This window comes from Streptopelia decaocto (genome assembly GCF_964273445.1).
Source record: "Streptopelia decaocto genome assembly, chromosome: 1".
NCBI lineage: Eukaryota > Metazoa > Chordata > Aves > Columbiformes > Columbidae > Streptopelia > Streptopelia decaocto.
This window is the reverse complement of record NC_138663.1, coordinates 73,125,158-73,269,336: the sequence shown is the minus strand read 5'-3', so window position 1 is coordinate 73,269,336 and position 144,179 is coordinate 73,125,158. Positions and strand designations below refer to the sequence as shown.

Sequence of the window (144,179 nt, the reverse complement as noted above, 5' to 3'; positions counted from 1 at the left end):
TGGCTGGTGAGGGGAAAACCTGCAAAAAGTTCTGAGTGTGGCTGTGTTTGTGTATGATGGACAGGAGGAAAGACAAAAGGCTGAACTACTGAAAGCAAGCAAGCAAGCAAGCAAAAGAATGGGAGGCTAATTTACTAGTGGCAGCACTGGCAAGAAATCTGCGATTGAGAGGTGGAAGTTGAGGCCAAGGCAGAAGACCAGGTTCCAGGGTTGAACCAAAACTATGAAAAAAGAAAGAGAAGTGGGAGGGAATGAGGGAAAAGAATGTTACTACTGTGGGAATTTGGGACATGTGGCAAGAGTGTCCTCTATGTCCATGAGTAATGATTACAGAAGGGAATTACCAATGTTAAGTGCTGTCCTGAACACGAAGACTCTCACAATGACTAAGAGACCCTGAAAATTGTGAAAAGACAGAAGGGTTAGGAATCTTTAACATATGGAGGACTCCTCTAGACCAAAAGAGACACATAATAGGTAAAGTAGAAGGCTATGAAGTTGAATTCCTAGTAGATATGAAAGTTACATTATCCCTTTTAAATTATACTCCGGTGGGGTCCAAAACTAAGGATAAAATTTTGATTCATGGAGTTACTGGCAATGGAGAAAGACATTTAAGTAAACCCCTATTTGTAACAATAGGAAATAAGAATGTAAGGTTTGTATTAACGGAAGACTCCGCAGCATGTTTATTATGGAGAGATCTTTTACAGGCTCTGGATGTTGTAATACGTTTATTGCCTGAGGGGGTGGATCTAATAATCATGGGGATGAGTGTAATTGCTGAGAGCACTAACAAAGAGTCCTACAAAGAGTTCAAAATACCAGAGATATTAAAATCAGTGCCTGCAAAGTTAACGAGTAAAACCAGTACAGATGTAGGGCTATTAGTCTCAGCTCAGCCTGTAATCACAAAAACAAAGGGAAACATAGACTGCCTTAGCTTATTGAATTATTTGGTATGCCGCTTGTTATAGAACTTACAGAGCACCCAGCTCGGAGCACCCAGCTCGAGCTGCTCTATGCCGCCCCTTGAAAATAAACTATTTATTTAAGAAGAATTTCTGGAATCCATGCCTGAGTCTGTGCACTGGGAAACCTAGGGAAAAGAAACGTCCTTACCACTGGTAATACATAACTTCTGCATCAGCAACAAACTTCCTTTATAAAGTCCTGTTTTAACCTCCTTGCCTCCTCAGCTTGAAAGAAGCACAAACAGATAATTATGCTACTTGTTGGGATGACAGAGGAAAGTGCTTTTGCAAACTACGAAATCCCACTATTGAGTCATTAAACGGTTAGCACAAACAAATGCAAAAATTTTTTTTTCTTTGCCATTGATTTAGAAACACCTTGTTAATGTCCCTTTCAGCTTTTCCCCCACCCCATCTCAAACAAACCTCCTTAAAATCTCACCTATCAGCTATATTTGAAGACAATACATAAACACAGACAATCTGAGACCAAATTGAGCTCACAGTGACATCAAGCAGATTTTTTCCACCACCTTTTTATCAGTGACTTCATTTAAAGGAGCAGTGTGTACTACTGGCAAGATCCTCAACTATAAATAAGGAGCATTTAGAACAATGAATACTGGATGGCTGTGGAAACACACTCTCTCTTCAGTTTAAGATAAGATTTACCCCTAAATATGTGTGAAGTTGCTCTTTGTTAAGTGTTATAAAGACAAAATTATTTATGTTATGACTAAAGAGACAGATTTTTCCTTGCTCTATTAGCAAAAAAACCAAGGATTTTTGAAAAAAAAATGGACTTCCAATCCCACAGGTGATAGTTTTTCTATTCTTTAAGATGTAGGTAGACTATTACAGAGATCATATGGGTATCCCAAGCACATATAGAGATTTAAAAAAAACAAACAGCCAGCATGTATCTTCAGTACCATGACAACTGGAGAGTGTTCTAAAAGTTTAATATCTTCCTAAAGTTAAAGTATATTACAATTCCTCTTGCTTTATTAATTTATTTTGTCTGATCTTCTATCTATCCATTGATATCACAGTATATCATCCTACAAAACAGGACTACATCTTGATAATGATGCCTATAGGAGCTGATTTTGCAAGCATGGATAAAAATGTTTCAAAACATCTTCCACACTTTGAAAATTATTAGAAAATATTTCCATTATAAACTTATAAATAAAATTTGTTTGCTTAAAAAAAAAGGACATATCAAGGTCTGATAAAAGAAATTTTATTTCCCCCATTTGGTAACTAAGAGACTTGCTGAAAAAGGACAAAATCAAAGGCATTATCCATTAAAAACAAATTCAGGGAGGTTATATATAGTGCAGCGCATTTACATTTACTGAAATTTCTGCATTTATGCAGGCATATCACAAAACAAGTTAATAGCACAAATGTACATTTTTCAGATGCATGGAGATCTTTGCATTCAGTCAAAATGCACATTAAAAAAAACTATTCTAAAGTGCAAAGCAGTGGCCCAGATCCCTCCCCTTGTGTCTGTGTGAAAACCAGAATTATCTATCACCTCATTTAGAAAAGCCAAGTACTTAAAAGCAAGAAAATGAGTATTTAAAGACCCTATAAATCTTAGGCTGCCTACATCATAGATGCACTATTATTTCTAGGTATAAAGAAATGTCTATTTTATCATAACAAAACAGCCTGAGCTACAGAATTCAGAATAAACATTATTTTCTGTGCAAACATAGCATGAAAAGGGCTGCAAAAACAGAAGCATGAAAGTATACAATAGGAAACACTGTTTGGCCTCAAAAATAGGACGAATGTAAATAATTTTACTATAAAACAGAATCGAAGACTGTTTGTCTTGGATAGCAGGTGCGGTATTATTGTTGAGAAACAGTACATATAAATATTTTATCACATATTTCTTGACAGAGGTGTTTTTATCAGCTGAAAGGACATGTCCATACCAGTCTGCCTACATGGTGTACTGCATATCTATAAAACAGCAGACACTATCCACAAAAGCATATGCCTCCCAGTGTCCTCCATCCCACCTTCAAGTTCACTGTCTCGCAGAAAACAGCTGTCATGCATCATAACACAGTTACCGTGTACTATGACTACCCTACATTTCTGTTAAAAAATAAAAAGTTTTGTAGTTTCCCAGCAATTTTAGATCGATTTCCAACAGGAACCCACTTCATTCAGCACACAGGTAGATGATTGATAGCCGTGTGACACTTTGCTTTTTCCTCATCCAATGAGAGACTTACTGCATGCTATTAAAATCTTGCTCTAAAAATTTAAAATAATTACTTTTCTCCTTGCTTTTTTTTTTTTTTAACCCCTTAAGATGTTTTAGAAAAAGTGTGCCTGGTTGTCTCTTGAGTCATGAGTTTACTGATACAAATACCTAGCAGGTACAAAGAGTGTTGCTGGTGGCAGCTGAAGACCTGAAATCAGACAAATCCACTGATTTTCAATGTTAAGTTGAGGCATGGCTCCCAAAAGAGAAGGCAACACCAGCACAGGGTACTGCTTGTGGAATATATTTCCTAGTGGCTAGTGTTGAGCTGGGCAGTCTGCCTTCTCCATCTTTCTACTAGTTTTCAGTTTTTAGGGACCAATTGCAGTTTCTGTCAATCTGAAGTCTTGCTAAAGCATAGCACTTACCAGAGAATTTTATGTACGAAGAATGCTGTGGCTTTAAATCCATTTGAAAGTTGGAAAATCTTACTCAAAGTACAGATTTTTTACAAGCGATCTATCACTAATAGCCTGTTTGTCATTTTTGCATCTCCAGATCATGGTTTACGATTTGCAGATGTCTCAAGCACTCATGGCTGTAAATTAAATCAACTATTGCTGTGCCTAAATATATGAAGTACTGAATAATACTAACTGCTGTAAAACAAACAAAAAACAACAACAAAAAAAAAAACATGCTAAAGGATGCCTTTCTTAGCAAACCATTTTTCTTCCTCTCCCTTCCAGGTCCATGTTTCTCAAATCATCAGTAAAACAGATTGTTAGACAACATTTAACAGGCTACAGCAAAACACAGATGTCATGACACCGATGTACGTTGGGTGATAGGCCAAGCTGTGCAATGAAAATATGAAAATATATTGCTTCTAAGTGCAATGTGCCTCATAAGCGTGAGTCTTGCATATCTGCAGCACAAACTATTCAGAAACCCAGATATTCCACCCACGGATAAATCAAAAGCAGACTGCATGCTAATGCAAAGACCATTTATGACACCCGTTGTTACTCAGAACCTTCAAGTAGTCCAGAAAAAATGTTATCTTGAGCCTCCTCAAACTTCCAAATCTTTCACTGATTCTTTCAGTGACTTCTCCCCAGCCCCCATTTTTTAATCTATTTTTATTTATTACCTCTGTAATAAGTGAGTCTTAAGAGTAGTTGGTTTGATTCCAGCTCTGGGGGCTGATCCTATTGATAGGTTAAGCAGGTTACTGTGAGGAAAAGATGTTCTTCTTGGACAACAGACAAAATATTGACTATCATGCTGAAATTCAGTTTTAAGGCACAGAGATATCCATAAACACCTTACTAAATACATGTTGTTGCTTCCGCAGGGCAGAGTTAAATGAGGACAAAAATAAACATTCATTTGTAAAAAGCTTGACAGCTCTATTTTTTAAAGCTTATTACATTCTCTTAAACTATTTATTCTTGCTGTCACAGCTTTGGAAGAGGTTTTCCTTAATAGGCACTGAAAATCCCAAATTCATTTCTTAGATACACCTTAAGCTCAGTAATTCACTTTCTCTCTCTATGACTTTGCTCAATAGATTATTATTCTTTAATAATCTATTAAAACTAAAAATACAATTCCTTAGGGAAAATACCATCATGTCTACCTCTTTTTTTTATCTGGGAAACAGAGAGAAACATCAGAAACAATTATTTATATAACTGACTTGGTGTTTTAACTTGTCACTACTCAGTTCCCCTGGACTAAATGGTATTTTGAATTAGTACAATGATAAGATACAATAACTTTTGAGTTTTATTACATTTTGAAAGCTGCATGGGTTTTTGTGATGGTTGTCAATAGCGCACAAACAATCTGGAGTGGAAAGCAGACTGTAACCAGCTTGTTAAAAGTCCCCAGAAATAGGCAATGGGAAAAGACCCCAGAAATAGGTCTTCCCCCTAGAAGGCCCCAAAACTGTAATGACCACAGCAGATGGTAGGCACCACATCCTGGCTTTTATTTCCCCTTACTCTCCCCCTTACCTTGGGAGAGACAGAGATCTGAGTCAAGCAAAAAAAAGCCACAAAATTTGTAGATGCTGAAAGCGTTTACAAGCATATGAGCGCTATAGTGGAACAGAGGGAGAGAGAGCACGTGCCTCCTTTTTAAACAGATCGAGCAAGCCCGTTCTCTCACAGAAGAGAGTCTATAGAAAGCAGCAGAAGGACCATAAAATGCTTTCTGACAACGTTAGGAGAAGAGTTATGGTTTCTATTATGTCAAATTCTAGATACTTATCTTGAAACCTGTTGCGAAAGGCTGTAACAGAGAGACTAGAGTCAGTGTTCAGTTTTGAGATGAGGACACATAAATCTAGGTGTCTACGTGCAGGTGATTACACATGCATTTGTCTATAAGGTTGCATTACAATCAAATGGAGATGCAGTCAATATTACCTAGTGGTATCCAGAAAGCCATTGAGCTGACCAGTCATAAGGCATCCACTTTAGAGTAATCGAAGTCAGTCTCTAAGCAGTACTGACTAAATTACATGGTCAATGAGAACTTATGATTGGCAAGAGCTTATGCACCTAGAGCACTAGGGAAGGCCCAGACCATTAATTATTGAGAGCATTAATCACATTTACAACAATAAAAGAGAAATTCCAACCATGAAGGAAATTATTTCCTCTGGCTCCAGCCACTTCAGCAAGCGGCACCAGTCATTTTCACAGATCTGTTCATCACCACATGAATTAGGTTTATAACCAAGTGGAACATCTATGGCATGGGATGGAGCAAAGTGATCCTCATCTTGCTGAGCAAAGCAGAAGACAAAACAACTTCATACTACCAGAGAGGCCTCCACATTTATCCCATGTGGACTAGATAAGAAGAACAGGGAAATGTAACAGATTATGCTTGGACCTCTCCAACTGATCAATATTCATATGTGCCCCACAGTCTAAAGAGTTTTTGAAGAAGCTTACTGGGGTGAAATATGCTTGTTGGGGAAGTTCGAGATCGTACATCTTCCTCTGACCTTTCATCATGCAGGGAACACAGAAGTAATACAGCTAGCTGGCTGTGAGCCTGGGTTCACCAGGAATCTTGCTAGGGAAAGACAAGTTGGTAGCAAGGAACAATGGTGCAAAAGATGAAAGACTGAAAGAAGAAAAGAGGCTGTCAGACTGTTCGGTGACTATGTTGAATGCTTAGAGTTCTGGAAAACGCAGGACAGGGAAGGTACAAGCCAAATGTGCTTACTAAGGGTGTGAGACTGATAACTGAGTCCCTTCAGGTGCCAAAGTGCTAAAACATCCCTAAGCCTTCTATAGAGGGCTTCAGTGACTTAGAATAGTACCTAAAATACAAATATACAATTTAGCAGTGGTATCATTAAGTGGTTGAAGATCAGGAAGTTTTAGAAAATGTATGGAGTGCTTAGAAAGCTATGCACCAGCAACAGCTTTGGCATAGAGTTTCAGGAGGTCAGCCTTACAGACTGTTGTAGCCCAAGCAAGTTAGGAAAGGAATGGCTAAGGAAAAGCAGGTCTAGGAACAGGACTTAGCCATGTTACATAAAATTAAAAAGTCATCTTGACAGATATTCACAGGGAAATGGACCGACAAAAGGAATCAATGCCATTCCCTCTTCCCAGAGTTTTGTGAGCCTACCCAAATACGCACCCAGCGTCCTGGAAGCAAGGACATATTTAATGAAAACCACCAACAATTCAACAACTTCTACTGAACTAATTGCAAAGTATTTGAGGCTTTTGGAAGTTTGGCCCATGACAGCTAAGATATTTTTATGCATTGAGAAGTCTACTCTTGATTTAGCATGTCTTTACCTAAATAAATATACAAAGTCTGTTTAATGGTGAGCTTGAGGTCACTTTACAAAACCTTTAGAAGTGTTGTGGTTAGGAACTGGGACACAACAAAAGTCATATAAACAGGTGAAGATTAATAATAAAATGTGCATCTGCCTTGCTGTCCACCAGGTAAAATCACCAGCTATCCAGAGTTCTTCATGTCCAGTGGCTTGAGTCTTTTTGGCTCAGAACTGGCAACAAATGCTGCCTAGCAAATGGGGTTTTCTGTTGATTTTCCCCCAGCTTCCATCAGTCAATAGCAGATGGAATTTAATTCTTCTAACAATGACTATAGGCTTAGAATAACAACTCTTACATTTCCAACAGAGATGATGGAAAGAAACAACAACAATAAAAAAATCCCCCCCCAAACATTCTGGCCATCTGGACACTGAAAGGCAGAAATAATGCTTCTCTACAGCTCAGCTCTTGTAACATACCCACAGTCTCACTGTGGGTAGAATTAGGCACTGTATTTCTACAAACTATTGTGTGTAGGTAATAACATAAATTGATATTCATAAAGCAATAGTTTTCTATAAATATAGAAAATGCTAATAAATCTGATGGTTTCCTAAAAGTTTATGGAGATGCAGCCAAAATTATTACATCTGTTTGTAAAATGAGAAAAAAGCTTACATGTGAAAAATAGCTCAAGTAATTAGTATTTTTTAAATTAAGACAGTTACTGCTGCAAAGATCTGCAAACTTGGTACAAACTAATCTTTTGTTTGAAGTCTGGTAGAGCAGTATTTACATTGCAGTCAGAGAAGGAGAAAAATTGACAGTCTTGACCTACTTTGCAGCTGGGACTGAGCAGAAGAGTGCTGTAAGCACTTTCGGATTGCCGAGGTCTGTTACTATGACAAAATATTCCACTCTTTCAGAACATGACTCACCTTAATACTGGTATGTTTGCAGATATTAATTAGGGCTAATGACCCCACTTTGAAGTAAGTAATTATTATTACAATGATGATAAGGTAGATTTCTAATAGCATACAAAAGAATCTTGAAAAAGGCATCAAAGAAATCTCTTTTCACAGACATTTTTCTAACTAAGGTAGCAGAAACCAAACTGAACAGATATACCCCTGATTTCAAATTTTGACCTAGAACTAGTCAACTGTGTCTTCTTTGGACAAATCCATTGTATAGAATTAAGTGATTGTATATTAATTGAGGAATAATTTATTGAAATTTGCCTCCCAACCCCAGCCCCTAGGGAAGAGTGCAGAGAAATTCTTTTTTTTTTTTCCCCTTTTTATTTTCCCAAGTTTTTAGGGTAATTATTAAAACACACCAAAAATATGAATGGAAACATTTAATTTTATTTTGGACAGAGTATGTCAACTGGTTCTCAATTGTTTGCAATTTTTGCCTGTCTTCGCCAAAAAAAACCCAATACAATTGTTTCCAGTTAACATGAAATTTTAATTTTTAGAATATTTTAGGGAAGGAACTATTAATAATTCACATAGCTCCTCTGCTGGACTGACCCCCTTCAAGATGTTGTAGAGCTCTGCCTCCTCGGGGAAATGGGTGTTATGTCTTCCAGAGCTCTTTGATGCACAATGATGAACATGCCTGATGCACCATCCCTTAGAAACACATATAAATGTGCTAACTAGCATAGACAGCTATCTTCAGTATTTGGTAGCACTGGCTGAGCACAACAAATTCAAAATAGTTTATAGCAGGGACAATTCTATTAGGAGACTACAGGAATGACAGCTGCACTCATTCCATCCAAGACTATTGTAAAAATGGTGAGTTCTCATACATTCTCAAGCATCTTCCTACCTGGGGAGAACAGCCCTGTTTAAGACACCTCGATTTTAGCAGAAATGGGGGTGGAGGACAGGGGGGGTGGGGAGGAAGGAAGAAAACAGAGAAAAGAGATTTCAGGCCTAAATTAATAAGCAATCAAGATTAGCAACTGGAGTCAACACAACTTACAGACCACAAGAAGAAATTTTCCTATTTCTTAGCCATATTAATGGAAAAGGTTTGGGTATTCTTGTATAAGTACAGTTTATTTCAAATGTAAACATTCTTTTCTAAGAATTATATTTCATTCTCATTCTTTTCATCAACTTCCAAATTTTTAAGTCAGTCAATATTCTGAAATTGAGCTTTTGTAAAAGATCTCTCACATGACCTCTGAGTTTGCAATTGTGATTTCTGTTATTTAGGAGTAGTATAAACTCCATTTCATTTCCGCTCATATTCTTTCTCACTAAGGAACACGAGACAACATGGTATTCTGAGGGGCTAATTAAGAGATTGGTGGTGACATTTTTAGCAAATCCAATTCCCTGCTGGGAGATATTCCTCTAATTCCTGCTTTCATAATTTTTGGACTAGAAAGAAACAGCCAAGAAAACAAAGCCTTTTTATAAATAGTTATTTTGAGGAACTTGAGGGTTTTAACAGGTGATTGGGTAAACACTGCAAAAGCAAGTCAATGACAAGAAGAAAATCTGTGACAACACTCTAACCCTGCATCAACACTGAGTTTGTTACTTGCCAACAGACATGCAGGTGCTAATGCCTGTATTATCACACAGTGCTGAATATCTTCTAATAATCAAGTCTTTTGCATGGTGCAGATCAGTTCTTACACAACATAACAGGCACATACTTGCTAGGAATTCCTCAGAAACCTTCCAGGCAACAATGTTCAACCATACAAGCATAAAAAAACAGAATGAGGAAATGCCTAAAATCCAGCTAAGTGGCCTCAGAAAACTCCTTATTGAAAGAACATTTTCTAAATGGACCTTTTCTTAAGTGCCATGAGTGTGTTAGTTAAAATGAATAAGAGTTGACAGGTAAAGCAATTTTAAAAGCTACACTTCTGGAATAATCAAATGTGTAAACACTGGGAAAAATGTTTATCCACATTAATAAAAAATAGATTTTTTAAAAAATAAGATATTTTTTCATATCTTATTTATTACATTTCAGTAAGATATCTGTATTCAACTTCTTGGCATTTTTTTTTCAGCAAACTACACCTGAAATGCCTCACCCTTGGTAAAAACAGATGATCTGTCAAAGCCTCATACCTTCAATGGACCTGGCGTGGTGGGTGATGCAATCATGTGGGCAGTGACCTTTTCAATTTAAATCGAATGTGTCTTGCGAGGGCAGCACTGGATTCATCTTTCAGTTCCTCTTTACATGTTCTCTGCCCCCTACTGAGACAAAATTACAATCTTTATTTTCAGCATTCGTGCTGGAGACAGAGTTGGATGCAAACCCGGGTCTCTGGGTGACTTTCTTCTTGTCTCATGCAGTTATTTCTGATGATTATTTTTGCTGCTGGAACAAGACACTTAGCATTTTCTAGAATGGGACTTCATACAGCTTTAGTGCAGTTGCAAACCAGAAGCTTGGTTTAGCCTGGTTGAACAAAGGGCTTAACTGCAAGCTTTGGCGTGAATCCATGTTTCTCTAGTGCACATTTGGAGTCAGTGTTTTAACTGGAGCCAGTCAGAATGTTTCCCAAACAAACTCTCTGGGGAGCTTCTCCTGCATCACTGAGGCTGTATCTGCCTACTCGTGTTTTTTGATTATTAGTTCAAACACTAAGCCAGAATTTCTCCCATGCCAAAACCTGCTAAGGGAGAGTTACCGTTCCCCAAGCCTGTGGTGCACATGTAAGTCACAGGGTTGCTCTGGCTTGTGCCAGCTGGCAGAGGGACCCAGTGGGACAGCTGGCACCCCCCAAACACCCCTTCTGTCTGTGCACCGGGAGACTGGAGCCCGCTCCCACCTGCCAGAGAGCAGTCAGATGAAAACTCTTATCAGCAGTGGCCGTTTGCCCCAGATGGGCTATGCTGGAGGTCGAGTCTGATCTTAAACTTTTGCAGTAATGACGGGGAAGGATTTTGAAGCTGTTCTAAGAGGATATGCTTGATTACAAGAGAACTGCATGGACTTATGTATTACAAACATTGCTGTTGCCTGATGCTAATGTTAAAATTCAGCTCCTTAAGGCAGCAGAAAGTATTTTCATTTACTCTACTTTGGATTCCCGTGCTTGAAAATAATCAGTCATTACAAAAGCACGGGAGTGATCTCTGGCCTACACCCAACCAGGATGATACTGGTATCTTTCACTGTTCTGGGGGGAGTCTTGGGCCGGTTCTACAAACTGATACACAAGTCAGTGTTCCCATGAAAATCAAATGGCTTAATTTGCTACATAAAAGATTGCAAGGTCATTGATACACTTATCTCTTTTCTCAAAAGTGTATTATCTCTCAAATCCAACCTACTTATATTAAGTTTTAACAAGATTATAGTACACAGCTCTAAGACTAAACAAGCTGTGATCAAACCCAGTAAGCTTATTTAGTTTTATTCTTTACTTCCCTGGAAAAGCATATACACGCACGTGGTGCTAGGGCCTAAAAAGCATACTGCCAATACCAGTGGTTTGGTTTGTTGTTGTTGTTGTTGTTTTTTTTAAAAAAAGAGGATTAAGTACTTAGACTTTGTATTTAAAAGCTTAAGTTAACTCTATACACATGTATAGATAGTTTACAGTGAGGTCTGACTATAGTAATGATTTTAGCAACCATTCATCTGGATATGGTAGACTATGTGGACTACAAATACAGAGCTTGCTTCATTTCAGGGTCTCTTAAACTCAGATCTGAGCCTCTTAACACTGCCGCCTCTGAACAGGCCTACTGAGTTTAAGACTGTTCACACATGTTAGCACTGCAGTTCAACACCTAAATGTAGTGCTACTGAATCCAATGAAAGATGCATTACGCATCACATGGTAATATTTCAAGGCACAGTACAAGAAAGCACTCTGGGAAGAACATGGTATATAACTGTCATGAGCTGTGACAACACTGGAGTTACATAAAGCAGAGAAGACTCAATTTACACTAAGAGTCATTTAGAAACAGATAGCTTTGCATTTTATGTAATTGTCTACCATACTGTACTACAAGGTGAGCATATATATCAGGCAAAATGAATTCATAAAAGAATGTTTAAAAGTTGACTCCCATCAAGTGTCTTGTTTTGGGCCAGGCCACTATCTCGGTCAGTTTTTAAATGCTCAAGGTATCAGAAGTTGGGATCCAGCAAGAGATTTGCACAAAACCATTGCTGAAAATTTAGTCAAAATGACTGATTTACAGGAATAGAAACATAGACATTTATACAACTATACCAAAATATGAGATCTTCTTTTTCCAGTTACTTCAGTTCAAATTTCTGCTACAATCTTTAAGACACAGAAGTTTAGTAAAGGATAACTTCAACTTGTAGCATAACTTGTGAGAAAATGGCATCCTATATAGCACCGTATTAACTGCATGGAAAAGCTGCCCTAAAGAGTATGCACAGCAGAGAATATTCCTCTTGTGAATACTCCTACATGTGTTTATTATGCAGACACGAATACTTCTTCTGTTTGGATTCCAGTGTGCTGGATGCTGTACAAAACTAAGAAAAAACATTGTCTATCCTAAAACTTTATAAATGGATAATGCATATATCTATTTGAGCACTGTGAATGTCACTGTAAGACTGCACATGTAAATAAGCTGTACAGGTCCCTGACTCAGAGAACACAGAGTACAGAAAGAAAATTAACAGAAGCAAGTAGGAAGACAATAAAGCTACTGTTTGCATAAATCACATCAGGGTTGTCCTTAGAAATTTGTTATTTTGTTCCTACAGAATTTCTTATGTCAACTTCTAGTTTCTCTGGCTATAAATAAAGTCTGTTACTACTTACTCAACCCTTCAATTGCCATAAAGGAGGTTTCACTATTGTTGTAACAACCTCCTATGTATTGGAGAACAAATCATCCTTTACTCCCCAGACCTTCACTTTTTTCATCAAACGGACGATTATTTTGACTTTGCTTCATCAGTCATCTGTTCTTCAGCGTTATAATATTTTATGAACACATAGATATTTTGCATCCACCTGAAAGCTTAGTGCCCAAACCTGGACAAACTATTTCACCTGAGGGCTTGTAATTATTTGACTTTACTCATGAGTAAACTTCCAAGCCTTTATTCCTCTCAGAACATTGTAAAACAGTGCTTGTGGTCTGCTATAAGCCCCTAGGTGTTGTCCCAAAAGCTGGGTTCTTTACCCAGTGTGCAAGCAGCCAAATATACACACAGAGTCGAGATATCATTTTATTATGAAGCTGCGCAATGTCAGGTGCTAGGTGGTAAAACCACAAAACGAGCACACCTTCTTTGCAGTATTTACATCATTTATACTTTCGATTTTGGTTAGTACCTCCTCACATTTCCGCACCCCCTTCCAGGATTAGTTAGTAATTTACATGTGGTTACACAATCATTTTCTTATACTATGTATGTGCATGGGCTAGGGTCTTCACCTGGACATTTGTCTTTTAGGCTGCAGGCCTGATTTTTAGTATTATAATGAGCAAAGTTCATCCAAAGGACACCCTATCTAACAGTCTCAAGATTTAAGTTAAACAAACTTAACTAATTATGCGTGTTCCGGGATGTTCAAACTGCAAGCACAGCAGCTCTTGATAAGGAGTTCCTCAAATCACTCTTATCTTTGTTTAAGGGGCAGAGTGACCTGGTACTGGTCCACTGCTTGCATATCTTTAGCTTAGTAATTGCTGACAAGGATGCATATTGCCTACACATCCTTAGGTCACTAATTGCTGACAGGATACATTTTTTTAATTGGTACCAACTACACAGGCCTCCCCAGCTTGCTTCTGTTGTACCAGTTGTCCCACAGTTTGCATTTGTGGAGGGTCTGTTCCTTTTATTTTTGATACACTTTTCATTTTCTTTCTGGAATTTATGAAGTCACATGCTCATTCTTACAATTTTTTTCAGCTGCATCAGCTAAGTCACTGCATTCCATCAGGAGAGATTTCCACTGGCCAATCGCACTTCATCTGAACAACTTATTTCTAAGTACACAACACCGACTGACTGTAGTATTTCACTAAGTTGAATCTCTGGTTTGTGTTATAGGATGACATAAAAGTAAGATCATACTATTCTACTGTGGCCACCATAAAGACCTCAAGAAAATGCTCTTTAAAACTTTATTTTTAACTAAATTCCTTTAAACTGTGTTTTGCACCGTTGCCTTTTTAGTCACTTCTGTGCTTGCCTTTGATACCCAACCAGAAATGGGACTCCTCTGCATGGCAGGCACTTCTCAAACACAGAATACTAACGTTACAGAGCTTTGCAAGCAGTGTGCTTCAGAAGAGTACAGGATAGAGAAATGGTGTATAAAACAAACAAATAGTGTAAAAGCATAATGGAAGTATGAGGAGGGAGACAAGGCAATTGGGAAAAAAAAAAAAAGTCAGTAATGACTTTTGGGGGTGGGGCATGGCACAGAAAAAAAGTAAAGGGAGAATTTGAAGGAAACTGAGCTGGAGAGAATATGAAAGAAGAAATGGGGAAAAAATGTGAGCACAGAAACACAGAATGGTTGGGATTGGTGAGGCGCAGAATGACCTTACAACCCCTTGAGGTTATAAAGAAGGTATGCATTTATTTACAACGTCGGACACACGGGGAATCATTTCACCTAATACGTGTGTAAAATTACAGTAGCTGTGAGCTTGGTTAAATGCAGTAAAGTGTTACATAATCATGAAAGTTTTAGGAACGCCTATACATATTCATAACCTGTCCCCGAGAAGGCGGTTCTTATTACAATGAATTCCGGGAGATCATTTCCTTAGTCTCCGCCTCTGGTTCCTCCTGGTTGCAGCTACGCAGTGATCGTGAACCCGGGTCCTCTTTCTCTGTACACGGTCTCCTTTGGTCCAGTGTGATGAGTTGGTTAGGACTCAGACTGCTGAGCTGGTTAAAACTGGCGTATCTCCTGTCCTGTGCCAAAGTTTCTGTAATCTAGTTCACCCAAGAATGCATCAAGGATGCACCCAAGGATTATTATTTTTGCAAGGCGTCAGTGAAGTCATGTTTCTTGTACAATAAGTTGCACAGAGTTAAGCAAGGCTAGGCAATAGTGATGTGGGTTAAAGGGTTAGCTCTCTGTCTTTAGTCATGTGGGGTAGGGTTAGATCTTTAAGTGTTAAGTGTTAGTTTTTTAAGTGTTAATTAGTTAATTGTCAATTCCCTGTATCATTGGAAGGGACCTCTGGAGATCATCTAGTCCAACCCACCTACTAAAACAGCTTCACCCAGAGCAGATCACACAGGAAGGCGTCCAGGTGGGTCTTAAATGTCTCCAGAGAAGGAGACTCCACAATCTCTCTGGGCAGCCTGTTCCAGTGCTCTGGCACCCTCAGAGTAAAGAAGTTGTTGGGCACCACTGAAACAAGTCTGGTCCCATCCTCTTGACACCCACCCTTGAGATATTTATAAAAATTTATGAGGTCCCCTCTCAGCATTCTCCAGGCTGAACACACCCAGCTCTCTCAGTCTTTCCTCATAAGAAAGATGCTCCAGACCCCAGACCTCCAGACCTCTGTAGCCCTCCACTAGACACCCTCCAGTAGGACAGGAGAGATAGTCTAGTTAGAACCACAGAATTCTCTGAATGCATAGAGCTCTTTTCTTTCTTATTTCTGCAGCCATTCCTGCCCGATGGAGTCTGCAGAAGTACAACTTGGCTTCACTGACCACTTTACTGTCTCTCTACATAGTTTCATTCTCCTCTCAGCATTTTTGAACACAGAAAACACAAAATACCTGGTAAACAGTACAGACCTCTACCCACAACCATCCTTCTTGTTTTGTGTTACAAAGCATCCACACAGCTACTAGGAAGCACAATTAAAATATATATTCATTGGGAGTGATCAGAATTACCCATCTGATGCAGACCTCATTAGGAGAACATGGTTTCTGCATTTTTATGCAAATCCTGCTTGATTAGGGTTATCTACTCATTGTGGTACCTGCTATCTGCCTGGCCTTAAAGAACTTTTGTGCAGACTGTAAGGATGCTGGGAGTGGTACAACTAGAGCAGCCATTAACAGCTCCCTGCAACCGCAGAGGTCAGGCAGTGGCTGAGAATGATCTGAGCACAATGGTAGTTCTTACCGCATTGCAAAGGGAACGAGTGGAAAGCAAGCAAGAACTCCCAGCACCAAGGCAGTCTTTAAAAATTACTGAAAGGAAAAAAGCTCACTAAGCAGGAACTTAAGAGAGTTGCCTGCAGAAGGAAACAACTTCGGGGTTTTGGGGCTAAACAAGCCAAACCCCATGAAATTCAGGGAGAAACCTCCACAGCTTAGAAAGAAAAGTCCAGGAACATGGATCTGAACATCTGAAAGTCTTCTGGTGTGATCGGACAATAGGGTCACAGTGTTTGTTACTAACAGGCTTGCACTTCGTTTGTGCTAACAGAACCAAATTGCAACTATTTTAGAAATTCTCTTTAAAGACTTCATCTCTGTTATTGCAATTATGAAGGGGCAAACTACAATGCACCCAAGCCCTGGGAAAGGATAACCTTAAACTATTAGGAGCCTGCAGAGGAGCGAGTGAAGGTGGGATATTTTGCACAGGTAATAGGGATAGTTCAGGGATTTTATTTTTTAAGCAAAAGAGTAGAACTTTTCAAAAGGGCTACCAGATAGACAATGCAACAAAAAGATGTTGAGGTTTGTGTTCCTATATTAAAGGGAATGTTAAAAACACATGGAGTCATTGATAGGATCTAAACATAAATTGGATCTAAACCAGCTGAGTGCCAATTAAAAAAAAAAAATAGCATGGTCCTATTTTTGACAGTAAGTGATACTTGGAAAACATTTAATTTCAAATTCAAGGCATTAACACTGGTTTATGACATCATTATGCAGTGACACACATTTTTAAATACTGTATCTGAAATCCCAGGAGGGCAGGTAAAATGAGCTTTCTAAATTATTACCTGACAAACATCTGACATATTTGTACATTGTAAAGACCAAAACCACGTGGTGAAAATACATTGTTTGAAGGTTAAAACTAGGGTAACACAACCTGGGGGTAAGTCTATGCCTCAGGAGTCTTAGCGTCCCAGCCATGATAAAAATCAATGCCTCATAACTCTACTGCTAGAGGGTTTTTTTGGGGTAGGAGGGCGGTTAGCCTCCTTTTGAGGAATTTATATGCTTTAGAAGAGCAAGTTCTTTTAAAAAAGTAATTTACCTTTTCTGGTTTGTTTGTTTTTGTAATGTTAGGTCAAGGTGTTCCAGCTTGCAAGCTTAGCACCCTAAACCGTAGCAGTAAGCTAGCACCTGAGACAGGGCAAGAGAACTGCAGCTTTTAGGTTTACTCTGGTTGCCTTAATTTATACTGTTAGAGTTCTAAGGTGGTACATGATTGCAGCACATGACACAAAAGTGTTTAGGAGCCACTGTTTTCAACCTGAGGCTGTTACCTTCTCTCCAGTCGCTTCACACTAGCACTAATCCCATCGAGTTTAAGAAGGACAAGGAACTGCTTGTTAGAGTCCAGCCAGAGCCACAAAGATGATGAAGAGAGTGGAGCATCTCCCTTATGAGGAAAGGCTGAGGGAGCTGGGTCTCTTTAGCTTGGAGGAGACTGAGGGGTGACCTCATTAATGTTTATAAATATATATAAAGGGTGAGTGTCACAAGGATGGAGCCAGGATCTTCCTGGTGACAACCAATGGCAAGACAAGGGTAATGGGCATAAACTGGAACACAGGAGTCTCTATTTAAATTTGAGAAGAAACTTCTTCACGGTGAGGGTGCCAGAGCACTGGAACAGGCTGCCAAAGGAGGTTGTGGAGTCTCCTTCTCTGCAGACATTCAAAACCCACCTGGACGCGTTCCTGTGTAACCTCATCTGGGTGTTCCTGCTCCAGCAGGGGGATTGGACTGGATGATCTTTCAAGGTCTCTTCCAATCCCTAACATTCTATGATTCTGTCTGCTACACCGCTGGGAGAAAAAGCCAGGAGCGAGGCAAACAGCGGGCCAAGGCTTCACAGGTCAGTCAGGCACAGAGCCTGGCAAACAACCGCTCCTCCCGCAGCCAGCCAGGCCGGAGCCGGCCCTGCATGAGTCAGCGGCAGCTGCGCCCAGCCGGGCAAGGCGGCGGGTACAGCTATGGCAGGCGGCGCCGCACCATCCGGCCACGTCTGGTGTGGACACCCCTCCACCGCCGTGCGCGGCCTCATCTTAGGCCCAGAAGGATCGCAGCCCCCATTCCCCGCGGAACCGGCTCCGCCGCCTCAACGCGGGCCAACACCGGAAGGGGGAGGGAATGAAGGCGCCGGCCACGTGACCACAATTCGAACGGCCGGCGCGAGGGCGTCACTCCCTCAGTGAGCATGCGCAGCCCCGCCGGCCGTTGGGAGGGTGAGCCCGCCCATTGGGCCGCCGCGGCCACGTGACCCGCGCCCCAGCAGGCGGAGGCGGGGCCGCCGGTTCCGTCCCTCTGCCCTCCCCCTGCCCACCCCGCCGCGCCGGCCGCGGGAGGAGCGGGGCGCATGCGCGGGGGAGGCGGCCGCGGGGAGGGCGGTGGACAGTGCCTCTCGCTTCTTAAAAACAATATATCCCCCGTCTTTCAGGAGGGATAAAACGGCGGCGGCGGGTTGAGCGACGTCGGCAAAGCCGCGGAGGTATAGTGCGGGCGGAGGGCCTGGCTGGGGGATGGTGAGCGGGTTCCGGGCCCGGGCAGCCTGCGACCAGACTCCGCCTCTCGCCCGCCACAGCCGCAGCCGCGGCCCCGCAGCCCGGCGCCGCGGGGGAGAGCCGCCCGCCCGGCCCCGCGCACGGGGGGGGACGCCCCGCGGGGGTGAGTACCTGCGCTCCCCTCTCCGCTCCTGGGATCGCCCGCACTGGTGCCTTTTACGTGCGCGGGGTGGGGGGGGGAGTGCGGGACACGCCGCGGGGGAGGGCCCAGCCCGGCAGTCGGCCCGGGTGGGCTGCTTAGAGCGGGCGGACGTGCCGGCGTCCCCGGAGGGAGATCGTCCTGCTCCTGGCGAGCTGGTGTCTCCTTCGGGACGCCTGCCCGTGCGTGCGCGTCTCCCTGCGGGCCTCCCCACCCCACGGCGGCCTGGCCGCCGGCGTCGCCTTCCCTGGAGGGAGCGCTTGGGTGTCACATGGGGGTAAGGAGGAGGGGTGGCCTGTCCCGGCCGCACATCTCACCGGTGGGCCTGAGGCAGAGGGGATGCCGAGCAGGGAGGGAATTCACCCTGGCAGCCTCCCGGCTCCGTAGGACCTAGTTCGCTGTGCTGCGGGGCGGGGGGGGTGATGGCGTTTTGGTCCAGCTGTAGCGTGGCGGGAGTCGAAGCGCGTCCCGACGTTGTAAAAGCACTAAGCTGCCCTCTAATTGGGGGTGGGGGGCGCGGGGAAGAGGGGAGAGAGGAACTTCGGAGGCCTTTGAAAAGGAAGCAGGCGGGACTCTTATGTTAAACCGAAAGAGCCTCCGCCGAAACCGAAGGTCTGCCCGGGGAAGGAGAAACGTGGCTCAGCTCCCGGGTGGCAGCCGGCTGCACCAGCCCCCGGCCCGGCTTGCTCTGGCACACAGCCCGGGACCCCAGGAGTGTCTGCGGTGCTGAGTGCCCTCGGTCTCGCAAGTGCGATGAATGAGGTGCCAGGGGCTTCTTGCGCTGCCGGGGTTTAAGGTTGGGCGCTCCGACAGTGCGAGTTTTGTAGCCTTCCGGTAGAGGGGTGATGTCGTGTTAAAACTAAATCTTGTTTCCAAACTGCTGTGTTGAATAGGGCACCTGTAGTTACTAGGTGAATTTTTGTAGCTCAACAAAACGTCTATATTGTGGGTTTGTTTTTGTTGTAGTTGTGTGTTTGTTTTTAATAAAAAAAGCTGTTTCTCAAAATACTCCCATCTCAACCTCTTCCGACTATTTGCTACAAAAAACTTCTTGAGGGTTGTGAATTTTAGATAGAGATGGTTTTGTGTTGCTTCTTGTTTCACAGGTTAGAAAACACGTCTAGGATTCTCTTGGCAGTGTCTTTGCTTATTTAAGATTCTGTTGTCTGCTCCGTTTTCACTATTGACATAGAGAAATCGTGTAAACACGGGTAGGTGCAAGGAACCTGGAGCCAAGGCCAACAGGTTTACCCCTCTTCTATTAGTGGAGAACAGGCTTTCTAGTTAATGTGTTTGTCGTGCTTCGGTGGCTGTGTTAATAGTGGTAATTTGATCTGCTGTGGAATTCAATGGTGTAATTCTAGGTCCTGCTAGCCTTTGAGCTGTGGCTGCTGCCAAAGAGATGCAATCTTGTCTTCTTCTGGTTGCAAGTGTTTGTATACCCTTGTGGGAAACTCAGCTGGGAAGCCAATATGACTTTTAAATCAGTATTTTTATTTTTTATTTCTAATGCGTTAGATTTAAATAGTTCGCCAGTCTGCTGAGAATCATGCAGGGGATGGAAGGGCCTCTACTTTCAGTATGGTGTGGTCTGTGCCATTTTAAAGCATTTACATAAACCAGTCTGTTGGCACTGTACTTCCAAAAGATCCTAATAACTTGGCTGCATTTTTGAAGTGTGGCGAACCAAAATTCATGGCTTTGACTTGTGATCTCTGTAAGACCACTGTGCAGCTGGATTTACTGTTCTGTTTAAAAATATTTAATTGGTTAAGCAAGATGTGCTGTAATCATGTATCATTATCATTTACAGCTCTGAAATTCAACTATTTGTGGAATTTTTTAATCTGGTCTGAATCACAAACTCAAGGTTTTTTAAGCATTTTAATTCTTGTGCTTGCTCAAGACCTAAATTGCTACAAACTGACGTATTTTCTTTGAAGAGTTTTCATAGTTAGTGGCAGTTGATATAATCGTAATAAAAAAACTTTTTCATATAAAATCTGAGCAATGTGATTGCTTGCCAAGTCTTTCAGATACAAACTAGCATAGCTGGATTTGTTCCTTGTTTTTGCACACAGCTGGTAAGTTGTACTTTAGTAAATTTGAACTCAGACCTATTACAGACATTCCTTCTTCAGAGTTGATTTTCCTTTACATTGCAGAGGTAACTGGCTAAATGATGATGGCTTCTCACAGTAATTGCTCTAAAATCCATTATACGCTTTATGTGTCCTTTGGAGAAAAAATGATCCAATTTATTTCAAATAGAATTTTTCAGATTTCTAATTAGTAACATTCTACCAATCCTGTATTTTCTTGTAGTAGAGCATTGTCTTGAGTCTTACCCAAGCTTTTTGTCCTGTTGCTTTAGTAGGTCCTCATCAGTATTTATTTTAGATGCTGTAAACCAGGTTACTTTTATCTTGCTGCTTGCATGGGTATCTTGAGGCAAGATGGAGTGGGACATGAAATGTTTTAACTAGATCTTTTTTCTTTTTGTAGCCCTTCAGAGTAAGTGTTGATCAGGGATATAATAGGTTATGAGACTGAAAGGAATTTCTCTAGCCAGCATTGCTACTAAAGAAAACGTATGCCATAATTGAACTGTGTGTTTCTGTTGTTTAAATTTAAGGTCAAATGTGGCTTAACACAATAACTTTTATTTCAAGTGCTGTTGATTGTTGCTGCAATGTTTGTTAGCAATTTCATTTTCAACTGTCATTCCAATTTTGACCTACTTCTATACAAACTCAGATTCCCATTACTTGTTCTAAGTAATACAAATTGCAGATTACTGTTGCTTAGAATTTCATTGAATATTTTTTTTTTTTCCCCCCACACAGGTGTGGAAAAATGGCAAAGAGAATTGCAGAGAAGGAACTGACTGACAGAAACTGGGATCAGGAGGATGAGGCTGAGGAGGTAAGTTATACATTAGATTCCCCCCACACCACTGCAGGTAGTAGGGTACTTATTTACATGTGATATTTATGTTGTGGGTGAAATCTACAGTAAAACTGGTTAGAAGTGTAGCAGTTAAAGATAATTCTGTGTATGTGATTTTTTTTTTTTTAATAAAGCTTCCAGTATATGCAGACCATATGGCAAAGCAGCTTTTAATAGTTAAAATGACATGAGCAGCTCAGGGAAAAGGAATTTTACATTTCTAAAGTGAACCTCAGGCTTGCTAAGATGCATAATGCTTTTGAACTCTTCAGATGTGTGATGGGTATTTATTGAGTTCACAAGAAAAGTGGTTTTGATTTCTTGAGCTAAATTTTCTTCACGTCTTGTGTCTGTTTTTCTTAAAGGTCAGTAATAGATAATTTCAGAAATATGTTAATTTGGAGTGCTTAGCTGGATGTCCCTACACAGCCAAAGGAATTAAGCCAACAGTCAAATGATAAATTTCATCTAATAGTAAAATGAGATTTTCCTGTTTAGTGTCTCATACTTACTTATGGCTCATGTATAATCCCTAAACAAACTGTGCTAGCCTCTGTGCTACTGAAAGTATGAAATGTTTAGGCCTATAAAATGTGAGAAAGAAAACTGATGGTACTCTTCCAGAGATCTGAATTTAAGAAAACTTAATTTCCTTTTTTATTAGTTAGTCATAGTAGTAGTTAGTCATTAGCTTTTTCTAATACTTGAACTACAGCAGACTGCAGGAGATTGACTTAGGTTATACATCTCTATACCTTCTCCAAGCTGAAGCTTTTTTGTAACAGTGCAATACTGACATTACTTTCAGCGAAGATATCTTACAGCTTTGTTAAAAAAAAAATTCTTCATCTATTTGTCGTAATGAAATTGAGATTGCATGATGGAAAATGTAATGCAGAACCAGAAAGACAGAGTTTTGAAAGTATCAACTTAAGTTCAAGTAGCTGGCAGGCTAATCGCAGTACTGTGCTCTGTGTGTGTGTGGTGGTTTGGTTTTGTTTTTTTTAACTTCTCTTATTTGTTAGGGGGAAGTGCTACAGTTGTGTTCAAAAACTTATCTCAGCCATCTCTTTAGACTATGATGACTTTATGAGATTCTGAGACTTTATGGCTTTATGAGATTGAGACTTTATGACATTCTGAAAATTTCACTAATGATTCTATAACTACTTCTTAAAGGTGGGAACATTCTCAGTTGCTAGCGAGGAAGTCCTGAAGAACAGAGCTATTAAAAAAGCCAAGCGCCGAAATGTTGGATCAGAGGTAATGTAATCACTGGGCATTAATGTTGTAGTTTGACTCAGTTGCAAAATATGACACCAGTGTTCATTTTTTTTCTTATTTGGGCTTGTAATAATATTGCACAAAGCTAACATTTAGAAGGTATATGCAACTAGTCAGCTCATACACACAAATTAATTTTCACTTACTGCTCCATAGCAAGAATAAGGTGAGAATGAGAAATGGGTAATACTAGTACTGACTGGGTGAAGGGAAATGTCTTTTTGAAGTATAAATGTGGAGTGTTTCACATACAGTGTCATCTACAGATGGGTAAAACAGCATGCAAACTGTTTCAGTTTTATTCTTTGCAGAGGTGGAAACTTGAAAATAAAAAGTTACTAGTTATCTATGCTGGTGGGTCGGGGATGTCTCAGAGGCTAAATAACTAAAAGCCAAAATACTAAGCTGAACTGAGAATTAAAAAGATGTCTTTTGTTAAGAATGCTGCAACTTCCCACTACCCCCCATGAGGCTTTGGTGCCACCTACTTTTTGCAACAACAAATTGAAAATTGAAAGGAAGTTGGCTTTTGTTACAGGTTTAGTTCCTGTGAAAGCACTAACCCAGTCCAACAAAATGTCCTTTCAAAAATCCCTGACAGATCCTTTGTCTTATATCTTTCCATGAAACATTCTTTCAGCAGTCCATGCCCCATGTTAGAAATAGGACAGAAACTTTACCTGTCACTCGAATTGATTTTTGGCTTGAATGGGACTAGGCACTTATCTCCCATGCTTTTGATTTGCGTGCTGCTGTCCAAGCAATGGAAATGAGGAAGCTGTCCTATCCCATTTTTGCCTATAGTAGTATTAGCCACAAATGTGGCAAAGGGTGTGGTTAATTAAAAGATTGTACTGGGAAAAGGTGATGCAAGAAAGAAACCATACATATTAGTTTATCAAGTACAGTCTATCTTTGCTTCTCCTGTCAGTTCTATTGGAATATTTCTGGTAAATCACTTAAACTTTGCATAGGTGACTACCAAAGTATGCTGTTTTGATGAGTGGCTTGAAGTGTTAGATTCTAATTGCGGTTGTAAATGATAAAAGTTGCTGAAAATAAGCCTGCAATTACATATTGCTAAGTAATTATTTAAAGAAAACAACATGCTATGAATGTCTAAATAGGTAGTTAAACACATCCGCTGCTCTGAATAAGTTTTATGTATCCACTTCCTAGATCTAGTTTATTTTCATACTAAATGTCTGAGTCCTTTAAAAATAGCAGCAATATGTGTCATAAGGAAGCTATTAATTTTGTTTACATAGCTGACTTAGAATAATACACAGAATGACATGCTGAACCAGGGTAAACTAAGTGGAATATTAAGTGGGAATAAGATTTTTGTGGAGGAGGTGTATGTAACTGGTTGTCTGTCTTTTTTTGGTCTCTCCCCAGTCTGAAAGTGGAGGAGCTTTTAAAGGATTTAAAGGCTTTATATTGCCTTCTGGAAAAGGAGGAGGTGGCTTCAGCGGATTTGGTAATGGTGCAGGAATAAAGCCTTTAGAAGGGCTGTTGAATGGAAGCAGTAGTGTCTCTAGCACTCCTTCTTTCAGCAGTTTGAAGACCACCTCGGAAACACAATCAGCATTTGGTAAGTTTTAAATAAGTGTACATATTTATCCACAAATTCAGCCGTAAAATGTATAGGGTTAATTTAATAGTGAAAACCAAATTCAAACTGCCTTATAGTTCTGTTTTGAGACTTTATTCCTCTTTAGATTTTAGACTGCTGGAGGGACAAGTTATCAAATGCATTCTCTTTTAAGAGGTGGAAACTAAATTCATATTTGGTCTAATATTAGAGGTCAAAAAATGGGGATGGAACGCATTGGCATAAGACATCCTCTAAACAGTATAAAACACCTGATAACATGTTCCAGTTAAATAATTGTCCCAGTTATCTGAATTTAATTAAAATAAATCCTAATGGAAATGTCCCTTTAGTAGGACTGCAGTTTCCTTGTGCGTGGGTGGTTTGGTTTTGTTTCTTTGTTGTTTTCTTTGTGTTTGGTTTTTTTTTTTTTTTTTTTTGGTTGGTTGGTTTTTAAGGTCTTGTTCTAGTAGTTTTTGCAGTTCTTGCTACATATATGCTGCATAACTAAAGTCATAACATTATTCCGGGTACATCTTATATTGCAAATGGTCTTACTAGAATTTTATCTGTTACATTTATACCTACATTTCAAGACACTTGAAATATTTTGGCAGTTCTAACTCCGGTTTCTTGCTTTGGTAGTCCCTGAAGAATATTAATTCCATTTCTTTGTGCTGGAGATGCAGAAATGTTAAGCATGCCACTGTTTTAGAGTCAGCATGCCCCAGAGTAGAAATATGGTGGAGTCTGAAGTCTCGAGTAACTTAATTTCAGTGAGCTTAACTAAATTGGGAGAAACTTAATTATTTAATGAGGATTTTTCTTGATTTGCTTATTATAGCTTTAAACAGATGCCATTCAAAAATGTGCAAAATCATGGGCTAGTGTGTTCAGGGATTTTTTTTTAAAGCACAAGTAGCAAGAGATAACTGAGTATTTTGTCTTAATAACTGTTACAGCTTGGTAAAACTTAAGATTTTGAGGGGTTTGGTAAAATACAAAATTATATTTTACTAAACATTATTCTGTACAATTTCTTTCTATTTTTTTAATACAACTGTGTGCTCCATCTCCTTTGTCTATCCCTGAACTAACTTTTCTAAACTTAGTGTGCTTAGATGACTTTCACAGCATTGTCTATTTATTTGTATCTAGTACACAGTGTTGTGATAAAAGAGGGTACATAACTGAGCAAGAATGAGCGATTTGATAAAGAAATATTGAGAACATTTAGTTTAGGTTTTTATGAGAACTGTGCTTTCTGGAAAAAGAAGTTCTAAACCAGGGGTGTCAAACTGATTTTCACTGGGGGCCACATCAGCCTCGCGGTCACCTTCAAAGGGCCGAATGTAATTTTACAACTGTATAAATGTAGGAGTAGTTACATTTGTACAGTCCTAAAATTACATTCAGTCCTTTGAAGATGACCATGAGGCTGATGTGGCCCCCGGTGAAAATCAGTTTAATACCCCTGTTCTAAACCGTGTTTTTCTTCTAATAGGATCCACAATGTCCAATGGTCCCGCTACTACTGCATTTACTGAGAAAAAGGCTGCAAGCCCAAAAGCTAATGGTGGCAGTCAACCGTCCTCATCTGGCTACGCTCAGAGTAAAGTTTGTAGCTCTAGTGTTTACCACAAGCAGTTGGCGGCTTTAAACTGTTCTGTGCGTGACTGGATAGTTAAGCATGTAAACACAAACCCACTATGTGACCTGACACCCATCTTTAGAGACTATGAGAAGTATTTAGCAAATATTGAACAGCAACATGGAAGCAGTAGCGATAGTGGCTCTGAAAACGAAAGCAACAAGACACCTGGCTCTCAGTCAACAGTTTCTACATTTGGGAATTCAAAGCTGCAGCAAGGAACAACATTTTTGTTCAGCAACAACAAAACTGAGGATACCTTGGACAAAAAACCTGAAGCTGCACCTGAAAAAAAAGACCCATCATTAGGAGCTACATCAACTGTCTCTTTTAATTTTGGCAAGAGTGTCGACAGTTCTCTCTTGGGTTCCATTGGTTCAGGAACACTTAGTAGTTTCTCATTTTCTCCTGGAAATTCAGGCTTTTTTGGAAAAGATACAAACCAGACTAAACCTGCCTCTGCAGTATCCACCAATATATTGGAAGCTCAGACAGAAAGTGGCAGTAATGATGATAAAGGTAAATTCTATTTAAAATGATTATTTTAACAGTAAGGTGTGAATGTATGTGGCTTAAGAATACTGCAAAGGTGAAATAATACTAAGTTGAACTAGATCATAATTGTTCTTGAATTTGCAAGTGCAAAGCTGTACCACTAGTCTGGAAATACGTCAGTCTTGCATACTGTTTAAGTAACACTAAAAGTATATGGTTATCAAAACCTATGTATTTCTGTCAGGTTTATACTTTCTGTAATAGAATACAATTCTTCAGCTGAACACAAGACTTGATGACATTTAAAGCAACCGTTTTTTTCATCTTTGAGCCTGCAGGGCATTTCAGTCCTGCTATTCCCAATAGAGATCCTCTCAGCAAAATGCACGAGATATAGAACAGTTTCATACAACCTACTTAATGATTGTAAGGCAAATAATGTTGCACGCTACCTGACAGTTTTACTCTGCGATTTACCTAAACTGGATACAGTAAGCTGATAGAAATCCCAGCAGTTGAGGGACTGGAAGGGCATAATCCCGCCACTGTCTCTTGGCTGTCATGCCTGCAACTGATGACCCTGTCCCCAAATCAAACTTGGCTGTTGGAGGCATTTATTATATTATGCTTCACTTGAGCCCGTTTGTGGAGACTATTCTTTGAAATGTTACAACTCTTCTCCCCACTAGAAGGTTTTGACTTAAGTTTGACTTGTTAAGCTTTGTACTTTTTGATTGTTTGGTGGTGGTTGGATATTGCCATCCCATTTAAACTGAAGATGAGCATAAAGTTGCCTCAGGGGTGTGGTTGAGTAAGAAGACAGATATTTGTCTGAAGCCGCTTTAGAGCCCAGATTGATTTAAATGTATTTTGGCAATTATTGACAGGCTGTATGTGTCTATGGCAAATACAGCATCCATAAGCTAGTTCTAATACAATGCCAAAAATACCTTCCAGATTTACATTACAACACAACATTAACATATAAAATGTATTAAAACTTTTTATTTAAAGGAGGAGAAGAGGAGGAAGAAGAGCCACCAAAAGTCATTGTTAATGAAATAAAAGAGGATGATGCTTTCTACTCAAAGAAGTAAGTGACTTCAACTTGGAATAGTGAATAGAATAATAATGACTAAAATTCATAGCTGCGTATTGCTATTTTTCACCACTGCCGTGCATAACTAATGATGTATGCGTTCTTAACTTCCTAGTTAATAAAGCTTGTTAGGAAACCATATAGATTATGAAGTTCCACTTGTACAAAAGGGCGTAAGATCTTCCCAAAATTCTTGTAGCTTGGGCACAGCACTGATAACTAGTTTGTGTTCTACCTGTGATATTTTTTGTGATTTTTTTTTTTTTCTTTTATAAATGAAGATGTTTCTGCATTTATCAGGTTTAGTAAGTTTAAACTGTAGGGCTTGTACCACAGAAATAACATACTGTACTTCTAAAAAATCAGTCAGATGTTCAGCTGTTTGCATAGCCTAAAGACTCTTCAGCTGGAAAATGCTGATTGTTGTATGAAGGAGTGAACAAGTTGTACTTTTAAGTTCCGAGTGAGACTCCCTCTACTAGAAGCAGTTTTTCAAGGCATGCTCAGTAGTCCAAATAATTACACGTTTGCATAACACTTGGCATAGAATTTGTCCTTCTACAAAAAGTCATTTGCCTTATCTGAGACAAGGTATGTGCTAATTTATGAAGAATGGTGTTAGGTTTATTGGAGCTTCACTTAAAAAAAAGTCTTTAAATTTTACTTAAAAGTAATATTATAACAATATATTATACAGCAAATTCTTATGGTTTTGTAATTAGTGGTTTTAAACAGTAGCTTACAGTTGTTACTCATTATAGACCCTGAGTACAGGTTGCTGTGCATTTTACTTTTCCCTGAAAGTAATGAGTTTGTTATTTTAGTACTGAAAGAAATAAGTAAATTCCTCTTTGAGAACTGGAAGCACGATCTGTTAGCATATGAAACAAGGTCAAGAAGAATAAAGACTTATGCTACTCACAGCATGTTAGCTCCTGCTTATTGTTAAAGTATTGGCTTACTGTGAGTCAGATGTATACGTGTATTATATGTGTGTGTATATTTGTGAGATATCTTTGTTGAGGGACTTTAATCTTTACATATCTTCACAAACTAGGTTGTGTATTCTGTTTTTTTTTTGTTTTTTTTTTTTTTCCACAGGTGCAAACTGTTCTACAAAAAGGAAAATGAATTTAAAGAAAAAGGTGTAGGAACATTACACTTAAAACCAGCAGGGAATGAAAAAACTCAGCTCCTAGTCCGAGCAGACACCAATTTAGGTAAATAAATTTCTTCTAGTAGCAAGTCTTGAAGTGAAATTCCATGCTAAGCATTAGGATTTTTCTTTTTTTTTGGTTACACAGCATAACAGACAAGTGTGAAAACCTTTCTACCTTTTTTTGTTTGTTTGTTTTTTATAATTTCAAGTACTGAACAAGCAATTGGATGCCCCTAATGAGATTACCAAAGAGTGCACATGAAGCAGTGCAAGGAAGTATAAAGTTGTGGTGTATGTTTGGGTATTCCTCCCCCCTGCTGCCTTTTTCTAATAGCTTTTCTCCATCCCTGAACTGTTGAGTGGCTTTGAAGCATGGCTTAAGATCCACAATGAAATACTTGTGTATAAGCTGTGATGAAGAGGAACAAACTTTCTGCTGAGGCCAACTGTCGTTTATCTGCAGTTCATCCTGAATGTGTAAATAGTTGGCTGTGTGGGTAGACATCCATTGTACTCTGAGCGCACTATCACTATATAGATCAGGCATGCAGGATTTTGCTAGATGCATTGCTCTTAAAATGCATGCTCAAGTCCAGCTGTTGCACTGTGTTTAGCTACCTTCAGTTGGATCACAAATGGTAGGTTGAGAGTACAATATTAGAGAAACTTCAGAGTATCTTCTGAAATCAACATTAGCACATACAGCTAATTAAAGAGAAAAAAACCCCAACCATTTCTTCGCTTTTGGAAGCTAGAGGGACCTGATGTATTAAAGATTTTAAGGTGTAATATTCTGGCTGAAGAGTGTTTACACTCTTGAACTGTGCAAATCAATGTTTTTATACTCATTGTTGGGAAGCTTTGCTACACTTCAGTACCTAATTTCAATGAACTTGCATGTGAGATCCAGTTCCATAAAATGGAATAAATGTGGTTATGAAAGACCTGAGGAGTACACTAAGGCATTTGTCTTGTTTCCAAGCATTGGTTTCTAGAAGCCACTGCAATCATAGCGATGCACACTTTCCTTTTTGCTGTCTCACACAGAGCCATAATCCTTTCCTAACATCTCACTGTATTGAAAAACTGAACTGGAAAGGAAGGTGAGGATGGACTTTTCCCTAAATACTGCTGCCATGTTCTAAACTATTTACCAGGTTTACAAAATGTGTGCATCTTCCTGGAAGCAAATTTGAGTTTGCAACTGTTTTAATAGACCAGTAGTACTGAAGCTCTCAAATTCCCTACATAATTTAACAACTTGACATAGAGCTATTGTTAGTAACCCAGAGGTAGACCACATCAGATGTGTTGTACAACTTGAGGATACAAAGTACTTATTCTACCGTAGTTTGTCAGTTTTAGATTGACAGGTCTGTGTGTTCAAGCTAACATTTTGCTTTGCATATGAACTGTGCTTGATGGTCAGAATGAGTAACTTGCATAAGCATAAACTAAGCTCTGTGACTTGCGTCCTCATTTGCTGCTTCTCCCATGTCCCCTTCTTTTTTTCTTGTGTGCCCCTACTATAATCTGCTATTGTTTAAACTCCTTCCATTAAAAAAGGAAGACACAGTAGTGTCAGAGATTTCCTTGTTCCTAATGAGGAAATAAATCTGTAAGAACAGTGGCCATGAGTAGATGCTTAGGGAAGGATAAGACACAAGTATATATGACATCAGTGAATTGCCTTCCTTCCAAACACAAACTTAAATATATATATATATACACTAACATAACTGGTATTATGATAAAAGGTGAAAAATTGCTAATTTTAATTTTTTTGCTCATATGCAGGAAACATACTGTTGAATGTTCTAATTCCACCTAAGATGCCATGTACAAGAACCGGAAAAAACAATGTTCTTATAGTCTGTGTTCCTAATCCACCGATTGATGAGAAGAATCCATCTGTTCCTGTCACTATGTTAATAAGGGTGAAAACAAGTGAGGATGCAGATGAGTTGCACAAAATCTTACTGGAGAAAAAGGAGGCTTAAATAAGTTGCAGTCAGTGATCTGAAGAATTATTGCCAAACTGCTGCTGCTCTTTTCTTCTGCCGTATCTTCACTTGAACACTTAACTCTACTCTGATATTAAGAACTGTTAGAGGAATTATGGAAAAATCCTGTGAGGAAAAGCTAAACTAGCTAATAAAAGCTTTAACAGAACACAAGTGTTGGACTGTGCTCCCTCATTTTTCACTATCTAAATGCAGGACCTCTTCTGGATAAAGCACACTGATGTAAACTAAAGCGTATGTTTTTAACACCGGTCGATTTGATCGAAGGGACTGAAATCAAGAGTACAAAAATGGTACCAGAGCTTCCTCACAGACTGCAGTGCAATGCAACAACTCCCTGTTTGAAGAAGGGAGGATGTTGAACTGTTGAAACTGTTTCTAGACTCCAGATTTTTAATTTTAAGTGGTCTGTCATATTCTGATGAGACTTTTCAGGCTGTTGGTGACGACAATGTACTGCAGCAACAATGATATGATATATTGTACTGTGGTTTAACTCTGACAGACTCGTGTGCTTTTGGGACTCAGAGACTGCATCTCCAGATACTTAAAAGAAAATTTGCTTGCGTAGTCTTGTTGACAGTAGTGTTTCTTAGAGAAGAACTGTCAGTTCGGTTCTTACTGTAGCAACAGGCTAATGATGTGCAATAGTACAAGCAGAAAACTGGAAGACTGTTTAACTTGGACCACAACCACAGCTGGCATTTGCTGACTGCTGCCAAGCCAGAGGCCAAGGGTTGCACTTCCATTATGGTCCCTCCCAGGTATTCCTCCCTTGTCCCTTGGGCTAAAACTGAAACCCAGCAGAGGCAGAATTGTAAATGTTGTACTTGTCGTGCTACTAGTACTTTTCTGAAGATGTCTCTTTTCACAAACAAATTTCAGGATTTTTATAGATCTTTATATTGCCTCTGGCCATTACCAAGAATACGTGCATAAATGTGTGTGTCAGTAATCATTTTTCCCGTGTGCTAAAACTACAGTGCTTTACTGCGTTACATTAAGTAAAGCAGTAGTTTGCAGCTTTAGGACAAGCTTTCTCTCACAAAAGTAGGGAGCACTGGGTTAATCTACAAGTTAGTTTTCAGCTGTGTTAAAATTAACCATTTGGCAATAATTTGTGGATCAGAACATCATTGTGGTCTCAGTTTCCATCTCAACTTTATCAGACCTTGTTTGGTTATTTAATCCTTTTCTTTTTCAAATCTTGTTTGCTGGAAAACACCTTCCCTATTGTGTTTTTTTTCTGCTTCACTTCAAGCTCTGGAAACTGTCCAAGAGCTGGATGTTAATATTAAACTTGAACTGCTGTGTGATCTGTCACACAGACCAGCTCTGGGGAATGAAAACACGCCAGCCTGTCTCTGGCTAATGTGGCACAGAAGAAAATCCCATTCTTAAAAAAAAAATTCACAAGCAACCTGGAAATCCACAGTAGTGGTGTCCTGTGGGTGGGGGAAAAACAGTAGCACCATTTGATGAGATGCAGCACATCTCACCTGCTTCCCACTGCTCTCTAGGGGGGGGGACAAATGGCTGCCTTTAGTCCTCATTGACTGCACAATTCAGGTTATGGCCTTTTTTTTATCCCCTCTTAACTAAAAGGAGGGAAAACTTTGTATGATCTATAGCCCCCTTGACCAAAGTTCTAAAACAAAGGCCTTTGCTCACATATCAGCTACACTGAGGTCACAGGAATTGCATTTTTAACAAGTGTAAAGGAAGCTTAGCTAGGATTTCAAATATTATTTGAAATATAAACTGGTGCCTTTTTATTTGTGCATCTGGCTCAGTACTTAAAACATTAAAACTAAGTGACATTACTTTCCTTAAAATAATGTGCTTTAAAAAAAAAAAAGGCTTGCTAATAGAGAAATTGGAGGCCAAAAGCTGAAGGCTTGCACGTTAACTGTGTATGAATGAAAAGCAGAACGTTGCCTGAAAGTTCATTATTAATACAGGCTCAGGTTTAATGCCCAAGGGCTCAGTTAATTTTGCATTTTGTCTTTTGCCTGTGGTGTCTTACGCGTGTCGCTGCACAGAAAGGTTTATAGACCACATGTGGGAAGCAGATTTGTTGCGCATCCCGCTCGAAGGGCAACTCTGTACAGATTGTATCGGTGGTCTCGGGTCTGTGTGTGTTTACTTCCCAAAAGTTCATGGATGTGTAACCCGTTCTTCATCCATTGAAATGTGGACCAACTAACTTAAACAAGCGAGAAACAAATGGAACTTCCTGCGTATCCTTATGATTTGCCTGCGAAGTGAGGCGGCCTTGGGGTTTCGCATGCACGTATCTGGCCCAATTCCAAAGCTGCCAAAACTGAATAATGGCCGGTGCCTCTCTGGCATGTTTGTAAGGGTGGACAGTCTGAGGGAGAGCACAGAATGCAAGGAAAATTAAGTAGAATAATAATAAATTATGCTGGAAAAAATAGATCTCAATATCCGTGGTAGCAAATAATATCTTCTTTTAGCTGTGGGAAACACTTAAGACACCTTATTCTTTAGCAACGTACATATCTATCAGTAAAGCCTAGGGGAAGGTATGTAGTCGGAATCTTGTGTTAATATAGCCAAAACCATAACGATTTTAAACGTTTTACATGGGGAAAGTTGCCGCTGAAAGAACAGGGAAGAATTTTACTGCAAATTAGACTTTTTAATCAACGTCGTGCATTGTGACCCTGCAATTACCTGGACTAAAGCAGGATAAGTCAGTCATACACCTTTCACTCTGTTCAGTTACAAAGCACAACCCTTGTTCAGTACTTCTATAAAAACACATTTTGATGATGCTTCAAGTCAGTTTCTAGTTAAGAAATATTAAACTACTTAAATCCTGTAAAAAACTCAGAGATTATGATACAGAAATAAAGGCCTAAAATGACTTAAAAGCAAAAGTTAGTGGAGGGCATAGAAATCAATATACTAATGCCTTCCTAACAAAGTGGCACATGCTATACAGGGAAGGAATTCTGATCAGAATTCCAACTCAATGAGACATTCCTGTATCTTTGTAGATACTTAGTATATTTAACAGCTGGATATCAGATAGCTGATGTTAAAGATGCAAGTTTCCTCCATAATTTGAGTTAATGCCTCCTGTTTTAGCTCTACATAGGTGGTGGAGTATCTCATGGATCATGCATTCTTTCTTCTGCTTTAATTTTGAAATGTCAGCTGCATAGAAATCTTTCCCTCTCACCTCCCACAAATAGAAAAAAAATCAAGGTCTCTGCTTATTTTAATTAACAGAATCATCTGTAAGGGAGATTATTACAGTTGGTTTGAATTTTATTTTAAAATATTAAATTACTATATGCAGGGTTTTTTTGTACTGTACTTAATCTATTTAGGAGCATAACACTGTGTTCCTATAATCCCTTCTGGTTGATGGATGTGAAGGCTTAAATTAAATTTAAAGTTCAAATGAACATGTTGTAGAACATAAAGCAATTAGGAGGTACGCTTTGCTATTAAGAATTTCAGTTCAGCTCCCTTTGCAGCACTGTAACGTTTAAAATGTCCTTAAAGACTTTCTTTCTGATGCCTTAACTTATTTGCATTTGCTAAAATTTTGTAGCTGGTGCCTGTGTGCAGAAATTAACTGACATTAAACAATTTGAAGTGGCATGAGCTAGTATAAATCCAATGAAAATGCTGAATGTGACGATTTGTTTATTGTTAATAGATTTCAAACCGTTTTGAATTCTTCAGTGGATATTTAAGTTTCACATAACTCGTCATGTAACAATGTCTTCATTAGTTCTAATACATTGAGGAATTGTACAAAAATCCACGGAAAATGTGAATAAATGAATGGGAGGTAAGTGTCTTGTGTGTTTCCCTTTCACTTTGACTGTAAAACACTGTGTTAATAAAATGAATTTTACGAATCAGTTGCTTGCAGGTGAACTCCTGCCTAGAAAATCCTGCGGAGCAGTGTCCTCCCCTGCCCCTTCCTCAGGCCGGCTTTGAAACCTGTCTCACTGCTCAGAGCCCGTTCAGCAAAAATCCTTTCTTCAGCCAAAACACTTTCTTCTTGCAAGGTCGGTGCCCTGAATCAGCTCAGGAGGAGGAGGTAGCGCTGCCTTTGACTAAAGAGAAAAAACAACACCAAAATATTTCTTACATGCTAAGAGAATGGCTGTAGAGATGCAAAAATCCCTCCGCTTGAATATTAAAAGATTTAAGAGGAAAAAGTTAGCTGGGTTTGCCCGATGGCATATGTAGAACTTATTTTAGACCTAGCCTAAAAGCACTAGCCTAAAGCCAGGCCACAAAGTGATTCTTCAGTGGTTTGTGACCGTTTGGCAAAAAAAAAAAGATTCAAATCAATACAGATTAGGTCACGAACAGTGTAGATCAGCTTTCCAGCGCACCAGGGACCGCTGAGACCGTGACTGCACTTTCTGCTACTGGCCGCTGTTGTGCTCTTTAGCACAACCTTAATTCTGTCCATAGTTGTGGAGCTATCTATTCACTTTATGCCCACAGGTGGGAATTGCTTGTGTGAGGATAGTTATTGGTTAGCAAAAACTATCTCTACGTTCTCCCCATCAGCACCTCCCAGTTACAATGACTGGGAAAACCACAAGCTTGTGTTGTCGTTTTAAGGTTGGAGTTGCTATCAACAATCACATTTCTACCTAAACTGCCCAGTAGAAAAAAAAAATGGAAAGAAAAACCACAAAAAACTTAATGCACTTCAGATGTTGGCATTATGGCGCATTTTGGACATGTCTTCCATCTTAAAAACACAGCCAGCACGGCTTGCAGAATCTCCCTAGCTTTTGGCAGCCATAATGAAAAGAAAGCCAAGCTGCTTATTCATTTCAGGCTGGTGCAATCTAGGACTTCTAATGCTTTAATGCTTTGCTAATCGCCAAAGATTTCAGCATTTGTACAACAGGAAGGGGCAAAAGCAACAACGCAGAAGACAGGAAGTCCTGAACATCCAGCCTAAGAAAATGCAACACTCCAAGAACAGTCTGCATTGCTCAAAATCAGTCTCCTAATCCAGCAGGAAAACTCTCCTCACAGCAGACAAGTTACAGCAACCGAGTTGTACAGAAGTCAGAAGTCATTCATCTGAAAATCCCACCAGGTATAAAGCTAAAGGCTACGTACATGTCAGTACTAGAAAAATAGTGAAGACGACAAATTTTAATCATGATCCAAACAATATACTGACAGGACACGTTACCTGCTGTAACCAATCTGCTAAGAAGACAAAACTGGAAGGCAAAAGAAGAGCAACAGCCAGCTGAGTAATTTTGAGTATAGCAGCCTTACATATGACATGACATTTGAAGCTGTGAATGAGTACAGACTCAGGGCTTGGCAAACAGCTTGTTTTGGTAAAATACTTGCTTCATAGAAAGGTCGTAAGACAGATGGACACCTGAAATTTAGCTGGAGAAAAGCAACAAACTGCCTTGGATATTGAGCAGATGACGCCAGATTACAAACCTCCGCACTGCTGCACAAGTTACAGTACGTGACGGTGTAAACACCCATAACTGCCCTGTATGAAATACAGGAGGAGCAGCACACAAGAACCAAAGGCTTCACAAGATGAGTAAAGAGGTAGAGGAAGAATTTACATTGTTTGAAGTAATCATTGATGTACCTGCCCAAGTTTCTGTTAGGGTAGTATGCTGCTAATTTTTTTTTAAGGCATCATACTAATTTAGAAAATCTTACTTGCATCTGAGCATCCTGAATAAGTATTACAATAAGCATAAATATTCATAATCATCAGTTCAGTGGGTGTTACCATTAAGAACATTATGACCTTTACTGAGAGAAGAAATTGATCATCTCTGGAAGTCTGTGGAGGCTTCAAATATTTGAATAGAATTTGCTTGCTCAGACAGCACCACTAGGTAAAAGTCTCTGATTTCGGTTTACTACCTTACGTAACTGATGACATACAAAATATTTTGCTTAAGTTATAGTCAATGCCAGTTTTGGAGCCCTACCTGAACTGGTGGACACTCAGGGCATTCTTACCTGCAAACGGTAATGCTGTTGACTCCAGTTCCAGGGCAAACGCACAGATGGTTTTTCCATTGTAAAAAGCAAATTCCTAACGCTGAAGAGAAAACATCAGATTATATATCAAATTTAATTACTTTGGCAGTTCATGAAATAAGTGTTTTTTCCCTTACCTTTAAAAACTAAGAAATGACTACTGTGAACAATCGCCTAATGCTGATGATCTCCTTATGTGCTGGGTGGGCCAACCATGGAGGTACTTATGAGGAAGCACATAATTCAGAATTCTTGCTGAGAAGGAAACATGAATAATAACTCTTCTTGCTCCATGATGCCACATCTATCACTCATTTTCAAACCAAAACCTAGTCTGACATTTGCAGCAATGAGCACGGATGGAAGAGTGGGTTCTGCCAACCTTCTTGTCCTTCAGAAGCAAAGGAATGGCTCTAGACCTGGTGCAGGGTTAAGGCATTCTCTATTTCTAAGGACCATAAGGTTTTGATGAACGCAGCAGCTGCTTCAAAGTCTGAGTGTCAAACTTTGAAGGGTTTATAGACTAGTAAACTGCTTTTGCTGCATTTCCTCAGCGATATTGCTCCAGCAGAAAAAGCAGAACCATAACCACCCTGTTAGGCTGGGGGGAGATGGGAGGCAGAAGAGCATGGGTTGCATAATCACATATTGTGAAATACTAAATTACGCATCACCATAATCAACTGAATGCTGGCATAAACAGGTAGCAGGGAAAAGATTAAAGCTGCTGGAACTAACACTTTGAGACAGAGCTTTTTTTAGATGTAGGTGGTCTCCCCTGACGTGTGATGGGTGACTTGGTCTTTCTGAAAATTATCAGCCAGCTCCATTTATTTCAATAGGTTTTAAAATTGTTTGTTCCCATCCTCCTTTAACCAATTTCTTTGAAGGGGATTCAGACACATGCGAGTTAACTACTTGCACACTTATTATTCACAATTTTTTGTTATTGCCTGATGTTCAGCAGCTTCACATGAGTGTACTCACACCTCAACATTTTAATTACTAGTTTTGGGAACAACATTTCTGACAGGAATATACATGAAACTATTTGCTAGCAAAGATGCATATTTTTTCTTCAGTCTCCAAAGTGTGATTTTACTTTGTAAAATCAGACCTTGATGATAAAACTGCGTGCAAAGCAATATTACGGTATTTTATCTCTCCAGATGTGGACAGGCAAGACACAACACTCCAGGACAAAAGGACCTGAGTTAACTCGGCTCCCCAAAGCAGGGACTCTATTGAACAAGATATACTGCCACACTGTTAGCATATTCATGAAATTAATTCATTGAAGTTGTGAAAGCTTTTCAGAGATGTATGTGGCAGTCTTCTGTCCCACCAGCATTTGGATTAAAACCAAAATCAGATCCACTTTTCCTGTCACTAACTCATGTTGACAGATCAACTAACCAGGTGAGGGTTATGACGACGATTTGTCAACTTCTGCTGCTCTTTGCCTTTTGTACCGTTTTAAATAATGCTTTCTCTGCTACTGCTGCTTTCAAAAGCTTTTGATTTCAAGCGTTCAGGGAAAATCACACTGTTTCTCAGCCATTTTTTAGTGTTTCCCAATCAGTTAAGATTCCTGTCTGGTTGCACGTGCACGCACAGAAAAAGGCTGCCAGCGATCCGCTCAAATACTCACATAAAGAACTAAAACACCCTGTTGTCCTTCCTAAGCTCTGTTTTTTAGTTTTGCCTAACATACCAGGCATCTCCACGCTGCCATGCAGGGCTCAGCAGAGATGATGTTACACCACACACGGCTTCATAAAACAGTCCTGCTCTGGGATTCTGTGAAATGGAATCATCACAGAATCACACAGAATGTCAGGGATTGGAAGGGACCTCGAAAGATCATCTAGTCCAATCCCCCTGCTGGAGCGGGAACCAGCAAGTCACCCCCTATCTATAGTTCGTAAGGTTTGTTTGATGAGTGTTTCATTTTAACTAATTTAGATAGAAAAATCCCCCGAAGAAGCCTACTGTGAAATGTCAGTCACAAAAACCAGGTAGAGGAGGATGCAGTGCCTTGCAGGTCTTCAAACCAGAACCAATTCAATGTTGGTTTGCACAGTTTAAGGCAGTATAAGCGGTTAAGAGCTAAAGGGCAATCTCGTTTTTACAACATTACACAAACCCGTATTGAATTTTTGTAGAATTATCAGGAAGAAATCATTACAGCCATCAGCCTCTCAATATCATACAGTGTGCAAACCTAAATGTTAATGGCTATCTAATTAAGTTTCAAACAAAACACAGATCCGTTTAGGTTTCCTTCCTTTCCTTTCCTTTCCTTTCCTTTCCTTTCCTTTCCTTTCCTTTCCTTCCCTTCCCTTCCCTTCCCTTCCCTTCCCTTCCCTTCCCTTCCCTTCCCTTCCCTTCCCTTCCCTTTCCTTTCCTTTCCTTTCCTTTCCTTTCCTTTCCTTTCCTTTCCTTTCCTTTCCTTTCCTTTCCTTTTTCCCTTCCCTTCCCTTCCCTCCCCATGCTAGCATCTAAAGGAAAAATCAAAAAGCCCGTTTAAGCAAATTAAGCAGTGCATTGACTTTTAACCTTCCCACTTATACAGTGTCAACGTGTCAGAGGCTGATCATTGAAAGATTCAGCAGAGTCATAAGTTGGGCTTGGCTCAAAGAGGAATAAGAACAAAGAGTGAAGAGGCTGCTTTGCCTCATGAGGGTCTGTCTGGCAATGCTTACCCTGACTACCACAGAGCATTATTCTGCTGTTCATTCTTGCCACCAGTAAGAAATACACCAGTAAGAAAGCCACCACTAGGCACAGTAGGAGAGAAAACACTACTAAACAAATTCAGGGTCATTTCAGAGGTCTGTTTATTGGCTGCAGGGTCCGACACTTTCTGCACTGCTGCCGTACGCAAAGTCAACTCCAGTTTTGGTGCACAAAGGTTCTCCTTGCTCTTTGTTCAAAGGGCTCAGTACAGCGCCAGCGTGATTTTCAACCCATCATCTTTTAATCAACACCGATGATCAATGAGGCAAAAAAAAACCCCAAACCATGCAACATGTGTTAGTCTGATAAAATGAGGCGGAGAGTATTTATATATTTACACAGAGAACGTTCAACACTGTAACCTGCTTGCAGCCTTGTATTATCTTGACCAAGCATCCAAACAGCTACATTCTGGTGTAAAACACTCTTTCGTTTAAGGTTTGGTGTAAAAGCTACTTATTTCACAATGCCTTTAACTGGATTCTACCGCATCTATTTGTGACACAGAATTCCTACACACCAGCACCACACACTTTCAGTCATACCTCACGAAACAAGATAAGGCATTCGCAGACATCTGACTGCTGTGATCACCAGAAATCCATTTTCCAGAGCTTTCAGCCATGACCTTAGGAGACCATGAGAGTCTTTCAAACACGAAGGGTGAGTCCATAGGAGACGGCCAGTTCTTCCGAGAACTCTTAACTTGTCATTTCTTGTTGCTGCTACACATAATACAGACAGAATTTAAGACTATTCATTTCTTAAATAAAAATTTGTTCTTAAACCCCACTGGATAACAACAGGGTTTAGGCACTTCTGAAGATTTTATCTTATATCTATCTTTAATAAGGGGAGGCTTTAGACTACAAAATACGGGGCAAGCAATCATCTGGAAAGGGAAAAAGTAATGATTGGAAGAAGCAGGTCGATAGTCTAAAAGCGTAGACTGTTTATGTGGACTTCACATCCCCAGTGACCAGATGGGATTCTGTACGTGAGGGCCTGCCAGAAGAAATCTGTCTGGAGAGCCAAGGACTTCACTGTTTTAATTTACAATTGGGGTAAGAATAGACTTTGGGAAAACTATTCTACTGTGGAAAGTCAACCCTGCAAACAATTATCTTTTCAGGAAAGGACACCATGTCCAGAAACAAAAAACCAAGTAACAGCGATCCAGAGCCCAATGTGCTCAAGTCTTGTAAACAATGAAGACCAGGAGTATAAAAAGAAAAGGAACATGAACCCACACAAACCAGATTATCCAAGACAGCTGAAAGATTTGTGGTGTTTCTGAAAACATCATCTTCTTTAACAAGGACACCTGGAACCCACCCTGTGCTGGCTGGCAATAAGAGAATGCAATTTCACATACATGGTGGTCCCTAAGGTAGAGCAATAATCTGCTAATACAAAATAAGTGATTTAAGATCTTTCTTTAGAAGCAAAGGCTTTTTACTTGTTAAATTGATAGCAGTGAAAAAGCTGTTAAGGGTGAAAAGATCTACATCCTTGCATTTGACATCTATCAATGTGCATCGTCTATGGAGAGGTTCAAGTGGTAAGCCTCCATTTTCAGAGGGAGTGAATGGGCAGAAAGGTGGAAAGAGTTAAGTGAATAATGAGGTATGCTGGGATTCTGTAAAGAAATAAAGCTGTTCTGCAAAGCTTCTCAAATTCGTTAACTGAGCTGCATTCTCAAGCATCAACACAACTAAAGAAAACCACCGTGCTCTAACAGTTGAGACACTGACAGCCACAGCTGTTCTGGTATGCAGAACATGCCAGTTCGTTCCTCAGCAATTATTTAAATGGCCAACAGAGGCTCAAAATGGTTTACTGTTCGGAGCTACAGAATTAAAACTCCTCCAAATTAAAAGGGCGAGAGGTTCCTATTAACATTCCCTTTTATTTTTTGCTATAGTGCACTAGCATGCAAAGGGCCCAGCTGTAACACCTTGACCCAAGCAAAACTCTTCCCTGTCTGTCTATATGAGGACAACAAATCACAATTTTCAAGGTTTGTTTGTTTAAAAGCAGAACAAAACATGGCATTTGTTTTCCACCACTTGAAGACAGAAAGTAGGAACCAGGGGCTATACATGAGAAGTCTAAGTCTGTTGTTTAGGGAGGAATAACTGAGAATCTGGCACATCTATCTGTTTCCAAAAAGCACTACTAACATTCAGTAGACTACCTGACCTCTGTTTTCTATGAATGTCCATCTGGGCACACCTGTAGCCCTTTTCTACTAAAAAAGGTGAGTCTTTGACCTACCGACAGCATATCCACTATCAAGATACAAGAAATACACTGGCTTTTTTTCAGGACATTTACATTGCAGCCCTTCAAAAACTACACATCAAAATCCACCCATGTAGATGTAACAAAGCAGACAATACCTTCTGTGTAATAGATTTGGGATCTGAAATATCCTTTCTGTAATCTTGCCTTTGTACTAGTGTACTAGTTTGGAATAATTCTTCGTTTGCTCTGAAATCCTATGCAGCAAGATTTGACCCGTCTTTCAGATCACATGAAATTAAGCTACCTAAAGGTAATACACGATATCAAGAAAGCATTACAAATCACTGTCGACTGAGAGGTATTCAGGCACCTACCACTTTGGTTCCAATCTGGATACATTTCCTTTTCACATGTGTTATTCCTCTGGCTGTTTGACTGAAAGGTATCAATTGTCACTAGTAGTACGAATATTAATCCTCCCTCCCTTCCCTCACCAATGAATATTTAAAGGAAAACCGAGCACTGGTTTGCCCAGCCCAGCAGTATGTAAGTGTAGAATAAGGAGCATCTTGAAAGGCTTCAGAGTAGGACTGGTCTTCCACCTAAGAGCGGTTTCATTCTCAGCATGAGCACAAGGGAGAATATTTATAACAACCAACATTAGGCACACAACCCAGGGATCTCTGGTAAGCACCGAGGCTGCCCAGCAAGTTCCTGGAGAGGGCACTTCAGCTGCTCATTTAGGACTCCACCTCAGGACGCAAGCCCAGGCACCCCAATTACCCGCCTCAGGTTTGACCGTGCAAACACCCTCACACGCACATGGGAACAACCGCACGCTCCCGCGGAGCAAAGTTCAAAGGCTGCAAGGTGAAAAGTGACCGTGCTGAGAATGACAAAGCGAACGTTTTTCTAACGCTGTTGCAAGGCATTTGAAGCAAGCTAAAAACTGGTCAGCCTCCCCTGTCATGCACTTGTGCTGCCCGTGTTAGAAATGCCATCGATCTGCGCAAAGGCGACTGCTGCTAGGCTCAGCCTCAAATGAAAAAAAGACCTCCTCACCATGCTGGATTCACCGCGCTGCACTGAATGATGAAGTTAGTCTACCTTTATGCTGAAGGGGAGCTATTCACATGGAACCTGGCCTGAGGAAAAGAAAAAAGCAGAAAGTCCTATTTGAGAGGTTGTGCCATCATCCTCTCTGTTGAGAGAACAACAACAAAGCACTTTGGGAAAGGCTGAGTATGAGGGAGACTAAGGTCCAGGCTCAGAGCACATGCCATTTGGTTACTGTGGCAATAGCATTAAGTTTAGGTGCTCGGAGTCTGAAAAGTGACAAAAATGGCATCTTCGCTCTCCCTCTGTGCGTGTATTGGAGTCTCACGTGCTGTAAGCGGCACGCTACCCCACCCATTGCTGTGCCAGTCACGCAGGCGTAAATAAACTGAAGTATTGACTGGCTCCCGTATCAAAACAGTGAACCAGACCGTAGTAGTCTCAGTATTCAACCATTTAGCTTTCAAATGTCAAGGACAGCAGAGTTTGGCTATTTAGAGAAAGCTGCATTTTACCTGTAAACATAAGGCTTTTTTCCTGAGAGCTCCTGACACACCACTTTTCAGACCTCCCACTGTGCAATTTGTAGTCACTTTTCAGAGCAGAATTACATTTCAATCTTCTGTCTTTCAAGAAAACTCTCTGCGCTTCAGCACACAACAATACAGAAAAACACCACCAGGAGATGAAGAATCCGGGCAAGCTGCCCAACCATTAATCAGCTCTCATGCCCTCCTTGGCTACAAACTCAAGGACGACTCTACATACCCTGAAGTTCAGTGCATGCAGGAGGGTGTTGGTTATTGGTAAGGTTTTTAGGTTTTGGAGTCCAATTATGGTCTCCTATTTTTCCACTTTGGACTCAAACTTGTATCAACTCAGCTAACAGAGAGAGATAAGCAGCATTAGTACTGGATATGAACCCTGGCTTTACTATAGCAGCACATTTTAGCCTGCCTTTCACTGGCTCATTTTCTTAGCCAGTTCTTGAGGATGAAAATGTTGCTGTTCTTTGGTAGATATGGATAATCTGTAAGCAGAGTTCACCTGTCCTAACACTGACACATGAACAAACGGGAACATTTTCAGCCTCTTTTAAGCTCTGACCTGACCCGCTGCACGTACCAAAATAGCGACGTACCCTTGTAGCATCTTTTTTCCTTTTCCTCCCACAGTAGGAAATTTTTCTCTCATCCCTTCAATCCCCATACATACACACTCACACACACGTTAAGCCAAACCGACAAGGACAGTGTACGGGCCAGAGTCTATGGAACGACGTTCATTAGTACGTCATTATGAAATTCCCAGGTTGTTTCTCTCAAATAATATAAAGTTTTACACATTTTGTACATATCGTTGGTTTCTCAGTTATATAAAGTAAACACAGTAACAAACTGTCCATGAAGCGTTGACTCGTTTTAAGAACAGCCCCTTCTCGTTTTATCTTGCTGAAAGTCCTCTTCCAGTCAGAAACGCTCGAGTGATGTACTGCAAGTGTGCATATGGTGTGTGACAGCAGAGGAAGGAAGAAAGAGGCACTTTTGATCGGCTGGTATTCTTGGACTTCCCTTTTTCCTACGGAGGTTTATGTTCTTGACACTAGATGGTAGTGTTAGCACAGAAAACCGCTGTGGTGAGGCACTTGGCAACAAGGCTCCAAGGCAGTGCCCGCTCTCTGCTATGTCATCAGAATTGGTTTCTGCCGCACTTCCAGGATATCTGGGCAAGGGAGAGAAACAAAGAGATAGAGAAAACTTAGGATGCTCCTGGAAGGAGCCACAGCATCAGAAAGCACAAAGAACTGGAGATGCAATTGTGGATTGCGGCACAGTCCCCGTTACACCGCTAAAGGAATTTAAAACGCAACAAGCACGCAACTTTGACTGTTAACTAAATCCAATTTAATTCCTCCCCAGCTGCATCCCACTTGAGAGGCGGTAAGCCACAAATATATCCCATCACATAGAGATGACAGCTAATCTACTAAATATCATTTATAGCGGAATGAAGCAACAAGTGTCAGATGTAGAATGGCGTAATCTTCCAGATAAACAAGTGGAATTGCCATGACAGGAGATGCCAAGGGGTTTCCCTTTCTTGAAGGGAAAAATACACCATCCTCAAGGCCCCCTATGGAGACTTTTGGCTCTGAAGATGTGGGCACAAATAATTCAATTGTTTCACCAGTTCTAGAGCCCAAAGCCTACATTTCTGCACTCAGCTGCCACAAAAAACATTTTATTGGCTCCTCAGCTCCATATCATAAAATATTTGTAATAATAATAGGCATCTTTCCACATGTGGACACTAAACCCAACACACTGGCATAGCAGTACATAGAAATATCCAGAAACCAGGCCGCTATGTCCTTTCCAAGGCTACACAGAGAATAAAGAACACGGGAAAAGGGAGCACATGCTTAATTAACAGGCTGATCACACACAGCTGCACAAAGAGGATGACGTGAGTAAAAATTGATCCACAGCTCCAGAGGCCTCGAGCCACACTTGTAAAGAGTGAAACACAGCAGAGTGAGTTCAGTGAAGGGCCACAAAGATGATTAAGGGATTGGAGCATCTGACATACAAGGAGAGGCTGACAGAACTGGGATTATCTAGCATGAAGAGAAGGCTTAGAGCAAAGGAAGTCTTATCAATACGTATAAACTACAGACATTTTAAAATGTACTTCGATGACTATCACTAGGATTTTAATTGCTTAGTACAGGCTTCCTAAACTACCCAAGAGAGATGAGCATCTTTCTCACTTTACCCTGCCCCACGTGTAATGCTCCCGCTTGCTGGAAAGCTGCCGCTGGCACAAATGCATCAATTACAAAAAGGCACTGGAAATGGGCTCCGCCTGATGTGCCGAGCTAAAGCAAACATGGGTAGTGAAAAACTGGAGATTAAAATTCTGCCTTACAGCCCAGACATTTCATGTCCTATTTCTGTGCATCTCAATATATACACCAACTCCTGCAACTGTATGTTAAACAAATTAAATCCAAAAAAGGATGTTCAAGCTCAAAGCAAATATTTGAGCATGAAGGCATTTACGCCACCCACTTGAGTGAATACTAAATGCCAGCAGGAACAATACATCTTCTGTGAAGTCCAAAATGCGTGTGGTGGGAGAATGAGTGAGCTTGATAACACCAGCTAACTAGCTGTAAGATTATGAACACAATTATCATAAGGAGTAATTATGTTTTTTACTGAAACATTGTTCAAAATCCACCCTTAATTACTGAGGATCAATTTTTACTGGAATCCATAATTTTTACTGGAATCCATAATTTCTTCTAAATTGAAATCAATCCCTACGTGCAGTGAAAGGGCAAAAGTAGAAATACCTCTTTGCTAAGTGTAATTTCCACCTCTACCTTACCGGCTACAATTTCCTTCTCTGTGGAGTAAGAGCCAGTGTACCTTTGCAACAGGCTCTGAGTTCTCAGCCTGCAGTGAGAAGACTGCAGCTATCACTATTGCACTAGCATCGTAAAACTGATGACATTAATACCCATACTATCTTCTCATGTCTTTCAGCAGCAGATTAACCTGTTTAACAAGAGATTTCCCAGCTGCTCTCCTCTTAGCTACCTCTCAGGAAAAGTCTGCAAATAACCATTGTGTAACAGATCGGTTTTGTTTTCAGGTGTGTTCTCTTTTTAGACCCAGACAAGAAAAAGCAGGCACTAATCAAAAGCTCACGGTCCAGACAAACCTACTCAGAACTCATCCGAGCTGCAGGATGGGAAGAGAAGGAAACAGATTAAATTCTTAGAGGAGTTACTAGTTATAAGGATCTCCCAAGGACAGAGATAGGACTTTACATGGTCCTGGGATCATGGCTTTATTCTGGTCTCGATTGTGGAGCTGAGCAATAGCTTTGCCTAAGAAACTGCTGTGCAGCTGGATCAAACTTTCTTTCTGCCCACAATGGTCAATGATGAAATATTTCAAGGCTTCACTTCAGAAGAATGAAGAGAATGGACAGTAACACTAGTAATGCCCATATAAAAGAAACTTCCACTGCACTTAGATAGAGAGCCCTTAATTGCTGCTGCTTTCTCAGTTTTCAGACGTATCTCAAGAGTCCTGTGGGCACCCCCATACTGCAAGCTGTATCCCTGAAAGACTGGCAGGCTTGCTGATGGATAGAGTTCAAACAGACCAGTTGTTTTTCCCTAGTCCACCTGTATCTGTAGGCTGATGAGTTATCTGGATGAAAAGTCAGAATTTCAGTACTGCCTGTAGATTTTAAAACCCAAATTATTGTGCTATCCTAGCCCAGCTGAACAAATGCAGAGTTGTCTGTCATCAAGGTAGTAACTGGCACAGTTAGACCAACAACATGGGGAACTCTGATTATTCATGGTAGAACACACAAGCATTACTATGTCTAGCTGAAGACAGACTATGGGCATCAGTCTGAACACTCTGATCAGTCCAAGCAACTTACATGGTGTGCTGGTTTGACTGAAAATGGGTTAATTTTCTTCATGCAGTTAGAAACCCTTATTTTCTGCACAGAGTTAATGTTTTTAATTGCTCTGGTCTGAGAGCCAAGGACACTCTGAGCGCTCTGCCCACAGGTGTGAGGCATGAAGGGGCAGAGCTTGACTGACATCCAGACTGATCAATGAGAGTATTCCATCCCATTAGCATCATGCTCCAGATTTAAGTGTGGGGCCTTCTGGTTGGCTCTTCTGCTTTCTCTTGCTTGCTCTTGCTAATGAGCCAGGGGAGTTCAGTCGGGACATTTAGCTCAGCCTTTTGCCATCCTGCAAAGGCCTCTGGGCTTTGCTGCCTTTTTCCTCTCTTTTTCTCTCTCTGGGATCGGCTTTAGGACCAGGTGTGGCTTGCTGGGACTGGCTGCTCAGTTGTGGACAGAGTTCATGAGGAATTGCCTTGAGTATCTTTCATTTCTATTTTATATATATATATATATATATAAAAAATTATTAGTAGTGTATTAGCATTTTGTTATTTTATTAAACTGTGTTTATCTCAATCCAAGTTTCTCCCTTCCCTTTTGATTCTTTCCCTTGTTGGGGGGCTTGGGGGAGGGGATGAGCGAGCAGCTATCCTGGTTGTATTGCTAGCTTGGGTTAAATCACGACACATGGAAACGAGATCTAAGAGTCCAAACTGACAAAGGTCACTCCAAACTCCAGAGCTGCCTTTCTGTTACCCTCTCAGTCACAGGTCTCTGCTACAACTACTGCTGTCAGTGGATGGGCTCACAATGAGTCGCCTTGCACCCCTGAGATGGACGAAGCTTGAATTCCAGTATTAAAGGAACTAGTGTTCTTCTGGAAGTTTGTTACAACATTTTACCCACTTGTTTGAATTGTCACCGAGCAAAACTGGCCCAAAGCCAGAGAAAAAGGTTGACACTGTTCCACTTGTTCCTACGCATTTGCTGCTACAGTATTTTCCCTACAGAGAAATACTCGTTCCTCTGTCTTAACAGTGAAATACCACAATGCAGAAGGCTGTCTTGGAATCAAAGGATGCTCTGTTTATGAATAATACAAATTAAAATGTACCTGTTAAAATTCGATGCAATGGCAAAGTGACGTAAGTTAAGTGTGCATAGAGTAGAAAGTTTTCATCTGTTCTGTTCAGCTTCAGCCAGGAGCCCACCAGAGACCGTCCTGTTCCAGATAAGGACCGCGACCTCAGATTTGTTGCATTGTGCAGATCTGTAAAGGTAGAAAACAGTAAGCTTAGAGTCATTATGCTTCCTGCATTTTACTGGAAGACCCAATGAAAGCTTCTGAAAGTCAAAAAAAGAAAAGCCTACTAGGCATTGTCTAGAGAAATCACATGCAGGTCACTATTATTAGTATTTTCTTTTAATCACTCAGATCTGGCCTAGCAGAGCATTTACATTGGAATTAATGAATCATAGCAGCAGCTGGCAGCAGTGGTAAACCATTATTCTACAAAAACCCATCAGTAGGTGAACTGAAGTCAGCTTTCCCACTCATGATATGAAAATTCACCACTGCAGTTCCTGAGCGAACACTGGTAGGACACTCAGGTTTCTGGAATTTGTAAGAAAATCTCATTTTAGTTACTTCTCCATTTAGAAATCTCATATTGGAATAAATTCAGCTTCCTAGCATAAGCTGTTAAAATATTTCTCTATTTATTTTTAGGACCAGAAACAGTAAGGTCAAAGCATTTATAAGTGAAACTACACTTCCTAGTATTTCATATGCGTGCTATGAAATGTCTGGAAAACCTGGAATTTGTTCACTTCTGTAAATAGGTTAGAAGGAAGACAAAATGAAAATAATAAGAATGTTCATCGTTATGATTAAGTATGCTAGGATCAGACCCTGCAAAACAATAGTGAGCAGACACTACCAACACCCATGGGGGGTGCTGGATAAATGCCTTGAACTCCATTCTACCCTGTGCAGCCTCCAAGAGAAAGATATCAAAAGCAAGACTCCACCCGGGAAAGCTGCCCTTCTCCCACACTGCAGAGTAACTGACCCAAGCCCTACTCCTTGCCTAGTAAAACATGCTAAAACACTTCTCATTTGAAGTAACAGATGCTTTGACTAGGCAAATGAAGGAGAAAGAGATGAGGAAAGGTTTGTGCTGATGGAACCCTGAATTAGTTAAGTTGCACAAAATTTGAATTAAACTTTATCAATTAAGCTTGCTTTCTAATGTGCAATTTCTCATTAGCTAAGCTGCTCCAGTACCACTAATAGGCAATACCTTCGCTACTACAAACAGAACTTGTGATCTGGAAATTACCTTTGTGTTATCTATTAGCATGCCAACAGATACTTAAGGTTTTTTTGGTTTTTCTACCAAATTGGTTTTAATCATATTAGAAGCAGTTTGGACTTTGACACTTTCAAGTTTCCCACCTTACAAAACTGCAATATGGTCGAATTGATACACTATATTCTGAATCAGACTCAATTTTTTATGTTGATGCTTGTCTCATATTAAGTAACTAGAATTCAAAGGAAGAGTTCCACAAGGCGTTAAACCATTATATAAACAAATTTGTTAGGTTTTCTTTTTAGAGGGTTCAGAACTGATTCAAAGCCAGTTGAAGTAAATACCTTTTCACCAACTTTCCCCAGCTCTGGATCGAATCCGGGAATTCAAAGAACTTGCCCATGAGAGCACGCTCTACCCCACTACATTGTGACTACTGGGAGAATTCCACCTGAGAGTGTGGTATCTGTGACATGGGGAGGATCTTTCCTGCTCAAGTTGCTCTCAAATGGGTTTATATAAAAGGGGAGGTAAGCTTTAAGTATACATAGGAATTATTTTTCTCCAGTCTTCAAAAAGATGCTAAGCCTGTGAACAACCCCATTTTCAGAGTGGCATGGCATTGGGCTTTCTGTGGAGCTCGTTTTTTTCACACTGCAAATGTTTTGGAAAATCCAGCATTAGGATCCCTCTGTGCCCTCTCCAGACAAGTCTGTTCAGCTGATGTTACTTCTCTCACCTCCACCATCATCATCTCTGAAGAATTCCTCACTGTCATTTGCTGAGTGGGATTTTTTCATCTCAGCAATTCGATTTCGTGGCACTTTCCTCTTGAGGGATGGGGAGAAAAAAGATGGGCGATTGTTGCGTTCTGGGGTTGGCGGTGTGCTGAAAGAAGTGACCTGAAAGGGGAACAGAGGAAATGCTAGAAAAAGTTTTGTTTAAAAAGTTCTGTGCTTCTAGTAAGAAATAATCAGTCTCAATTACATGCCTTAAGGCTGTCACATGCATAAAAATCAGAATCACGACTGGTGCCTAGCTGTAAGTTTCATCAGAGTGGCCGGAGAATGTCAATCATAGTCATCTCAGCTTCAAGACAATCATCAAGATGAAAATATTTTGATATATCATCTCAATGGTTAAGTGAATAATGAAAAACCTCTCTCCTCAGCTGATCACTTTTAACAAGGATTTATAGTCATTTAAAGGAACAAAATTAATAATTTAGGCACCAAGAATGACAATCTTATTTTTGCATGTTGAAATTCAGAAGACTTAATAGCCTAAGAATACATTGGACTGGACATGCTAAAATTGTGCATCTTCATTTCTTTGGCAAACACAGGGCAGCAGTTTCCCTGCTTAGAAGGATGCCAAACGAGATCACTGTGGAAGGTCACAGTGTCTCTGCCAAGCAGGGTCACATGGCAATTACTTAACCCAAGATGCTGACACAAAAGTGAAGGCAACGTACTGAAAGCAATGTGCAAAAAAAACCCATCAAGACAATTAAATTAAACAGTATTCCCTGAAAACAAAACAAACCATTTCAGAACATATATGAGGCCTCGGTACTTATTTTAAAAATGTTCTTTAAGCTCCAATGATTGTTTGCTGCTACCCTTACCTACAGTCATGCTGAATAAAGCTATAGCTAGATGAAAAGTTAAATGTATTCACGAGGTGTTAATGTCTACATCTTATTATTTGCAGTCTCTCAGAGAAAGCAAAAGTAACTACAAATCTACATATGTAGATTATATTTCAACACAGGATGGAGAAAAACAAGCTGAGATGCCCCTTATGTTTTAGTTAGTCTAAGTGACAACAAGCAGAAGGATATAATTGTCTATGGCGAAATACAGGTTAGAGATGAAACTATAGAGACACTCCTCCTTCAGAACATTATGTGCTCTCCAGTAAACCACAATTATAGTCAACCATCCCTATTTCAGAAAGAATGGAAATGCAGTGCTTATGTACCAGTTTTGCTAGAAATATTTTAATAGTTTCATTTCAAATAAAAAAATAGGGATAACTTCTATCTCATCCTTCCTTCTTCACACAGTTAATTTAACAATCCCATGAGTGTCCCTCAGATGACACCTGATATTGCTCATATCTGTCCATACAAGTAAGGAGGGAGGTGATTTGTGAGCAAGGATGACAGCCAGGTTGGTATTGCACTGCAGAAGCACTCTGTCGTCTCTCTATCATTGATATTAAAAAAAAACAGAAGTAGAAGCATTGTGCCACCCAACTGATCCTCTCTTTAGTACACTTGATCTGTAATTTGTGCTTGTCTCTATTTTTAATTCTGTAGCCATTTCATATCACACCTGGAGGGCAAACCAGAAACACACAAATCACCATTAAAACCATTAGCAAAAAGCAATGATCACACATTATCAAATCTATTTTGACATGTTCCAGTTGACATTTGAAGTCTTGGAGCCAAAAGATCAGGAAGTCCTTCCAGGCCTGATTTCTCCAGGTTGTATCTCTATTGTAGAGAGCAAGCACATCCAGTTAATGAGCCGTGTGCTGGCAGCTCATTTGCCTTTGAGGAAGCCAGAAATAAACAAACAAAAACTCCGCCACACGAACAAACAAACCAACCCAACACACGGTTTGCATGGAGACCTTTAGAAGCAGTCCTGCAAACCTTTAAACTACACAGGTTAGCTCTGTTACACAGGAAACCAGACCAGAATTCATCAGGAATTGCCCAGCCCAGGTCAGGACACACCTGTACAGCTATTTTGAAGATGAGTTGCCAAATCCCCATTAACTAGGTAAAATGCCTTAATGGAAAATAAGGCTGAGGCCTGAAAAAGGGCGAAATCAGCATCTACGGACTGATTCTACTGTTATTTTACTCTACCTGTGTTAAAATTAAACATATGATTAAATATGGTACTGCATCTAGATCTATAACCTTTGCTTCAATATTATATGAGCTTCACGTTGGCAGCATTCACCTGTGGCAATATCTCCTAACAGTACCGTTTCCTGTGAGAGTCAGCAAGGAATCTACACAATACAAAAATTCCACGTTTCTAGGTAAATCCCATCTTATACAGAAATGGAATCTACTAATTTTCATAGAAAACCAGCAGAATCGTGTTTTTCCTTGGCATCAACATTGCTCCTGTTTCAACAAAACACTCCTCCAGAGTATGAATCAGCCAGTCATCTCTGTATTCAGTATTTGGTCAAGGGAAACTGCTAAAAATACATCTGCATATACTGAGTATGTTCAAAATATACACAGGCAAACTTAAGTTCAAAACTGTGATGTGAGTTAATCCCAGCTTTGGTCCATCTACTGGCTTTGGAACAAAACATGTTCATGCTTAACCTCAAGTCAGAATTTCTGTCTGCTACTTACTCTCTCATGCACTGGTGAGTCTGGATTTGAATCTTCTTCTGTTCCATACGGTGAAGTGTCACCAGTAGAAACTCTACTCACTGCCATCTCTGCATGTCCTTTGCCTTGGGGTCCTTTCATCCGCACAAACTCCATGTTGTTATACTTATAAAAGCCAAAAGACATTCTTTGAGCCATCTTAGCTGCAACACTCACCTACAATGCATCAAGATGAGAGAAAACCATATAATATCATCGCCATATTAAAAAAAAAAATCCATCTCTGAAGGCAGTTATCTAAGCCAAAAACATAGTGGATAATGATAGTTACTGTCAATCCTAAGAAGCATTTTAAGCCACAATGTGAAGTGATCTCCAAAAGGGAAGCAATTTTACAGATAGAAAAACAGTGGCTCAGAAAGGAATCAACTCCTTCAGCTATCCAAAAGGCAGAGTTACTCAATGGCACACCGAGATAAAACAAAAGGTTTTTATCTGGATCCACACAACGTGGCACACCAAAGCACAAGCAGGCACGTGCACAACCCCACGCAGCCTGTGCAGGGACGCTTGTTAGAGTCCAAAAAGCAAGAGACGCACACCAGATGCTTCAAACCAGCAAAGCGCACTGCACAGTTCTGGTACTACTTCGTGGCAATCAATTGGGACATTTGTGTGCCCACACTGTCAAGGCCAAAGCATAAAGAACCAGCCTCCATGCACAACTGACCTGCGTCGCATCGCTCACCGCAAAGCCCTGACAGCTTTTGAACCCTCTCAGACAGACAGAAGGGCTCAATTTTCCAGTTAACACAACTGAACTGAAAACTGAACTGAGAACTGAAAAAAGGAACAGACCGATATGAAAACAGTCATGGTTTTGCCAAGTGAAATAAGTAGGACTTATCGGTAAGTTTAAGTGGTTTATCACAACTTTCAGCAGTTTATTGCCTGAAAGGGCCAGGATGTTCATCATGTAACACAACTCATATTATACTGAGAATACAGACACAACTGGAATCAAGTAATCATCAAAAGCACAGATAGACTGCTTCTGTTCTGTTAAAAGTATGGTCAAATTTCAAGTTTTGCCTTCAACCATAATCGAGTATTTGAAGAGCTAACAATTTTATTTAATCTAACAAAACAATGTAAAGTAGCTGTGTGGTCGAACAGGACATTCCTAGGCTATGAGGTGACTTTACCACATCAAATCTTGTCTTTCCACTGCAGGGCTTTTAAGTTGTCTTCAGTGATTCTACATTCCCATGTATTTTAATTACCCACTTGCTGACTGTGTGAGGCCGTAAGATGATGGTGCGACAGATAAACAATTTCAGTTTCATATTCTCTCACAAAACTTCTAGAAGAGTATATTTACTCACATTTAAAACACGGAAAAGTGGAATTAATTCTGAACCTCTCCTGACATGGGTAGGAACAAAGGGAAATTAAATTTACAGGCACAGTAGATATAGCCAGGATTATTTTTGTTTGTTCCTTAAAAATCTCTCGGGACAACCAACTGTTTGAGAAGTTTATTGGCTCAGGCACTCTCTTGACTTCCACATTAAGTACTAAATTGGAAGCTGAAAGCGCTGGCATTCCATGCTTCTGTAGGAAATTAAAGAAAGCTTCTTTCTGTGGCAGTGAAACTACAGTGGTCTTTTGAAAACAGCTTGAGCACAAAACACTCTAAAGAAAAAGACGTTTTACATATAGCAAGGTAGCTATCAGAAGTTAAGATCTCCCTGCAAAACATGCCTTCTCTGAAGCAACTAGAAATATCTACAAGCTTTAAAGACAACGAAGGGACTCTCAGAACTCTGCTATTCAGATCCATTCCTGTGTCACACTCTTGACTACTTAACAATTTCACTTGTTTTTGCAAACATGAGAGTAATGTATCCTGATCTAAATACTCCCAGCTGTCTGAGCCAAAAGTATTAGCTTTCAGGTAACTTTCAAAGCCAAAAAAGACAGACCATGATGCAGGTGGTCCAAAAGCTAACAGCCTCAGCAGCAAAGAAAAACTGCGGTCAGAGTATCATTGTTGCAAAGGTCATTGTCTTTCAGAAGCATCTTACCCTGTTGTCATAGACCTTCTTGAGTGCTTCATAGCGAATGGAGCCCTGAAAAATCACCCCTTGGAAAGTGTTGCTTTTGTCACTGGCCACCAGCTCCACACAGACCATTTCTCCTTCTCCCACAGTCATGTCACTGAAAACCTGCCAAAGATGCAAGATGAAACATTTCAAGGCAAATTGCAGGTGTTAAAGTTCAAATACATTCAGATTCCTATGATTCTCCTTGGGCCCAAGGCAGTTTCAATGCAAATGGCAGGAAGCCAGGGAGCTAGCTGTAAGCTCCACTCCAGGCCCTCAGAAAACCAGACTTCAGGCAGCTCCCACTGCAAATCATGTGTCAAGAACAAGCAGCTCTCACATCAGCCTGTCTTGCTCTAGCCCATCCTAAAGATGGACACCAAAACCCAGCTTTAAGCTCAGATTTCAAACATTAAAGGAATAGTATGGTCAAATAAAACAAAAACTACCGGAAGATAACTCTCGAATTAGCCAAGAATATGTGTTCAAGAGGTACAAGAAAACAGCTAATCAGGACATAAGACTAGAATAGGACAAAACTTTGCTACTGCAACAAGGAACTCACCTCTTCAAAACTGTCAATCATGAAGAATATGTTGGGATAGCTGATCTTTGACTCCTCTCCTTTACTGTCCATTGGGTGTTTGCTAGGAGATGCAAACACTTGCTGAAAAAGATACGGGGAAAAACAAAACAAAACAAAACCAAAACAAACATCTTGTCAGTTAAATGTACTCAGGAATGGACACACTGAATACAAGGCAAGCAACACCAAAACAGCACAGTCCAATGCTGCTCAGTCAGCCAACATTTTCACTTACACTAGAGATGCTGGACATCCTGCAGGCAAAGCTGAGCTGGTTTTTGATTACGGCCTGGTTTGCAATAATGACACTTGTGAAATCCTTGAGTTTTCACATGCAAGTTATCAAATACTAGTTGCTCCACAATAAATGTCCCTGTGCGTGCCTGACCTCTCACCATCCTATGGCACAGCTAAGGTATATTTTCATCAGCAGAGAAAACCACCTTGAGCTGCCTTTAAGTTACTGCAATGCGCCGCAAAGGAAAAGCACACACAGCAAGAAAGTTACCACAGAGTAGCTGACTTAACACTATTTGCTTGTACAGTTAATTCCATTGTTATTGTTTGCTTAGTGTCACAATAAGATCAACATCACTCAGTAATGGGAAGCATGGCCCTCAGGAGGACAAGTGCTTGATTTCTTATCTTCCTCTTCTGTTTCTTTATCTATTCACTGTGCTTCCTCTTGCATGTTCCTCTCTCTGAAGCAGTTTCTGAACTCCTTCGGTCACTTCACTCCCCAAAATCCTATGTTTAAATAGCTAAAGGCTTTAGATTTTATGATTCCAATGAGATTAACAAACAGGTAAAGAGGGAGAAGAATTCATACCACGTAGCTTTCTTTGCTTCTACCTTTGTTTACAAACAAAGCTTTGAATTAAAGAAGCCTGTCAAATCTTAGCCCACTAGGAATGTGCTGAAAGTTCTGAATCTGCCTGGATTGTCAGGCTTGTGATACTCTTGCTACAAACTATGCAAGACAAAACATGACTAAGGGTAGGATTTTAGATATTCTCAAGACGGTTGATTTCTTTATTTGTACTTATGAAGCCTACACACACGTTTAAATACAGATAATTAAAAAGAAAGGTCACCTTATCACAAGAAACAGCATTAGAAAGTAACAGGACTCCTCAAAAATGACACTTGCACCAGCACTTGAAATAAGGACATCCTCCAGGCATCTTTGTTCTCATGCTATCCAATGTAAAGCAAAAAAAAACCCAAACTCATTTCCAGACAGACACATGTGGTAAAAACACGGTTTGTAGAGGTCTCATTGTCAAGCCAGCAGATAATCAATGTAGTCTGAAAATAAATGTAGGGGAACGTCAGCCTTTTTTACACTGGTTTCGTGCCTTAGGTACTCTACTGGTATGAACACAGTAGCTTTGTCCTAAGTCTGGAGTAGAGCAGCAAGTCCTTTGCCTGAATAGGGCTTCTACCTATTTAATATCTGGCTGCACACTGGCAGGATAATTTACACTTTCTAAAGCAAGAACCATAAGGGCAAGTAACATAGATGCAAAAAAGTTGGCTTCTGTTCATTTAAAACTAAGAGCCTCAATAGTGTATGTTACAATGAAATGTCCTACTGCAAATATGCTTTCCATTGCATATGGAATTGCTTTTTCTCTCCACAGATCAACTTCATGACATTGAAATGTTACTAATATGTACAGGAAAGTCCTAATGTGTGCCGAGTTTCTCCTAGAAAAGGGAGACAAAGAAAAATTTATACACAGTCCCACAGTAGGAGCCTCTAGGAAGGAGGAACAGAAAATCTCCTCCTCATTTTGAACGCTGCTCACACGCAGAGAGGGCAGGTCCCGCACCCTCATCTTCCTAGTTTTCAAGTCTGCAAGTAATATTTACAGATTTTTCTCAAAAGAATTTTGCAGAAGTTAACTGGGGATGTAATTTGGACTAGTAAAGAGTGAAAAAATCAATGAGAAATGAAAGGCTTAAATCAGTGGTGTAATGTGGTGTCTCAACAGTAGCAGAAGAGAATTATGTGCCTAACTAATGCAAATTACAACTACAATAATTGGCATTGCTAGTTTTAATTGTAGGCAAAGCAACAATCATTTTAAAATGGTAAAACAAAATTAAAGGATTAAAGAGCATTGGTTTATTTTAGGAAAAGCCACAAAAACAGCTGAATGAGCTAAAGGAATGGAAATGTCTGGGAAAAACAGCCTTTTAAAGGCAACAAGAGCCTTTTCACAGTATCACAGTATGTTTCGGATTGGAAGAGACTCCACAACCTCCCTGGGCAGCCTGTTCCAGTGCTCTGGCACCCTCACTGAGAAGAAGTTTCTTCTCAAATTTAAGTGGAACCTCTTGTGTTCCAGCTTGATCCCATTACCCCTTGTCCTGTCATTGTTTGCCACTGAGAAGAGCCTGGCTCCATCCTCATGGCACTCACCTTTTATATACTTATAGACATTAATAAGGTCCCCCCTTAGTCTCCTCTTCTCCAAACTAAAGAGACCCAGCTCCCTCAGCCTTTCTTCATATGGGAGATGCTCCACTCCCTTAATTATTTTTGTTGCCCTACACTGGACGCTCTCCAGCAGTTCCCTGTCCTTCTTGAACTGAATGGCCCAGAACTGGACACAGTATTCCAGATGTGGTCTCACCAGGGCGGAGTAGAGGGGAAGGAGGACCTCTCTCGATCTACTAACCACTCCCCTTCTAATACACCCCAGGATGCCACTGGCCTTCCTGGCCACAAGGGCACAGTGCTGGCTCATGGTCATCCTGCTGTCCACCAGGACCCCCAGGTCCCTTTCCCCTGCACTGCTCTCTAATATGTAATCTCCCAACCTATACTGGAACCTGGGGTTGTTCCTGCCCAGATGCAGGACTCTACACTTGCCCTTGTTAAATTTCATCAGGTTATTCCCCACCCAACTCTCCAGCCTGTCCAGATCCCGCTGGATGGCAGCACAGCCTTCTGGCGTGTCAGCCACTCCTCTGCCAACTAGGAAAAGCTGTTGCAAGATCTGCTGGAAACTAAGAAACCTGGGTTTTCCTGTTCCTACCTCCTCTACGCTTATTATTCAGTCTCCTCCACTATCTAAACCCTGCATTAACTATATGCTGCACACAAGCAAGTGAAAGAAGTCTTCAGTGTAGAGATGGAAGGAATGAGCAGTTTGAGAAAATAAGAATCTCATGAAACAATAAGAAATTTAGTAATCAGTAAATTGTCTACTATTTAATAGCCGTACATTACAGATTTACCCTGAAGGCTCCTCATAAGTCAGGTCTCATGCCATTTCAGGTTTACCCTCAGATTTGTTAACAGTTGGGCATGATCCCCCTCAGCACTCCTCCTGCGCAAATCCAGTAGGCAAAGATATAAATCTTGAAAGCATGCAGAGGTCTTTACAATTTTTTGAGAGGGGCTGTAAAGGGCATTTAGATCTCACATTTAGATGACTGGCAGGAAATGTCACTAGACAAAGACTTGAGATGCTTCACAAGGAGGCATCTGCCAGACCACAGCCTGAGAACAACTGCCCTGGGTTTTGATAGTTTTTAGAACTAGGTAATATTGGTTGCCAACTTCTTATCCACAGTAATAACAGAGTAATCTCACCTGAGATTTCTTTTTGTGAATGTGAATATCTCCTCCATCGGAGCGTGTGCACACAGCACATGTCACTACATAATCCAGCTAAAACAGAGCACCAGAGAGAGAAATAAAGGTTTAGAGTCAGAAAGACAAAACATTCATGTGCATGAAGCAGAACACATTCTTTTTTTTTTTTTTTCAGCTGTCTAGCTAAAAAGTAAAATATTTTGCTAATGCCATTTTCTTTATTCTCTTTACTGAGCCTCCTACAATTTTCAGGTCTGTGTTTATTAACTCAGTGATACTGAATTCTTTTGCACAGATGCTTGCTGAGGTGCACAACCTATGGGTAAAGAAACTCCTGTCAATATTGTTTAAGCCAGCTGGGGAAGTTAGCGTGACACACACATAAGCACACTTTAAGGCAGAAATGGAAAATATATCCTCCCTTTGAAAAGGGAAAAATAGAAACAGTAGTGAACACAAGCCCCACATTAGAGAGGTCAGAAATCACTAACATAGCCTGCCAAACAAACTGAAAAACTTGTAAGGAGCAAGCACGATAGCTCTGGACACTCTACCCAGCTGTAACAGCATCTCTGAATTCTGACTGTAGCAAACAGATTCTGGTTTTGTTCAGTATCAAATAAAGGCAGAAACTGCTCTCTGCAGAGAAGTTCTGCAATGAGACTTTTGGGAGGAAGGAGAGAGAATGAAAACAATTTATTTTCCAGGATGCGTGCAATAAGCCAGCAGTGCCTCATTCTGAGATCATAATCAACATAACTTGTAAGGGATTTCAAATGACTACAGTAGTGTTCAGCTTCCCTAAGCACCAATGTAGCATATGCAATAACTAAACAACCTAGGAGTTAATTAAAGAAATAATTTGTGCTAGCTTCATGTTTCCACCAACAATAAAAAGAAGTTTTATTCAAGTTCTGATGTCAAGAGCAGCAAACTCTCAGTGTAATACAGAACACCTTTACTGCTTTTCCACTTGGCAGTTCCCTTTCTTAGCTGCACCCATATTGTGAACTCCAACAGAAATGTTGCTTGTCTGACAGAGCTGTTTGCTCACAAAAACTATTAAACTTGACAAAACCTTCCATTTTGCAAAATTTTGTTACAGAGCATAAAATTCAGCCCAGCTTCACTGAAAAATAAACATCTCTGTTGATGTTCATTTAGACTCTGAAAGGCAAAATAAAAGCCCTGTTTTCTTTATATACTCCACAAGTGTTCAGAAATTAGAGAAGCATCACTGTTACCTTCTGCAGGATGAGGTTCAAGTAGACGCTCTCTTCCCAGTCAATGTCGGGATCTCCCAGGCCAGGAAGCTTCTTAGAATCTCTCCGGTAAACTTCAACTTCAACCTGCTAAGAAAATATCACATCTCCTTGAAAAATACTACTTAAAGGTACTTAAATACAAAACAAAAAATTGATGCCAGAAGCTACATGTTGTGTACCTTCCTGCTATGTTTGTTTTTTTTTTCTGTCAGGATGGGATTTTGCTAACCATGCAAGGTCAGCCCTCATGGAAAGGTTTGTGTGGAAGTGAAGCAGGGGGACAGGGGATATGAAAGAGAACAGGTGAGAAAGGTATCTGCAGGGAAATCTCAGTTTTGGACAGCAGCTTCATTATGATGGGTATGTTTTACCAAAAATGAAATCAATAAAGTCAGGAATACAGACACATGTATTTCTCTTAACACAAACCCTCAGAACCAAACATGTCATAGAATTATAGAATCATTTCAGTTGGAAGGGACCCTCAGGATCATGGAGTCCAACCATAACCTAACCTAACTCTAGCACTAAACCATGTGCCTAAGAACCTCGTCTAAACGCCTTTTAAACACCTCCAGGGATGGTGAGTCCACCACCTCCCTGGGCAGCCTGTTACAGTGCCTGACAACCCTTTCCGGGAAGAATTTTTTCCTAATATCCAGTTTAAACCTCTCCTGATGCAACTCGTGGCCATTTCCTCTTGTCCTATCACTTGTTACTTGGGAGAAGAGACCAACTCCCTCCATGCTACAACCTCCTTTCAGGGAGTTGTAGACAGCGACAAGGTCTCCCCTCAGCCTCCTTTTCTCCAGGCTGAACAGCCCCAGTTCCCTCAGACGCTCCTCATCAGACTTGTGCTCCAGGCCCCTCACCAGCTTCCTCACCCTCCTCTGCACTCTCTCTGGCACCTTAATGTCCTTCTTATGATGAGGGGCCCAAAACTGAACACAGGATTCGAGGTGGGGCCTCACCAGTGCTGAGTACAGTGGCACAATCACTTCTCTAGTCCTGCTGGCCAGAATATTCCTGATACAAGCCAGGATGCTGTTGGCCTTTTTGCCCACCTGGGCACACTGCTGGCTCATGTTCAGCTGGCTGATTGATACTCAACATTGTCTAGCAGGTAGTTGTTTCTTGTTGCCCATTGAGGTGGGAGTCTCTGTGAAGACTCTGTGATGTCCACTAATCAGTTCCTCATGGGGGACATTCTGGTAACCCCTCCTCTAAAGGTTTCACACTGACAGTACTGATTGGACCCAATAACATGTGAGACTCACAGCTGAACTAAAAACAAGCAAATGAAGAATCCCAAATAATCTCAGAAAGCAGAAACAGGTCTACCAATGCTAAAAAAAAAAAATGAAGCAACTAGATAAATACAAAACTTCAGCTGATGTAGTACACAAAGTTAAACGATAGTTTGAAACTTAAAAAATCTGCAGCATGGCTTAATCTCTGAATTGGTGTGTAATAAAAATAGGGTGACAAGTAGTACACTAAAGAGATGTCAAAGCTATGCACTATCTTGACAGAATACCTGGAAAAGCATTGGTTTCTCTTTGTCAAATACTTTTTTTTATTAAAACAGTAACGTACTTTAACGGATGCTTAAGAAATATCTGCAATACTGTGACCAGTTCACACAGCTGTAAACAGGGCAATTCACAACCTTTTTTTACTTTGGTCAGGGCAGACAAAGAAGGGTAGGGCTGATGTGTTAGAAAACAGGTTGTCACAAAAGTCAGAATATGTGGATTAAATCAAATGGAGTAAGATTAAGCCCTATAGCAACTATATTTATTTCTACTCCTCTGTGATAAAGCTACAAGACTTAAATATAGTGAAGAACAGTGAAACAGTACAATATTTCAAGACTGACACTATCATCAGATACCATGAAAGCCGAATGCACTGTTTTCTATCATCATTTTTTAAACTTACAAATATCTTTTAAAAATGCCTATAGACTCATACATCATCATTCCTCTGGGGTTTTTTTATATTTCTTCTAACGCTCCTAACCATGATTTTTTCTATTGGCAACGTAATCGCACAAACTAATGAAAGTTACTTTAAAAAAAAAAAGATGTGAGCAGCTGAGGGAAGTTATCTAATTTAAATTCATCTCCAAATAAACAAAGGTGATATTTTGCACTTCCATGCCTAAATGCACAGAAACATCACATTCGCAAGATTCCAGAAATACCCTGTGAAACAAAAGCCATCCTGTGCAGGCACCCAAATTACAAGTCACTTTTGAAAAAAAAAACAAATCCCCACCCCTTATCTCATAAACACCTCTATCTGCAACATCTCTTTTACTCATTTCTACACAGTTCTTCCAGAAATGGCAAAGAGTCATCCATAAGACATCATAGCAGAAAGCAAAGTGCTAAATCTGGGTAGGCCAAAACAAAGAGCACTTTCCAAGGGCTCAATTTCCCATGCAAGTGCTGCAGCTCACAAATTAATCTCAGCTACCTTCTACTGTCATGGCGCTGGACATGTGAAGGTGGCCATGAGGTTATTATATGAAATAAATCAACAGGCTCAGTTCAATGCATGGCAAATGATCCTGCTGTCACTGGGACACTGTGGAGTCTCAGGTGAGGACAAGGATGCAGGAAAGTCTGGTGCTGACTCCATTCAGACCCTGTAGCCACTTGTTCAGCATTAGCCAATAAAGGAGGCATCCAAATCAACCATTAAACACAACATACAATTTTAAAATACCTCATACAAAGAACTTTAAACACAAATTTTCACCATTCCATACATCTTAACCACTATTGTTTAAAATCAGCAACCTAAATTTCTTGGCAGCTGACCTAATTTCTCCATGTCCCAAGGAAGCCTGCTCAGCACCTGCATGCTTATCTGCCTGGTATTAGATATAAATGGCACATATGCCAAGAACATAAAATCAAAACCTGAAGCCTCAGAAAGCCCTATTACTTAGGCTCCTTACATGCATAAGAACTGCAGTTGTAAAATCACATAAATACTGTAGAAGCAGCTGCTTTAGCTGACACCAAGGGATTTTCTTCATTTAAGTCCCAATCCAAAAATCAAGAGGCAAGTACTAACCTTTCATATTTAAGTGAATCATTTCAAGAGAATATAGGCATTTGGGATTGGCAGCATGGGAAACAGAAGACCAATGTGTTCACTGTCCTGAGCACTACGTTCTCAGACATCAAGAAATAGGGGTGCCGTCAAAATCTCAATGAGTTCCTAGTAACAGAAACCAGTACCTGAGTTTAAGTAAGTTAGTGTTGCCAGTGCTGAGCACAGCACTTCCTCAGTGAAGAGAAATACCTGCATTACAGAAGCCTTTATATTTACACAGAAATCATATGGTAAATGTGAGACTAATATGTATATGTATATGTGTATATATATATATGTAAAATTAGATACATATCAAAATATGTATATATAAACAAAAAACTAAAATGTAACTTCTTTGTTTACCTCATGCTTTTCATCAGAACATCATTTTGTGATATTGTAGGTTTAATTCATGTTGTTATGTGTGGCCTTCTGGAGTTAAGAAATTACGTGGAATGCAGAACATGCTGGATTTCAGAGAGTTTAATCCTCCCAAAAAAAAAAAACAAGTCGGTCCCAGTCAGGGATCCAGGAGATGCTGGGTCTTTTCCCAGGTCTGCTGCTGATTCACTTGGCCATGCCTCACTTCTATGCTTGTTTGGCTTTAGAACAGATGTGCCTTCCTGCAAGCATGAAAATGTACTAATAGAAAGAACTACATAAACACTAATTTATTCCCAGTGAAATCCAAAAGCCAAACTGGGTATTTCCTCATTCAAGTCAAGATAATGGCCATTCTACAGTTTCAGTGAGTTAAAACACACTATGCTGCCTTTATAAAGTTTTCACAGGGTTACGGAGCTAAGCCTGTAAAGGAGAATTACATCAGCTAGGCCGACCTCCTATGTGTCACAGACATTTTATCCTTTTACTTCTTCACAAACCCCAGTTAAACACATTTGACTAGACAGTGCCTGGGAAAATACCTTATTTTGAGAACTCATTCCAATGATTAATCATCATGTTGGCTGAAAGTGTGCAACTTCATTTAATTCAGCTGCTTTCCTTTTGACAGCCTCTGGTTCTTGTCATGCCTATTTCCACTATATTAAGAAGCTCTCTAATACTCAGTTTTGGTTTGGTGTTTTTTTGTTGGTGTTTTTTTGTTTGGTTGGTTGGGGGTTTTTTCCTGTTGTTGATTTTTTGTTCATTTGTTTTGTTCTGTGGGGTTTTTTTGGTGGTTTTGTGTGTGTTTGTTGTCTTTGGGTTTATTTGTTTGTTTTGGGTTTTCGTGGTTGTTTTGTTCGTTTGGGTTTTTGGTGCTTATTGGTTTGTTGTCATTTGTTACTCTTGCAGATAAACCTGACAAAATTCCTTTAGGAGTTCTCCATGCCTCTCAGCAGGGCGTCTCTGCAGAACTTGTGGCTCCTTTCCTACCTTCTCAGCATTTCCCTAGCACTTGAGTTTTCTGGTACCACTACAGCGCTGGTGTAGACACCCTTACTCCTCCCTCAGGATTGTACCTTTCCTGCAAATCAACACATCTGCATGGTAAATAACTCACACAATGTGCCTTGTCTGTCCTTTCCAGAGCCTGTGTGCACTCCTGCCACAGAAATATTGAACTATATCAATAAACAGATCCATGTTTCCTAGGGGTCAGGCTGCGCAGGCCGACAGTCATTCCCTCGTAATTTATGCAGCATCAATGTGTGTCATCTGCAAATCTGAATCCTGTGCAATTTTACAATCCCAGCCACTGATCCCTGCAGAGCCCCCTGACAAACACCTCCACCCTTTCCACATTCACCTGCTCCATTTGACCATTCCTGCCAGCCAGGACCCCATCATCCTGCTTTTCTTCAGCCCACTTCTTCACTGCTCTTGGCAAACATTCTGGCCACCTTCTTGCACAGCTCTCGTGGATTAGTATGGTCCATCTCTGGGACTTCATGAGCTTCTGTGCCACAGTACTTGTGCCTACTCTGGAGTGAGACCAGAGGTCCTGGAGACCCTCACAGCCACTTCCAGCTGCAGCTACTCCCACCCACAACACACATTATTACGAAGACTCTTGTCAAGCGTTATCATCTGCATGAAAAGCACGTGCTAAGTGCAAGGTGCTTATTAACACTGATGTATTTTATACATAGAAATACACCTTTCATAGACCTATATATTATGGACTGGTTATCTTTACAAAAGAACTCAAGACATCCAAGGTCTTGTACTAGAAGCCAATATAATGCGTGTGTTCAGTTATACACTTACAGGCAGCTGGAACATTTTTATCATAAAACACAGAAAAACCCATCTAAGACCTCAGTCTAGGTTTAAAATTGTTGTGATAAACTGGATACTTTTCCCACAATGCCTATTTGTTCCCCAAAACTTCCAGAATACAATCAATCTTTTAAATTGGTATTAAGAATATGATCACTGGGATATTTAGATCCTCCACCCCAAAGAAGAACTCTCACTCAGGAGAGCATTAATTCTATAGAGTTCCCAAGGCATTAGAGCCATTTGCTGAAACCCGTGTGAATTGAAAACCACCTTGTTTGTACTGCTTAGCGCATAAGCCTTTGAAAAACTCCTTCAAGGAAATCTACAATCAAAATCAATACAGGCTGTCAGACGGGTGGCACAAAAACGATGGGGCAATAGGAACAGGGTTTGTAAGAAGTGCTATTCTGTTGGCATTCAGAAGCCATCCAAAAAAAACCACAAAAACCCAAACCAAACAGATTCTGGTTTTCTGTTAAAGAGAAGTCTAATAGGATTACAGGTCTATCTAGTGGTAGCACCACTTTTCAGATTTTTTTCAGACCACATTCAAAAAACAGCAAAGGGGAGGCAGCTGAACATGAAAAGGGAGAAGAAGAAGATACTGTGAACAAAATTCAACACCATTTCCACAATACAAGTTCATCAAGGAAATACTCCTACCATCTCCAGCATAGGCTCACTCCTAACAAAGTTATCCAGAAGAAAAAAATACATTCACCTCTCACTTATAACTTTCAGAATATTTTTAATCTAAAGATGTAGCAACCCTAAGTTTTGTATCAGCTTCACAAAATGTTTCAAGCTAATTTAATACACTAGCGGTGAGAAAAAGAAAGGGTTATATTGATTTCTGCATCTAAAAAAAGAATAATAAAAAAAAAATCAATAAGCTCCATGATCATGATTTAATGCAGAGCACTCTGTCCTGGCCAGAACATTTTATGGTATTTTTACCAGCAGGTGTCAGGTCTGAGAGCAGCACATATTAGAAGGCAGATTCGGTCTGAGCCAAAGCTACTCAGAGGAGGATTTGTGTGCAGCAATTCCTGTTCACCTTGCTCTTGGGGAGGGGGTGGAGGTAAGTCACTGAAAAAATGGAAATGTGAAAAATAAGACTGCTGCCTGAAACCCAGCGGCAATACAGATCTGTGTGACAAACAGTGAAATCTTTGCAGTGTCTCTGGCACTTCCTCCAGCTGATCGGAACAAGGCTGGCTGCACAGAGACTGCCCTGCCAAAAATTTGCCAAAATGCATCCAAACTTTCCCTACAGAGCAGAGGTGCCGTTACAACACCATTTGCTTCTTTGGGCAGAAATTCTCCACCTCTGGACCGCTGAGACACATCTCACTCTGCTGCATTGCCTATGTACTTGAACATATCAACAACATGATGCAATTCAGAAGGAAAAGACAGTACCTCGGGAGCTGACAGGACTATTTGGCACAGAAATACGGCATTTTCTCAGAATGAGAAATCACCACAAATGGCATGGAGGTGACTACTCTCATCTCCGAAGACTTTGTTTTCACAGGTATTTAACAATCTGGGAGTTGCAATAACACAGACCTGCACACGAAGCAGTGTTTTTGTGTTTTGTAACAGGCATCATTATAGAATGTACACCCGATAAGACAACATGAACTGATCCGACCAAGTCACCCATGAAAATCCATCTGCTCACTCATCCGCTCCGCATCGACAGACCTGTCTCTATTAAATGGGAAGAAAATCAAAGTAGTCTGGTATTTTCTGGAGCGTGCAGAGAAGCCCTGTGGGAAGGGAACATCCTCAGTCCTGCCACACAGAGAAGCTGCAGAAGGGACAATGACATTGACAACAGATTACGTTATAAGCCTTGCCTAGAATATTTATATCCAAGATAATACTTAAAAGAGGACAACTGTATTTAACAATGCAACAATGTACTAAACTGAAAAAAGAAAGAGTCTTTCAGATGTCATACTGAATCTTCTTCTTAGGATCATGGCTACTGTAATTTTTACAGGCAGTAACTGTAGAGGACAATAAGAAAACCCTCCAAAACAAAATTCCAGTTCCTTTTGCCCAGATACTATTAATTATTTAGAAGTTGCACCAGATCCTCTTGGAACACACTCTGGAGCCCACATAAAGGCAGCATAATATCCAGTAGCTATGGCAACTCAACACCCACCTTAGCTATAAAGCTGAAACAATGTCCACTGCAATAATGGGAGTATAAACTGCTTCGTGCAAGAGACAAAAGTTCAGCTACAGGCAAAACCACCCACTTTCTAAAAATTCACTTCAATATTAATTACTTAGAATTCTCTCCCCACAACCACTTTGTATAATCAAAAGCCAAACCAACAGAAAGAGCAGTAAATGATCTAGAAAGCTGATTGTAATTTAAGTCTCTGAATAAATCAGAACAGGAAGAAGATATCTCGCACTCCAGTGTCTTGCAGAGGTTCCTTCGAAGGTCTGAATGGGGCAGGTTGCATGCCCAACAGCAGTTGCTCATCTTTTTCATGGTGCAATTACCCAGGAGAGTCTATTCACAGCTTTGGACACCCTCTTACATTTGTCGGCATGAGAAATGTTGGGTGACAGTAATTTCTGCTACTCATTCATGACCTGCAGGCAAGAACTCCTGCAGCCTGGATCATCCCAAAAGGCAGTATTTATGCCCTACTCCTGCCAATACCATGCTGATATTTAGCTTCAACATTCAACTTGGAAGATTTACTGCAAACGCTAAATGTATTTGTGGGCAAGGACAGGGGAAGGTGTTTGCTGGTGGAATGAGAGCCTTGGAGAACATTAGTGGATTATCTTCTTTCCTCACCCAAGTTGCAGGATGGCTGATCACACACGAAAGGTGTTGCTGCAACAGACACCACTCCTAATTCAGCCCACAGTAATCAGAAACAGGGGGTTCACAGGGGGCTACCAGCCAATAAGCTTTTTAAATTTAAAAGTAAACAAACAAATCACTCTGTTTTGTCACACTTACCTCTAAATCGGAGGCCCATTCAAGTCAAAATCATCCAGACTAGTTCGCAAGAATAGCTACAATAGTTCCTACCCTGAAGAAGCCCTGTTAGTTTAAATAAGCAGTTAAACTTGTTGCAAAATGTCTCCTCCCCTCCTGTCCTCTTCCTCACATCTCTTGCCTGTATTTAAGGCTCCACATAAGCAGCAATGACCTCAGGTGACAGATGTCAGAGCAAACTGGTGATGTGCATATAAAGCTGTTGGGTAACTGACATAATGGTGCATATAATGGGGGTGGGGGGGAATGCAACATCTGCTTTAAGAAAATGGGACTTACACAACTGAGTTCCTTCCCACTCCCCCCATCTATCAATGCATTGGTCAACTTCAGACTAAACTTGACAGACATCTCACAGATTGTATCATCATGACGACCAGTTAATCAGACCTCTATATTTAACGGGAATTAAACTCTTCCCACTGAAATGAATGCCAAAATTCTCAGTAACTTCAGAGGAGCTGGGATTTCACCTGGAGATTTTCCAACTATTTTTAACTTATATACACATACCTCAAGGTAAATTTGACATTGGTGTATCTACAGCAGTCTAGATCTAAATGTTTAAAAGCCAGGCAAACCACTGTAACTATGATCAGATTCCAAAGAGGAATAATTACATATGACATTCATTCATATGAAGATTCACCACACAGGATCTCTTCTTTTGGACCAAAGTAATTTACTGGATTTATAGACCTATTTGCAGTCCTATCACTAAAAGCCACAGGCCTTGTAAGGTTTATTAGTCTTCATGTAAGAAATATACAAAGCAACAGTAACGGTTTTAAATGAGGTAATGAGTGCTGGGGAAGCTAAAAAGAAAATGTGATTGTATAAAACACTTCTATTTGATACAAAAATACAAAGGACAGTAAAATACTGCATTATAAAAATATATTTTATATTTTGTTATCACTTAAAGACTCCACTTGCAATTACAAAAGTGGACAAATATGTTTTGGAAAGACAGTCATTATACGGAAAATTATTAGCATGATTTTCATTATATATACTATTATTTTTTTTATTCTCAATGATTTATACTGGTTATGGAGGTTAAAATGGGCAGTGATTTCACCATATTTGATAAGGTTCAGCATGGTTCCCAATCACAGAATGGTCTGGATTGGAAGGGACCTTGAAGATAATCTAGTTCTACTCCCCTGCCATGGGCAGGGACACCTTCTCTAGACCAGGTTGCTCAGAGCCCCATCCAGCCTGGCCTTGAACGTTCCAAGGAATCAAGCAAGGGCATCAACCACCTCTCTGGGCAGCCTGTTCCAGTGTCCCCCCACCATTATGGTGAAGAATTTCTTCCTTATCTCTAATCTAAATCTACCCTCTTTCAGTTTAAAGCCATTACCCTTTGTCCTATCACTATATGCCCTTGTAAAAAGTCCCTCTCCCACTTTTCTTGTAGGCTCCCTTTAGGTGCTGGAAGGCTGCTATGAGGTCTCCCTGGGGCCTCCTCTTCTCCAGGCTGATGACTTAGGTTTAGCTTTCATCAGGTAAAGAGCTAGAAGTACACTTTCTTTTCATAGTTAATTTGGGATTTTAAAGAGAGTAAAATTACTAGGCTGACTGCTCTCCTTTCTAACAATCAAATAGGACTTAAATCCTTAAGGGAATAAGATGATTATGAACTAAATGGCTTGGGAACTTTTTCTTGGGCTGAGAGCTTTTATGGGGAAAGCCTCATATACCTGTGAAGGAGAGCAAAGCAGGGCTTTATTCCTCGAACAAAGCTCTGAGCAAGATATGCTAAAATTCTGATCTTGCACCACTTCATTATAGAACCCTTTTCTATCTTCCACAGACTAATGCACAGTAACGCTGAGAGGCTCAAGCTGGGGATAACAGAGGTAACTGTACCCACAGACCAGTTAACTCATCACCTGTTCACTGAACAAGCACAGTCATAGTTGAAGCTAGAAAACAGCAATACCAACTCATATGCAGCCTTTATTCCCTCTCATTTCTTTTCCTCTTGATATGCAGTTCCCACTGCTCACAAGAGTGTCATTACTGCTGTAATTCCTTACAACCTAATCTTTCTCCTGTTACCGATCTGGTTGCAGATGATGGCCTAATGACATAAGACTGCCCTAAAGTCAAAATTTTAGCTTACCTTAGAGTGAGAAGTGCTCTGATTTGTGAAGCCCAGCCCTTGAAATTCAAGGTTAATTATGCTGCTCATCATCCCAAACACTTTCAGAAAAGAGGAGGCACCACTGCAAACATCCACAAGTTCAATCCCTTGGCATCCTCACCTTCCACACAACCGCATTTTTCGGAGAAGAACAGACTTTGGTCTCTGACTAGGTCTGAACTGAATGGTAAAGCTTTAAAAGTCAGACCCTATTTGTCTCTGATGAGACAAGAGTAAAAGGTGCACAGGTGAATTTACAGCATCAGTTGGCAGCTACAAACAGCAGCCTCCACTCTCTTCAAAGACAAAAGACACCCTCCTGTAACCTTTGTACTGCACCAATCTGTAGTAAAAAATACTCTTTGCCCTCCTCATTTGAGAGCACACACCAAAAGCTTTTTTTTTTTTTTTAGATCCTGCACAACCCTGAGATTGTGTTTTCTCACTGAATTCTTTCTTCATTATTATGGAAGTTTACATCTCAGTAATAAAGAAATCACTTTAAAATTAATCATAGCTCTTGCAAAGGTAATTCTTAATCACACAGAATTCCTACCAAATGTATTCTGCTTTCTTCTTTTCAATGAGCACAAGACATTCCTTCTGGATTGGCAGGTCACAGTCAAAGAAAACAAAGATTTGACAAGCCTACACATGTAACTGTTTCCAATATCTGCATATTGTACATGAAGCAGCAGAATCTGAAGTGATAACAATGAGTCCATTGTAAGACTGAGGAAAGCTAATGGGACCCAGAGAGTTAAAAATTGGCTTCAACCAACCATAATTGAAATTCCTTATGTGAAAAGGAACCAGAAAGTCTAGTTTTATCTTTGCAATTCTAGCAATAACAGAGGAGGTACAAAATGTTAAAAATAAGAAAAGAGCAAGTTGTTCAAATTACTGGAACAGTGTGAATGCTTGATGATGCTTAAACTAATGAGGGGAGAGCAACAACATGAAAATTATAAGACACACAAGCTGTAGAAACTGTTTTCCCTCAGCACAGCTCTGGCACCAAGAAAGCCATTGTAACTGTGGCTAAGCAATACAAGGCTCAGAGTTAAAACATGCTTATAAGTATCAACGAAGCAAGAAATAACTGTATTTGAGATAATGACAAAGTAATCCTAGCCATTACCTGACACTTGTACCCTGTGAATCACATAAATTTTCATCCCCCAATTCAAATGCTCCATAAATCTGCTAAATCAGATTTCGAAATTTGAAAAGGATAGATACAGTTGTGAACATTTAAGCATTAACAAACATGGCCCCAGACCACAAAGTAACCAATATTTTCAGATGTAACAGGTTGCTCACTGTTACCTTATTCCTGTAATATTATTTCCCAGCCTTTCTGAAGTAATCTGCAGAAAAGCACAAGTACCTGCAGCAACACACACTGTACCTCCTGCCAAATACAGTCAGCAAAACCAGGGAAGGCACGCTCTGTGAGTAACAAAGGCAGCAGACAAAGACATGGGAGAAATACAACCAAAGAATGTTAAAAAATCATCATATTTCAAACCATCTCTGTTGAACATGGAAATGCATAAATTGTTTTACTGACCAGAAAACATGTGTGTTGGGAAAACCTGGTGGTGGATAGACTAGGTATTTAAATTTTAATTACTACTGTTATTAGAGACTCGATTATGATATTCCATTGCATAAATTCAATTATATATTAATTTCAACACTGAAAACAAACATTTTCATACCTCTAATAAGCAAGCTGACACTGACTGTAACCCACAGATCAAACACACAAAGTGCTCTGCTGAACTAGTAGCCTGATGAGGCTTTCAGGGAGCTTCAAGCAGACACTTTAACCTTTTCCAGGGTGCAAAGCCCAGCATACCAGTGCTCTTTTGTCCCTCAACCCTCTAGTGACTCAGATATGCTGCATTTGTGACACTGAATTATTCATTACACTTCTATCAGATAGGGGAACCAAGTCTGGGCTTTTCTTCCCAATGAAGTTTCTCTCTGCCGCAGGGAACAGAGCACCTCCTCAGCTGCATGATTCAGAGCTGCCATGTTTCAGTGCAGTTCTTATTAAATTAACTTCTGATCCTGGCTTTCTTGTCACCCTATTTGACTACTTAAGGAGAGTTCTTCAAAGACTGGAAGCAAGAAAAAGCCGCTCATTAAAAATGCCCCCACAACCCACGCTCTCTTCCTGAGTCAGGAGTTTACGACGGTGACACTGTGAGGATGTTTCAGCTGCACGCTCGCTTTGCCTCAGACACAATTTTACTCTGGAAATAGGACAAAATATGAAAGCATCTCCACCTCAAATGCTCATTAGCCTGCCAAGTATGTCACGAGCATATTCCAGCTGGAATCAATGTTGTGTGAGAAAGATGTTCTTGTCAAACCTGTGGCAATATTCTTCTCTTCGCTTTTGCCAAGCAGTCTGTCACAGCACATGTAGGAAATGGAGATGGTCTTTGCAAACGATGCATCATGAGCAGAGGCTATCAGCAGCTCCTTTACCTTCATGTATTTAGAGAACCAAAGATCAGCAAAATAGCATGAGAGCACACAGGAATTTCTGAGAAGGATAATTGTAAAAGGAAAGCCAAATCTTTGCCTTTAAGATGTTGAGCTCCTTAAAGGAAATCATACTAACAATCCAATAATGCCAGTGTTCCTCTTTCATGTTTCAAAATGAGAGCAATGTGTTTATGCTGTCCTCTTCCACAGAAGCCACAGTTCCTACTCAGTGCAACACTTCCACGCATTTTGCACAACAGAAGAGTTGAGGCAGAACAGTCTCTGTATTGACTTGCACATGTTGCAATCGTTGTTTGTTCCCATATACTATCCATGTGCAAGGAGAGAATTTATTTGGCAAAAAAAATGTTGTTTTTTTTTGCCATTTGTTTCTCTGATGCGTTCAGATGGTGATGTGGAACTGCTATGAAGTACACCAAACAGCTCTTCTGGACACATCCTGTTTCTTTACAGTGTTGAAAAAATAAAATAAAATTTTAAAAAAGCAGCACTGCTCTAAAATATACAACAGACCAACAGCCACAGCAATGTAAGATTTTAAAAACTTGCATTTCTGCTATATGCTAAGTTCAGGTTGTCAAATCTTCCAGCCAGACAGATGGTGGCAGTGAATCAGAGATTCAGCTTGGAAAATCCTGTGATTTTCAGAGAGAGACACGTGCCCGAAGTCGTTTAGCTTCAGAAACTAACTGGTCTCCCACCACAGTCAATATTTGTTGTGTCACACGTCCAGATGCACATAAACGTGTAAACCATGGCTCCTGTACAGTTCTGTTTCTGAAGCTGCAGCCACAGTATCAGCAGCTTCAGCTTTCTGAAGCCTTAACAGCCTGAATGCCTACCCATGCATTTGGCAGCAACTCTGCTCCTCTACAATTATAGGACACAGAAGAAAACAGGACCTACTCCAAAATTTAGGCAAGCTCAGAATATATACCAACAGCGTCTTCAATTTATCTTTCTTATTGCTTAGCCTTATAAACAGAGCACCCTTTTCAGGTGGCAAGACACGATGCAAGGCTGCAGGGGTTAATACAACCCTGCTCGTGTGTCACTGAAGTTTTACTTCAGTTTCCCTACCCAGCAGTTGTCTCTGTTAACACCATACTGGCATCTTCCACAGTCCCATAAGAAAGTAAAGCTCCTCTCTACAGAAAGATTAGCAGCTTGCAGCTGTAACAAAGCATAATCCTTATAAATGCCTTTTGCACTGGAAAGAGCCAGAAATATTATATGAAATCTTGATCTAATAATGTTTTATAATCAGAATCTCAAGTCCAACCACTTTAAACTTTAAAGCTCTATGTTATGGCACGCTATGGGACCCTTTGTAAGTGAAGATTAGGGCTTACAATTGTCCAGTAGGTCACATCAGCTGATGTGTAAGGCAGCAGCAAAGGAGTTTTTCAAGTCTTGACTTAACAGTGCATAAAGAGCGACAAGTCAAAGGGTTTCCACCTTAAAAAGGCCTAATAAATCTCTTCACCTTGAGAAAAGCTCTGCTCCACAGCACCCTGCTGTACAGATCCTGACAGATGGGGTCTGTGGTTTTGCTTAAGGACACTAAGAGAAGTACCTTCAAAACTTGGCAAGAAAAACTGCAAGATTGTTGTTGTGACACAGCAAGGAAACCCAGAGCTGAATGCACTTCTCTGGGATCCAAGAGTCTGTGTAACAGCTACAGCCCAAAATTCAATACAGCAGTTCTGCCCTGGCACACACCATATTAAGAGCTTAATTTCTGTTTCACCTGTACATGTACAGTTTAGAAATTGGTGGAGTGGAAAAGAGAAACAAATGGAAAGTTGCTTAGACCAGGGGTCTATAAAGCAGATAATTTTAAAGGTCTTTTAAAAATAAATTTAAAATTATAGAGAAATTTACCACTATCACCTATTGAAATACACCAAATTGTGAGAATTATTACTTCAAGCTGTTGTAACTAAGCTGCATCCAAAGCCCTTCTCATTCAACCTTAAAACTGAGCAGAACCTCTAATCTTAATCTATCAGGTTTTTTTCTCCTTATGCTCTACTACACTTCAACTTGAAATCAAAAGTTATTGCTGACACTCTTCAGCTCCAGTAAGCACAGAAAAATAAAAAAACCAACCACAAGCAGGAATGATTTTTAATCACACAGGATAGCCATCAAAACCTGGAAACCGTTTGACAAATTAACACTTGTTTCTCGTTGACATGAATCATCACACCATGACATGCAAATGATGTGAACAAGCCGCATGAGCTCGTCATCTCAGAAGACAAACATCACCATTGTCAGCATTCAGGCAAACAGCCCCTCCCCACTCAATTCATTTCTGTTGTCATTGTCATCAGTCCTACAGAAGATTACTGTCCTCAAAGCCGTGCAGATCTCATTTTCATGTATATAAACCAATGCTCTCAGACATCATAGGACAACGATTCACCTCCCATGTCTCTGCCAGAAGAATTTCAGCCACAACCTGCTACAGCCAGGCAAATGCAGAGCAAATACATGGCATCTATGGAAGAACTACAATGAGCTTGCTTCAGTGTATACCCAAGCTACAAAGAGACCCACTTCTACGATTACCTAATGGTTAAATTCTGTGTGGCCTGTGGAGAAATCATCACCAGGCCATTCAGCACAGCCTGGGCACAAGGCAGGACCCAACAGTGCAGCTCTGGTTCTAGCCCTTCATGGTGCCACGCAACTCCAAACCTCTCCCTTTCATCTGCCTTTTCAGAGTCCACCTCTGGGGATGTGAATGAGAGCACACAGTTTGGTGGGTGACAGGGATGTTTGAAGTTATATTTACCTTCTATAAATATCAGTCTCTAGCTTTTTCCACTTTTAATGATATGACTTTGGTATTTTGACACCCATCTGTCAAGAAAGAATGGCCAAAACCATACAGGAAAATAAAAACTTGTCATAATTCAAAGAGTAGGGGTATTTGTTTGGTGTTGCACAGGACAGGCTCAAAAATAAGATGCAAGAGGAGTCATTTAATTCAAACAGGAGGAAAGCTGAACAGATACCAAAGAACCACCGAACTATGAAGTTTCACAAAGCATCTGGAGTATTTCAAAGCCACAGGAAAGGCTCATTTCTCAGAGGCTAATCAAAATGCAAACAGTCAAGGGGGAGTTATAAGATACTGTGTGTGCTATAAGGTAAACTCCTCGTCTTAGTTTTTACAGCAAGCAATTAATTAATTAATGCTGATTGCGTAATAACTACCGCTCTCAAAAATAAAAATTATTTATGATGCTTTTAGGAGGCTTAAATAAAGCTTCGAGAGGAAATACAAGTGTTTATTTCACTGTCTCCTCTCCATGAAAGGTTCAAACACTTTAAACTGATTAATAAGTTAAACAGAGATTGATCGGGGTCTGTGAATGTATCTAAGCGAGCAGGCTTCCTCTGAGGTTCATCTTCCTTGTTGAGAAGGACAAGAGTTTAAACCACCTATGCTTTTATTAAGCTGAATGAAGCCACAATGTTGTTTGATGTGAAACAGGAACAGTCATTTAAACAACAATCAGGATGAAAGCTTACTCAAAAGCTCTTAAAACTCCAAGCATGCTGGATGAAGATTACTAAACCACTAACCTGACTGAGAAAGAATAATATTTTGCCATCTTCTCCTCAGTGATTGTCATGATGGAACTTGGAGGGGTGGGGGAAAGAGAGAAGATAGTTCTGCCTATTTCCTGTATCTCCACCAAAAATGTGGGAAAATCTTTTGGTATCCTTTTCTCAAGGGAATTAGCAACTATGGTTCTTTATATCACCACATTTAAACCCAGAGAACTCTGGTATATCTGGTTGAAAAACACCCACATACACCATTAGTATACATCTGTGATTCAACAACAATGTAAGTTATTTACATATGTCGATAAGTTAAGCACAGTCTTTTCTTTATCTTCCTGCTTTTGATCATCTGCAGCCAACTCCTTAATTCCCACTAAAACCATCATATTTTTGCTTCTGTTTCACCCAACTATGATAAAAACTGCCATGAAATGCTGGGGAGTTTCTCAGAACTTTAATGAGAAAATACCTGTGCAGCAGCACTAGGGTACTTGATTATGTGTTCAACAGAAGGGCATATTGTTTTAAATGTACATTATAAAAATACAGTCATTTCTCCACTGTTTGCCACTACTGTATTCCAGTTCCAGGAGACTGTATGTACTCTGCTACCAAGTACCCAATAGGTGTTCATTCCTGATACTCTGGTATCTCAGGAAGGGTTCTTCTAGAAATACCAGAGTGACCATCTTCCTCTTCTTTTATTTCTTTCTATAAACTTTCCATTTATTAATATAAATTATCATAATTGAAAAACAAAACAAAAATCAGCATGGATGTCCTCCCTTCCCCGCTAAACACAGGCTGATCAACATAAAACCTTCCCAAAAAAACCACACAAACTCTCTGATCTCCTCAAGTATGCACTAGTAAAGCTCGCTCATACTGCTGCTGATGTTCACAGTGTTAACCACAGTATTTCTTCCTATGGGCCAGTGTTGCAGAACTTCTTGTGGTGGGCAGAGCTGGGATTCCTTATCCTCGGTCTGTAGTTCTTCAGATGTTTCAGGTACCCCAGAACACCGAATCCCACGTTACCTTAAATTTCTTAGGTTAAAATATATCATTACTTACTTTTTTCCCCTCTGTACTATCACCACTGACATAGGACAGTTTTCGACGGACATAGAAGAGCATATCATCTTGCCGGGGGGCCCATTTCTCCATAAAGTATGTTGAAAACATCCAAGTCCAGAATACAATCCGGTCATCTTTGAAACAACCTAAGAGGCATAAAAGAAAGGAGAAATAAGAGTTGTAGAATTAGCATGTCACATTCAGTTGTGCTTAAGACAACACCTGAAATCTTTGCTACACATGGTGCAGTCAAGCCCATCCACAGCAGAAATACTCAGCTCAGAGTACGTTTTTCTAACATATACAGCGTAGCTGTCATTCAGCATGAACTCACAACCCACCTTTGGCCATTGTTGACCAAAACCATCTTCTAGCAATCAATCTGCTCCCCTGCAGAACAAACACAAATCAGGGGCCATGAGTATACCCTGGATATGCCTGTGCCACAGAGAAATACAAGAGTAGTGCAGCGAGCTAGAATCCATTAGAGAAGCATTCAAAGAGTAAATTCAAAGGCATGTAATGCCAATATATGCTCCACTTAATGACATGAGGCCCTTAGCTGCCAACAGGTTTATATATGCTCTCAGGGAGTAGAGCAAATCCTTCAGAAACTAGCAGCTGACATCTTCCTTAAATCATATATAGGAACAAGAATGTACCTGTGCAGGTGCAACTGTAATTCACCCTCTCTCTGAGAAGGAACAAAACTCATCCCTTTCTCAAAGAAATGAGGAGCTTTAAAGCCCTGAATCCCAATTAAACAAGAAAAAGTAGGAGGAAAAGGGGAAAAACGAGCAACAAAGTCTTTTCCAAGGAGACAAATTACATCAGCATCAGCAATAGCATGGCAGTTGTCCTCTCACCAGGCAAAGGAGGTACAGCAGAGATGACATCACATTTTGTGAAATTCTTCAAAGCACTGAACTGTAATAAAACAGCAAAAGGTGCTGCAACTCTTTTGTGCTGTAACACTTGCACACTGTTAAAGACCAAAATTTATAGAAACAAAGAGAAAAGTCACTACTGTGCCTAGTGACAAGGCAGCTGAATTTCTCCAGTGCTCCTCAGTCCTACTGCAGGCTCCTTGATGGAGTAATTGCATCCCCAACCCAAAGCCCTACTGAGACACAACTGCAGCTGTTAGCCACAGCCTAGCTGTTTAAAAACCTGTGAAGAAACACTGAAAAAAAGAATTACATTTCTAAGAAACAGCAAAAGCCTGAAAGGGATGACGGATGCTAGTGTTATGTACAAGACAGGGAGACAGGTGGGGGATGTGTATGTGCCCACATGCAGCTGACAACCCATCCTCCAAAACATGTATCCTTCACAGTGGCTTATTTCCCTAAAAGCTACACACTGTCTGCCAGACTGGTATACACGTCACTTCCCAGCCCTCAGCTACCACTCAGGTTGGCGTGTTTCCTTCCCAGTGGTACGCTGCATGTATGAAATAGTTCTGGAGAGAGAAGAATGTTCATCATAGAATCACAGAATACCAAATTGGAAGAGACCTCAACGATCACCTGGACAAAACTTTCTTGGCAAAAGCACACTCTAGACAAGCTGACCCAGCACCCTGTCCAGCTGAATCTTAAAACATTTCCAGTGCTGGGGAATCCACCTCTTCCCTGCAGAGATTATTACAATGGCTGATTGTTCTCATCGTGAAAGATTTCCTGCTTGCGTCCAATCACTCTCCCCTGGAGTAACTTGTACCCACTTCCCCTTGTCTTTTCTGGGTGACTCCTTGTAAAAAGGGAACCTCCATCTTCTGTGAAGCTATTCTGCAAATACTGGAACATGGTGATAAGGTCTCCCCTAAGCCTTCTCTTTTCAATGCTGAACGGGACATGAGACATCTTGCAGGAGACAGAAGTGACATTTATTCACAGCAATACCTGGATTAATCTTCAGAAGATTTTCCAGTCAATTGCCAAGAAAGCTGACACATACCATAACCTTGAACACGATTTTTCTTAGACACTGGTGGCTAACTTCAGGGCTTCATAAAGCAACCAATCAATCTTTTAATCCACAAGTATAACTCAGCACATTTTCCTACTTCATTGTGTGTGCAATATTTGCAAGCCAAATCTTTTTTTTCCAATTTTTAATTACTGTGGTGTGCAGGAAATTAGACTTTCAAATTTTTTAGCACACAAAGGCGTTATTGAAATAAAAGTCTTATGTCTCTCTAACTAAATCCAAAAGTAATATTGAAGACAAAATGAAATTCCACTGATGGACTGTGTACAGAATGTGTTAATCAACATCAAGTAGGATGGTATTTGAAAATATGCATATAGTTGATTCTATTTAAAAAAAAAAATGAAAAGGGTGAGAGAGAACAGAAAAAGGCCAAGATAGTTCCCAGTGCAAGTTAATTCCAGGCCATGCTGCAATTGCTTTATTTGCATGGCTGTAATAAAGTCATTTCAATTACTTAAGGCAGCACAGAACATAATGTGCAGTCATGAATAAAATTCTGCAGTGCACTTAAGTACTGCCCAGTTTTTCCAGCAAAGAGAGGGAATCAATCACTGGAGAGATCAGACAGGGGAAGCTGGACATCTGAATCCTCTCCTGTGGGCAGAGCTCAACGGGACAGTGTGGCAAACAGCTGTATCTGAGAGACTACCACATAAGAATGGATTTGAATGTGTTCAAAAGTGTTCAGACTCCCCGAACCAGCCTGAGAAAGGACAGGATTATCATCAGTCAGTATATCCACAGTTAAACACTGAAGGATATACCACTGACACAAGGACTAATGCCTCTAAACTACCTACCACATTTAGGCTGGAAATTCAAAGCCAATTCCTAAGCATTCAAGCTGTGAAGTTTAGGAGCAGGCCCCTCAGTAGGAATACTGAAGGCAAAAATTCCTACAGCTGTAAAGACAGAACTCAACTTGGTTAAGAAGGTTGATGTGGTGCCAATGACAGTCGAGGATGCTGTGACCCAGTCCCTCCTCTATATTTAGTAAAGAGTAGAAAACAGGGCATGCATTCATTGTGAGTCATCAATGGTCTCAAAGAAACCTGTTAAATCTCATGGGTTTTGAGTACCTGAATGCCCAGACTTAGTTAAATGAGGAGAGGAGACAAAAGGTGGAAAGAGGATTGCCCTGAATTCACCTGGAGTTCTAGGAAAATCAAAGGAAAAAGAAAAAAAAAAAAGAATCTATATTCTGTAAGAACCACCTCTGAAAAAGTTCTGTTGTTGAGAAGTATGCCACTTTGGTTTTGCTTCAGGAGTACACAAAATAACCCTACCCAAGCCACACCTAAATATATATAATAATGCTCTTCTACCAGAGGGAAATATTTTTCCCTTATAAAGCAAAAATCACTAAGTTATCTAAACCCAGCAATATAAAGGAGGGTTAAACAACTTTAAGATTCTGCCAGTACCTGCAAAAATCTGAGAAGATGTTACACGAGCTGCTTACACCATCAGATACGTTTTACACAATAAAGCACAGGAGTTAATATGCTCTTCTGAATGATTTATGAGTGATCATAACAAGGAGAGCAGGAGAGCGGCAGAGCCGGGTAAAGTACCAGGACTTTGTGTGAGCTTATGCCCTTGCTGGGGAACGCAGGACAAACTGATCCAATGTATTCAACGCCAGTCTAAACAGAAAACCAGGGGACAGAAGTGCTGGCAGCACTGCAGCATAATGCAGGGCAAAACAAAAATCAAAACCACAAAAAACAAAGTTGAAAACCCTTATAGTTATGTTGGATGGCCGTCAATTCAAAACCCTGCCTGCAACAGATTAGATGTAAAATCATCTTTCAAGCTTCAGGGATACTTGCAGACATTGCTGTAATTAAAACCAGCCTGAGGATGTTCTAACTGTTCTGACTGCAGCGTCTAAAGGACTTGAAGCCAAAAAGAGACAAATCACTGCAACACAGCTGCTTTTACTGTATTTCAGTAGAAGCAGAAAGGATAGGGAACAGCACACAGAAGAATTAGCCTTTAAAATCAACTATTAAATGGCATTAACTTGGAAAGGAGACTAGAAAATTTGTAATTGTAATTCAGACTTCTTAAAACTTCAGAGGTCAAGAAATCTATTCCAATTTCAAGCCAGAAACTGTCAGATCCAATATATCTGCTCAAACTTGCCTTCAACTCCTAGATTAATAAAAGTAAAGCATTATTTTGGTGGTTTACAACATCTCACTGGAAGCCTTCCAGTTTTGCCAAGAAGAAACTTGGAAACTGCGTTCAAAACTGTTTTGGGTAATGGTTTTGAAACTGTCAGGCGAACAGCCCAGCAGACAAAGTTATTATTGTTTAAAACCATTACCCCTTGTCTGATTGCAAGACGCCCTACTAAAAAGTTTGTCCCCATCTTTCTTACAAGCCCCCTTTAAGTACTGAAAGGCCACAATAAGGTTTCCCTGGAGCCTTCTCTTCTCCAGGCTGAACAACCCCAGCTCTCCCAGCCTGTCCTCACAGCAGAGCTGTTCCAGCCCTCTGATCATCTTGGTGGCCTCCCCTGGCCCCTCTCCAACAGGTCTTTCCTGTGCTGAGGGCTCCAGAGCTGGACACAGGACTCCAGGTGGGTCTCACCAGAGCAGAGCAGAGGGGCAGAATCACCTCCCTGGACCTGCTGGCCACGCTGCTTTTGATGCCGCCCAAGATACAATTGGCTTTCTGGGCTGCAAGTGCGCATTGCTGGCTCATGTCCAATCTTTCACCCACCAGTACCCCCAAGTCCTTCTCCGCAGGGCTACTCTCAATCCCTTCATCCTCCAGCCTCTATTGATGCAGGGGGTTGCCCCAGCCCAGGTGCTGGACCTTGCACTTGGCCTTGTTGAACTTCATGAGGTTCACAAGGGCCCACTTCACAAGCTTGTCCAGGTCCCTCTGGATGGCATCACTGCCTCAAGCGTGTCAACTGCAGCACTCAGCTTGGTGTCATCCATGAACTTGCTGAGGGTGCACTTGATCCCACCATCTACATCATTGATGAAGGTATTAAACAGTACCGGTCCCAAATTTCCTCTGAGAGACACCACTTGTGCACCAATCTCCATCTGGATATTGAGCCATTGACCACTATTTCTCAGACCCTTCCACAGCACCCTGTTGAGGGGTCTCAGCTGCACTCGAGATGGTAGAGCTCAGAGAGCAGTTCCATCCCCGTTACCTGCCACCCACCGAAGAAGTGGACACACACAGCTCGCAGTTGGATTGCTGATGACCTTAAATCTCCTCTATTATAGTCAATCCGGCTTCTATCCACCTGGCAAGGACTGAAATAAATAAGAGACCAGTTTCTATAGCCCAGACAATAATGAGTTGGCTGCAGCTTGCTGTCATGTTGGTCCATTGCCATTTGCACAACACTCAGAAGATGTGCACACACAAATACACACCACAGTTAAGCTGGAAGTTACTTAAACGCCTGGCACTTAAAAGGCCTTGAAGCTTTGACTTCAGTATCTGGGGAGACCTTTTAAAATGCTAACAGTTTTATTTTTGCCAGAGAAGAATCTGAGCATTCTGCAACACCAGAATTAGATGATATTTGAAAAGGAATCAAATTCCATCTACAGTTGAGAGGATGTAGCACGATAGCTTCCCAAAAACACTCCTCCCCTAACAAATTCTGCTTCTAAATGAATAAAATGGAATCAAGAGTTCAGACTATAAATCTTAATACACTAAAAGTTGATTATATAATTATGAGACCTTTGTCATGAATAAATCCTAATTACAACAATTTACTCTAATGATTCATTTACATGGATTTTATCCTCATTAGAAGCAAGATTTATGCCAGCTGCTATGTAATAAATGTCTTTCTTTTTACCTATTAGATTTTTATATTGAGCATTCATTCCGGGGAACTGACTCCAGATCCACATAAGAAGTTGGTTTGTGGGGTTTTTTTTAAATTAATGCTTTCAAATAAAATCAGTGGATAAAGAGAAGTGTCAGCATATTATTTTGCTTCAAAAGAATAGAAGAAAAGATTTCCTATTTGGTAGATAATCATTCTTTCAGCATGTACTGCTCAGAGCTTGGAGGAACAATAATTTTGGCTAGACAGTGTTTCTTCCTATGCTTTTATTCCTTTAGCCTGCCACGAGCTGCTCTTAACTGTGAAACATCATAAAACTTGTTTCATCTAATTCTGCCACAGTACTGTTATCTGTAAAATGAGCATCCTTAGATGTTTAGGGGTTAATCAAATGTTCATGAAGATCTTTATAGCCCCAGCATGGAAAGTAAACTAGAGTTCTGAGTGATTCACACTATAGTTAATTTTTGTTTTGAGTTTAGCCAAGTATTCTGCAAGGACAATATGATAAGCATTTCACACAGATTAAAGCTACCTTTGATATTACAAAACTATAATATGACTGCATAAAATCAGAATGGATGTTCCCTGTTCGGTGCCAGTTGCCAGCGAGACCCATCATTAGAAATATGAAGTTCAGTCTTCTTCCCATGCCTACATAAAAGGACTCCATTTAATCCCTACAGTTTGACCTTGTACAAACACAGGACTTCACCAAACTTTCAGAATTTCAGTGGCACCCAACCATTTTGAGAGCAGGTCACACATTACCCAATGAAAAGCCCCAGAGCACAACCTTACAGCAAGTTATTGTTTCATAAAGACGGGGGCTGGGAAAGGAGCACCACCACAGATGCCACATGTAATGACACAGCACAGCGAGAAGTGCGCTTCTGCAAGCACGCAAGTCCTAAATCTGCCAGAAAACACAACATACACTTTCAACGTAAGTTTTTCTGGCAGAACTCCAGCTAGAAAAGGAAGGCATAATGGTAACAGCAGTGACAGGGACAAGACAGATGCCACACATTAGGCAACCCACTCTGCCACAGACACAACCCTCCTCTTTTCCTCACTCTAAAATGGAGGTAACCATTCCCCTATCCCATTGTGTGTGGCATGCACACATCCATCAATAAAACACAAAGAGGATAAGCAGATTTTGTCTGGAGCATCTTTCTTATGAGGAGAGACTGAGAGAGCTGGGTCTGTTGAGCCTGGAGAAGAGAAGCTGAGAGAGGATCTTATTTATGCTTATAAATATCTCAAGGGTGGGTGTCAAGAGGATGGGACCAGACTCCTTTCAGTGTTGTCCAATGACAGGATGAACGGCAACGGGCAAGACTGAAGCACAGGAGGTTTCATCTAAACAGAAGGAGAACCTTCTTTACTCTGAGGGTGCCAGAACACTGGAACAGGCTGCCCAGAGAAGCTGTGGAGTCTCCTTCTCTGGAGACATTCAAAACCCGCCTGGACACATTCCTGTGTGATCTGCTCTGGGTGAATCTGCTTTAGCAGGTGAGTTGGACTAGATGATCTCCAGAGGTCCCTTCCAACCCCAACCACTCTGTGATTCTGCGATTCTGTAACACAATTAAAGATAAAAGAATCATTTTATAACAAATACAACACACACTTCTTTACCAAGACAGTAGTTTACAAGAAGGATTGATGGAAGCTGATGGGAAGTTGAATGAAGAAGAGCAGTCTAAACCAAACAGAAATATTGCTGCTCTTCCCTTTCTTTCCATGGGCATTTTAAGAATACATGCTCTATCATGCTTTCAACGGTGTACACATATATTAGACTTTTTTAAAGCTTTATAATTGATTTAAACCTTGGCTTCTCAGCATATCTATAAGGGAGGTGACAAAATTTGAGCTTCAAGCATTGAGTCATCAATGTTAAAAGGCTTAAAAAAACATTAGGCCAATTACCCTTAGAGCTGCTGTGCCATATTTATTCATTTGCCAATAGATGATATCACCTCTCTCATTTATCACCTTCTCTAAGCACAACTAAATGGTTGGCATCACTGCGATCCCCAGAACCAATACGCAGTTTCAGTACACACCTTAAATTTAAAACCTGTTTTCACCAGATAATAGACTCAAAGGCCCAAAATAACATGAGGCAGAAGCTGCCACTTGGATGAAAGACAGATGTGCTCCTCTGTGTGGAGAGGGAAAGATAAACACATTTCTATATTCAGGAATAGACTATAAAGTCTTCCATTAAGGCCTGTGAACATTTCAATGAAATAACAGGTCCAAAACACTTGAGATTCAGAGAAATTGAGCTCATTTTCAACTGATAATTTCCATTTCCTAAAACACAGAAATGACTCAGAGCTGACTAAACATAAGTTGTGCTTAAGCCTTATGCTGAACTAAATAGCAGGTAAAATGTAATTCTGTTCTAAATATCACAGTTTATCCTATCCAGTAATAGTTTCCCTCCTAAACCACAGAGATTTAACTTTGAAACTCTCTATAGAACTCAAGCCACAGCTGTAGTGATGCAGCTTCATGGTCCGCACTTGCAAGGCACCTGTCAATCACTTCACGTGCTTATCCTCTACTTGCAAAGCAATGGAATTGTATCACTTCAGAAAAAATGAAAGAAAATGCCACAATGTAAAACCTTTTGATTCTGAGGATCAAAGTTTAACCTTCAAGTATTTTTGACATTCACTAGTGGTGGCCCTTCATTGCCCCAGGCTCCTCCTGACCCCTCAGACTCTGCCTCAAGCCTAATAAATGCATTTTCATTTATATAATTAGATATAGACTTTGTCTAGATTCTGAAGCTTTTGCTTTTAGCCCCAGAGGCTATACAATTGGGGTGAAGGCTGACGCATCAAGGGACATGCAGAGATGGTTTTTAGGAAGTACAGATTCCCTTCACCATAACCATACTCCTACCTAACCACTTGCTCTTTCATTGGATGGGACAGGTTTGTGCCATAAATGTTAAGACAGAAGGCTTTGGTTTCGATATAGTATGATTTCCAAACATCGAAACAGCAGACACTTCACAGACCGTTTGTTACCACAATTTACTACCTCCTTCAACACAGCATGCATGCCAACTACAACCAGTTTCCTATGTCCCTGGAAAGTATGAAATAGTTCATTTATATTGCAGCATCACTTGGGGTATCATACACAAGCTCTTCTACCTAGAAGAGAATATAATTCATGCAAATTAAACTTTCCCAGTATCTCCCAAGGTTGTTAGGAGTGCATATTCTTCCCAACTAAGAATCATCTATGAATAATTTTGATGCCACAAAATGTACCTTATTGAAATATCCAGTAGAATGGAGACAGACAAGAATCGGACAAAAAACTTTACACGCATCTATCATTTAGCTAAAAGTTCCTTCTTTTGTGAATGGTCTGCAGAAAATAGGACAAGGTGCGTTACACACAGAAGACATTTCTAATATTGACTATGTTTGCTTGCATTCTGACAGTAAGAAAACACAAGGATAACAAACTTCCAGACAGAGAAATTATCTGTCTTGAGAGTGACACAGATTTCAGCCTAAAATTTAGAGCAACACTCCCTATAAGATATTAAAAATATATATATATTTTTTTTTTCCTAACTTATTTTTTTAGGAAACATTAAAACAGTTCTGCCAATGCCATGTTTCTGGAAAGGGTCTAGTGAAACCTGCTTTTTAATAGCTCCAAATTGAAGGCCAAATCCTCAGTTCACTAAACTTGACCATCAAGGCTATAAGGGTGCAAACCTAATGTTGGTCATCCATTGCCTTGGCTCTTACCCATATCAGTAAGACAAGGAAAATTCTGCACATTGATGGATCATTTTTCAGTGCTCTAATGCCACCAGATTACCCCGAACTGTAAAAAAGAACAAGTAACATTATATGCATCAACAATCAGCAGATGTTCTAACCTTTTTGGCAAAAAAAGTTCATTGAAATTAGGCTTCACAGTGGTATTGATGTCTCGGTTCTTGAGCTTTGACATATTTGAATAAGTAATTTGAATTAGTTTTGCTGCTATATGATTTAAAATGTAATGATTTACTGCCTAGACCTTAGGATTAGTATTATGTGGAGAAGCTCTCTTGGTTGAACTTTCGGTTGAAATTTATCTCTCACCTGAAGGATCGAAAGGAAGACAGACGAGAAATTCAAAGCTTTGGTGGCCAAAGGATGAAAGATTGCCAAGATGGAAACACAGGGTATAGGAAGTAGGGGAAAGGATCACAACCTCCAACTCAAAAAACACCCCCTGCTCAGAAAAGCTGATCACTCAATGAGCATGCGTGGCAGAATAAAGCCGACTGTTACCTTTAAACTGAAGTGAGAAACATTTAGGGCAATGAACTTTGAGTAGGCATAAACATGTATAAGATGTTACGAACGGTTAAAAGCTGAAATGTATAAATATGTAAGCCAGCTTGCCTCTGGTGTGCCAGCCTCGCCTGGCACCCTTTTCTGCACAGAACTGTAAATAAAGTAAATACCTTGACTGTGCATGTGAACCGGTATCTGTACACTGGGTAATGATCCCACTTTTGGAACAACAGTATTTCCTGAGCTTTTTAGGCCGACTATTGCAATGATAAACTTAGCAGCACAGACAGGATAAAAATACTGAAGGTACATGACAAAGGGTGAATATTTTATGGATAAGGACCTACAGGTGCAATTAAATCCCTTGAAGATGACAGTGACCAACTACTCTTACATTGCAAAAAATTCTAAAGAAATACAAATGTTTGAGGAATCAATATCATGTAATAATGCACTTCTTTCAGTGAAATCAAAGATAATAGTTTTTTCATACTAGTGTTAAATAGTGTTTGCCAAAAGGTAGCTATGGGATAACGCATAGCACACCCAAGTCTCACCCTAATGCTTGGCAGCTGGATCTTGTGCTTCATCTTAAACCATTAAGTTTTTTTGTTCTTTCTAGAACCTTGGAATTACCCTAATTTGCCTCAATACCTTGGGAAAAAAAAAAAAAAGTTCTTATGAATATAGGAAATCCTCTCTGAAACTTGGCTGGTTCTCAGATTTGTTTAAATAATTTTGATATAAAAGAGCTGTGTAGTGTTCTGTTTGCTTGTTTTTGGTGGTGGTGGTTTAAGTATTTTTAGAGGGGTGTTCGTTTTGTTGTGGGTTTGTTTGTTTTAATATTTCATAACATGCAGAACTGATTTTGATAAGGGGAATAAAAGAAAAAGTGATACTGCTTATGTCAAGACTAACTTTGCAACTTCTGGAAAAAACAGGTTGCAATGCAGCCAGCTAGCATGTTCCTGGAGGAAGACAAAATTCCTCTTGCAGCTTACAGAAAACAAGTGTATTGTCATAGGAACACATTAGCAATACTAGCTCCTGGTTACTAGCAGCAGGTGATAAGTGTATAATTCGGAGGGCAATGACCATGGACAAACATGACAAGTTTTAGAGTATAGTACAGTGCTTTTCCTACAGACAGACATTGCCACAAGCAAGGACAATCCAAGCTTCTCAAAGGCAACAAAGCACACTTACAACAGAAAATGGTAATATTTTAAAAACACATCTAGCTTAGAAATCTAGATCCCATTTCCAAGCAACAGCAAGCACTCGAAGCATTAGTTTAATGGCAAGTCAAAGTACCTGGGTTTCTAAGTGCCATTTTATTATGGGACATTATTATTGCTATTATACACACCTCCCTCTGCTTTATCCCTTGGCTTTATTTCAAAAGTCTCATTGTATGTTTCCTTTTCCCTGAAAATACATACAACAAACAGAATAAAATCAGGATATCGAAACAGCTAAGAAAGAGCAGACAAACGTATAGAATCTTTCAAAACCCAAATACATTCATGCATGGAATCTGTAAATGAATATTTTCTCCCCTTCCAAAGCCCTGAATTTCTCCATAAATATGATTTATTTTAAGCTATTTTCCATAAAAATAAATGAACGGCTTTTTTTTTTTTTTTTTTTTATGCAAACAAAAGCATCTGGGATGAAAATGAAGGACTAAATAAAGAGAACGGAAAGGTTACTGGAAATGCTAACAGATCTACTAAGCCAAGATAAAGCCTACCAGAAATGATGCCAGATTTTGCAAGCTGTCATCATTACCAGAATTGGTATAAATTCTAGTGCTATTCTAGTAGCTACATACTTAAAATATATGTCACTTAAGAACACAAGATAATAAGACAACTAGTATCAGTATAACAAAAATAACCTTTTAGATGTATTGAATTTCATATACCTCCTCTGGCTACAAAACTGGAATTTTAAATGGACTGTGATTTGTTGTGACTACACATGGAGATCAGGAGTGACGACTGAATGGCAAATACCTACATCACAAGATCAAACTGGAGTGAAGAAGTCTTTGATTTTTTTATAAAATGTAATGCAAAAGACATGCACGAAATAGCGCTCTCAGTAAACAGGAGTATTTTTTTTTAAACAGCACTAACAGGTAGAAAGCAGTAACAACAGAGAGATATAAACATCCTGGTAGAATAGGATTACGTCTTAAAAATCCTTTAATTCACACACATGCTTTCTCTTTGCTTCTTTAAGTTGCAAAAATACATACAGCTTTTTGTTGGTGGTGGTTGTTTTTTTGTTTGGTTGGTTTGGGTTTTTGTTTGGTTTGGTTTTGTTTTAATTTTGTTTTTTCCTTTTGAACGCTTTTTATTTCTCTAATGGTCTTTGAATTCTTTACTAGTATAATAATAATACATGCAATGAAAGCTACGCTGACTAAAATAAAAACATTACAAAAGTGAAATGCACCCATCCCTACATCAGTTCCATTTTGTACGCTTTCAGATACTATTTCAAGACCTTGTCCAGCCTATTCTGCTTGACATTTGCATGGGTGTCAGTAACTACACAGCACCCCCATGTACACACCTACCAACCTGACACACCTGCATGTTCTGCCTCTGGTTGCTGGGACATGTCAGTACCATTTCCCATTCACAGTGTAACAGCGATACCAGCATTAGATGCCAGCTCTTCACAGGCTGAATATCTAAAATTCCTTATACTCAGGCAAAGAATAAGAAAGGATATCCTCCCTGTCTGTTCTTTTTTTTCACTTGGTTGGTTGCAAGGTTTTTTGGTTTTGTTTGTTTGTGGTTTGGTGTTTTTTTGGTTTTTGGTCTGGTGGTTGGGTGTTGTTTGTTTTTTTTTTGGTTGATTGTTTTTTTGGCATTTGTTTTGTTTTTTTAGCTTTCTAGCCATAACACTGAGCCACAACCAAGTTTCCTTTCCAAACTTAGTACCTGTAACTGCTCCAATATCTAAAAAACATACTGAGATTTAACTGAACGCTGTTTGAATGTTACCCAGGCTGACCTGAAGCAGCGCATGAATAAAATAAAAACTGTGATGATATCATCAACAAGCAGGGAACTAACAGGGCAGAGTCCACAGCACAAGCCTGTTTGCCAAGTAGCCAAAGTAGACTACACAGCGCAGTCAACATCTATTTTGTTGATAAGGTGCCCTACAGCCACTGTAACTTACTCTCAGTGAAAACAGTAAGATACGGGTACAACAGAAGCAATAAAAAGGGGAATACAATTAACCTTTCATCTTCTAACCTTATTTTGTTGATTTTGTCTCCATAAAGCCCAGATCTGTTATGCTATTGCAAAGTCAAATCTACATCCATTTACCCGCCATGCAAGCCAACATCCAGCTTCCTCTGGTGTTTGTGTCACCTGAGACCATGGACCAAACCACAGATGTTCCTGCATCTTTTGGGGAAAATATGGAATCTACCATCAGGCTTTGAATGCCATTTTGACATAAATACTTCTAGCTATGTAGAATTAGTGAACTTCTTGAGTCAATTATTCTTAGCAAAACATCACCAAGATTCAGAACATGTGAAAGATCAAAGTAAGAAAAATAACTTAAGGAAGGGAGAATTTAGATTAAAAGCCATAAATACGTAACAATTATTCTACAGCATTTCAACACAGCTGAAAAATACCAGGCATTTACCTGAAAGGCATGTGCTGAGAAGACAATAGAAATGAAATATTTCTGGTTTTACTAACAAAGACCCCAAACTTTCTTGTTTCTGATGAAACAAGAAGTTCATCCCGTTAGAGAATACACCTAAGAAAACGTAGCTGAATGGGTGGCTGGTGTTTTGGGTACATAGGGCAAAGAGAAAGAAAACGAGCATGGCAGATTACGGATAAACAGCTTCTTATTTGCTAAAGGGGAAAGAGAGAGAAAAAAAGAGTTACCACTGAGACCCAGCACTTGGACTTACAAATTAAAACTTCAGTTCATATCTGCTCCCCCATCCAGCTTTGTTTTGTGTAGGAAACCTGACATCTTGATACCTTTGACATATGCATTTCTTTCTGCATGAAAAAACTGAGCTTTCTTCACAGTGTATCACTTGTCAAGCTGTCAAGATGACTAACGTTCACATCACTGCCACATCACTATTGTTGTCCTGTTTAAGCACTAAGAGCATTTGTCAGAAATTTTCTGTCAAATTAAAATACAGAAAATAAAACAGCAGAAATAATTGTGAAATGATCATTGTAAACTGGCTGGAGAAAGAAAAAATAAATCACAAGTATGAAATTATCTCTCCTCCAAATATTAACATGGATAATTGTAATACCTGAAATAGAGAAAAAGGTATTCCTAAACCTGATATATCAGGACAATCAATTGCCATGAGGAAGACACTTCCATATGTTAGAATTTTGTACAGTTAGATCAATCTCTAAACTAAAATGTGTAATGAAGAAAAAACACAGCCTTCCTATAGCACAGCACTTACTGAAAATAGCTTAGTGCCCTATTTGGATCACAAATTTTCTCCTGGGATGAACTAAAGTCCAAATCCTCAACACTAGCACAAGTAGCCTGGGGACAAAAGGGAACATGTAGAAGTATCACCTTTCCACCATGGATGCGCACAAGGCAACTCAAAACACATTTACAGAAAAAATTCAAAGGTTGTCATCTATGGCTGATGGTTCATTTTTCCACCATAAATTACTGCCCCTAGAGCAGGAACAGTAGAATACATGTCAAATTTGCACCTCAACAGCTGTAATTCAGAGTATTAATATGAACTAACATTGATTTATTTTTTTTGTAGCCTGCCAGGCTGTAAACACCTGAGGAACAGACTCAGTGACCATTCTCCATCCTCTGCTATGGAAGCAATCATCTCCAGCAGACAGCAGGGTGGACACAGCTGGGGCTGGCAGTCTCTCAAATCCTCTCAGCATGAGTCTGCTGATCATCTACTACATGTCTTTTCACTTTAATTCCAGGTATTTGTTCTCTAGAAGCCCGGGCCAGTAGTCTCACAGATAAGTAGTGCTTACAGGGTAGAACTGCCTTCTAGAGCTCACAGAAAAGACAGCAAATTAAAGGCACTAAGCTAATAAAATAATTAAGACTCAATATTATCCCAGCCAGAAAAACTGAGATCTCTAGCTTAATGCTTATCCAGAACACAGCTGTACATGAGCCAAGAAATCCATAAAATGATGTGTAACCTCGCTGCAGTCAAGCAAGTATTGATTTCAAGGAAATCCATACCTACACACTGTGCTATAAAGCTGTGAAGTTATAAATTCAGGAAGTCCTCCCACAGCATCAGTGACTTTTGTTTGTGGCTGGCTTGATACCAATAAAATTACCTGTAGAGAATTAGAATGGGAAGAAGTTGTCTTCCAACAGAAGTGAGAAAGCAATCAGCCCCCCTTCCTTGCCTTGAGTCTGGGAAGATGAGCTCCTTTCCTCTTTTTCATTAGCTTCAGAGCATAAAGAACCTCATGGAGGTAAACAGAAAGGAGACCAGCAGAAGACACGACTACAGAGAAGCAGATACTGAAGAACTCAAAGGTTTTCTTATGTTGCTTCACCCAGCAGCTTAAAGACTAAGTGTCCAGAAAAGTAAAAATTGACTAATCAAAAAAAGTGCATCAATTTTCTTTTCTTCAACCTGCAGGTGATTTTCAACGTTGTTCTCATTTCCTCCTCTTTGAGATGAGATTATTTTACTCAACCCCTAGACATCGCATCAGAAGCCCTGGCAGGTCCCTCTAGCCTTCTACAAAGAATAGCCATGAATGGGCATGTTTGAGCACACATGTTCCTCCCAGATCTATGCATCTCCCTGTCACCAGAGATTTTCCAGTGCTCTGCCCTACCAGACAGGAATGATATAACAGTGTTATATGATGCCACATACATCTTTTCCTGCTCAGGTTGTCAATCTTCTCTATTCCTCTCTTCAGGTTATCATGCATGCTTATGTTCTTAGCAACAATGATTAAACAGTTTCAAAACCCGAGATACACCACATTAAAAGCATCATAAACAACAGAATGAAATCACTGTAGAAACCACAGATGACACAGCAATAAGGAGAGTACCACAAAAAAGTATAAAGCAAATTTACCATAATTATCTGCACTGAACAAAACACTTTCGAAAAATGCATCATCTACCCCTTGCCACCTGAACATCTTATCCTCAGGTAAGAGAGAGGGTAGGAAAGCCAAACACACAAAAAAAACCTTCCTCTTGAAACTTGCCCAGGTAATCCCAGAGCTCGCCCGCGGGGCGGCCCGGGCGCGTCAGCACCAGGGACAGCGGCCCGGCGGGCCCGCCCCCGCCTGCAGCTCCGGCCGCTCCCAGCGCCCGGGAGCACCGCGAGTTCGGGAACCGGATCCGGCCGCTGCCACCGCGGTTTCGGAAACCAACCCCGGCCGATCCCAGGGCCCGGGATTTTCCCCAGTCTCGGAAATCAGCTCCAGCTGACCTCAGCACCTGCGATCTCCCCTGGGTTTGGGAAACTTCAAAGTGTCCTGGCCTGAACTCAAAAGTAACCATGTGAAGCCAATCGAGCTTGATGTAACACCCTAAGGATGCTGCGTATGTGGCATCTCAAAGTATATCCCAAAGCATGAAAAAGCAATGCGTTTTCTAAACGAAAAATAACTACTTCAATTGGCATAAATTAATTTCAATCATTAGCTACATAAAAAAATTGGGATATCAGGACACTGCAAACTTAAACTGAGTCGTAACTTTTTACAGACTGTTCAAAGCAGAAATGCACATTGGAAACGCTATTCTAGTTTCAAACCTGAAACACAGCACCATGCACGCTGCTACAGAGAAAGTTAACTCCACGCAAGCCAGATGCAGTAAGGTGAGTCTCTCTGGTGAGATGTCCAATGTGACATTTAGGCCAGAGACATCCAATATAATCACATGTCACAGCAAGCCATGTTGGGGGAAGGTCCTCCAAAGGCACCAGAGGGAGACCCACTGGTCAACCCAAGCACTTGAGAAGTTCAGGAGGACCCCACCTTCACCAAGCACCTGAAGGATGAAGACCTGCATGTGGGGGAGTCTGGGGTCCAGAGCCACAAGACAGTCCCACCCACCCCACCCCAACAGCGGCAGGACCTCCCCAAGTCATCAGTGGCATCCAGCACGGGAGTTCTCCCTTCCTCCTTCCAGCTCCTGAAGCACAAGACTTGCCCAAGAGCCTGATACACAGCCACACACACCTGGTCCCTACTCGGCCTCTCATCCTGCTCTTCTGCCCACCACCATCAGCTCGTCGCTCATTGTTCTTACCAGTTAATCATTAAATAGCCAATTCTCCACAACTGTGGCAGTATGTATCAACTCAGAACCATCACTTAAGATGATCAGTTGCCCAAAGGTAGACCTGCAAATTATTTAAAAACAGTGTCGTTCCAAAATTCTTGTTTTGAATATGACAGTGACTGAATTACCACAAATAATACAGACTTTCCTGAAGACTGACTTTCACAAAACAACTCCCTTCAAACCAAACTAGAGTTATTCCCATCAGTTTGTTCTTGCAGCTCCTCCCAAATACCGCATCTGAAAAAGCTCTGCTCTGAAGTACATGAGCTGCCACCTTCCCCCCGCCATGCTGATTTTACAGATTTGGCCAGGCTTTTGGCTGAGAAGATTCTTTTATTGGTTATTTAACAAACAGATTAATACAACAGGTACTACAAGAACAGCTTCACAGTAGGCTAAGAAGGGTCTCTCTATTCACGTCACAGAACAAAAGAAAGGCAGTTTTTTGGTTTGTTTTTGTTTTTTCAAAAAGTGAAATTAGCTAAATTAAAAAAATAGACACAAAGGAAATCAAGAATCAAAGCTAGGATATACAGGCTCTGCAAAAGGTATTTCGTTCCTCTGTGAGGTTGTCTTTGCCGCCGGGGGTGTCTGCACCATGGGGGCTATCTTCACTCTAGAGGACTTGTTCCATCTACGCAGACAAGCAAGAAGCCTCCTCCACCAATTCTGCTTGACGGGTGGCCGACCATCCTTGACAACCTCTTTGTGCTCCTCCAAGGCACATGGGGCACCCATCAACGGATCCGTTGGGGCTGAGCGCTCAGTGGCAGCTGCCTCTCTCCTCTCCCACTCGGCGCTGGCCCTTCTCCTCCGACACTCTGGAGCCACCGCCTCTCTCTTCTGCCACTCGGCGCTGGCCCTTCTCCTCCGACATTTTGGAGCAGCCGCCTCTCTCCTCTCCCACTCCGCAGCGGCTGCCTCTCTCCTCTCCCATTCACGCTCCTCCCGCCAGTCCACGGTGGGGAGCAGGAACCGGACGCGCTTGGGGCGGCTGTTCCTCTGCCCTTCCCTACGCAACATAGTTACCAAGGCCACGCAGAGATGCAGACGCTGCACCAGAGATGCCACAGGACGGTGTGGAAGACACGGGAGGCACAGAAGCCACGGGACGCGTGGGAGCCACGGGACGTGTGGAAGCACAGCTCTGCGGGTGAACCGGAGAGCCACGTCTCTCACCTCCTCCCACGTCTGCGGTCACTCCAGGAACGGCCACCAGCTCCCGTTGTCACAACAGAGACCCTGGCAACACACAACCATGTGCCAGGGAGCTAAGGCTCCTGGGAAAACATGCAAGCACCCAATGGGCTTCCGCATGCAAATGAGCATGGTGACATCAGCTACCAACATGGCACCAGGGACACATGGTCTCCAGCCAGCTCCTTCTCCACAGCCTCTCCTTGCACACTCCTCTGCCTCCACGGCCGCTGGACAAGCTGCCAAGAGCCCACATCTCCCACCACAACCTCCCAATGCCTCTGAGCCCCTGGGCCAGCTTCAACCACATCTGGCCAGGGAAGGGACATCCCACAATAACATCCAACCAGAAGCGTCAAGGAAATAGAGGCACAACAAAGGAGTTCTCTGTTCAAGGCTTCTTCCTTACAGGGCAAGGATGAAGCTTGAACACTCCTTTATAAAGCACCGAATCCACCTGGAAAAAGAAACACAAAGTCCCCACACGCACAAATTGCCCAAAAGCCAGCCCTTCCTCTCCAGTTAAGGAATAAGGGAAGGACTTGGCAGGTGACATCTCTTCTCCCCTGTCACACACAAGTGACCCTTGCCTCAGCCTTAGTGCCACCAACTACAGCAGCCTGACCCATGAAACACAGCTCAGGAGAGATCCAACCCGACAGCCTGACTGGTGGTGTATATACACCCACGAAATATAGCCTGAGCGGTTTTGCTCCCACCCTAATGAACCAACCCCTCTAAAATACAAATAACAAGGGTGTGCTGTAGAACTACCATAAAGAAAATACCGTGCCACCCTCCTATAGTCAAAGACTATAATTGGGAAGCGTATGAACAAAGGCATGGAGAGCAAAAGCATTCAGGGTTTCCTGAACAATATTCGTGCTGCCGAGAAGATGGTTTACCCCGTGGCTCGAAGCAACCGAGTCGACGGGCGAGGCAGAGGAATAAGAAACAGTGGAAACAAGAGCCTGAGTGGAACTATGCCAAAATATTGGCCGAGCTACCCCAATGTTAAGCGGCACACCCAGGCACTAACTAAAAAGCAAGGAGGAATGAGCCAGAGTCAATGCAGCCCAATCTGGTACACCATGTTGATGTTGCTATTATCGCTGAGCTATGGAGAAACAGCGCATAGACCGTATGAGTGGACTTTAATTCAAGCAGAGGAAAGTCGTGTGATTGAAGAAAATGTAACCGTAGGTGCACCCTCACTTAATGTAACCATCTGTGATTTCTTAGGACATTTAGGTTCTGGGGAAGACTGGAATTTTGGTCACTGCAAACCTCCACATAAAAGGAGAAGTGCAGTATCCACTTATTGGTGCCCTAGCTCCAATCCAGGAAAGGGATATTGCAACTATCCTAACCAATATTATTGTGCTTATTGGGCTTGTGAGACAATAGCCACAGCGTGGAGCATTGCCAATCCGGATAAATATCTCCAAGTCAACTGGTGGCCTAGAGATAGTCGAAAATCTCTCTCATCGCTTTATGGTAGTTCTGACCCAGGGAACAGCAAAACATTAGAAATTACAGTCTTGCAACCGCAAGACCAGGGGTGGTCAACTGGCAAAACTCGGGGTGTTAGGATCTGGGAGACTAGGACTGATTGAGGGACACTTATAAAGATACAAAAAGAACCTGCCCCAGAAGGGAAATCCCAATCAATAGGCCCTAATGCGATAATAACGGGGAAATTAGAGATAAATAAAACTTCTAAGTTACTTAATATAACAATGACAGATAGCTCTGATATAGATGCATTTACACAACCAGAAGAAGTAAACCCACTTTGGACTCTAATAAATGCGAGCTATCAGGTGATTAACAAAACACACCCAAATTTAACAGCAGAATGCTGGTTATGCTTAAATAGCAAACCACCATATTTTGAAGCTATTGGACTAAGAAATATGCCAAAGCCCGCTAATGGATCAAATCCTGGGTCTTGTAGGTGGGAAAATAATACTCAAGGAATATCATTGCAACAAGTCCAGGGGCAAGGAATATGTATACGTCAAATACCCCCTGGAAAACTGTACCTATGTATAAATGGCACCCTTAAAGCTAATAGGCCTGGTGATTGGGTAATACCCGCCAATAATTCTAAGTGGATATGTTCTAAAACCGGACTTACACCTTGTGTTTCTGTGAATTATCTAAAAACCATGAAAGAATTTTGTATACAAGTGGTCATAATCCCTAAAATTACTTATCACCAGAAAGAATACGAATATCAGCTAGAAACTGTCTTTACACACCGATTAACGAAAAGGGAACCGATCACTGCTCTGACCTTAGGTATGATAATGGCCCTCAGTGTGGCAGGTACAGGAACAGGAATTGCCTCAATAGTCAACCAAAACCAAGAATTCGCGGCATTGAGGGTACGTCAATGAGGATCTGCTAAGAATAGAGCAATCTATTACTGCGCTAGAAAAATCAGTCAGATCCTTGTCAGAAGTGGTCTTGCAAAACCGGCCAGGATTAGATCTATTGCTCTTCAAAGAAGGAGGCCTTTGCGCAGCTTTAAAGGAGGAATGCTGTGTATATGCAGACCACACAGGTCTAGTAAGAAATACCATGAATAAGCTACGAGAAAATATAGAAAAACAAAAAAGGGAATATGAATCTCGGCAGAGTTGGCACGAAACCTGGTTTAGACAATCACCTTGGATTACAACCCTCCTCTCTACTATAGCAGGGCCATTGATTTTCTTAATGCTAGTGTTGATGTTTGGACCATGTATTTTTATAAAGTAATAGCTATTGTGAGAAGCAAGCTAGAAGCAGCACATTTATTATTAGTTAAAGCAAAGTATGAGATGTTACCCAATCAAGATGATACTGAGTTATTTGTATTGAGTAGTCAAGAATTACAACGTTTTAATGAACAAAATAAGTAGAAAAAGAAAAGGGGGGAATTGTAATAAACAAGTCTAAGAGTTAGAAATGTTTGTTCATTGAAGCTTCCTAAAAGGAAACGCTCAGGGGTTATTGTGCAACACGGGAAGCCCCTGCCCTTTGTTATGCAATTGCCTTAAATGTTCGATCCTCTAAAGGTGAGGGGCAGGGGTGGGTGAGAAGATAGGAGATTAACTGCCTGACAACAGAGGACACATTCGCAGAAAGAACGAGTGACATAGCGCCCTGAGCAACTAACCCGGGACTGTCGGCCCTATAAAAAGTTCGGAAGAAGTTTTTCCTGTGCGCGCCACTGGAGGAGCGGAGACTCCACGTCCGCCCAGCGCTGTTTCTGCTTCTTGCGTTGAAATCCATCGGGAATAAATTTCTGTTATTCAAGTTAATTTCGAGTCAAAATTGATTACATTAATGTTTACAAATATATAAAGGCTGAGTGTCACGACGATGGAGCCATGCTCTTCGCGGTGAAAATCAATGATAGGACAAGGGGTAATGGGTTCAAATTGGAACACAAGAGGTTCCACTTAAATTTGAGAAGAAACTTCTTCTCAGTGAGGGTGCCAGAGCACTGGAACTGAAGGGTAAAGACCTGCATGTGGGGGAGACCGTGGTCCAGAGCCACAAGACAGTCCCACCCACCCCACCCCAACAGCGGCAGGACCTCCCCAAGTCATCAGTGGCATCCAGCACGGGAGTTCTCCCTTCCTCCTGCCAGCTCCTGAAGCACAAGACATGCCCAAGAGCCTGATACACAGCCACACACACCTGGTCCCTTCTCGGCCTCTCATCCTGCTCTTCTGCCCACCACCATCAGCTCGTCGCTCATTGTTCTTACCGGTTAATCATTAAATAGCCATTTCTCCACAACTGTGGCAGTATGCATCAACTCAGAACCATCACTTAAGATGATCAGTTGCCCAAAGGTAGACCTGCAAATTATTTAAAAGCAGTGTCGTTCTAAAATTCTTGGTTTGAATATGACAGTGACTGAATTACCACAAAAAATACAGACTTTCCTGAAGACTGACTTTCACAAAACAACTCCCTTCAAAACCAAACTAGGGTTATTCCCATCAGTTTGTTCTTACAGCTCCTCCCAAATAGTGCATCTGAAAAAGCTCTGCTCTGAAGTAGATGAGCTGCCACCTTCCACCCACCATGCTGATTTTAAAGATTTGGCCAGGCTTTTGGCTGAGAAGATTCTTTTATTGGTTATTTAACAAACAGATTAATACAACAGGTACTACAAGAACAGCTTCACAGTAGGCTAAGAAGGGTCTCTCTATTCACGTCACATAACAAAAGAAAGGCATTTTTTGGGTTTGTTTTTGTTTTTTTGTTTTGTTTTTTTTTTAATGTGAAATTAGCTAAATTAAAAAAATAGACACAAAGCAAACCAAGAATCAAAGCTAGGATATACAGGCTCTGCAAAAGGTATTTCGTTCTCCCGTGAGGTTGTCTTTGCCGGTGGGGGTGTCTGCACCATGGGGGCTATCTTCACTCTAGAGGACTTGTTCCATCTACGCAGACAAGCAAGAAGCCTCCTCCACCAATTCTGCTTGACGGGTGGCCGACCATCCTTGACAACCTCTTTGTGCTCCTCCAAGGCACATGGGGCACCCATCAACAGATCCGTTGGGGCTGAGCGCTCAGTGGCAGCTGCCTCTCTCCTCTCCCACTCGGCGCTGGCCCTTCTCCTCCGACACTCTGGAGCTGCTGCCTCTCTCCTCTCCCACTCGGCGCTGGCCCTTCTCCTCCGACACTCTGGAGCCACCGCCTCTCTCTTCTGCCAGTCAGCGCTGGCCCTTCTCCTCCGACACTCTGGAGCTGCTGCCTCTCTCCTCTCCCACTCGGCGCTGGCCCTTCTCCTCTGACATTTTGGAGCAGCCGCCTCTCTCCTCTCCCACTCCGCAGCGGCTGCCTCTCTCCTCTCCCATTCACGCTCCTCCCGCCAGTCCACGGTGGGGAGCAGGAACCGGACACGCTTGGGGCGGCTGTTCCTCTGCCCTTCCCTACGCAACATAGTTACCAAGGCCACGCAGAGATGCAGACGCCGCACCAGAGATGCCACAGGACGGTGTGGAAGACACGGGAGGCACAGAAGCCACGGGACGCGTGGGAGCCACAGGACGCGTGGGAGCCACGGAAGCCACAGGACGCGTGGGAGCCACGGGACGTGTGGAAGCACAGCTCTGCGGGTGAACCGGAGAGCCACGTCTCTCACCTCCTCCCACGTCTGCGGTCACTCCAGGAATGGCCACCAGCTCCCGTTGTCACAATAGAGACCCCGGCAACACACAACCATGCGCCAGGGAGCTAAGGCTCTTGGGAAAACATGCAAGCACCCAATGGGCTTCCGCATGCAAATGAGCATGGTGACATCAGCTACCAATATGGCACCAGGGACACATGGTCTCCAGCCAGCTCCTTCTCCACAGCCTCTCCTTGCACACCCCTCTGCCTCCACGGCCGCTGGACAAGCTGCCAAGAGCCCACATCTCCCACCACAACCTCCCAATGCCTCTGAGCCCCTGGGCCAGGTTCAACCACATCTGGCCAGGGAAGGGACATCCCACAATAACATCCACCCAGAAGCGTCAAGGAAATAAAGGCACAACGAAGGAGCTCTCTGTTCAAGGCTTCTTCCTCACAGGGCAAGGATGAAGCTTGAACACTCCTTTATAAAGCACCGAATCCACCTGGAAAAAGAAACACAAAGTCCCCACACGCACAAATTGCCCAAAAGCCAGCCCTTGCTCTCCAGTTAAGGGATAAGGGAAGGACTTGGCAGGTGACATCTCTTCTCCCCTGTCACACACAAGTGACCCTTGCCTCAGCCTTAGTGCCACCAACTACAGCAGCCTGACCCACGAAACACACCTCAGGAGAGATCTGCTAATAATAATTCCACACCTGGAACATTGTGTCCAGTTCTGGGCCCCTCACTTCAAGAAGGACAGGGAACTGCTGCAGAGAGTCCAGCGCAGGGCAACGAAGATGATGAAGGGAGTGGAGCATCTCCTGTATGAGGAAAGGCTGAGGGAGCTGGGTCTCATTAGCCTGGAGAAGAGGAGACTGAGGGGTGACCTTATTAATTGTAATAAACAATTCTAAGAGTTAGAGATGTTTGTTCATTAAAGCTTCTTAAAAAGAAACGCTCAGGGGTTATTGTGCAACACGGGAAGCCCCTGCCCTTTGTTATGCAATGGCCTTAAATGTTCGATCCTCTAAAGGTGGTGGGCAGGGGTAGGTGAGTAGATAGGAGATTAAACGCCTGACAACAGAGGACACATTCACAGATAGAACGAGTGACATAGCGCCCTGAGCAACTAACCCGGGACTGTCGGCCCCATAAAAAGTTCGGAGGAGCGGAGACTCCCCAGCCGCCCAGCACTGTTTTTGCTTATTGCGTTGAAATCCATCAGGAATAAATTTCTGTTATTCAAGTTAATTTTGAGTCAAAATTTATTACAATTTGGTGCCGTAACTCGGATGAAGGATATTCAGTTGCAACCCCTCTAAGGGAGGTGCCCCGCTTCTTTTTTTTAAGCGGCCCTTGTGGGACTCTTGTCACCAGATCCTTCACCGACGAACATTCTAAATTGCAATAAGCAAAGTAAATGCCGGCAGTCCCATAAACTTTGTGCACGAAGACCCGAGTGAAGACGTAGGACACGTGAGTACAGGCCGGTTATCCACTCGGTTGGGGCTGGGATTCCTGAGATACAGCGGAGGGTATCTCAGAAGATGGGACAGAAGAAAAGTAGGCATTCTGTTCCTATGGGAGGGGAACCGCAGGAAAGGCTTCCCCCAATTGCCCCAGATAGTCCGTCAGGATTAATGATTAAGTATTGGGATGATTACCCCTCTAGGCGGGGTAAAAGCAAAACGAAAATGATACATTATTGTATGGAAGTTTGGGGTGGTAAAGAGATCCATAGAGACCACCTATACTGGCCAGTTTTCGGATCATTTGAGGACTGGATCTGTCAGGCTTTAAACATTTATGTTAATTCAAAGGAGCCTTTTAGTTCAGAAGAAAGCGAATATGCATTATTATGGATAAGATCAGAGACTAGGGTTAATCTATACCCGTTAAAAGACAAGGGGGGTGATAAACATGGCCGCCAGAGAAATAAACAGCATGAGGAAGAGATCCCGATGACACCCCCACCTTATATACCACCACCGCCACCCCCGGTACCAGTTCCTAGCCCAGTCCCTAGTCCACCCCCTTCGGCACCGAACCCAGAGGGTTCGGATGATAACCAGTCCACGGGCCTGTCACGCGTAGCAAGACTAGACAACAGCAACAGCAAACACCAGGGCAACTATATCCGCTGTGAGAGATCGCAATGGGAGGGCCTCAGGCGGGAATGGGATGTGTGGCGGTACCTCTTAATTCCGGGGATGTTAGAGATTTTAAAAAGGAAATAGGGAGTTTGCTAGAAGACCCGTTGGGAGTAGCGGAGCGTGTTGACCAATTTTTAGGGCCCAACGTACACACGTGGGACGAGTTGCAATCGATAATAGGAATATTGTTCACTGCAGAAGAGAGGGGAATGATCCGTAGGGCCGGAATGCGGATTTGGGATAAACAGCACCAGCAAGGTCCTGCAGTCGACACAAAATGGCCGCTGCAAAGACGTGACTGGAACAATCAAGATCCATTACATAGGGGTCATATGCAAGATCTATGGACTATATTAGTCCAAGGCATTAGAGAGTCTGTTCCAAGGGGTCAGAACATTGGCAAGGTATTTAGTGAACACCAAAAGAAAGATGAAACACCTACAGAGTGGTTGGAACGGCTCAGGAAAAACTTACAATTGTATTTGGGGTTAGACACTAGTACCCCTGTGGGAGAGGCGCTGTTAAAAACACAATTTGTAGCTAGATCTTGGATAGATATTAGGAAAAAGCTAGAAAAATTAGGAGATTGGCAAAGTCGTGGGTTAAATGAACTACCGAGGGAAGCTCAGAAAGTGTATGCTAGGAGAGAGGATGAGAAAGAGCGGAGGACTGTACGAATGATGGTTGCAGCAGTCAGAGAAGGTACAGCCCAACAGCAATGGAAATCCAAAGACCAAAGGGCACAGTATAAGAGGCCTAGTCCTAAGGCAAGACCCCTCAATGACGAGACTGCAATGGAACGGGGTGAGCCGATAGAATGCTTTTACTGTGGAAAGAAAGGGCACATAAAGCAGAACTGTAGGAAGAAAATGGCGGATGAGAAAATGTTTAAAGCGGAATAGGGGTGTCAGGGGCTCTTTTTGCTGGGGACCCAAAAAGGAACGGAGCCCTTGATAAAACTAAAAGTGGGTCCCCAGCAGCAAGATATTGAATTTCTTGTAGATTCTGGAGCAGAACGATCTACCACACAAACTTTACGCAAGGGATGTGAGGTATCTTCCGACACTATGCAAGTAATTGGGGCAAAGGGAGAGCCATTTCGGGTCCCTGTTATAAAAGGAGTAGTTATTGAAACCGATTCCAAAATAGGATTGGGAAATTTACTTTTAGTTCCTGAAGCTGAATATAATCTCTTGGGACGGGATTTACTAATTGAATTGGGTGTTAATTTAGAAGTAACAGGGAAAGAAATTCGGATAAGATTATGTCCTCTCAGGGTGGAAGATGAAAATAAAATTAATCCTGAAGTATAGTATACAGAAGATTCAGTAGGGAAGCTGGACATAACACCTTTTAATGTTAAAATTTCTAGTCTAGAAATACCCATTTGTGTAAAACAATATCCAGCATCCGAAGAGGGCCGAAGGGGATTAAAACCAGAAATAGAAAGATTACTAGAAAAACGCCTGCTTGAGCCCTGCATGTCTCCCTTTAATACCCCCATTTCACCCGTAAGAAAAAAAGATGGAAAATGGAGACTAGTACATGACCTGAGGGAGGTGAATAAAAGAACCGTGAGTCGATTCCCTATAGTGGCCAACCCGTATACCCTCCTGAGTCAATTAGGTCCGAATGATCAATGATATAGTGTTATAGATTTAAAGGATGCCTTTTGGGCTTGCCCGCTCGATGAAGAGAGCCGAGACTATTTTGCCTTTGAGTGGGAGGACCCAGATACGCATAGAAAACAACAATTGCGATGGACTGTGCTTCCCCAGGGGTTTACGGAGTCACCTAATTTGTTCGGGCAAGCTTTAGAACAAATTCTGCAGGAATATGAGCGCAGTCCAGAAGTAGTACTAGTGCAATATGTAGATGATCTCTTGTTAGCAGGGCAAGATGAAGAAGTGGTTAGACAAGAAAGTATTAAATTATTAAATTTCCTTAGTCTACAGGGGCTCAAAGTGTCAAAGACCAAACTCCAGTTTGTTGAGCAAGAAGTGAAATATCTAGGACACTATTTAAGCAGGGGGACCAAACATTTGGACCCAGAAAGAGTAAATGGGATCTTGTCATTGCCAGCCCCAAAGTCTAAACGACAGGTAAGACAAATATTAGGACTAACTGGATACTTTAGACAATGGATCGAAAATTATACAAAGAAGGTAAAATTTTTGTATGAAAAATTAACACAGGAAAAACTGGTACAATGGACAGAAAAAGATGAGGAACAATTTGATTGCATAAAGAAAGAGCTGGTAAGTGCCCCTGTGTTGAGCTTGCCAGATATACAGAAACCATTTTATTTGTTCACTAATATAGATGCAGGGACTGCATACAGGGTCTTGACACAAGAATGGGCTGGACATAAAAAACCGGTAGCTTATTTATCTAAATTGCTAGACCCCATTAGCAGGGGTTGGCCAACATGCCTACAAGCAATAGTATCAGCTGCATTACTAGTAGAAGAAGCACAGAAAATAACATTTGGAGAAGAATTGCATGTTTTGACACCACATAATATATAAGGTGTTTTGCAACAAAAATCTGATAAATGGATAACAGATTCTAGGTTGTTAAAATATGAAAGTATTTTAATTGAATCCCCTAAATTAACCCTAGAAATTACTTCCTTGCAGAACCCCGCACAGTTCTTATATGGGGAATCTAGCGAACAATTAACACATGACTGTTTGCAAACAATTGAAGAGCAAACAAAAATAAGACCTGACTTAGAAGAAGAGAAATTGTCAGAAGGAGAAAAATAGTTTGTAGATGGCTCCTCTCAAGTCATTGAAGGGAAACGTAAATCAGGATATGCGATAATAAACGGAAAAACTAATAAGGTCTTAGAATCAGGGCCATTAAATCCTGGGTGGTCAGCACAAGCCTGTGAGTTGTATGCCGTTTTAAGAGCCTTACAATGGATCAGCACGGGTAGCGGAACTATATATACGGATTTGAAGTATGCATTTGGAGTAGTACACACATTTGGTAAAATTTGGGAAGAACAAGGGTTGATAAATTCCCAAGGAAAAAACTTAATACATCAGGAATTGATCGCAGAAATCTTGCAAGAAATAATAAAACCTAGAGCAATAGCAGTGGTTCATATAAAGGGACACCAGAAAGGCCTGAATCCCATTATTAGGGGAAATAACCTTGCAGACGAAGGAGCAAAAAGGGCGGCCTTATTAAATCTTAAAGGATTGACTTATGAGCTGCCAGATCTAAAGAAATTAAGAGAAAATTGCCCTAATTGCGGACAAGGAACAGAAAGCGAAAACGATTTCCCTTCCTATGAGTGCTGGAAAGAGTTTAACGTAGACACTATTCCCTGTACTTGTCTTGGGCTAAAAGATAGACAGTGTCCTAGCCATCCACGCTCAAATATATATGTCTTTAGTACTGTAGAAAAAGAAAAGCTAACCAAACTAGGGGCAAAGCAGCAAGGTGAACAATGGAGATTAGAAGATGGGAGAGAAGTAGTTCCAAAAGTAACTGCGGTCCCTATAATGAACAGGTTACATTATATTACGCACTGGGGAACGCAAGCATTACTAGATAAATTTGCCACAAAATATGCTTGTATAGGAGCATATAACATAGCAAAATGTATTGTTGAAGGGTGCCTTACATGCCAGAAAGTAAATAAACAACAAATAAGGAAACGAGTTCCCGGCGGAAGGGAACTCACATACTGGCCATTCTCAAGAATACAGATTGATTTTACAGAGATACCAAAGGTCAGGCGATACCGCTATTTATTGGTGCTTGTAGACCATCTCACGCACTTTGTGGAGGCATTTCCAACAACTAGGGCCACTGCTCGTACGGTAGCAAAAATATTGTTAGAAGAAATAATTCCCTGATATGGAATAACCGAAGCTATCGATTTCGACCGGGGCCCACACTTTGCATCAAGAATTATTACAGAAATCTTTCAGGCACTAGGTATTGACTGGCAGTACCATACTCCATGGCATCCACAAAGCTCGGGAAGGGTCAAATGAATGAATGGAGAGATAAAAAAGCAGCTTACTAAATTAATGATAGAGACTAAGATGTCATGGGTAAAATGGTTGCCCCTAGCACTGTTAAACATAAGGACCCAGCCGAGAACAGACCTCAGAATATCACCCTCTGAAATGTTATATGGAATGCCATTCGATTTAGAAACGCCACAAGATCACGCAAAAGTGAGTGATTTTCAGATGAAAAATTACTTAGTGCAGTTGTTGAAGCGAAGGAAATACCTTTGGGAAAAAGGGTTGGTGGTACAGCGTCCACCTCTGGACATAAAAATACATACCCTAGAACCTGGAGATAAGGTACTCACAAAAACATGGAAAGAAACATCATTAACCCCTCGATGGGAGGGACCTTATGTTGTTTTACTCACTACAGAAACAGCCATCCAAACTGCCAAAAAGGGGTGGATACACGCCAGCCAAGTTAAAGGTCCAGTCAAGACTAACGCCTGGACTGCAGAGCCCACAGACGACCCTCTTAAAGTTAAACTACGGAAACAATAAATGGACTTGGGCTTGTTGTATCATATCGCGCAAGTACAGAAAAACAATAAAGTTGTTTATGAACATCCTATTTGTAAAAATCATAGAGTTAGATGTATTAATATAAGTTGTAATTGTTATCCTTTTTATATGCTTTAGGTGCATAGTGGTTGCATTGTATAGACAGTTTTCCCCTAGAGGAATATGCAATCAATCTTATAATATAGAATTAGAAATTACAGATTTGGCACTGAAATCAAAAGTCGCACGAAAAAGAGATCCAACCCAACAGTCCTGACTGGTGGTGTATATACACCCAAGAAATACAGCCTGAGCGGTTTTGCTCTCACCCTAATGAACCAACCCCTCTAAAATACAAATAACAAGGGTGTGCTGTAGAACTACCATAAAGAAAATACCGTGCCACTCTCCTATAGTCAAAGACTATAACTGGGAAGTGTATAAACAAAGGCATGGAGAGCAAAAGCATTCAGGGTTTCCTGAACAATATTCTTGCTGCCGAGAAGATAGTTTACCCGGTGGCTCGAAGCAACCGAGTCGACGGGCGAGGCAGAGGAATAAGAAACACTGGAAACAAGAGCCTGAGTGGAACTATACCAAAATATTGGCCGAGCTACCCCAATGTTAAGCGGCACACCCAGGCACTAACTAAAAAGCAAGGAGGAATGAGCCAGAGTCAATGCAGCCCAATCTGGTACACCATGTTGATGTTGCTATTATCGCTGAGCTATGGAGAAACAGCGCATAGACCGTATGAGTGGACTTTAATTCAAGCAGAGGAAAGTCATGTCATTGAAGAAAACGTAACCGTAGGTGCACCATCATTTAACGTGACCATTTGTGATTTATTAGGACATTTAGGTTCTGGGGAAGACTGGAATTTTGGTCACTGCAAACCTCCACATAAAAGGAGAAGTGTAGCATCAACTTATTGGTGCCCTAGCTCCAATCCAGGAAAGGGATATTGCAACTATCCTAACCAATATTATTGTGCTTATTGGGCTTGTGAGACAATAGCCACAGCGTGGAGCGTTGCCAATCCGGATAAATATCTCCAAGTCAACTGGTGGCCTAGAGATAGTCGAAAATCTCTCTCATCGCTTTATGGTAGTTCTGACCCAGGGAATTGCAAAACATTAGAAATTACAGTCTTGCAACCGCAAGACCAGGGGTGGTCAATTGGCAAAACTCGGGGTGTAAGGATCTGGGAGACTAGGACTGATCGAGGGACACTTATAAAGATACAAAAAGAACCTGCCCCAGAAGGGAAATCCCAATCAATAGGCCCTAATGCGATAATAACGGGGAAATTAGAGATAAATAAAACTTCTAAGATACTCAATATAACAATGACAGATAGCTCTGATATAGATGCATTTACACAACCAGAAGAAGTAAACCCACTTTGGACTCTAATAAATGCGAGCTATCAGGTGATTAACAAAACACCCCCAAATTTAACAGCAGAATGCTGGTTACGCTTAAACACCAAACCACCATATTTCGAAGCTATTGGACTAAGAAATATGCCAAAGCTCGCTAATGGATCAAATCCTGGGTCTTGTAGGTGGGAAAATAATACTCAAGGAATATCATTGCAACAAGTCCAGGGGCAAGGAATATGTACACGTCAAATACCCCCTGGAAAACTGTACCTATGTATAAATGGCACCCTTAAAGCTAATAGGCCTGGTGATTGGGTAATACCCGCCAATAATTCTAAGTGGATATGTTCAAAAACCGGACTTACACCTTGTGTTTCTGTGAATTATCTAAAAACCATGAAAGAATTTTGTATACAAGTGGTCGTAATCCCTAAAATTACTTATCACCCGAAAGAATACGAATATCAGCTAGAAACTGTCTTTACACACCGATTAACGAAAAGGGAACCGATCACTGCTCTGACCTTAGGTATGATAATGGCCCTCAGTGTAGCAGGTACAGGAACAGGAACTGCCTCAATAGTCAACCAAAACCAAGAATTCGCGGCATTGAGGGTAGCCGTCGATGAGGATCTGCTAAGAGTAGAGCAATCTATTACTGCCCTAGAAAAATCAGTCAGATCCTTGTCAGAAGTGGTCTTGCAAAACCTGCAAGGATTAGATCTATTGCTCTTCAAAGAAGGAGGCGTTTGCGCAGCTTTAAAGGAGGAATGCTGTGTATATGCAGACCACACAGGTCTAGTAAGAAATACCATGAATAAGCTACGAGAAAATATAGAAAAACGAAAAAGGGAATATCAATCTCAGCAGAGTTGGCACGAAACCTGGTTTAGACAATCACCTTGGATTACAATCCTCCTCTCTACTATAGCAGGGCCATTGATTCTCTTAATGCTAGTGTTGATGTTTGGACCATGTATTTTTAATAAAGTAATAGCTATTGTGAAAAGCAGGCTAGAAGCAGCACATTTATTATTAGTTAAAGCAAAGTATGAGTAGTTACCCAATCAAGATGATACTGAGTTATTTGTATTAAGTAGTCAAGAATTAAAACGCTTTAATGAACAAAATAAGTAGAAAAAGAAAAGGGGGGAATTGTAATAAACAATTCTAAGAGTTAGAGATGTTTGTTCATTAAAGCTTCTTAAAAGGAAACGCTCAGGGGTTATTGTGCAACACGGGAAGCCCCTGCCCTTTGTTATGCAATTGCCTTAAATGTTCGATCCTCTAAAGGTGGGGGGCAGGGGTAGGTGAGAAGATAGGAGATTAACTGCCTGACAACAGAGGACACATTCGCAGTAAGAACGAGTGACATAGCGCCCTGAGCAACAAACCCTATAAAAAGTTCGGAAGAAGTTTTTCCCGCGCGTGCCAATGGAGGAGCGGAGACTCCCTGGCCGCCCAGCGCTGTTTTTGCTTCTTGTGTTGAAATCCATCGGGAATAAATTTCTGTTATTCAAGTTAATTTCGAGTCCAAATTTATTACATTAATGTTTACAAATATATAAAGGCTGAGTGTCACGACGATGGAGCCATGCTCTTCGCGGTGAAAATCAATGATAGGACAAGGGGTAATGGGTTCAAATTGGAACACAAGAGGTTCCACTTAAATTTGAGAAGAAACTTCTTCTCAGTGAGGGTGCCAGAGCACTGGAACTGAAGGGTAAAGACCTGCATGTGGGGGAGACCGTGGTCCAGAGCCACAAGACAGTCCCACCCACCCCACCCCAACAGCGGCAGGACCTCCCCAAGTCATCCGTGGCATCCAGCACAGGAGTTCTCCCTTCCTCCTTCCAGCTCCTGAAGCACAAGACATGCCCAAGAGCCTGATACACAGCCACACACACCTGGTCCCTTCTCGGCCTCTCATCCTGCTCTTCTGCCCACCACCATCAGCTCGTCGCTCATTGTTCTTACCGGTTAATCATTAAATAGCCATTTCTCCACAACTGTGGCAGTATGCACCAACTCAGAACCATCACTTAAAATGATCAGTTGACCAAAGGGAGACCTGAAAATTATTTTAAAACAGTCTTGTTCTAAAATTCTTGTTTTCAATATGACAGTGACTCATTACCACAAATAATACAGACTTTCCTGAAGACTGACTTTCACAAAACAACTCCCTTCAAAACCAAACTCGGGTTATTCCCATCAGTTTGTTCTTGCAGCTCCTCCCAAATACCGCATCTGAAAAAGCTCTGCTCTGAAGTAGATGAGCTGCCACCTTCCCCCCACCAAGCTGATTTTACAGATTTGGCCAGGCTTTTGGCTGAGAAGAATCTTTTATTGGATATTTAACAAACAGATTAATACAACAGGTACTACAAGAACAGCTTCACAGTAGGCTAAGAAGGGTCTCTCTATTCACGTCACATAACAAAAGAAAGGCAGTTTTTTGGTTTGTTTTTGTTTTTTTTTGTTTTGTTTTGTTTTTTTTTAAAATGTGAAATTAGCTAAATTAAAAAAATAGACACAAAGAAAGCCAAGAATCAAAGCTAGGATACACAGGCTCTGCAAAAGGTATTTCGTTCCTCTGTGAGGTTGTCCTTGCCGGCGGGGGTGTCTGCACCATGGGGGCTATCTTCACTCTAGAGGACTTGTTCCATCTACGCAGACAAGCAAGAAGCCTCCTCCACCAATTCTGCTTGATGGGTGGCCGACCATCCTTGACAACCTCTTTGTGCTCCTCCAAGGCACATGGGGCACCCATCAACGGATCCGTTGGGGCTGAGCGCTCAGTGGCAGCTGCCTCTCTCCTCTCCCACTCGGCGCTGGCCCTTCTCCTCCGACACTCTGGAGCTGCTGCCTCTCTCCTCTCCCACTCGGCGCTGGCCCTTCTCCTCTGACACTCTGGAGCCGCCGCCTCTCTCTTCTTCCGCTCCACAGTGGCTGCCTCTCTCCTCTCCCATTCACGCTCCTCCCGCCAGTCCACGGTGGGGAGCAGGAACCGGACGCGCTTGGGGCGGCTGTTCCTCTGCCCTTCCCTACGCAACATAGTTACCAAGGCCACGCAGAGATGCAGACGCCGCACCAGAGATGCCACAGGACACGTGGAAGGTGTGGAAGACGCAGGAGGCACAGAAGCCACGGGACGCGTGGAAGCACAGCTCTGCAGGTGAACCGGAGAGCCGCCTCTCTCACCTCCTCCCACGTCTGCGGTCACTCCAGGAATGGCCACCAGCTCCCGTTGTCACAATAGAGACCCCGGCAACACACAACCATGTGCCAGGGAGCTAAGGCTCCTGGGAAAACATGCAAGCAGCCAATGGGCTTCCGCATGCAAATGAGCACGGTGACATCAGCTACCAACATGGCACCAGGGACACATGGTCTCCAGCCAGCTCCTTCTCCACAGCCTCTCCTTGCACACCCCTCTGCCTCCACGGCCGCTGGACAAGCTGCCAAGAGCCCACATCTCCCACCACAACCTCCCAATGCCTGACCCATGAAACACACCTGAGGAGAGATCTGGTAAAGCAGCATTATCTTCCCCTCCTGTGTCACACCAAATTTTATCACACAAATTTCCCTGCACTGCCATCCTCCACCAAATCCCTTAGTCTGTTTTAGAGACCTTTCCGTCTCTTGCTATGAGCCTTTGGAAAAGCCCTTGCAAGTAACCAGGGGATCACGACGACCAGCCTGGTTACTTGTGCATGACAAGTGACTCTTCGGAAAAGCCCTTGCATGTCACTTTTTGAGATCACAACAACCAGCCTGGCTACTTGAGCATGACAGGGGACTCCTCTGCAGGGGAACTGCCAACACATTGCTCCCAGACAGCTCAGTAATCCACACCCTGATCTCCCCACCCCCGTCCTGAGATATCTACAGGCAAGGAGGCAACACCGCCAAAATCCTTGCACCCAGTTGCCTTTCCATACTCAAGCATTACATCAGGGTTTTGTGTAAATCTGCCTTGATTAACAAGAAGCTCATCTGCACAACTGAATTACCAAAATCAAGTCATTAAAGAGGATAGGCAGTGCTAATCTAACACATGTACACAGAGTTCCTAATAAATGTAATTATAGTATTTCTGTAATGCATTTTGTGTATTTCTTTCTACCTCCTAATTAGCCACTGGCAAGCAGGAGGAGTGCAGACACCATGAATGCCGAGAGATCAGAGCACGGTTCCTCTGTGAAGCTACTTTAATCCGAGTCAGTACCACGTTAGCAGAAATGAGACATTAAGGTCATGGATCTATCAGTTAGTTGCATTTACTAACAGTCTCGGTAATGATCTACCAAATACAGAGAAAGCACTGACCTGCTCCTCTTTGCAGACTTTTGCAAAAGAAATATTTTGTACAAAGAACAGAAAAGGTGGTAGCACTTTTATAGGAAATCAGCAGGAAGTGCTGGAATAAAAGTGCTTAAATATAGTGCAGACACCTAATTATACATGACCATTAGCAAATATAACTACCTAACATCCTGGCTTCTAGAACAATTTTTCAGAGGTGGTTGTGCTTATTCCTTTTAAATATTTAGCACTAGAAAACTAAGTCCTACATGCATCTCACGTCAGGTGCTGTTACTTTGCCTTTTATGTTTAAATAATGTTTTTACTAAAGTTAAAGAAGTTTTAACTTCTCCTCCTCCTAACAGAAACTGCCTCCCTTCTGCGCATCTAGACAGAAAGGACACCAGACCACAGCTTCTAGATTCATTAATATAATACCATGCAGTCTTTCCAGAACATTAATACTTTGCGTAAGAACACCATGATGGCACTTCTAGTCAAAGACACTAACAATTAATGCATGTTTAATGCATTTAAGGACTTAATTCAGCCCCAGTGTTACTACCAGGCTCAAAGACACTTGGAAAGGGGCAAAGAAAATCCTCAGACACAAGTACCAATTCTACCATTTACAGCACCCAAAAGAGGTTCTGGCCTTGCAAACCTCCCAAGGGAGTGAACACAAAGTGAAGGGCAAAGCAGAGAACAGGGCTTAACAACTCAACAACTGAAGGGGTTTTTTCAACGTTTATTTTAGGGTCCAAAAGTTAAGTACTTCCTCAGTAGCAAAGTGGGGGGAAAAAAGGCACAACACTTCTGCACACCCACATCATAAAAGAATCTAATCAGAAGGAGATAAACCAGCAGAGAGCAGAATCAGATAGCTATAACCATAGTACTTGACCATTTTGAAGGAGCTCTTTCACATATTTAGACACTAAGTTAAAAAAGAATTATCCCCAAATGATCCTGTTTTGTTCAGGAGCCACGAAAACTTAGATGTCCTTGCTTTCAGGATTCCCTGCGTAACATTACTGAAGATTCAACTTTTGCAAAGTTGACCAAAAAAAGCCCCATGGACTTCAAACAAACCTCAAAAACATTAACGTAGGGATTGAATGCAGTATGCTGCCTTTTACATGAATCTGAGATTTTACTGAAAATGTTAGCATTTCAAAAAAACTCAAGTCAAAAACCACTAGAAAAACCACTAGAAGAATGTTGTCTCCACCTGTCACCAACTCTTTTGGTTTGAGTAGGTCACTTAGTAGCCCTGCTTGACTCTGTTCTGTCTGCCAGGATGAGGCAGTATTTTCATCCTATCATGCAGACAGCTCAGCTCATTAATAAAAAAAAAAAAAAATCCTCCACATATTTCATTTGTAGTTAAATTAAAACGTGCTTTAAGCTATTCTTTGCCAAAAATGCCCTTGGTTTTGTAGATTATTACTACTCCAATATAGTGTAAGCATAGATAAGGCTAAGAGCATCAATGGATAGAAAAGATATCAAAGATATATTTTAGATATAACCATTTAGAACTGCCACTTTAGGTACACTGACACGACACCACAAAATTGCAGTTTAACCTCTTCCTAAATGAGCTCCGTGTCAGTACCTGATCTGCCTTGGTTAATGGAACAATGACACAAAGAGCTTATTTTTTTAATCTCATTAGCTGCTTGGGATTAACACTGGGGTATTATTCTGCGGCACAATTTCTTACATTGGGTTTAATGATCAAAGTTACATATCCAGTAACAGTAAAGAGTTACTACAAGGACAGCACAGAAATAGCACAAAGAAGCTACCTTGAGATAGCTAAGAACTGTAAAGTATGAAATTAAAGAAGAAATATTTAAAATTATTTCTGTATTAAGCCATTACCTACTGAAATGCTATTACAGGGCATTCATTATGAGAAAGTCCCTTGGAGAACATTTTCCTTTTTAATTCCAAGGAATACAAATCCAGCATATGAGAACTGTGAGTCAAGACCAAAGGTTGTTTATCCCGTTATCACACCTTAAACTGTAGGCAATGTAGATGGACAGGGAGGAGCAGACAACCAAGGCAGGAGCACGTTCCCTTTCTCCTCAGTCCCATCACAGCCCCCAGTGAGTGGCAGGTCAGTGACTTGTGCCAGAGACCTGCATATGTGGCAGCTTCCACTGGATCTCTGTTGTAATCACCTGTTCAGGCTCTCCATGGACCCACAGAAGCTTTTACAACCTACACCTGCCCATGCACCATGCTCCATCACACACAAGACCTGAAGCATCTTTTTTCCAGGTTGAGAAGTCCTAGCCTACGTGTTAAACATCCCCTGTATGGAAGCCATCCCTATCTCACCTCTGCTGCCCTTCTTTGAGCATTTTCAAGTCTATAGTATTAAAGATTAGCATATGCCATGGAATCATTCTGCAGCAAAACACTGACTTCTACCCCTTCCCTCATCACTTCTAACACTTGACTTCCTCTTTGGATCGCATTGAACAGAGGAACTATTATGAAACTATTACAGCTCCAAACCCAGGCAATACCAATTTGTTCTGTGTACACAATGTGGGTAAATCAGCTAAATCCAGTGGCAGAGCTTCTAATGCAAGCAGTTTTTGGGCAAACACATGCCCTTCCACAAAACTACCTTCTCTCTTCCCTGCTCTTCCAATCTCCTCATTACAGAGCTCCAGGGTGACCAGAAGAAAGAATCTTCCCTCAAGCACAGCCGGGAACAACAACCAAGACTTCAAATGTGCTCTTGTACAAGACAACACATCAACAGGCCTAGATGGGGGTACAACAGAGCCCTGACAGCACTTAAAATACAGCTATAGTATGAAACTGGATAGCTTTAAGTAAATTCAGCCCAGAGATCTTTGAATGCCTCTTTATCAACAATATGTAACACAGGAAAAGAGCCCTAAGAAAAATAAAACCACAGTATTTAATATGTTTTAATTTTCTGAGACTAAATTCCAAAAAGCACACTGCATCAGCAACGGAAACAATTATACCCACCTGAGGAACACCCTTAGAACTGAAAAGCAATCAACCAAAACAACATGTTTCTCAGTTGCCTCCTTACTCTTAGATGTTGTACAGCTGTTTCTGAATTCAAACCATTCTTTTCTGCTACTTTCTGTTTTATTGAATTTCTCCCAAGAGGGAAGTGATTCGCAGAAGTTATCCTGAGTGTGGTTTTAGGCACCTCTGTAATGCGCAATGAAAGGAGAACAATACACAAAGAGAAGTCCTTTCACAGACTGAATTGTGGTTCCTGGGTCAAATTGAGCACCTCCTTATACAGAAAACTGCTGAAAACCTGTAGAACAGCTCCCGTTAAGAGCTGTTACCTTGTGAGAGAAAGGACACCATGGTTCAAGTACCAGATTTGGTAAGCATCCTCTTGTAGTTTTGGTTCTCTTTTTTCTTCATATTGTCTTACCAAACGAAGATTCTCTGCCCAGTACTCACCTCACCATTCCAGATACCAATAACACATCCTACCTACATCCTCAACTGCTTTCTAAAGTACTTATGGTCACCTCAGAAAACTTTGTGCTTCTGGGTCACTTTGATTTCTGCTTTCTAAACTTTGCCTATCATCTGCCAATTCGATCGCCTTTATCATAATTGTTTCCACTTTGTTTTCTCCCACCAAGAGGAACATAGAACAACCTTCGCTGGGGTCTAGCATGAGCTCATGTATTATTTATGCCCAACTCCACAAAATGTTTTTGTGGAAGTCATGTGAAGAGAACAACTCAGCTGATCCTGCAATTCATCCTAAAGGAGATTATAAGCCTATGAATACCTGCACTTCATAACACAAACATTAAGGTGAATGCTTACTTTTACATGATAGCCACATAATAACATATTATAGTGTTGCAATACAATTGATGCGGGCTCCCAAAATGCAATGGACATAAAAATCTTTGTGTGGTATTTTGAAAGACCACTAAAAGTGACAGAAAAAGGCATAACTGAATATGCCTGAGTTTAAACACTGGCCACAAAGTTTGGCCACGGTTTTAGCGCTTCCTCAAGTTTGGACCCTCTTTTGATACATCCCATCTTGGAAAAAAAAAAAAAAAAGTCTTGCTTATTTGTTACTTCATTTCATGCAGGTAATGAGACTATCAAAGAAAAACAACTGTTTGCTCACAAAAAAAAAGCATCAAGAAGTCTCAGTGCTTGGATCCTGGGCACCGTGGTTTTCTCCTTTATTTTCCTTGTGATGGTTTCTGTATTACTCAGAAGGGGAAGGTGTGTGAGACCTTACTTTCTCTCATCCACATTTGTCTCAATTCTCCACTTCCATTTGCTCTTGTTCTTTTCCTGCTACAGAAGATTACAGAATCACAGAATGGTTGGAGTTGGAAGGGACCTCTGGAGATCATCTAGTCCAACCCACCTGCTAGAGCAGGTTCACCTAGATTGCTGTGTATCATCGTGGCTGGGAACACAAACACAACCCCCTCTATAAAAAACATTGCAAAATGTATTCTTAAGGTTCATTTCTCCTCCTGTCACTGTTCTCTCTTCTTTTACTACATACACTGTGAAAACCATCTTTTTTAGTTAACACTCAACATTGAATCAAAGCGCACTAGATTTAGAAGATATCCACTCTGAAAAAGTGGAATTCAAATTGAACCATAAAAAATTTGACAAATATTTTCTGAGACAGAACAATCCTAGATGTTCAATTTAGAGAGAAACAATTAAATATCATGTGTCAGTATGAAATACCAAAGTGAGATGGCATCATACAGGCATCTGCCAGTTTACTTTAAACATCTAACCATAGCAAGGGTCAACACAGTTGACAGGATACAGTTACCTGCTACTGAACTTTAGTGCACAGAAAGAATAAACTCATTTTCATCCAACAGTCATCGGCTACTTTGCTGTACTTCAGTGTCTCATAGCATACGGTAGTTCAGTTCCCCACAAGTTGCATCCAAACCTCATTCAAACCCTTGTGCAACTCCATGAGGGAGTGAAGCATCACTTCCAGAGGTTTAATTTATTCACTAGGATAACACCAGAGGAATCGGTTATGCCTTCCACATAAGAAACTAATGCAGAAAGCTTCTGTGTTTCATGAGTGACAGAACTGTGGGAATTTAATGCAGGTGTAATCATCCTCCCTTAACAAAGGCAGCCTTGATCCCACTGGGTGCAACCAGCAGAGAAGGGACAAATGGTTACATATTCCCTACTGCTGCCTCCAGGATCTACCAGCAACAGTCCCAAACTTCCCAAGACCTAAAACCAGTTTGGGAAGATCACTTGCTGGCACTGCTGGAGTGCTGACACTTGTCTGTAATGGGACAAATGAGCATTTTCAATGTTATATACACATGCTACTTTTGTTTTCTGCCAAAGCAATCACCCTGATCAAAGACTGCGAGTCCTGTAATGTTTCCATTTTCACACTTAATATATACCATCGTCAAAGCACTATCTGAGAGGCTACTGTGGTAGATCAGGTAAAACTAGTAAATCACACTTTGGAAGAACTTCAGCCTTCCAAAACTACCTAGAGTGTGGTTGTAACTGATGTTTTCGTGTCCGTACCTCCCCTAGCACCTTAGCTTTGCTGCAGGCTGCTAGTCAGCATCATGCTGTCACAGCAGAAGGAAGAAGTAACTCTTACAACAGCAGTCTGCAGAGAAGCAGAGCTATTTCCTACACATGCCTACTAGCACACTCTAGTATTTTCCAAATTCAGTTTCTTTGTTTTAAGTAGAAACATTGGCAGCAGCTTCCCAAATGAGCACTTGGCAACTTCGCACTAGAAGTTGTAATTCTCACCTTCTAGACCATAAACCCACTCACTTTTAAAAGCTGACAACCAACACTGTTCATCCATCTTGCAGCCAAGATTAAAAAAAAATATAACGTTTGATACTGTATCTCTCAACTGGATGTCCAACTTGACACACATAAGACGACTAATCTACAGAAGAAGGTACTTCTCAAAAAAAGTCCTTTAAAAATCCCACTTTGCTTTAGCCTGCAGACTTTAGAAAGCAACCCAAAGTGATATGTAACGTTATGTCCAACAAATTTAATGTCTTTGCCAGTGTCTAGATAATTCAGTTAATTAGGCAGCACTCCCTTTAGCATTTCCATTAGTATTAACATAGGATAAGATAACAAATATAGCTGTTTAGCTAAAAATAAAAATGAAGAGTGTCTGCCCACTCACATGCATCCCAGTGAAACCTCCTCTTACTGCAAAAGCAGGTCCCTCTCTTTAAACCACTTTTATACAAGAAAATAAAAATGTTTCTTCTAAAAGCTTATTACTTCACTGGGAAACCATCAAAGGGGCAAGAAACCATTCCAAGACTGGCCAGTAAGCAGTGCAAGTAGCTTGCAGAACTGCAGATCTGGACACCACAGAATCATAGAATTGTTTCGATTGGAAGAGACCCTAAAGATCATTGAATGCAACCATAACCGAACTGTAGCACTAAACCATGTCCCTAAGAACCTCATCTAAACGCCTTTTAAACACCTCCAGGGATGGTGACTCACCACTTCCTTTGGCAGCCTGTTCCAATGTCTGACAACGCTTTCCATGAAGAATTTTTTCCTACTATCCAATCTAAACCTCCCCTGGCACAAATTGAGGCCATTTCCTCTCATCCTGTCACTTGCTACATGGAGACCAACACCCTCCATGCTACAAGCTCCTTTCAGGTAGTTGTAGACAGCAACAAGGTCTCCCCTCAGCCTCCTTTTCTCCAGGCTGAACAGCCCCAGTTCCCTCAGCCGCTCCTCATCAGACTTGTGCTCCAGGCCCCTCACCAGCTTCATTGCCCTTCTCTGAACTCTCCCCAGCACCTCAATGTCTTTCTTATGATGAGAGGCCCAAAACTGAACATCAATCCCCTTGAGAGCACACAGGCCTTTTGTGTTGCAGCCATCTTGCACGTGTGAGGAAAGGTATTGTTCCTTGACAACCTCAAGTAAAGCACAAGATTTCCATGTAGTTCACAACAGAAAATTTCTTTGGTTTTCAATTGTTCTTTCTGGGGAAATGGTCATTACTGGTTAAAAGAGAGAAAGGAGGAAAAAAAAAAAAAGGAGGAATTTTAGTAATATCTGTGACATGCTAACTTCAGTTAGAAAGAATCTAAAACAACTGCTCTAAAGCCAGCAGCACCCTACTCCTTAAGACAGAGAGCAACCACTGCAAAGGTTCTATGATATTCGGTTTAATAAATAGAGGTTTAGCCTAGTGTTAGCATGTTAGCTGCTGAAAACATGCAACCTCTTTCCATTTGTAACCAGCATCACTACTCCAATTTCTCCTCTAGAGACTTGCACAACTAAGATCTACTAAGATCCCTACAGATCTGGAAGGCTTGCACATGGGTGTACTACAGTGAAGTGGCCCAGGGAACATGATATTGGATGAAATATTTAAGAGCCTTCCTAGTTTTTTGCCTCTAACATGACTATGGTTTGACACTTCAGCTCTGTTTCTCATGCCTTCCCCCACCCTCAACCAGCCACTCTCTACAGACAAAAAAAAAAAAAAAATCATTACAAAATATGGTTTATAAAACCAGAAACGGTCGCAACCTTTATCTGTTGAGAAATCACTACCTCCATCTCATGACAGTTACAAGGTCTCAAGTAGGAACATGTGAGTTGAGAAAGAAAGGTCTTATTTAGAAAATTCGTCAGCAAAAGCACAAAAAGGCAATGTCTTTTTCTGCTTTTTCCTACCCTTGGGCTTACGAACACCTTCCCCTGTGATTTTGATTACATAGCTTACCACCTTTTGATGTTGCCTCTAGAGTTTCAAAGCACTGAAGCACAGATCTTACATTTGAAAAGACACATAAAGGCTTCAGATACAGTCACAGAAACTCCAGTTTCCCCTCTGTCCTTTTGTTTTCTGTAAATTTTAGATAATGTCCTCAACCTCATGTTTAAGATACAGTAACAAGTGCAAGGTAAGCATTACATTTTTAATTGCTGCAATTTCACAGCATTTTGCTGAAGAAGAAACATTTGTAATTCCTTTTAAAGTTTCTTGCCAGGAAAGCAGAAAGAAGAAGGCCATGCCTATGCTTGATATCCCCCTTTTGCCCCATTCACAACAATACAGGATGAGAAATTTAACCTGGAGCTTTCTTCTTCTCTGGCATGTACACAGGTACATAGAACAATTCAGGTTGGAAAGGACCTAAGAACTGAAGTTTTGACCCAAAAAACCCACAGACAACTCTGTGTTTATGTTTTTGTTAATAAAGCAAAGTTTATGTTATTTACAGGCATTGTTTTTGTTCAGATGGGGAACAAAAAGCCATGAAATCACTTAGCTCTGCAAGATGTGAACTGTCAGTCTTCAGTTTTCCTTTCTATTCTCATTTGAACAATCCTTCTGCCAAACCAAGGAGCTCAGGACTGAAGAGGACTGTCCATGCTGGACAGACCCACGCTTTCCCTGGTGCACTGCACTGTGGCTACGCTATTCCTCTCCCCTGGGATGTTGCTTACGGAGGGAACTCTCAAGTCCCTCTCACCCTTTGCCCCCCATCTCCTATGTGAACCATAGGAGAATTTTCCCTCTGAGTTAACAGCCTATTACTTGCCAATACCAGATGGTGAACACAGGTGGAAAGACTGCCAGCAACTTGCCCAAAATCACAAAAGAAATCCACAGAAGAGCAGACGCTAAATGCAGATCTGTGAAGTTCAGCATTAATGGTTGGTATATCCCTCCTCGGTGTCTGCATGCAGGGTTATAGACTTCAACTATGTTCCAGTATAGAGTGACTCATTCCTCCCCCTCCTGCAGTGTCAGGAACATCCAGCAAAAAGAACTATGAAAGATAAAACCTCAGGTTGACTCAGGACTCAAAGTCTCAAGCAATCACCAGATGGATGACAGTCTTCTGGTGTGAATTTCGGAGTTGTCCAGCGCAGGGACAGGAGTTGGACTCAATGATCCTTGTGTGTCCCTTCCAACTCAGGACAGTCGATGACTCTATACCCTGGCAACACCTGAAAATTTTCATTACAGTAAAATATCACCAGCTGAAGGAGGTGCTCCTGGCAGTAAGGATGGAAGACAGACTGCCTTGCATGCAGAGGATTGCACGGCTTCCCAAAACGGGACACCAGCCTCCTCAGAGCGCAGCACCTACATCATTAGTACTGCCTACAAAAGCCTCAAAGCTTAAGCCTCTTAAAATCATAAAGCCTCAGAGCAAAACATTAGGGTGAGCTTCAAGACAGGATTCCAAGCAAGTCCAAACTTTTAAATCTCTTTATATTGGAGATACCTAGAAATTTTACTTTAGAAATAAATGCAAACCAGCGACATTTTTATAGTAGCAAGCAGCATACTTTGGATCTTACATTTTGCCTGCTCTTTCACTTTTTTGTGTTAGGCTTAGGATCACTTTTTCCCCATTGGTTTCTAGGAGCAACTAGGCACACTCAAAAATGGAACAAGTACTAAAGGCATCACTCTTCCATAAAAACAAAACAAACACAGTTTTATCTTGCAATAGGCTCAATGCATTTAATTAAATATTCATACGCATGTATATAGATATAAACAAATAGTTAGCCTGACATTGCTGAACAGAAGAAAGTGAAAAATTCCACAATCATTACTCTGATCCTGGAACATTTTTAAAGCACCTGCATCCCCAAAGCACCTCATGTACACCTTTACATCTTTGTTTCTTTTTTAACTGAAAGGAAAAAAAAAAAAAAAGTTGCTTATGAAAAACAATCCAGTGCAAATCTGGTGAGTCAGACTAAAGAACACAGCATAATGTAATCTCTGCTTATGATATCAAAGATCAAAGAGGATGAAATTAGTTTCCCTTTATTCACGTACAACATGGCCCACTAACAATTCACATGATGCTTTGACTAGAGTTTCGTCAGCCTTGTTACAAAAAAACACAGGTCATCCATTCAGACCTTCATTATTTAGGCAGAATTAAGCTTCTCATTAAAACCAAGAAAAAAAAATACTAAGCATTCCTAAAAAGCTAAATGATAATTATTTAGGAAGCCGATGGGCTTACACAGAGCTTCAGCTCTAAGTGATGAGCTTGCTGCTTTCTTTCTGAAAGGATGAACTCAGGCAACAACTAAGCAGAAGTGACCCTTACGAGGTCATAAACCATCTTCTTCAGGATACTTAAATCACACTAAACATCCTATGTATTATTACGGTGCATTAAGGTTTATGGAAATTTAAAATCCACCTCTCACAGTCCCTTAAGGCAGGCAAGTAAATGTACTCCTTATTGAAGATAAAACATTGCTAGACATTCAAGAACTCCTCTATTTGTTCTCTGAAATAGCAGAGTAATAAATTTCTGGTAAAATCTTTCACAGGTCTTAGCAGAAAACTATAAATCCATTTCAAAACACTTCCCTCACCTCGATGATGTTTCAGCATCTCAAGGCAACTAAATCAAACTCTTCATAGCGTAAAGACAGTTTAAGCTTCACTAGCATTTTAATTTCTCTCTCAACTTCCTGCTGATCACAAGGAGCCCTGTGAGACAGGACCAAAAACTCCCAATTCACTTCTTTTTATCCAGACTTGGTAGTCAGACATGCAAACAGAGAATAGAGCTAAAACTACCTACATTACTTCCAGATATAGACGATCAGAATTAATACATCTTCCACATCCATTTGATCAAGGGAAAAACCACTCAAGTGCTCAAAGGCTAAGCACAGCCTGTCTTCCTACAGAAGACCATACATGCTGCAGCCCCAGTGGATTGATAAAGTGCCAAACACAATGCCAAATTTCCTGAAATTACAAATCCAGGCACAGAGGCAGCCTCTGGCAATTACTAATACACTGCCTCTCTCCTCTGCACGGTAGCTTACAATAAACTAGGTCGCTATCAAGCGATCAAGATTTTCATCACCTCAACACTAACATCAAAACCAGAGGCAGCCTCAGCCCCACTCACTGAGGAAATCCAGCACACCAGGAAACACCCTGGAATGCTTCGAAACTGGTCCTAACGTGAAGGACTATTGATTGCCTGCCATGCGCTATGCTTTCTGACAGATCCAGCTGTAAAAAAAGAAATTTATGCAAAGAATATTTTGAAACACCAAACACAGCCTAAATACCAGCAGCAGTAGCTGTTTCCTCATTCTGCAGGGGCAGGAAGGACACGGCCCTAAAAGCGATCGCTCTTCATAGCACAACACCCTATCTGCCTGCAACACAATACACTCACCTCAGGGGGATGTAACTGTGAGCCCCCTAATGAAACATGTTTAAGGACCCCCCACAGAAGGAAGATAAATAATATTATTGTTTTCAAGGTTCAATTTCTGTGTACTACTAGCACATAGTCAGTACTAGAATAACTAGAGACCAGGCAAACCAAAATAAGAGCTTCAGTTCTAAAGCCTTGTTTCTAAAATGGGATTGTAGAAAACCCTATAAATCCTCACATGTAGTATTCATGCCTTAAACAGCAAGAATTCAGGTAAAAAAAAAATACTTAGGACTGTTGCTGCATCTGATTAACTTCAGTCAATGGAACTGCTGCTGAAGTGTGCCCAGGGTACTGTAACTCCTTTACAGGAACAGTGTGGTGCTGTATCTGGTGCTTCTGTATCCTGACTGTATTTTATTTCCTTCATCAAGAAAAGTAATCAATACATTCTTTGGGCTCACACACATACAAAAAAGAGCAATCCTGATTTTCTGACATTGACCCTGTTTAGCTCAAGGGGCTGCAAACAGATCAAAACCAGCTTGTTTCACATTCTTTTGAATACTGACTGGAATAAAGTAGCTTCACTATTCAGTGGGCTCCTGCAACCATGAATTGATTTGGTACAGAGTTCCTTCTTACACATTATCATTCACTTCATGGTAATACTTTCAATGTCAGTGACCTTCTACCCTGATCCTACTTAGCCCATTTACAAGGATAAGTACATGCAACATTTATTATAACTATTCAATCACATGGTTTTGCTTTTCCCTAAATGTAGCTGGAACGTAAAACACAGTGTACTTCAACTGCTGAAAACTTTGCATCCTCTGAGCTTTCTTTATTGATCAGAATTCTGAACACAATGAGAGGGGAGACTATTATGCTTCATCCTTCAGGAAATCAAATTTTTCATGTATTTGGAAAGAATGCAACCAGATATACTGTTAAATCCTTAGAAGATCCATCCTGAACTGTAAAGGTAAACTGTATTTTAATCCCTAAACCACACCTCCCATCCTTCTCTTGGACTTCAAAATGGATTTACAACTAGTACCCTATTAAAGACTTTGAGAATACACTGCTACAATAACCAAATCAAACAGTTAGGATATCAATTAGAACTACAGTACTACATACATAAGAGATGGGTGTTTTAAAATACCTTGACTATTCCCACTGTGAAGCTTACAGATTCATAATTCAGCCCTGAGGGACTACATTAAAAAAAAAAAAGTGTATCCAACAACTTCTGCTAGCATCCAAAAAACAAACACCACCATGACTTGTTTTAAAAACTAACCTGCTTGTTTAGTTGGGGAAACAATGATCTGAAGGGTATCTTGGATTTTTTGGGGGGTGGGGCTTTGTGCTATTCATTGTTGTTGTTTTTTTTAAAAAAAAGCTTATCTCCTTACTTCAGCATCTCCAGTCTGACTCTTATAATTTGAACACGTATACACTTGAGCAGGACACGAAAATCCCATAAAGCTCCATCTCCATTAAAAGAAAGAATAAACTAATAACCCAACTGCTGAAAAAACACGTAAAAGCTATAATAAAAGAAAGACCACATTATATTATTGATCTGGGATGATGTCTGTCAAGTTCCTGACAGAAGCTAACCTTCACAGCCAAATTACAAATCCCCTGAAAACATGGGTGTATAATGAAAAGCCTGACAGGCCATTAGTGACAAAGCATGAACGAGGTTCCAATAAACAATGAAAATGGAATTTTAAATGAACCAACATTAAAGAAAAAAAAAAAAAAAGGAAAAGGTATTTACCCTGGAAGACTGCAACCCTAGAGTTTACGCCAGATTGCCATTCTCCATGACTTGATCCTACACTGATATTCCTAAATATCCTATGCTTGACTGCAGAAGTGGCCGGATGCAATCCTAGCACAAAAGATGTCAGTAATCCTTCTGATACCCATTATTTTCTCTTCAGCCTTAATATTAAACAACATTATTTGCCTCTGTCTATAATCCTACACAATCCTGTCCCAACATCACAAGGTCTCCCTGTCCCAGTGTGAGTTTCTCATTTGTCCCCCTCTCATTCCCCACCACCGCAGCACAGAAACACACAGCAGCAAAAGCACAGCCTCTCTTCTGCTCTGTGATACCAACAGAAACAGGTGAATCATAGAATGGTTTGGGTTGGAAGGGAGTTTCACAGGCCATCTAGTCCAGCCCCCCTGCAATGAACAGGGACATCTTCAACTAGATCAGGTTGCTCAGAGACCCATCCAGCCTGGCCTTGAACATCTCCAGGGATAGGGCATTTACCACATCTCTGGATGATAGAAGTATTAAAGACTAGAAGTATTAGAGTGAGGAGAAAGCAACACAAACCAGCAAAAAGAGAGTGTAGAGTTACCTTTAGTGGTTCTGCTGAAGGCTGGGCTTGACTGCCAGTGCTGGCCGAGGCATCCCCAGGTGTGAGGCTGTAGGTGCTGACAGCTGGCAGCTGGGTGACCTAAAGGGGCACCTACAGCTCTTACAGCAAAAAGCAGGTCACCTAGTACAACCCTGCCAGAAAGGAAACTCCCCAGCCGCCACCTTCAAGTACTTTGTTAGAACTAATACATTACAGTTAAGAGACATTACCTTAAAAACTGGCACTGCACCCTGGTTTTAGAATTACTCGCTCCAGCCCTTATACAGGCATCCCAAACTACCCTCTACCAAACTTGTCCAAGTCTGATGTCCTTGCAGTACAAATGGTTCTCCTCACATGAGCAGCACTATTTGCTGAGGCTCACCCCAGAGCAGCACCAGAAGTTCCTCTCTCCCACCCTCTGTTCTCCAGCACGCCCAGACCTGCGCCTTGCCCCTGGGCCTTGGTGGGACAGCACCGAGACAGATCCCTGGCAGGAGCTAACAAGAACATCATGTGCCCCATCGGTCCTGCACAGAGGGATGCTGGACAAGCAGAAGCACATTCCCACCCCATGACCAAACCCACTGGGTCTCAGAAAAGGCTCCAGTTGTGGTTTCTGCTACACCACCCCATCTAAGCACTCAACTACGCATCAAATAGCTACGTGCACACTTGATTTCAGAAATTCCTCAAAGACAGTTTTCTATGCCAGGTGAAAAAAAAAAAAAAGGCAGCTTTAAAATAATCTTTCCCTTCTACCTCGAAAAAACAAACCCAAAAAAAATACAAACAAAAAACACCGCATCACATTATACCCATTTTTGCACAAGAGTTTCTTTGCTATTTGCTTATCTTTCTCCAACACAAATCTGAGGCTCGATACCCAAGGTGAGCTGGTTAAATCACTTAACTTCAAAGAACCTACTTTAACTCTAATTTAAATAATCTGTTCTGATCTTGCTTTGCATTTGCATTTCCTAGAACTTTTCATGGAAAGAAATACAGATTTTTCCTGGCTGGAACACTGTGCTACTGTTTTTGGTGGGTGTCGGCTGGTTTTTTTTTGTTTGTTTCGGGGGTTTTTTTGGGGGGTTGGTTGATTGTTTTGTTGTTGTTTGGGTTTTATTACACTCATTAGGAAGATACTCTAAGAACATTTTTTATTTTACTATTTATAAGTTACTTACATTGTATTATTTCCCTTCAGTATTTGACTATTCATTTTTTTATTTTACTGAACATTTCATATTCATTAGCTGCAAAATGTTTTATAGATAGGACAAAAGAACTTTTACAGATACTCAAGTACAAGTTGTAAAAACTGTATTTTAAACTCAAATCCTTCTAAATGTGTTGAATGAAAAGAAAGTAAATTTACCAACATACTTATTAAACTAACTTATTACAGGGGACATTACCCATATAGTTACTGAATCTGGTTGTATATGTCCCTTGAGTTTTTCTTAGGACAAATGTGATTTTCATACCTTCTCATTATTCATAGATCAAAAGAAAACAACGCTTCCCAGCTTTTGTAGTTTCTCACCTTTGACTAGACAACTCACTGAAGTAATTCCAGGAGGAACCACAAATGAAGAATACATTTTGTTTCTGCATGAAAGCTTCTCCTGTCAAACCAGTTCCGTGCTGCAGCAAATTCTCAGCAGACACTTCCACCTACTCAGTGGCTACACTTTTTTCAAAGTTTCAGAAGCAAATATATCGTTCTTTAATACTATAATTTAATTAAAAGTTATTACACTGTGATAGAGTTAAAGCCTGAATCTAGTATTTTCAAATCTAAGTTATTCATTCTTCTTCTCAATTCTTCATTGTAACCCCTTTGGCTTTCCAAAAATTTCTTCCACCATTCTTTATCCTTCTACTGATGTTTTCCCACTTGGGTCCTTGTTTCCATCATATTTTCACAACACTCACATGGATGAGCACTTACTGTATGCCACCTCACCTTTCATTCTCTCAGGAAAGCTAGAGACCTATTTATTTCCAGGATTTATTCATCAAGATAATTTGGCACATGAATCATCCCTGTCTGTACTCACATGACAGGCCCTGAGGTGCAGTGCTGCGCAAACAAGCCCAAGCAATCCTCAGACTTAGAGGATGAATGTTCCTATGCCAAGTGCACCCTCCTCTGCCCTCCTCTTATCCACAGTTGGTCAAATACGAGAGCATCTCCTCTACCACCAGGAAATCAATCAGAAGAAACACTTCATTACTTGACAAAACTATTGGGTCCACTGCAGGGTCCGGCCTCTCCATCGGCACCTGTGACCACCACCATTACAGACCTTCAGTGCCTGTTGGCAGCAGTTTTCAACTGCCTGTTTATTCCTGCTCTCCCGCAGCCACCAGCTTCTCAGGATCCCTATGACTTCTCCACCTTTTGCCCGGCTATGTATCTTCATTACTGATCAGCCACAGTTCAAGACATTATTCAGATCTACCTATTTATTTTTTCTTACTCATTTTAAGTTCCAGTATGCATGAAGTCACGCTTCCACCCAAGCACACTTTGCTGCACTAAAGGCAGGGCCATTTGTCACTGGAGAACAAAAGAACATAAGGAAATTAAGCATCTGACAACATTACACAGTAGTTTCAAGCACAACCAAATACTAATCATCCCAGTTCAGGGCTTTGGCCAAAAGGGTACTTTCAGAACACTACACACAGCCTGGCTGAGGAGACACCCAGAAAGTCTGTCATTCCCCAGGAGAATGATTTTGCCAGAGAAATGTTCAAACAAACAGCATTTCAGAGTGAGTTTGTACACAATACTAGTGTAATAATGTGCACAACTGGATGACACTAACATCCAGCTAAGACTTCTTCTCAAAGAGGCATCATCCTTCCTTGGTAAGGAGTCATACATGAGTCATTATTTTGAAGCATGATGTCAGATTTGCTATATTTTCTAAATTACACAAACAGGACAATATGGGAAATCCCATGGAAGCAGATTTACATTTTCAGACAATACTTATCCAAATACTTATGTGAAATAAGGCAATTTACCTCCACAAAACCTAGTGTCAGAAAAACCAGCAATTTCATCCTTAGGCTGGACAGTATGTGCTCACTTAAACAAAACACATGAAAAGAGAGAGGCTGCCCAAATGATGACCAAGTGAGTCCCATTTTATTGTTGAGGGGCTAACAGTACTGAGGGAAAACCCAGAATTTAACCTGGTCAAAGTATTTGCCAGCTGGTTTCAAGAGAGCTCAGAAAAACCTCACAACAGGTTTAACCTACTGACACAGCTGAAAAGGATTTGGCCACTACAAAAAGAAACACCACTAACATAAAACCAGCTGTATGTTCATCCCACAGCCCAACAGGTGACATGCCACAAGCTGGGTCATTGGGACTCCTTTGAATAACAGCACCCAGGCACAAAGAGTAAACAAATCCTCTGTGTTACCCACCTGAACCCATATGGGACTGTGGCTACTTTCATGAGCACTGAACTCAATGAAAAGCCTTTACATCTGCTGTGCTGTGGGTGCCCAACATACTCTGGAACAGCCCAGGCTATGTTGCATGCCCTGCAACAGCATTTGCTAGCGCGGTCAAGACATGCACAAATTTAAGGCAAAGGATTACACCTGATAACCTCCTGTTCATCTACCATTTCTATGGAGCACCACTCCAAAAGCACCCCATTTTTCCTAAGAGAAGTATTTAAACAACTTACTTCCCTCATAATAAATCACAGAATAGGGAAAAAGAGCTCTCATTCACCGGGAGTGACAATGTTATATATCAGGTATTGTGCAGAACACAATGAAATGAAAATCTTGGAAAATCTTTCAGTATACAGAACTGGAGATTTATAGCACAGAGAGATTATCTGTCTCCTAGACCTTAAGGAAGCTTTCCAATATATTCCTCCCAAACTTTATGTAATAATACGTATAGATTTTTAAAAGCTGGTCAGAAGCTGTGACAATTTAAATGTCCCTGTGGCAACCTGAGTCTGCAACCTCTAATCCTGAGAGGGGTCCCACTTTGTGACTCCACAGTGCTTGGGGACTAGCAAGGGGAATGTCAGCAGAAACTGATATTCAGCAACTGTGCTCAGAAATAGCCACCACAGAGCAGATTCTCCCTGCGTTAAAATTGTCACACTGTCCCACAACCACCAGGGCTGAAGGTTCATTGCACCCATCGTTGCCCAGGGCAAGGAGCTCCATGGCAGTTCTCCACCTGCAGGACACTGCACTGGTGGGAGAGGCATAGCAGCTTGGCAAACTGCAGCGTTTTCAGCTTAAAGTTCAGCTCCATTCCCTGGATAGAAAAACTGAACATCTGAAGCACTGCTGTGGTGTCATTTAACCTATCTCCACACAGGTACAGACAGAGACAAGCAAACGTGCACAGTCAGGATCAGCCCCTCAGTTCAGTGACCCAGGCAGTTCTGAGGTTTTCTTTTCAAGCCTTCATCCAGTAGAAGAAAGGTGCAATGCTGTCCCATTAACTGCATGATCATCCCAAAGTTACATCGCAGGACTTCTCATGATAAGCTATTCTGTTTATGTCTTCAATTATGTCTTCAAAGAGGAAACAAAGCATTTCTACATTGTTACCAGCCAACACAGTATTTCCTCTTCCAATTTCAGTAGAAGAAAGCAATGGTGATATTTCTATTCCTGGGAGGTTTTATTTTCATTCAAACATGATATAGCCAAACATGAAATCACAACAGCTTTTCAATGAATACAATCTCACAGGCATTTAGATTTTGTGGTATTTTTTCTGTTTGGTTCACAGTTTCTTTGCCACAACACTTTCTTTGGCCCTTTAACATTTTTACACCACAGTAAAGCCTGGAGATCCAAATCCATTAGAAAAAAAGCATAAAGAAACAAGACAGACTCATCATTTCTCTTTATTTGCACAAGCTTTCATTATATGCAAGGCAAAAATAAAGAAGGCAGAGCCTGTTTCTCCCTGTGGAGACGACAGTAAGCACTAGCAGACAAACTGAGGCACAAAGTTCAGATGGAGAACCAGAGAGATTTCCCATGCCAATCCACATCACAAAGCCAGTAAAACTCAAATAAAAACTCATTGTGAGGTTTTAAAGAAGACTCAGAAATTGAGACTTCTGGGACCTTATAAATGAGCTGAGGGAGGATCAGCCATTAATAATGGCCAGGTGGAAGAAACAAGAAAGTGTTGCACATCACAATTTATAATTTAAAGCCCTGACCCTGCAATGATTTCTGTGAAATCATCTCCTTGGAGCACACATCCAGTCCAGGACATACAGAAAGTTGTGAATAAGGCAGAAACCATTCCTCACATCGAAACCTCTGTCTATGGTCTCTATTGTTGCATGGAAAACCGAGCCATTTCTATTTATTAGCTTAGCCAAAAGAGTTTCCTGATGTGAAGGATTTTGGTTAAGGGAGCTGTTGTACCACTCCGTCGCCTAAAGTCAATGGAATTTCAACTTCAAACTTTTATTTCGCAATGCGTAGGCTTTGCGAAAAGCTAAAGAAAGACGTGTCATGTAAAATTTGCATCGATCAAGATGTAAATAAACAAGCTCACTATAAAGCTAAAGAAAACCTCCACGATTTAAAAAAAAAAAAAAAAAATCAACTGACCACCAAAAGCCACAACGTTATATGCTTACTAGACCATGGCATGTGGTGTGAAGTCATTTACTCAGAGAAGGGAGGTGTTTGACTCAGAAGAGGGGAAAAAAGCATCCACAGAGATAATTTGAGAGCTATACGATCACACGCACTGGCAAGAGTAACGAAAAATGTGTTCTGTTTGCATTTCAAAACACATAATGCATAGTTCATACCATAACATAAAAAATAAAAGAGGCTATGTGCGTGGTGCTTTCTGACCATTTTTCTCCAAGGGCATTTCAGACAATGGAGCAGACAGCTGCTCTCCCCGGCTCTCGGGACTTGGGAAGGGAGAAGGGCCCATTCCTGTGACAGCAGCACCGCCCGGCAGCACACAACAGGTTTCCCGGCCACCGCCACCGGCTGCACACGCCGAACCAGCAGACTGACCCAGCCCGCGGCCGTGGAGGGGCGGGGGGTCCCCGCTCCCGCCGGGGCCCGCCCGGCCCCGGGGCGCCGCTCCCGCCCTCCCCCCGCCAGCTCCGCAGGGAGGCCCCGGCCGCCGACTCACCGAGGCCGCTGATCTCCTGTCGGAGGCCGGCGCGGCTCCGCTCCTCCGCTATCGCCCGCAGCATCTGCTGCAGGGAGCGGTCCGGCTCGCCGTTGGTCTCCTCGTCCCTCGGGCCGGCGCGGCCGCCGCTCCTGGCAGAGGCCATGCTGCCGCTGCCGGCGATGATCTCATGTCAGGCCGCCCCGCGGAGGCGGCCGCGGCACCCGGCGCTGCCGCCCCCACCGCCCCGCACGGCTTCTCCCGGCAGCGGCGGGCGGAGCCGGGAGCCGCCCGGTGGCAAACGACGAAAAACCCTTCCGGCCCCGCTTCCTCAGGCTACGGGCGAAGGGGCGCCGCCCTCCCCGGTTCCCCCTCAGAAAGTTTCCCGGGCGTTGCCGACAGCCCCCGGGACGCAACGATCGTTTCCACAGGCGCTGACCAGCCGCGCTCCGCAGCTTCCTGCTACAGCGGCCACGGGAAAGTGGGCGGTCCCGCCGGGTCCTGGCCCCGCCCCCGCCCCGCCTTGGGCGGGGCGGGGGCGGGGCCAGGACCCGGCGGGACCGCCCACTTTCCCGTGGCTGACGCGAGGTTGACTCCAGCGGAGTTTTCCTGGCAATAATTGGCTACAAAGCTAAAATATTTACGCGACGCAAACGTGCTGGAGATCTGACTCCTTGCTGTACAAACACGCCTTGGGCTGTACGGATTAGAAAGGAAAAAACTTCATCTGGAAGCTACAGAGTGAGGAATCATAGAATCACAGAATGGTTTGGGTTGGAAGGGACCTCTGTGGATCATCTGGTCCAACCCACCTGCTAAAGCAAGTTCACCCAGAGCAGGTTGCACAGGAATGTGTCCAGGTGGGTTTTGAATTTCTCCAGAGAAGGAGACTCCACAACCTCTCTGGGCAACCTATTCCAGGGTTCTGACACCCTCACCGTAAAGAAGTTTCTCCTCATATTCAGATGGAACCTCTTATGCCTCAGTCTGTGCCCATTGCCCCTCATCGTATTGTTGGGCAGCACTGAAAGGAGTCTGGTCCCATCCTCTTGACACCCACCCTTGAGATATTTATAAACATTTAGGAGATCCCCTCTCAGCCTTCTCTTCTCCAGGCTGAGCAGACCCAGCTCTCTCAGTCTCTCTACATAAGAAAGGTGCTCTAGGCCCCTAATCATCTTCATAGCCTGCCACTGGAGTCTCTCCAGTCATTCCTTATCCTTCTTAAACTGGGGAGCCCAGAACTGGATGCAGTACTCCAGATGTGGCCTCACCGGGGCAGAGTGGAGGTGGAGCATAACATTCCTCAACATGTTGGTCACACTTTTCTCAATGCTTCCCAGTATACCATTGGCCTTGTCGGCCACAAGGGCTCATTGCTGACTTATGGTCTACTTGTTGTCCACCAAAACTCCCAAATCCTTCTCTGCAGTGCTGCTTTCCAGCAGATCTGCCCCTAACCTGTACTGGTGACTGGGGTTATTCCTCCCCAGATGCAGGACCCTACACTTGCCCTTGTTAAACTTCATCAGGAAAAGCAGGTCAAGGGGCTGGTCTTCTGAGGACGCCAGCAAACATTGGCGAAAAATATATTTTCCTGTAGAAAGAACCAAGTTTGTCCAAGCAAAAAATGCAAAACAGTATTTCAGGTGGTCTGAGATGGCCCCATGAGGCCAAGCGGAAAGATGAAAAAATCTACCTGCAGGCAGGCTCTGCAAGGAGAGCAGAGCCACACACTTGACTGTCATCTAAGGCATCCCACAGAGTCCTGTGTCCCTCATGTTCAGAAATCTTTTATTTCCAATCAGGCTTTCTGGCCACTTTCTTCCACACCCTTCCCTTCCCCTCTGTCCCACAGACTTGCCCCCAGACTCCTGCTACCACAGGCAGAGTTCTACTGTCTGCCTCACTGACTGTTTTGCATCCTTACATCAAATCTGCCTTCTTCCTCACCTGTTCCCTGCTTCCCATATGGGTACAGCACTATGGGGCAAAACCCAATGTAAGGAATTCCCCAGAACAACTTCCAAGAGCCAGGTCACCTCTCCTTTAGCATTAGGACATCTTACTAGTGAGACGTAATAGAAAACAGGAATGGGTGATGGGGGAATAAACCAGCTTGTGGTGTAGAGATTGGACCCCAAACCCCACTGCTGCTTGTCCCCAGCAGATACCAACAATGGCCAGGCCTTCCTCAGCTCATAAATTAAGGATTTGCTAAGCCACAGATGAAGAGCAATACAACTGCATGCCCATTTCTTCTGCAAACAATTTGCTCAATGTTTTTTTGTTTATAATATTCCTTTATGCTATCCTCAGTTCCTAAAAATATTGTAAGGCTTATGGAGCCTTTTCTTCTCTCTGAAGTCCTATTTGAAAGTTAGCGGGCCTTGAAGGACATGGTGGGAAGGAGAGAAGGGGACAGAGGACTTACAACTTGAGCTGACATCATTTGAGACCTGGGCTTTTTGCTATAGTTTAATAAGAAAACTTTTCAAATGCTGCATGATCATTCTCCAAAATAGCATACATTTATGCCATGTTTCCAATTTCAGTTTCATGTCAACTTCTAACACAATAAACTAACAGTCAGACACCTGCTGAATACTATTTACAGCCATACACTGCTCTCCCTTTACAGGGGTATAGACAGGAGTACGGAAGGCCTCTACTATGAACCAGAAATATGAGATAAATTTGAAATCAATGCAGTATTTTGCTAGTAAAATATATCTATTTTTTACAAAGAAATGGAAAGTGTGGACACACAATCGTAGGACTCAAGCACCTCTTCCATTCTTAAATCTGATAGTTCTCTGAGAGAATGAAGGTTTGCAGTCACGCGCTGGCCCTGTAATGTATGCTTTAGAGTTATTTATCCCATGGGTTTACAAAGGGGAAGAGCAGCAGAAGACTGTCCTGTTAGCCTGCAAGTTGTTCTTGACAATGACAAGTTATGGCACTTGAGATAGGAGAAAGGAATCTCTGTGCTGCCCAAGGAGGTAGCAGTCTCATTTACCTCACGTCATACTGTACTAGCTAAGGATCGGGCATTTTTCCCTAGTAGATTACTGGTTGATTCCCCCACCACTGCCATGTTATGGGTACATGGAAATACTTGACATTTCTTGTGTCACCAGCTAGTAGACAACCCTGCAGCAGTTTCTCCAGAGCCTCCAGCAGTTCAGCCCCTCTGCTGAGCCGTGAGCACTCACCCTAAAGTTCCAGCGACCTTGCTTAAAAAAAGCAACTAAGCTAACCATCTGCTGCCCCATCCAGGCCTTTTGTACAACAAAATGGTATTCCTGCCCCTACTCAGTTCTGAACCCTACCTTCAACTTTCTCTGACTTCTACCAAAACAAGCTACGGATAAAATCCTTGGTTGTTTTTCTTCTCATAGGCCTCCCTAGCCATGCGTACCTCCCAGTATATCACAGGTCTTGATCAGAACAGAGAGGGATAAAGTCTGTTTTCTTTAAAGGGTTATTGATTAAGTACCCTTGGGATCAGTTAGAAATCTGAAATGCTAATTGATTTTGGTTTTAAAGATCCCATGGTACATTTTAAAACAACAAACCCCTCTGTCTAGCCAAACTCTTCATGGAGAAGGGGGATTATATTCTATCTTTACATATTGCTCATAAATGTCTTCTTCACCAACACTTAGCACCATGTTACACTGTAATGGGTATCAGGATCCCTATCATACCATGCATGCTCTCACTGAACTCAATTACACACAAAATAATAAATATTTTATCTTGTGGAGGGGTTAATGGGCATTAGGGCCCTGAGGGCTCTAATAGGCCTTAGTGGTCCTGACCAGCCTTATCTGGGGCTTCCACACCCACCCACAAGCTGAAGACACTATTTAAGCTCAGCTCTCAGGTTCTACCTGAGTTATGATGAGAGAATGTTTGTCTTTGATGCTGCTACAGCTGTGTTTGGCTATGGATGATGTTCCTCTGGACCCTGACCTGCAGGCTGACTTCTCAGCTCAGCTGTGGACCTGCCTCATCACTGGGGAGGTACCTTTTAACCAAAGCTCTGATTTACCCTGTTCCCTTGCTTAGGTTCTGTAAGGCTGAGCTGTGGCCCCCAAGGGCCCTGCTAACCTGGGACCATCCTCCCCACCCAGTTCCCTGGCCCCCAGGGAGCTTCCAGCCAGCACAGGGCCCTGACAATGGATCCCTGTGCTTTCTTATATAATAATGCACTTTGTGTCCTGATGTAAAATATGTATATTGATCAACAAAATGGATAGGGTATGGATCAGAGGATAGTTTGAATGTATCTCTTTAACTTAAGATGTGTGTTCTATACAACAGATGCCTAAAACAATAAAAACCCCTCAAGTACATGGTAAACAACCAGCTGACTTAATATTGTGAAGTATGTCTTTGAATTAGTCAATAATAGTCAACCTATGCTACACTTACACAGAAGTCAAACAAGTTATTTATGTAAGGTTATATTTTTCTCACCACTTATTTTAGTAGCAGCTAACAGAGATAGTCTTTAGTGCATGTTAATAAGACTGCATGGTGTTTGAATATCTAACAATGAAAACAAGCTTGCAAGTTAGCAGATATAGGCTCATTTAATGGATTTGAATGTACTTCTAGTGGATGAGTTGTATACTATATACGCCTTATGGTGCTTGTGTAACTACTTAATAGCTTGTCAAAAAGATCAGCATTACTTACATGTTTCAAGCTCTGTAGGTGCATAAACTTTTGCAAGAATAGACTTTGTAATTCTGAAGCTTTGAAAGTCCTGTTCAACCCATTATAAGTATGCAAAGTACCCTCATTTTTTAAATTTCTTTCTTTACTGATAATAAGGACTTCTGATTTATAAGAGTTTCATTGGGCAAATGAACATTGCATCCATTTTAAAGATACAGGGCGTGAAATGCAGTCTTGTGCTGAAGAGATTAAGCAATTTGCTTAAAAGTCATAATCATATTTTAGTCATAAATAGGATAAATAGGGGCAACTCCATCTTCAACAGTCTGTTGCTTTCTGCTGAATGCATGCTTATGGGTCAGTGGGCCATCCAGTGAATGTATATGCAAAAACTTATTCTGCCATTTTTACGTAATTGCCTCTCTAACTTCATCAAGGCATTTTGACTTAAGACACAGCAGGTTTGCGTCTCCCATTTTAAATTGTATTAAATTGGTCAGCTTGAAATATAATTTGAAGTTACTTCTGGAGCTTTCCAGTGTTCAGCACTGGACAAATTTTGCTCCAGAGATTAAATTTATGATTAAAGCTTCTGAAAATTTTATCTATACAATGTTACAAGATTTTTCCAGCTAAAATTATTCTTTGTAGTTACTCCCCAGAATGCACAGCAGAGTACTTAAGGTCATGTATTTCTGAAGTTAGAGGTGTTCTACCTGTTTAGCTTTCTTTTGTCCCTCCCTCTTTCTTTGTACTACTCTTGTCATACCTGTCACTACTTTTATCAGTTAATTGCCACAGGGTATGCTGAATGCAAGCCAGAGGTGCTCAGTCTTGCATTGGAGGAGTAAAACATATTTGAACTTGTATGAATAGCTTTCAGTTCAGCCTGATCCTTCTTTTCTGCAGGCAAAACTACTGAGTCTTCTGCACCTGAGCCTTTTATCTTAGATTGCTCCTGTGCTGCTCCTGAGAGTGCAATTATCTTAATAGGATGGAGATGTGAACTGCGGCCTTTGTAATAACAGGCTTGTGAGTTTCATAAGCCCCTTGCACAGAATCAATGTTTCATTGTTTTCCTTGAACTGTACTTGTATTGTATCCAGAAACAACCCACCACTTATGAAGCCACCCCAAGCCCTCCATCAGCTCACCAAATTTGAAGTCCAGGTAGGAATTCATTAATTTTTTTTTCCTTTTTTTTTTTTTTTAATTACATAGCTAAGCTCTTGCCTAGGATGAAATAGGGCACCCCCTTGGTAAAGGCAAGCCCCTTGCAAGGGGACACCTTGCCAGTCTGGATAAGGCTTTGCATTCAGGGTACAGGATTTTGCTGAGAAAACTGAAGTGGCTGGGAAGTTGCCTCAGACAGCAGAGGTAGCGTGTGGCTTGCACAGGCCACGTATCTGCTGCGAAGTCTGTCCAAAGCAGTGACACACTTGGCATTGCTTTTCAGTGGAGTGTTACTTGATGCTAATATATTGCTAAGTTCTTTGAAGTGTTTACGTTATCTGTCTTCTTGTGCCTGTCCTCTTTAGGCTATATGTATGTTGCAGGTTTTGAGTGCATAGGCAGCAATAGGTAAATCTTCGCCACCTCTTAGGGACACAGGTTTTCTGAACTCTGAGTGTGTAAAAGAGTGCTCAAGTATTACCTGTATCCTGTGAGACAACAAGCCTGGTTGAAGGGAACTGGTTGGTGAGTCTGCAGTGGTTAAGCAAGATGAGTCGGGGTTGTGAACTGACCTTGTTTAACACCAGCTGTACCAGTCTGGCTGCTGCTGGGATCTTGCATGTTTGCTGTTCAGTTTGGGTGAGGCTGAAGGCTTTTGCAAGGTCTGTTTGTAACCACAAAGAACAGGTTTCAGCCTGCCTTAAGGAGAAAGTTAAAGTCTAACAGACACTAATAGAGGGTATAAAATAAATTACTTGTTCAGAGAAGCGATCAAATCATGCACAGTTTACAAAGAATGCAGTGATTAACTTCTTAATTCTCTTGGGAAAAGATGTGTGTTAACTTTCCAAAAATAAACTGAATTTTCAGCAGGTAATTCTAAATAATTATATTGGAATTTGGAAACGAGATTTTAAACTCATGAATTTTTGTGTACACTTCCAGAAATGAAGGGGCAAAATCAAATTTGAGAATGAGTAACAATTGCATGAATGCAACTAGTAATGACTGAATCTTTTATTTTTAGAAATACCTAACCAGAAGTGTCTTTTAAAAGCTTACAATTTTTGTAATAGAACAGTATTTTTATTTTGCCAGTTTTAATGTAAGGCTGATTTTGCTATATTATATAGTTGTGTTAGTCTTTCAGTATTAAGTATAATTAGCATTAGTTAATGTTTTAAATAACACACAAAATAAGAAAGAACCTGTGAGCAGAGAGCAAAAGAAATACTCTCCAGAAGATCTGCTTTTATAAGCTGGAGTGATCTAATAAATTGCATGAGCAGCAGCCCTAGATAAAGCACTCTGTATGGTGGGTTTTCTTTGGATTCATGATTGCTTAAGCAAACATTCAGAATGGGACAACTACATTCAAGGCAATCCAGGTAATTTTAAACTCTTAACCTCTGGGACAAATGTTTTCATTACAGATCACTTGGCTGAACTCTGCTCAGAGCTTCTTCTTTCACTAACATCTAATTAGAATATTTCTTCACCTATGCAAAATATTCTGGTAGTTGTATAAATATACATGTAATATTATATAGTACATGAATTACGGAAATCAAGTTTCAAATTAGAGAAATTCTTTCCTGCTTAGGAAAAAACAGTTTTCTTGTTAAGAAGATCTTAGGTGAAAGTTGGCCTTGGTGTCAGTGAGGTCAGGACTTCATCTTGTGATTTTTAAGCTTAATACTTTTTCTATAGGCTTCTGTAGAATATAGATAGTAAATGTGTCTTACAAAGGCATCAAGGCATTTACATGTGCAAGAAGCTCAATGTTTAATTTTGTGAAGGAGAAGTTATGTTCAAGTTGTAAAGCAAAACAAAGAAGGTGAAGGCTGAAGGCACTATTCATGATTAAAGGAACATACATGAAATTTTGCCTTTTCTCGCAAGGGTCAAAACATAATGATCATTATTTTGGTCAGAGGTGGGTGGAAGGAAACCTGTGAAAATGGGAATGTTATTTTCAAGATGGGTCTCCAACTGTTACAGTATGTTGGTGATTTTCAGTATCTTCATGATGACATCATGCATTTTTCTCAGCACTAGCTCAAGGTTAGATGCTAAGATATTAAGCCTATTCAGTTGCCTCCATGAGATCTTCCTTTTCCACCAATGTTAATGATTCACCAGTGGTGAACTGAGAATTCACAATTAGCTAAGGTAGCTATAGTCTTCAGCTGTGAAAATGGTCTCAATTGTTTAGTGACTTGTAAAGCATTTATTAGTGCTCAGGAGTGATTGTTACTTCTGAGAACTCTTAGCCATACTCCTTTCAATAAATGTTTTTATAAATCATGGGATCTGCTATTCTTACAGAAAATACAGAAATATGTATGTATTTCTTAAACTGGCACCCATCTAGTGAGTTCACAACAACAATTTATGATCACTCTAAATCATCCTAAATTTTCTTCATCCACCTAAAAAAAAATTACCTCCTAAGTTTCAGACTATATATGTCTTGATAGTCACACATTGTGCTTTTAGTGTATTATACAGTATCTTATGTACAGCAATGCCTGGCAAGTTATGCCTTGTATTTGAATCAACTGTACCTCTGAAAATGAACATATACTTAGTAAAATTAAGCAAATTCATCCTCACAAGGTGAAACATAAGAAAATATATAAATAAGACTTGAATCCTGGTAAGAGTTGGACATTTCAAGAAGCCTTGGGCCTTACTAATCCAAGCAGAGTACATACTTGCAAAAAGCTAATCCATACTTAACACAAAACTTAACAGAGTGAGAAGGTGAACTGCAACAGAGGGAAGGACAGAGACTTTTGAGGTTAGGGAAAGTCTATAACCAATAATGTGTTTTGCCAGAAGGCCAGCACCTAGCCACCCGGACCAGTACTCTTGACAAATGTGTCTTGAAAAATACCATGCACTAGTTCTTAAATTCTTGACTAGCCAAGAATCTAGCTGGTATAATATTTTTTGCATGGACCCAGAAACTGGTATCTCACTTAAACTATCAGATTAATCTGGATTACTTTAGACTAATTTTGCCTCAGTGCTTGGCACTAAACCCATAAAGTAAGAAAGTGCAAGAAGCTTTACATTGGCCTCGGTGACACAAATTGCTTATCTGTTTTATTGACTTATTCTGAGGCAGAAAGATAACTTATTTTGATGGGAAAAAAATCTGAAATTCTAATAATGACTATGAAAGAAAGCTAGACTTAAAGTTAAGTCAGCCTTTATGAAGACCACCTGCATATAGTGAAATGAATCTGAGGAGTAGTAGGTATATTTCAGCACAGACATTAGTTATTTACATAGCTGTAATTAGTGACAACAAAGGGCGTAAGCTTTATGGAAGAGCTAGAACAGTGACTGGGAGGCAAAAAATATGAAGACTCTGGCATTTTGTCCCCTTGTCACTGACATATCAGGTGTGTGCACAAATTATAATGACAAGAGTGTGCTTAGTGCCACCCACCTTTTTTTGAGTTCTGGGTTCCCTACCCATGTAAATGTGTGGTGTTACTAGCAGAATACTTAATTAACAGTTGCTGGCATTTTGAAATTCTCAGCAGAAGCAGCCTATTGAGAGAAAGCAAATATTTTTAAAAATAATTCTGAACTTAGCAAAGAGCCACAACCTGTTAACTTTCCCCAGCTTATTGATATGAACAGATCTAAGCCA

At 41.2% G+C, this 144,179-nt stretch overlaps 2 protein-coding genes across 5 annotated transcripts; one reads left to right on the top strand and one right to left on the bottom strand.

The window, feature by feature from the left end:
* Positions 1–18,493: 18,493 nt before the first annotated feature.
* Positions 18,494–34,969, top strand: NUP50 (nucleoporin 50). 3 transcript variants are annotated; one of them, XM_082059136.1, is made up of 9 exons: positions 18,494–18,669; positions 21,728–21,806; positions 23,010–23,093; positions 24,513–24,708; positions 26,213–26,878; positions 27,869–27,947; positions 29,055–29,173; positions 29,322–29,403; positions 30,910–31,050. In XM_082059136.1, the coding sequence occupies exons 2-8, from the start codon at positions 21,738–21,740 to the stop codon at positions 29,372–29,374; spliced, it is 1,266 nt and encodes a 421-aa protein (XP_081915262.1). In that variant the 5' UTR covers positions 18,494–18,669; positions 21,728–21,737; the 3' UTR covers positions 29,375–29,403; positions 30,910–31,050. The 3 variants fall into 3 exon arrangements, with proteins under 3 accessions (XP_081915262.1, XP_081915260.1, XP_081915261.1); XM_082059134.1 differs by lacking the exon at positions 29,322–29,403 and having other exon boundaries at positions 18,498–18,669; positions 30,910–34,969; XM_082059135.1 differs by lacking the exon at positions 29,322–29,403 and having other exon boundaries at positions 18,498–18,845; positions 30,910–34,969.
* Positions 34,970–39,997: 5,028 nt separating this feature from the next.
* On the bottom strand, positions 39,998–135,117 carry KIAA0930. Of its 2 annotated transcripts, none has more exons than XM_082059116.1 (10): positions 134,672–135,117; positions 78,623–78,771; positions 60,891–60,998; positions 59,644–59,721; positions 56,016–56,117; positions 55,433–55,573; positions 53,367–53,561; positions 50,715–50,877; positions 48,775–48,930; positions 39,998–44,939 (listed from the first exon to the last, which is right to left on the bottom strand). In XM_082059116.1, exons 1-10 carry the CDS (start codon positions 134,814–134,816, stop codon positions 44,899–44,901), a joined length of 1,278 nt encoding a protein of 425 aa, XP_081915242.1. In that variant the 5' UTR covers positions 134,817–135,117; the 3' UTR covers positions 39,998–44,898. The 2 variants fall into 2 exon arrangements, with proteins under 2 accessions (XP_081915242.1, XP_081915243.1); XM_082059117.1 differs by having other exon boundaries at positions 60,891–60,995.
* Between the last annotated feature and the right edge of the window lie 9,062 nt (positions 135,118–144,179).

What these genes read in the sequence shown, in the direction of transcription:
- NUP50 (XM_082059134.1), top strand. Translation starts at nt 21,738, where the DNA reads ATGGCAAAGAGAATTGCAGAGAAGGAACTGACTGACAGAAACTGGGAT. An exon ending in GATGCTTTCTACTCAAAGAA is followed by an intron (nt 27,948 to 29,054) that starts GTAAGTGACTTC and finishes TTTTTTCCACAG; the next exon opens with GTGCAAACTGTTCTACAAAA. An exon ending in CCGAGCAGACACCAATTTAG is followed by an intron (nt 29,174 to 30,909) that starts GTAAATAAATTT and finishes GCTCATATGCAG; the next exon opens with GAAACATACTGTTGAATGTT.
- KIAA0930 (XM_082059116.1), bottom strand. Translation starts at nt 134,816, where the DNA reads ATGGCCTCTGCCAGGAGCGGCGGCCGCGCCGGCCCGAGGGACGAGGAG. An exon ending in ACAGGAGATCAGCGGCCTCG is followed by an intron (nt 78,772 to 134,671) that starts GTGAGTCGGCGG and finishes TATGCCTCTTAG; the next exon opens with GTTGTTTCAAAGATGACCGG. An exon ending in TGATTGACAGTTTTGAAGAG is followed by an intron (nt 55,574 to 56,015) that starts GTGAGTTCCTTG and finishes CATCTTTGGCAG; the next exon opens with GTTTTCAGTGACATGACTGT.